Raw genomic sequence first — 143009 nt, 5'->3', positions numbered from 1 at the left:
TCCTACCCCTGAGGCCAGCAGAGCACCTCCAGTCCAGCTGCTCTTCCCATAGATGTCCAGGCCAAACTCTCGTAGTCTTCTTCCCCACGCTACTCTGATGGTCTTGCCATCAACCAGCCCTCAAGGGAGGCAACATTTCACCTACTCGAATAACTCAGGACGGAGGCTGACTGGTAATGGAAAAGCCTTTCCCAGAACAGTCTCCAGCTGATTTTACGAAGGGTCAGAGCAGCCAGCCTGGATCCCGCCACCTCCGTGCAGCCAGCATCATCCCTGGGACTATTTGCCTCCCTTTTCCTTGGGTAAACGACTCTGTTCTGTTTTCTGTACACTGCCCAGGGGCTCCGCAGATGCCTCTTTTTCCACCACCAGCTCAGACTGTTTTGAAACCCAGTTCAAAAAAAGGGGACTTTTCCATCAGTTCCTGAAGTAACAAGCGAGTCCAGCCAAGTGTGAAGCAGGTCACTCTCCTTCTTCGCAGCTTTCCGCGCCATGTGTTCTGTGTCAGGAGCGTGACAAGAGCTGGCCCCGGGGGACTTTCGGAGGAGCCAGCTGCCGCAGCCTTTGTTTGCCTGCGGCCTCACCGCGCACGCCTCCGCGCCGTCCCCAGGTCCCTTCCCTCGGTCTCGAGCCAGCGCACATCTGCCCCACAGCAGGCGCGCCAGTCCTTCCTCCCCGATCCACGAGGAGGGCGAGCCAGAGATTTATATACTCCGCAATTTTTATGTGCTCTCAAGAAGGCTGCGGAGGGAAAACTTCGCCACTCACAAAAGCCTCCATCTGTGAGTTTGTTTATCCATGCTGGGAAGGCTGTTTATTCTGTTTCTGGGTGGAAACTACACTGGGATCATGGCTTAATTGTATTGTTTGTTGAATTAATTGCTCTGTTTGATCAGCCGTTCTACTGTAATGCTTGGGAATGGGATGTTTTTGCTGCAATGTGGGAATGGAGAAGGTTGAAGCTGTTTCTCCCTGGCAGATGAATGCAGTCCAGCATGCAGTTAGCAAGAGGGGCTATTCTGGGGACAGCACTTGAGTTGTCTGATGAAAATATCGTTGCAGAAGAAGGTGGTTGGTGAGGTTAGGCATCCTGGGGAAAGGGCGCAGGCCAAAGGCAGAGAAGCATATGGATACATAGGATACTGGGTTGGTCTTTTATTTCTTTTTTCCAGCTGATACCTGCCCAGGCAGCCCTCTCGAGATCCGTGTGACCAAGAGGACCTGCTGCTGAGGCTCACACCCTCACCGACTGACGGCCTGGCATGGCCTGTAACCTCCTTTACAGCAACGAGAGCGAACGTAGTAGATTTTCCAGGCCACCTGGTGAATCATGGGACACAGAGCAGACAAGAGCTCAGCATTATTTTCATATCGGAACATTTTTCCACTCATAGTCCTTCCCATTTTTTTTTTTTTTCTTCTTTTCCTTTTTACATTCTGCCAGCAAACACCCAGCTCAAATGAACTCCTGCTCATTTCACACTCCTTTTTTCCACTTTCACAATCACAGCACTCATATTTTTAGGTTTCGTTCCTGCCTCTCCCACTTCCCGCACACGCTTCCCTCTGCCTGCTGGCCTTTGAATGAAACACAATAACCAGTGGCCATGTCTGACATGGAATTTCCCACACATACACTTTTTCATTTTCCCTCTTCCTCTCTGCAGAATGAAACCAGCATCAGGCCTCCTAACACCCTAGGGTCATCATTCTTCCACCGACCCTTACCCCAGGCAGGACATCTCTCCACAAGCAGTATCTGTCTGTAGAGCTTTCTCTACCCAACACAAGAACCAGGCACTAAAGGTGTTGATGCGGTCAACCAGATGACCACCCACCCACCGTCTCGGCAACATCCCAAGATAGACAGCAGCCTGATTTCTCCTGCCAACTAGACATCCCAGTAGAGTTCAAGGAGCATCTCAGGCCAGGAAGGCGAGATCTCTGGAGGACCAGCCCTCCAGACCTGATCCTTCCCCTTCCCCACCCATCTGCAGGATCTGGGAATCTCCCTTCCATGGCAGATAGTGAGCTGCTGGAGACAGCAAGATGTTTCAATCAGCAGATCTCTCATGTCTGAGTCAGACCCATTCCTTGCTGATAAGGAATGAATACTGTCTGTGTCTGTCCGGGTGCGTGTCTCTCTCTCTCTCTCGTTCTCTTTTCTCCTTCATAAAGCTGTCAGACCAAAAATAACATATTAATGGAAGAAAGGAATGTCAGGTGTAATATAATAACATGATCAGGAGGCTGGGGGAGTGTGCCTGCCTGTCTGTCTGCCATGCTAGAGTATCTCTGCAATGGTGATAAATGGCTATGGCTCAGGAACGCCTTTCACTCCTTCACACCCTTTTCTCCCACTGTCCCCCCCATCAGACATGGAAAACAGGATGATAGATAGGAGGGACTGCTTACTCAGCACCATTCTGCTCCCAAAAGCCACCTGTGTGTGACACGGCAGGCAGATCACATCCCCAGGCCAGAGGCTGAGGAACATGATGGGAATGGCCAAACCACACCAGGTTGCAAGCTAGGCTGCTGTATGCCCCATTCACCCCTCAGATGAACAAAGAAAAGAGACACCAAATTAGGCAAGCTCCTGCCATGGCCTCCACCAGGCTGTGTTTTAGGGATCTGCAAGGACAGAAAGAGCATTGTGCACCTTCTTGTATTTAACTGACCACCTTCCATGGGCTAGTCTAATCCCGCTCTGAACCCAAGTCCAAAGGCTGGCATTCAGCCCCGGTTCTGTTTCAGCAACAATGTGGGGCTGCAACGGGGAGTGAAGAACCCCAGGAGAGACAGTGTCCACCACAGCTAGCTCATGACTACATGGAAGGAAGAGGATTTTGGGGACCCTTGTTCCAGGAGCATGTCCTGCACTACTCGCTTCTAACACACACAACCAGCAGCAAGGATACCAGCTCATGCTGTCACAGGGTCTTTGGAGGCTCTCTGCAAACTCCCAGAGCAACAAAGCCCAATCCTAGTCTGCTGCAATATGGTGCATCCCACAGCTCTCTGCCCAGTACCCGGACCACATCCAGGAGAGTGGACCTGCTAGTTTTCCCCACTGGGAAGGCACAAAACAGCTTCATCCACAGCCACAACTCATCCCTGATGCTCATGTTTGGCCCCCTGTGCTGTACAACATAGGTCCTGCCAAACAGTGCCACTGTCTTTGTTCTGGCCTGTTTCAAAGTCTTTGCAGAGGTCCACAAAGTTGTGTCCTTCAAGCCAGGAAATGGCACAAGGCTGTACCATTCTGGTTCCCATACCCATCAGGCAAAGTACTCAGACAAGTTGTTTGGACATACATGGAAAAATGCGACGGGCAAGTTCTCTGCAAGCAAAACCTCCCTTCCTTCAACAGCTTTACAGAACATTTGCTTTCACCATTTTATTCCCCAGTCCAAATGAACATCTCCTATGTTGTAAACCTGTTGACTGAAAAGGTGGCTGGGACAAAGCACAACCAACCTTTTCAGGAGGACTTGGCAAAGCATGGCCACAAGACCCACCCACTGACACAGGGGCACATCTGTGCATAGGGGACTTGAAAATCCAGACACGAGTGTGACTGGAACATGATCTGGGACAAAATATGTGGTGGGGGTCACACTTCTGAAGACAGCTCTGAATTTTAAGGCCAGGAGGGCCTGATGTTGCTCTCTGGACTATTTAACCCGTATCTGGAAAAATACCCTCTGTGGAAGCCAGTGACTTCTGGTGGAGCATACCTTTTACATAGGTATCCAACAGTATCTGAATGACTTCTATCGAGGGAGTACTGATTGCATCTACTGATAATCTGTTCCAGCATCTAGACACTTTTTCTGCAAAGAAAAAGAAGAAATACATAAAGATGTGTCTTGCTCCCACATAGGTCTCTTATCTCCAACTTGAAAGGGTGGGTCCCATTCTGGCACCACCTAGTAAGGAGCCCTCAGGTATCAAGTTCTTCTCACACACCTTCTACACTTCAGGAAATGGCACTGCATATTTCAGCACTTTCCAAAGAACCACCCCAGGGCACAACGCTATCACATTTCACAGTAGTGCAGATTTTCCATCCCCAAGCTCTGCCTTGAATGATGACATTAATTGAAATGGCTGCAGAAGTGCCAGGGCTGAGATCCAGCTCTGTGACCTGCTCCGAGTACAGGCTCCTATGCGGCTGGTGCAGACCCGCTGGCTCTCAGCCTGCTGCAGAGATGTTCCTCTCTGCTATTAAATATTCTCCCTCCTGCCCATTCCTTTCCATTTCCTCCACCCCATCACCACAAATCCAAGACCAGGGGAACTGACAGGCAGGAGCAGGCCCACGGCCATCTTGTCCAGTGTCCAATTTGGGGACTTGCCAGGCTGAAGTATAAGATTCCTACTGACAGCACATATGCAAATCAGGTTTCCTTCTGCAGTCTTTAATAGCCCAAAACTGATTTAACTCTTCAAACACAAAGAACAAAATCCCTTTCAAAACGTGTGCTACTGTTCCAAAAATTCTGGCTACTTTTGATATGCAAATATCAACCCAGCCTCCTTATAAAACTTGCCAAGTTCTTGATTTCATTTTCTTAATTTCATCCAGGAGCACTGTGTTGTACAGAAAGATGCAAAGTGTTTCCTTTAGCAGTTGCTTATTAATTCAACAACTTGGTCCCTTCCATTCTTTGTCTTCTATCCTACTCCTTTTTCAACCTGGTCAGTTGTCAGAGGCATCTAAGATAGCCATGAAAAGTAACGAGGCAATAAAGTTATCATGATGATCCTTCAATTAGCTGTACAAGGATGTGCACCATCACGGAAAAATGTTTCTTCTGCTAATAAGAACTAACGTTCTTGTACCTGGGGGATTCTGCACTCTGATCAAGAGTCCAATCAAAACCTCTGCAAATTTCTGATTAAACCAGACAAAGGAAGGGAGAAAGACACCAAGTCAGATGCTGAACAGATAATAAAATTCACTTCCACTTTTCCTTCCCAGAAAATGGTAAATCTAATAGGCATGACTAAGCAGCTATGAGGGAAGACATGAACAAATCTGTAAAGCAAAGGGGAGTTTAAAGTTCATCTCATTTTCCCCTTCTGCAACATCATCTGCAATCATATTATGATTTAAAGGCCACCTTTCCCCCAGTGGGAAGCGAGTGAGAAGGGTGTGATTCAATTTTGCATACCAAATATGATGGGAGAAGGAGAAAGGCCAAGAGGCACAAGCTGAACAGCCGCATCCCTTTGGCACTGTTAAATGTGTGTTGCTTTTTCCAGTTCTTTGAGGTACAGGGAAGAAAAAATAATAATGGCACGGTGGCATTTTCTGTCTAAGTTCATACATGGAAAGACCACACCTTTCACTACTAGGAACAAAGCCAGAACAAATCCTGATTCAACCAACACCAACCTCGTGAGACCCTGGTCCACCTTGAGAAACCCCCTGGAAACCAAATTACAATCCTGCCCTTTTCCAGAAGCTGTCGCCATTCCCTGATGCGTTTCCAGCTCACCAGAAAACTGTCGTGTTGCTGTTGGCTTACACCTTTCTTGCTTGCTGGCAGGATTAACCTCATCTCCGTGTTACAGCATTCGGGGATGGCAGCTGGGCTGTTCCGTTTTGAGGGAATAGGAAAGGATTATCCCAGAGACTGTAGAGGAACAAAGCAAAGCAGCATGTACCACCACCTAGGCATGCTCTCCCTGCCCCTCCTGGCTGCCAGTTCCTTGGTAGATAACTTTTTTCCACATCATGTCCAAAGAAGGCTTCATGTCGATGAATGTTGATGGTGGGAGTGAACCACAAGAAGGGAAGCATAAATGGAGAAATGAAGTTGTTTGCAGCCCGGGGGAAGTCTTGGAGAACTGTCACCAGCCAGCCAGAGTAACGAAAGTGCCAGTGAAAGGGATCAAAGAACCAGTTGGCCCATTTAAGAACTGTGCAGATCTGGATGCCAGGAGATCTGGACACTGCTTCCTCTTCTGCCACTGACCTTCTGCAAGTCGACGAGCAGGTCCTTTTGCTTGGCTCCACTTCTCCCTCCTCTCCTGTGGTGGGTTTGTCTCATTAGCCGCGTGGCACAAGGCAGGGGATCCCTCCTTGTTCCCAAGCCCAGTCTGGGTTGCACAGATGCACAATGGTCAGAGTCCCCAGTGAGCACCATCCTGCCGGGCTTTCCTCCAAGGGATTCTCTGAGAAGTCACCACTGCCTCACCAAGAGGGCAATGCCAGCAGCCAAGCATGGGAGAGAGCAGCTCATTCTCCCTGGCTCCACACACCTATAGCCCCCCCAGTTCAAAAAAATATCATAAAAGCAGAGAAATTTCATGATAAACACAAATAGATCAATAGCATTAAAGCTACTCTTAATAGCTGCCTCAGGCTTTTCATACTACACCTTCGAAAATGTCCAGTAGTGAGTAATTAATGACCAAACCAAGTAATTACTTTCTTGATTTTTCTCAAAACTAGACTTCACCGAAAGAACTTTCAGTTTACTGGTGCTACATAGCAAATTAATTCAGTAAGTGCTGATATTACAAGTCTGAGCTGCCTGTTAAAAAACAGTAGTGCTCTAGAGTCTGTATTTTCTTGCTGCCTAATGTAACCCTTTACACGCTTCTCCAGCTGCCTGCGAGAAAGCAACTGAACCCTCTATCACTTTGCACATCAACCTTCACAGATTTTGCTACAGTGTTTTTGGGTCAGGTAGTAGGGAGGTAGCTTGTCTTAGAGGAGATGCCAGGACCTCAGTGTTCCTGTGCCAGCAGCTCACAAACAAGGACTAGACAAATACCTTACGCCTTTACCATCACCATGAACAAGTAGGAGTGGAAACAGAAGCATGGGGCCTTCTCTGAAGCCACACAAAATCTGGGAGTGGGATGACAAAGACTGCCAGACACCTTAGAACTGCTTCCAGCATGTCCATTTCCAGCAAGCAGGCCAGGACACTTCCCATACAATTGGCAACTACAGCCTCATCTGGAGATTTTTAACCCTTGAGGAGTGGTAAGAGAGAAAGAAAAGAGAATGACCATATAGCAGTGGATGAGAAGCACAAGGGAGGCAAAGAAAGAAAGGAAGAGCTCAGAGATCCTGTTTGTGAAGGCAAAGACCTCTGTCTCTTCAGCACACCGCTCTCCTGTATTAAGGGGATGGATGTACCTCCAGTTTCTCTCCTATTCCACATGCTTGATTTCTACTGAGTGACATCTCTGCAAGCAGCCCAAGGTGTCACCTCAAGGCTATCCATGGCTTGTCGTCTGTGCCTACTAACCCACTCAAGAAAATTAGGACTCAGACTTGTAGATGCCATGGCCCACCCTCTATACAGCCAAAAGAAACCTCCACAAGATAATTCTAATGAGTCCATTTTTAATTTCTCATGTATTTACATGGCTTCAGCCACCACAGTCACCAACTCACCCAACACCATGGGAGGAATCACACACAGAGCTCTTCCACAGGCAGTAAATGAAGGCACAGTAACTCAGCTGTATTCAGACTGCCTGCTTGGGATGCATACACAAGGTTAGATGCCCATTGCAGCATGTGAGAGGATGATGAGCAATTCAGGCCACCTGTTACCCATGACCGCCAGACACACCCCAGAGAGAGGCACAGACAAAACTATAGGACCTCAGGGGGGAGGAGGAATGTGAGACCTCTGGCCTTCCTCACTTGGCCTGTCCTTGTCACTGCAAAGCATCTCGGGCACCCTATCAGAAGGCAAACTATCTGAACGAGCCTAGATTTCAATCAGCAGCAGCATGAGATGCTAATAAAATGAGTGCAATTGCGTGTGCTTGTGCATGTACATGCCTGCATGAGAAAGAATACAAGTCAATAAGCAAATTACTGAAGTAATCCTTCCATCCCTACCAGTAATGAATTGTTGTTTCCCTGATACCAAGAGCATGGTTGTAGCTTGGGAGCTTAACACTCAATCTGACATGGACCTTCAGCATGCACTTTTAATCCCTCTAAGCACAGTGACAGCTAACAACAAACTCCTCAAGCAGAGGAAGCGCTGCATTTCTTTCCCATCTTTCTATTACCATATTTTTAATTGGCTGGGAATATCCTTTGCTTTTGTCAAAACAAATTCTGCTAAACCACCGGTTCAGATTTGAACGGAGGAGCCAGGCACCGTGAGAGAGAAGCCAAGAAAATCCCCCTGCAAATGAAGATTTCTGCCGGCGGAGGCACAGCAGGGAGGAGTGGGAGCAGTGCCTGCTCACCCCATTTTGCATCACCGGCCGTACAAGCAGTCCTCAACACTGCAACTGCTTCCAAGGCTTTAATGCAGGTCAGGTGATGAAGAAGTGCCAGTGCAGATGGATCTGCTGACTTGGTCAGAGGGAACTTGAGCGAGGAACAGAAATTACTATGTTAAGAAGGTTATTAAAAGAAAATATGGCAAGAGTCCATCTAGAAGTTCAGAGGCCAACAGCTGAGTGAGACAAAGCTTGGAGTATGACAAACAGATAGCCAGGGCTGTGGAGAAATCTGTTTTAAGGACATGAAAAGCAGAAGGCCGTGGAAAGATCCTGTCAGAGGGAGCGTGGCAAGAGAAAGAGGAGGAGGAAGCAAAGGGAAATAACATACAAATTATGCTCATGCACGCAAGTACCTGACATGGGTTGGATGCTTTTTGCTTGTTGCCTTGTGTCCTCTCTCCCCACTCGCTAAGGAAAATGAGGTTTTGACAAAGCCTAAACTTCACGACAATTCTTCCAATTCTCTGTTGCTTGCTTTTTGTTTTAAAGCAAATGCTTTCCATTTTGACCATGAGAAAAATGCTAACTTCTTTCTTCCTAAGTAAATCGCTTTTCAGAAGGATGTGATGGAAAACAAGCAAAACTGAAGCTGCTGGAGAAGGGTGGGAGGCAGCTTTTTATCCAGCACTGTCTTCCCCACACTCTGAATCTCTCAGGCTGACAGGTCAGCATGTCCAGCAGAAAGTGCAAATACAGCCCTGAGCAATCTCTTTTCGTCCACTTTCACAGCTGAGGTCAACAATGAAAAATTCTACTTGCTCTTGCAGGCAAGGAAGCTGGTGCAGGGGGGACGAGTTGTTTAAATTCTCCCCAAGCTGTAAGGACACAGCGAGTCCCGCTTCAGTCAATGAGACAAGTGACATGGAAACCTCGCCCATGCCCAAGCACACCGCTGAATGCTTATCCTTGGGATGGGGACAAAGAGGGAATGTACTTGGTCTAATCAGCCTCTTTGGACTTTGGGAAGAGCCAAGACAGGATGGTCAGAGCTCCCCATGTACACGCCAGGGCAGACAGCATTGGGTCACATCTTGGTTTGGTTTCCACCCTTCGTGCCTCAACCAAAAAAAAATATCATTTTCCTCCACACAAGGCTCAGCACAATCCCCAGGGACAAGGGGAAAGTTACAGCCCCTAATTGGTTGCCTGCTCTCTTAGAGACTCCTTGGTGCAGCAGAGGCTGCTAGATCAGGTCACAGCCACTGCTGCAAGGGGGCTAATCCAGAAAAGCCAATCCTGACTTCATTCACACAGTTAAAAGTGAGGGGGGAACACACATGGAAAGAACCTGAGAGCACAAGTGGAAGGTTTATCATCAAGCACAGGTTTCTAGAAGCTTCAGAGTATTAGCTTTAAGTCCAGAGAGGGTTAGATTTGGTGTGTTGGAGCGGCCTTTTTTTGTTCTTGCTTTGTTTAGTATAAAATGAGTTCTAAATAAATCAGCAATGTACAGGATGCGTACGAATCAAGCAACAGAGCCTGTTCCACAAAGGCGCTGAATGGCTCCATCTCCTCAGGGATGTGGCAAACAAGCTGCTTTGCCAGCCTGCTCGATCAAGTTAATTTCTCTGCCCTTTTATTACGACGGGCAGCCGCTACGCTCATTTGCGGTATCATACAACAAGGGCTATACACAGTAATCTGGGCTTGGAGAATACTCAATATCCCTACCTTGGAACTAGGCAGCCTTATGTGGCAATATGGGAAAGACCTCACAATACGACCCACAGTAAAGCAGAGTCCCCACTCCAAGTGTCATACCCAGTCTAGCATCTGCAGTGTACCAAAGTATTCACAAGAGAGCTGTAAAATATGGAGATAATTCTCCTAATGTCTCCAGCATTTAAAGACTGATTAGTGTTGCTTCTAATATAGCTGGGCCAGGGACTAAAGTGGCACGAGACATCTGGCCCACAATTTAAGTGCAGGTGTCAAAGGAGATGCTACTAGCACAGATGCAAGGATCCTTCCTCCTCTCTCAGCTTCAACCCCAAGCCATCAGTAGAGCCAGGAGCAGTATGTACACCAACAACATGAATCCTGCCCCTGAAGATCAGCTCCTGGCCTCCTCCCATGCTTGACAGAGTCCTGCTAAGACTATTTTGTATGAGGGCAAGTTGTATGGCCAGAAATCTGAGCAGCAACTATGAAGCTGTGCAGGTGAGACCCTCTGTCACCCTCGTAGGTGGAGGGCAGCCACACAACAGAAGGTGCAGCACTGCCAACCTGACTGTGCAACACGTGTTAGGGTAAGTCACACCTTACATGGGCCTTCTTGGGAACCAGAGAGCCTTTCCAGGCACCAGATCTATGCCTCTGGATACACAGAATGGCCATAGTTACAGGGGGGTTGGGTTTTTTTTCCTCTTCAGGTAAGCCTAGAAAACTAGGAAGGCAGCAAAACACACAGGGCAAGAAGCACAACCAAGTCTGTTCATGGAAACTGCTGCAGAGCCACAGAGCACACCTCCACCAACTACAACATAGAGAAATAACAAAACTTCCCAGCAGAGCACAGATGATCCTTGCCATCAACTGACATATCACCTAAACAAGTTTCTTATCCAGGTTGCAAACCCTGGAATGAGAACAGGTAAGCTAGTATGTTACTGAACAGACAGAGGCCAGATCTGCCTTTTTCCAGAGTTCCCTGGAGTAAGGATATGACTTCATCAGCAGCTGCATTACAAAATGGACAGCATTTGCCCTGCAGCAAAACACTTAATACCCCCTCATCGGAACTGCAGGCTTATCTTTGGAGGGTCTCTCCATCCTGGAAATGTGCGCAGTTGAGGCTGGCAGCCATCCCACACCACACCTGCCCAAACATACATCTGCTCTGCATCACAGCAGCACAGAGCTCAGACAGGTGGGTTTGGTTTGGATCTCGGTGGCTGCCTGCAGAGGGTTTCCCCTTAAGGAGCTCCTTCCTACCCCCCAGGAAAAGCCAAGCTGATGGAGGGGGCGTGGGTGCACCTCTTGGGCTACCATTCACGGAACAACAGAATGCAAGCCTGGAGGACAAGAAGCCCGTGCTCATGGTTTCTGGTCAAGATTTTTTGACTAAATCCAAGGCTCAGCTGCTAATGCTGAGTGCAAGTTCCTGGAAATTTAATCCCTCAGTTGAAGCTGAACACATAGGAAAAGCAGCCAAACCCACTAACCTGAACTTTCAGAGTAAGGAAAGCAAAATCTCCCCACATCCCTAATTGGGCCATATCCCTATCCCACAGAACTGGTGAGCACAGCCCACCCTGCTTTGGCCAGCAACAACAAGGAGCTGGTCTGCCTACCCACACAAGAGGAAAGTCACTCCCGACCATCCCATCCCCACCCTCTGCCACAGCCAAACCTCAAGCAACCAGGAGGCAGTCATGTAGACACACTGCTGCACTCAAGCACTTCCCACACCAATGGGATCCTTCTGTGCATCTCATCTCTAGCCGACAAAGCTAATGTAGGCCGCTCTCTAGCACAAATGCCCAGCCTGTGATTGCATAAAGCCATTATTTTTTTGGAGATGACAATGAAAGCTCTATTATCAGTACAGCCAAATTGCTCTGCCACTCAGGAAGGCAGGTCAGAAAGCTCAGGGAAGCAGAGGGGTTAAAACTAGAGTGCAGACATCACCACAATCAAAGAAGCTATCATTTCCTCAGGCTTTTCTCCCTGCTATCCAGTGATAGGGCACATGGGAATGGTTCAAAGCTACACCTGTGGAGGTTTAGACTGGATAATAGGAAGCATTTATTTATGAGGAGGGTGGTCAAACACTGGAACAGACTTCCTGGAGAGGCAGTCGATTCCCCCAAGCCTGTCGGAGTTTAAGAGGCCTTTGGACAATGCCCTCAATAACATGCTTTAACAGTTTGTCAGCCCCAAAGTGGTCAGGGAGTTGGACTAGATGACCATTGTAGGTCCCTTCCAACTGAAATATTCTATTCCATGCAGCCACCATCACTCCAGGGTAACAAACATTACCAGGGACTTTAGTAAAAACCCAGAAGCAGAATAGTCAGTGAACTTGACCAGGCAAAACCCAAGACATTCCAGGTCTGATTTAGTCTAAGTGCCCAAGGTCCTAGTACACACCTGGACCTTACAGGGGAGTGTTCAGACAGCAGATGGTCCTCAGCGCTCCACGTACACCAAGAGCTGATGGTTTTCAATGGAACCTGGGTTTAGCTTGGCAAAGTTGCAACAAGTCTGAAAGCTAAGCTAAGAGCATAGGCCCAGCAGGTTATTCATGGAGAGGAACACCTGGAGATGCCATCCCATGGACTCCCATGGGACCCCATCCTGTGGTGTTCACTATCATGTAAGGTGAACATACTCCAATTCATCAAGGTACAACTGGGTGCAAACCAGCTACCAAAAGACCCAAGGAACAAACACAGAAGAAAAACCTGCATTCTCCAACTCACAGTTTTTCACTTTGTATTTTATCTAACTGTATTAGATATTTCTATGCCTTTTTCATTTCTACTGTGAAAGGCTTCTACTGAGAGGCTTTAGGCATGAATTTTTCTTCCACTGGAAGACAGTAGGTTGACAGACCTAGAGAGAAGTTCTCTGTGCACAAGAAGAGCAAAGAAAGCCCACTGCCAGCCTAACACATATTATTTTAGCCCCACTGTAGAGATCCAGGTCTCAGAGGAAAAAAATCAGTACCCAGACAGGCCTTGGGATCTCAGCTGAGACCCCTACAGAGTAAACATGACAAACACTAGACAACAAATCTTACCATACCTGCTCAGCTGCACCCACTACTGCTAAACTCTCATTTCTTGCTGTCACGTGGTTTTCCATCACTTCTCCATCTTCTTTCTTCAAGCCTAAGTTACAGCTTCAGTTTTCTGCCTTCTGCAGCACAAAAATTTGGCTCCTGACCCTATATCTTGCATCTCCAAACTACAGTTACCTCCTGTCTTGATCTCAGCCTCCCAAGCCATTTGGGAACTAGTCTGTGCTCTGATGACAGCAATCTTGCATCATTTGCTTTCCAAAAATCTATCTTTGAGCCATTTCCCTGGAGTTGCTCTTCTGGGAATCAAATTCCTTCTTCCATTCCTTCTCTCAACAACTATTCCAGGCTGCTTTAGAAACTGCATCCACCCCTTCTGCTCTTCAGTCACAACATCCTCAAATACCATCAGTTAACCCCGAGGAGCCCCTTCCTGCTATCTGAGTCTAGCACCCAGTGAAGCCAGGGCAGCTATAAAATTGATTTCTGCACTCCCTGCCTGCAAAATGAAATGAGCCACATTTACCCATCTTGCTTTAAGCACTTAGCCAAAGGCTTCCTATATATAACTGATGGAGATGGGCAGTACCTGCCCACAACCTATTCCCATCAGACTTAAATCACCATGGCTGTGAGACCCTGGAGCAATTGCTTCCTCATTTCAAGTGCTGCAAGGAAGCCAGGAGACTGCGTTTGTATAAACCACCAGGAAGCAGTGCCCCACATCTCCCAATCTGTGCTCGTGTCCCAAAGGACCTGACCCACTGTTTCTGCATAAAGCAAACACTTCCTTCCTAACCATAGCAGTTTCTACTCTCAGCTCAAGGTTCAATCCACGCCATGATGACCAAGGTGGCAGCTGCCACCACCATGTTGCAGCCAGCTAAAACAAAATAAACCTAGCGAATCTCTAATATGGATGCAGTGCTAGAATTCATAGATCTGCAGACTGAGACAGGTTCTCCTCCTGCCCCAAACTGCTGAATGCTAAATCTTCTCCTATCTGCCACGTCCGTCATGCAGACTGTGGGCTTCAGCAGTTAGAGATCTGTTTCCTATAAATTTTCTGCACAGTGCCTACAACACTTGTAGTCTCTCTAAAATAATGATTGGAGGGTGGATAGAGGAGAACAAACAGTTCAGATGAACAGTTTATCTGATGAATTTAGCCTCTTCTCCTGTTCCTGCAATATCAGGTGGACAAATCCAATTTCCTCAAATGCATTTGTTGTTTGAGTTTATTTGACAAATACTTCCCCAAATAATTGCCTCTACATTCACTTAGCAAATATTTAAAATATGAACTGTACTCTTTAATGAATCCCCTGGCATTGCACTAGTCCCTAGTGGAGTGGAAAAGTCAGGTTTTCCCCCCAATATTAGTTATTTCTGCATTTCAAATTAAATTTTTGCCAGTTCTCATTCTTTTGCTGATAACACCAGATGATTTGGAGGTGCTTATTAGGGAAGGAGCTGGTCAGTTGTCTTCTGATGAAATCGAATTTTCCTGGAAAGCAATAACCCATTGAAGCAGACACATTTCATCAGAAACACCCCACAGTCAAATGACTTGCGGCAGCTGAAGCAAGGATGCCTGTGCAAATTCAGCTCTCAGAAGTCCCAGCTGGTTGTTTTCCCAGGCTATGGCAATGCATTTCTGTCACTCACCTGTCAGTTCCACATCTCCAGCCGAAAGCTGGGAAATTTTGGTGTGGTTGACCTTCTTTGAGCTAGGGAAGTTCTATACCAGGCACGAGCCAGGAGAACATAAGGGATCCAGAATAATGGTGTCCCAGGCATTTTTTGCCCCATAAGGAGGCCAAGGGAGCTGGGCTTAGGGGGGCCTAAGAGCAGCTTTCCAGTACCTGTGTGGGGGTTACCAAGAAGATGGAGCCAGGGGTTTAACAGGAAGATGGAGATGGAAGACAACAGGCGTGAACTGAAACAACCAGATATAAACATCAAGATATAACAACAGTCCCCATGAGGACAGACAAATGGTGGTACAGGTTGCCTGGAGAGGCTGTGCAGTCTACGTCATTGGAAGATTTCAAACACTGGTCTGTTCTCAAAACTAACCCTGCTTTGAGCAAGATGTTGGACCAAAGAGTTCCCAAGTCCCTTCCCACCTCAATTATTCCAGTCTATGACCCTCGGAAACCCTTTACCAGTACAGATGAAGCTAACAAAAATGATGGTTACATAGAGTAGCAGCAGAGTTTGAGGTGTATAATATCATACCTTGGCTAAACTTGGCTTCTAGACTTGCCTGTTCATAGAAAAATTGGGGGAAAAAAGAAAAATCAATATTTGGTCCAAACTGGACCAAAACCAACATTCAAAGAAATGCTGAAGGACCAACATCTGCATTTCAGCAAACTCAGCTACAGAGATGCATCATTTCAGGCCTAGGGAGAATCAATTTTTGGGCCTCATGATTACAAAGAAAAACTCAAGAGTCTTAAGAGTTCAACCAGAACCAGAAGGCAAATAAAAATAAATCACAATTCATTATTCATCAAAATCTTCTCCAATCTGTTTTAAGACCATGTCAGGATATTTTAGCGCTGCAGGTATCAATAGTGATAAAAAAAACCTGCAAATGTGACTTTGAAATTTGCTTTTCATGATCTTTTTTTTTTTTTTTTTTTCTGCCAGTAAAAATCTCATTGCTTGAACGTTCTTGGAAAGGTACCAAGGAAAGGTTGGGAATATCGCCCAAGCAAATTCACTTAAGAATTCAAACAAACACATCAGGACACAATTTTGCTTTTGTCACCCAGCTCTGGAGAAAAGCTGAGCAGTTAGGAAGAGGGCAGTAAAAGAACAAATGCTTCATTAAACCTGTTTTCAGGCAGAAGAACAACAGGCAACCTATTACTGGAAACAGCCTTGCCCGCTCTTTAGTCAACCAAGAGCCTTTGAACGCAATATCGAGTTGGACAGCAGCTCTTCATATCCCCATTATTTATTTTGCGACTCAGAGGGACACAGCCAGGACAACCCATCTTTCTAAGCTGCGTACCAACGCGGGAGAAATTTCACATTCTCACCCCACAAACTCCCACCCGCTGCCAAGATCAGCAAACAACACACAAGCACACCAGGCAGGCAGGCAGACAAAAAGAATAAAACAGGCTTTCTGAGACACAGTGAATTCCTTCCCTGATCACCAGAACACTTTTTTCATCCAAAATAAAGCACCAGGTGGTGGTTCTGGCAGGGGATGGGTTTGGTTTTGTGTTCTTTTTTTAACCTTCAGCCCAACTGTGTCAAATGTTCACAGGACTGGGTAAGGAGAGAGATGATGGTTGGGTTTTTAATTCATACCTCCACGGACAATGCTCACTTTTGGATGCGAGTCCAAATCCCTTCCTTGCCTTGAGGGGAGGTAAAACACCAGGAACCATGCTTCGAGAACTACAGAGTTTTTCTAGGCTGGGATGTCTGGAAGCTTTCCTACAGAAAGTTGGGCCGACAGCCAGGGATGGACCAACACCATGCCTCCAGCAGGCACCTAGATCTTCAGCTGAGGTCTCCTCACCTCCAGGGAAATGTTCACTTGAAAATACCTCCCACCCATCCCAGGGTCTCACTGAGTTAAAAGAAATGGAACCTACAGCTCTGGAAGAGGTTTTTCCAGCTCGCTGTCTCTGGGAAAGGTAGGGGGTTTTTAGGTGCATTGGAGAAGCCATGCTTTGTTCAAAGGGGCTGCAATTGCTCCTGGCTGTCCTCTAATCCCTGGCTCTATCTCCAGCTCAGCCTGCTCTACAGAATACTCCTTAATGGACTGGCTCACTCCAGCTACATGCTTTATATCTCTTTAGCTCCATGAGCAGATGGAGTCGAGGGACAGCAGGATTTATATTTCTTGCTTGAGTTGCAGCTTGGCTAGGTGGAAATAAAAAACGAGAAAGAATGAGGAAATGGCATTGTAACAGCATTTACCTCATGGGTTTTGGAGCCTCTGTATTCTACCTGGGTAGTGTTTGCAGTTGTCAGTATTAATCCCATGCCTTCCTCCCTAGCTGAAGAGGAGGTGGCCCAGAGGGATGGTTCTCCTCCCTAGACCATCTGATGGATGGAAGGGAGCTTCCAGAAGCGTGGTGAAATACTCAGCTGGTGAAGTCTGTACATCAGTGCCGATTTATACCGGCAGATAATCTGGCCCAGACCATTTCCTTCAGGGCATGCAAAGGAAAACCAGGAAATGCTTCTGACCTCTGAGGGCTTTGAAGGGAGAGAAAAGGAGGCAGAGGTATGAAAGCAAGCAGGGAGATTGACAAGGGCTCGGGAAGGAGCAGCACAAAAAGCTCCTAAACTCCCTAGCTTTCTCTGCATTTCATGCAATCAAAGGAGAAAAGGAAAAAGCAGGAGAGGGAAGGAGTTATAATGAACATGAAAGCTTCCCGATTAATTAATTACCCCTTTTTTTTTTTTTTTTTTTTTTTTTTGTGAAACGGAGGCGAGAAATATCCACGTCTGCTCTGCTTGGAAGGCAACCCTGGCGCTTGCTCCGAACTTCCCCCCCACCCCGCCTGCGCACGGGGATAATTAATCCATTACGGGATAGATCATGCCGCGCTGCCGTTAAAAAAAAAAAAAAAAAAAAAAGAGAGAGATCTATTCCTCCTTCACTTTTCCCCTCCTCCCTGAAGAGACATCTGAAACATATCATGTAATAAATGTTTCTTGGATGGAAGGAGAGGTATTGTTCTCTTGCTGTGGAAACAACCCCGCCGGTGGGGCCAGCCAGGAGGGAGCAGGTCCGGATACTTCACTCGGCAGCTCTTACGATATCCTGTATGGCAGGGCGGCCTCCAAAGGACACATTCCATGATATTCCCTCTGAAAAGCAGTGTTCAGAAAAGGGCAGGTTGAACTGGCTCTAACCGAAAGAGGCGAGCTCAGACTGCTCCTCAGGATGTCTTGAGGGTCAGAGGTGGGCTCCCGCCTGCCAAGGCACCCACGAAGCTACCCGGCACCCAGTGGGACACCTCTGGGACTGGGAAGGTGGCCCAGAGTCTATCCCAACACACCCAACCGAGCATCTCTGACTAAGCCTCTCCAACCCCACACCCAGGCCAGTGCAGACAGCACAGCCCTCTCTGTCACACCCCACCAGTGCGTGGCTGGGGCTGGGAGCTTTGCACAATTCCGGGAAAAGATCAGCCTTTCTACAGGCACCTCTCCTGTTCGACTCCTTGTTCCTGATCCAAAGGACCTAGAAATGAGCTGCATAGGACTCACGGTTTACAGCTATAATTACCCTCCAGCAATTATAATGATTTTTTTTTTTTTTTCTATTTCTGGCCAGCTACAATCACTATCTGGAGTGAGATTTCACCCTTATACACCTTTTTCACACACACCCCTGCCTACCTGCTACACTGCCACACACTCAGAATGGCAGGAGCTCTCTTTTGTTGCACTCAGATTGCACACAGCACAAAGCCTGCTTCATCAGGGTATGGATTTTCACATCCTCACTAATTAAAAAAACCCGCATGCCATGCTCTTCCTGACCCCGTGCTGGTATTTATGTGGAGCACAATAAGCTATTACCTTGAAGGTTTCTCGTGGAGGATGGAACAGGTTGTCCGTTACCTGCCCGAGACCCTCTGCTCTGCGGTGGTTTGGTACCCTCAAAGCATGGAAATTGGCTGAGATCAGAGCTACTCAGCGCTGATCTCACCCCTGATCCCAGCATCCCATTTGCATCAGTTTATCAGAAACATTTCTTCTTTCTGCTGACATCCAAATATTCTTGGCATGAAGGAGCTGCTGACATTTATTCCTGAATTGCCACAGTGCAGGAGTTTTGGCTAAGACTAGAATTACATAGGAAGAGTGAAGGGACCTTGTTACTTGGTGAAGATATGTCTTCTACAGTCTATCAGTCTAGATTAGATTTGGGTCACTTCCTCTATTCATTTCCCCAGATGATTTTTTTTTTTTAAGGCTCTTTCAAAGAAACACTTGAGCTCAGTACAATGTTCTTGATTGCAACCAGAACTGGCTGAAAAATGCTGAACTAATTGAGAGAAATTTTCTTTTTCATTCCTTCCTCAAAACATTTCCAGGGTTTTTGGTCAGTACTTGGAACTGTGAAAAAACCCCCTGGGCTCCACTGTACAACAGCATAAGCTTTTTCCACAGTGTCAGCAGCATTTTGAAAGCCTGTGAGCTGATCTTATGGCTGCAAAATGACTTCTCTGTCTATTGAAGACAGAGGGATGTCACAACGTCTCTTTATGTTTTCACCGAGACATTTCTCACACCAACATCCAGGTCGTGGAGAACAGTTCCCTCTACCTCTCCACCAGCACGTGTTCTGAGCAGATCCCAAAGTTCTCTAAGAGTGGCTAGCATCATTAATCCTATCTCCTGCGTGGGGAAACTGAGGCACGGGGCGGCAGTGGCTCCCACAGCAGCAGAGATCCACCGCCTCCCAAGTCCCCACGGGTTGCTCCACACACTAAACCACGACAGGGTGTCCTACTGCCTGCCACACACAAACCTCCACGGCCACCTTTAAGCATGTGCCACCCAGCCAGCCCCCACCCCAAAGCCACGATGCACTGCAGAGCCCAGCGAGACCGGCTGTTCCCCCACCCCATCGTCTCCTCTTGAGGCTCTCACTGGCCGATTCCTTCCTCACCAGCATCTTTCTCTGTGGCTCCCAGGAAGACAGCATATTTCATCTCAAACAAGAGGCAAAACAAACAGCCACCCACCCAAGATGCCCAAGATCTCTGGCAGAGGGGAGAGGTTTCCGCATTGCTCATTTTTTTCCCTGTCAAATTAACACAAGCTAAACAATCTTCTTTCTTCCCCGTGCTTTTCTCCTCCTGACAGCCCCCCCTCCCCTTTCTTTCTTTTCCATTTCAACTACCTCAAGCAGAAGGCCCTTCGAGGCACTAGCGACTTCAAAGACACTAGGTCCAATGTGCAGCAAGTGATAAAAACCTACACAGCATGTGTTGGGCAAATTAATATCCCCTCCAGAGCCACCGGTCCTCAGTCCCAGCAGCACTATAATGAGATGTTATACTGAAGGGGAGGGGAAACTCAATGCAGAAGGGGAGATGTATTTAATGTATGCAAATTGACTAGCATGCAAATTGCCACTAAGTTAAAAATAACATATTGCATGAGGAGTCCATCTTTTAAAACATTTGTTTATTCATTAGGGTAATATCTATTATCCATCTCCTCATTTCCTTCCACATCAAGTGCTCACTCTTAGGGAGGTTTGTGTTTTGCACATTTGGGGGGTGACTGTGATTTCCCTCTCATCTCGGCCACCGCATAACAACGCCAGTTCCTTCCCCTTCCCCTTTCCTTCCTTCCTGCTCGTAGGCTGCAGGGATTAAAGTCACCTATCCTGTGAGGGGAGATGCTAGAGAAAGTGAAGAACTTCAAGGACATAAGCCTTCACAGACACTCAGAGCAGCTCCTGCTAGCCAGAGCCTTCCCCAGGGCTGGACCAGAGCATCTGTCCAGGCTGGGCTCAGCTCGGGGTGGCCAAATTGGATCGAAGGCGCAATGCCAGCTTCGGCTTCTGAGAAATCACAGTGTAAACTCCTCCTCCCAGCCTGAGCTGTGCAAGGCAGCTTTTCCTCCTGAAGTCTCGGCACAATTAATTAATATTAGAGTCCTACTGACAATGTTAAGCACTGGGATAGTTACTGAGAGAGGCCAGTGCATCAGACTGCTCCTGGCTGACTGATCTCATGGCAAATCCACTGCTGATCACACCTGGCATTGCAAAGGAGCAATGAGGTCATCAAATGATAAGTGTAGTAAGGATGGTATCTTGCCGCTTCAAGACAATGGTCACATATTAAGCCCTACTGCCTGGAGAGGCATTCAGACACTAAAAGCACTTGCTGTGTCCAGGATTTTGGTACTGAGGCTTTGTGTCTGCAGCAGGTGTAGGACAGCTCCCAAGCGGGCAGTATGTGTCTCCTACACACATCTAGAGTAGATCTTTGTCCAACCTTGCTAGAGTATGTTAACACCTTGCAGCCTTCAGATATACGATGCCTTGGGAGGTAGAGGTGGGGGGTACATTCACTGGACTCAAGCACAGAGGCAGAGGGAGCCTTGGTGAGCTGCAGAGATCTTACATAGGGCTCACGGTGCAGAAGAGGACTGGCAACTAGACAGAAAGTCCAGCCAGTCCCAGGCAAGAGAACATTCCAGAAAAAACTCTGCTTTGGCTGTAACAAGTGGGCCAGGATCAGAGCTGCTGTGGCTGGACCATTTCCAGGTCCCAGAGGAGCATGTTCTGGGGTTCCTTTTTTGATCTTTTATTATTACTTAGCCAAAGACTGACAAAGTTACAGTGTTAGTACAACCCTCCAGCACCTTCCTTCCAGTAAGCAGGAGATTTATTACTTCACTAGTTAACTCTGTCCCTCTTCAGGACCTTGTTCTTCTGTCCTGTGCATGGTAAGAGTTGTAAAAATCATATAGAGACTAAAAGGAGTCTAACTACAGCAATTAGTATTACTCATTTTATTTCAGCTAGAACCATAAATCAGCACACAAATGGATATTCACACTCCTGAGAACCGGGTTTATCATTCCAAGGACAGGCAGGCAAAGAGGGAGCAGCAGGGCTGGGTTACCCTCTCCGAGCGATGCCCACTGGGAGCAGATTGATCCCCTTCTGCCCCTCCAAAGGACAGACCTGTGTAGGGACAGTGATGGAAATCCATCCTCTTAGCAGCGAGGGTAGATTTAAAGTGACTGGGTTAAACTGCATTAACCTCTGTGTGGACATGGCGACTCCAGATTCAAGTGGCCATTGCTCAGTTTAATGCGAGTCGCTTCAGTTTGACCTAATTCGCTACCTGAGTAAATAAGCCAAACCAAATAAAGGTTAATGATTGTGAACGAGTGCTTCCCCAGAGGTGAGTGATCCACTCGGAGCTTACCCATCAAGTCAACACAGATTAACAACAGCCCACTGGCAGACACCATCTCTCTCATCCCTCTGCCTGGAGCTTTGGCTCGGAAGAGCTACAGTATGAGAAGATCCCATCGAGTCCCGGCTGGGAGCAAGACACAGAGAGTCGGGTGACCCTTGATTTAGACAGGAGCAAAGATCATAAGCTGGGTCAGCAAGAGCACTTACCCCCACTACACAACGTCTTACTTTCAGGAGCTCTTGCCTAAGATGAGAAGTTTAAGCCTCCCAAGAGATGGGAATGGAGCAGGATAGAGAGGAGATGTTCCTATGGCCACTTCCCACACACAACGATGTGTCACAGCACCACACAGAGCAGCTCCCTCCAGCTGCCAGGCTATGGCAATACTAGCTTCAGCTGGAGGCAGTTGAAGTTCAAGACTTGTCATGAAGATGCAAGTAATGCTGAAATGATGGAGATCCCCCTGCAACACCCAGTTTCCTTCACCAGGGAAGGCTGGAAGAGACAGCGTCTTTAAACCTTGTACAGATGTGATGGCACAACAACAGACTCAGCTGGGATGTGGGCAATGGTAAATCGGCATCAAAACACAGGGCCACCAGGCTGCAAAACAGGATTAAACAGATTCATGAGTGGTAGATTAAAAAAAAAAAAAAAAAAAAAAACAACCCACAGACTACATGGACAAGGCAGAGCGATACCTTCTAATGCCCATCTTCCAACGACCACGGGTCTGGGCACGGGGGGAATGGATGGCAAGAAGAGACAGATCCATGTGCTGTCTCCACACAGCATCTGCTGATAAAGCACCTGTCCAGATGAGCCACTGGTTTGGTTCAGCAAGGCATTTCTTATGTCCCAAATGGTCCAGTTTGCAGGCTGCTCCTCCCCTTGCCACACCATCTCCAAACCTTCTGTCCCCTAGGCAGCACATCCCCACTGCTGTGGCAGGCAGGAGTGTCTCACCCACCCACTGAGAAGAGGATGGAGAACAGTACTTATGTCACAGCAGTTGCTCTTTCAACTTTCTGTGAGCTCATCCAAGTCAGATATTCCTTTCACTCACGCCCCAGCCAATCCCCCCCACCACCCAGTTTGTGATTTCCAGCGACATGCCCCCAATGGTGACGGAGAGCTGGTGGCTATCTCCTTCCATCGCTGAGGGTTGAGGTGAGTCATCCTGCCAGGTGGTGTATTCTTCAGAGGATGAATAGCGACTGAGTGCGGCGTGGCCCTGAATCTCAATGGGCTGTCACCCTACCACAAGGGTTCACTAATGTTTTCCCAGTGTCAATCACATGTAAATAGATTATCCTTCCCAGCCTGAAGCACACAGGCCACCTCCCTTTCCAACTCGTGAAGCCCCAGCAGCTGCCGGTGAGAAAATGCAGAATTAGGAGCACACATGGACATTGTGTGGTGCTACACCCACCCCACTTGCTGCACACTCAGGTGGAAGGTCCCTTCCCAAGTGTAGGAGCTTCTCCAGCTTAATCCCACCACAGAACTCATCTACTCCCACGGGCCATTTAATGCAGTTTACTGTCTGGTATAGCAAACTAGTTTGTTTAGCCTACAGCTACCAACAAGTGCTGATGTTGACCTGTTGTGTGAAGACCACTTGGAGTTGCTAAGCAATTTATTTCCCCACGAGCTCAGTGTCCTCTATCAGCTAAGTCCTGCTCCAACTCCTTGCCCTAACACACAGCCTGGCTATCGCCGGCCAAGAACAGACCAACCTCCCTGCTCTTAGATGAATATTCTTGTTTTTCCATTCACTAGTGCCAATGATTGCAGTAGGGGCTGCAATCTTGAGACTTAAAGGTTAGAGTATGTTGGCTGGTGAATTTGAGCTCATCCCAAATTAGGTAGCGATATCAGGAATTCCTCATTTCTCTGCAAGGTCTGTTCTCTGCTAGCATTGCTGAACAGCCTGGATATGTTCCCCACCAAACGGCACAAACTGGAATGCTTCCTAATTAACTGCACTGGAGAAGATTAAAATTCCCCGCTCTCCCCAATCCTGCAAAAGTGAGAGATGCAAAGAAAGATGCCGTGCAAGCTTGACACCGGGACAGGGGAGGTGGGGCAGCCGTGATGAAACACTGACTCACCAGTGCAACAATTTCAGCTTAATCATCTAGGGCACCTTAGGTGGCCATTTTCATAAGGTGGAGCATGCCCACAGGACCAGATAGCAGGGCCTGAAAATGAGAAGCTTCACAGCTCATAGCACAGGGATATGCTCTGCGAAACTCTTAATTGCAAGATGCTGGGCAGCAGGCAGGACGGGCAAACAGCTGGCAGAGCAAACCCGGTCACCTCCAGGCCTGCAGTTACCCGACCCAGGCGCTTCAGCCATGGCATCCTTTTCCAGATCCATTCACTCCTGCCAAACACAGCAACTCTGAAGAATGGCAGAGAAGAAACAACGCAGCTTGCTAATGCCCATCACTTACCGCAGCCCAAAGCCTGCGCCAAGCTCTCCACCATCCCCACACCTAATTCTGAGCTGCTAGATTCAGAGAGGATTTTATTTTTTAAAGGATCTGCTACGGCCTGTGACCTTTTGCTCGGGATCATGAAGGTCACAGCTAAAGGAGACGCCAGGCTCCTCACGGCTGTCATTTTTCCAGCTCCTTGCTGAAGCTGTTTCATCACGGCTGCTCTGGTTGCAGGAGTATTGCTTGGTTCAGCTCCCAGCTTTCCTTCCTGCTGCCCAAATGTGGCACACCCGCTATGATGGGGAAATCAAGGTACCGCAGCCGTAATGAATTATTGCTCACAAAAAGTGAATCACGCCCCAAAGATCCAGGGTGAAGTGACCTCCATGAATATCTTCACGCATGCTTCCTTTGAGGATTTGGTGTCTAAGCACCAAGGCTGCACAATAAACCAAAGATTAATGCAGAGCAGAACAGAGTATTCCTAGGCGAGAATACAAAGCAGAACAAAGGCTACCTTGTCATGTCTTCAATTCCTTTCCCATACTTCTATTTTATTTATTTAATTTATTTTGGGAAAAACTTCCTATGCCCAACTCCCATCTTTCAACCCTGACTTTGCAAGGCACAAGAATGCTATAGTACCCTCCCTCTTTTGCAGGAAAAGTAAACTCTTGGAGACCCAAGCCCCCAGCAGACTTTCCAAGCAGCCAACACAGCTTCCCTCATACCACTTCTAGAGGGTCTAGCCAGGCAGGGTAACTCAGGAAACCTACCCCTTAATGCCAGTCATCTGCACCCAGGGAGCCACACTGGGGTTTAGAGAGCCCAGGCACTGGTCATTCAATGAACCCCATTAATGACTTTGAACCTTAGCAGGAGCCAGGGAAGGTATTTCGGGATCGCTATTCCACCCAGCTTCAAAACGTGGCCTGAGAAGCAGAGCCAAGAGCAAGTGGGAAAACAGAGCCGTGTAGCAGCGTTCCACCCTGCGTCTTAGCAGAAGGTGATTTATGCAAGTCCTTCTTGGCACAACGTCTTCTGTGCCTTACTCGGCTTATAAAACACACCGGAGGCCAGTCAGAAGCAGTTGCCATAGAATATTGTTTTCCTTTCAGAAAAATATTTTCAAGGTCTTCCCCTTGTATCCACACAGCACAGAATGATCTCCCAGGAGCTGCTGGTAGATGTTCACACGCACTGCGGCGAGCCATAGCAGGGAGCTACCGCCACGCTTTGGGGGCCAAGCAAAGAACCCACGCTAATGAGGGTGGGTCGATCAGTTGGTAAAGACATGCTGCCCAGCAACTTTATTTTATCAAGCTTCTGTCATCCATGTTTCACAATCAAGCACACTGCAGAGTATCTATGGCAGAAGGTGTTTAATTGAGATAATGCAGTTTTTGAAGCTTTTTAAAAAATTATTTTTAATTTTAGATTAAATGAGGCACTATTTGCACTGGACGGGTTGTGGAAGGTGGAGCATCTCTGGTCCACGTGAGGAGGAGCCAGGGGAAAGCGCCTCAGACAGCAAGTGAGCACAGGAGGACCGGGAGCTGCAGGGCAGGCTTTGGGACAGCAGCTGTCTGCGGCACGGGTTAAACACTGGCGAGACGATACACCAAGAGGAACACAGAAACACAAATGCACTTGTGTCTACTTTTTAAACTACAGCAAAAGGTAGGAAGCTTTCACGAATTTCAGTGATGGAGGAGCTTGCATCCCAATACAACGGCTGGTTCTGACCTACTGACATTTCTGCAGGCCCGCGATTTGTACGTGGGGGCTGTCACTTTAAGTATGAATTGCCTGATTTTGCTATCAAAACAGTCTGATATTTTTGCTGGTGAAGAATAAATATTTACAAACCTTAACTCTCGCCAACAAAGGCATTCTGTTCCAGAATTTTCTTGTGTTTTTGTTCTGTTTTTAAATAGTTTTAGAAATCATCGCCCAACACTTTAATTTCTGTTATTAAAACAAGCGACACAATAAAAAGATACACAAACAAGGACCACAGAGACTCACTGTTAACGTTCAAGGGTTTTCAGCAGCACATTGGAAAACGGCTGAGAGCATTTGCAGGAAAAGGGATAATAGCACAGTAGCTCCAGACAAGGACAGGTCACCAATCTGTAGGAGATGTGTTTTCTTGGTAAACTAATGGGGGTTCAACAACTTCATGCAAGCAAATATGAGGTTGTAAGCAGATTTTTTTTTTTTTTTTTTTTTAACAGAAATGATTGAAGACAAACACCCACTCAATGCGGCAGCACCTCTCCTCCAGCCAGAGAAGCCGACTCTACGCTACTCCAACTTGTAGAGAGCTTCAAACAAAAACCGAGCCCAGGAAAGAAGCAACCGGCTCAGCACTTCACAAGCGTTTGTCATCCCTAAGTACTTGCCAACACACATGCACACAACATCATCTCCAAATGCAACTCACTTGTCTGGGATGTGGTGAAGGTTTTAGCGAGCCCCATTTGAGGCAGTGAGCAAAAGTCAGGGTAGACATCTGACTAAACACAAGCTTCCAGCACCAAGCTGAGGCTAACCGCACTTCCTCTGCCCGGTGGAGTATAAAGGGACTTGTATTTCATATTGCTACCTGGTGCTCGCAAGAACATTGTGTCCGGTTTTTGTATTCACACTTCCCAAAAAAAGAGTGTCAGAAATTGAGAGTTCATGTAATAGCTACAATAATAATTTAGGGTGTGAAAAACCAGCCTTAATGTGAGAACTTTCAGGTGTTCAGTCAATTTAGTTTCCTAAGAAGAAGATTAAAAAGCAACTTGACTCTGATCCATTCATTCCTACACAAAACAATCTCTGATATTAGTGGCTCTTTAATCTTGCTGACTGCAATCCAACAGCCAGAGGCTGGAGCTTGACATGTCCAGAAACAGACCTCGGGTGAAAATTATTGCCATATGGGTCCATGAGATTTAGATGTCTTTCCAGAATAGATGTTCCCACTCCATTACCAGTGGATGTCCACGCGACCAGAATTCAGGGGTCACATCCTTCTGCCTGAGTTATGCTGAAGCCAGAGCAGCTCTCCCTGATGTCCCCAATGCCCCATCCTGGCTCCAGAGGTGACAGCAGAGACCAGTTCAGATCCTCCGCAGGTTGCACAAAGCAGGGTGAGAAGGTCGCCCAGACCACACAGCTGCAGGACTCTCTGCTTTCCGGATGTTTGTTGCAGGCACACGGGCATGGTGGAGCTGCTGTGGGACACCGAAGGGAACCCCAGAAGGGGAGGAGATCTCCAGCACGTTTGCATTACAGCCACTGCCAGAAGGGAGCAGCCAGAATGGGCAACCCGGCAGCTGCTGTGGACAGGGAGATGAAGAGACCAGGCTGGGAGCGATGAGATAAATACTGGAGATAGATGATGCATTGCATACCCCACACACAATATATAGCTGCTTGACTCTATTAGGTAGATGGATGGCAGGGAATTTAAGAAGAGAAATAGATTTTTTACTAAGCTAATTAGCTAAAAAGGCTTGTCTGGAAACATGGGCCCCATTGTGTCTGAAGTCTGCTGACACACGGCTCAGAGCAACATTTTTCTTCCCTGTTATTGCTCTGCCTCCCAAAGCATCCCTCGCAGGCACATAGGGGGGGATGGCGATCCCTGCAGCAAATCGCTGGCACCCAAGCCACCCAACAAGATGCTTAAGTGACACCGTAAATACCCGTGTGTAGGTGTGTGTATACCTATAGAGATGCACATACTTGCATGTATATGCATGCACCTACATATATACACAAACATACATGACTTATAAATCCATTATATGCATGTATATATTAGTGTATTAAAAAAAAAAAAATAAAACCATGAAAGAGCAAAGTTTGCAATCAAAACCACTTTGCTGCTTCACATTAGCCTGCCCTTTAATTTAAAAGCAGAACAGGGGGTACTTGATGAAACAGAAAGGCGGTAGATTTGAGAGAAATAAAAGAAAAATACGACTTGACCCAGCACAGTCACTTCTGGAATCCACTACCCCAGGAAGTCATGGAGACGCACACCAGTAGAACAGACATTTTAAGGGACTGGATAATTTTATGAGCATTAATAACATTTGCAGCTATGCAAGCTAATAAAATGTTACAAGGGTAATCAAACTTCATGCTTCAATGTGTAAGTTGATCACCTGTGAGCACTGGGAAGGAATTTCCTCTCTGGTGCAGTTGCATCGAGCAAGTAGCCAGCAGCACTGCAGGGGTGCTTTTAAAAAAAAAAAAAAAAAAAAAAATTAAAAACCCACAATGTCACTGCTGCTATGTCTTCGATTTGGTTTTCTCCTTCTGCAGTAGCTGGCACCCACCAAAGGGACCAAGTTCACAATATCAGTGAGAAATTTGCTGTCAACTTCCTAAGGCTTCCTGGTGCAGTTTTGGGACAACATTTTCCACCACAATCCAAATAATAGCACTTTACTCTTGGAGGATTGTTCCTGTAGGCTGGAAGCAGTCTTGCACCAAGCTTAACCCATCATTCCAGGACCACAGATCCCGCATATACTCTCTACTGCTTCCATACTGCACAAGTTGCATTGGCCAACACAGCACTAGCTCTTCCATTAACATTGTTCTGAGTCCCATCATGGAAGAGGTCCAGGTCTTACCAGGTAAACTTGGCAGCTTTTGAGTTTTCTCTACTGATTCAGAACCACCCAGTATGTTATTTATAACATCTGAGAAGCAACCTTGGTATTTCCAGTGTTTGCTAGTCTCGGAAGTTAATGCCCTCATAATTAATGAGCTGACAGAAAACACTGCAATCTGCTGCCACAGGCTTTGCAAAAAAAATGACAGACTTTGCTCCTGTGCCTACCCTTCTGTTCAAGGGAATCCAGATACAGTTCAGCCAGCTGGGGAGGAGGCTGAAGGGAAGATGGGACATAGCAGAACTGTCAAAATAATCCTTCCACTTAAAAATAACCAGCACGGGAGCTTACAGATAGAAGTCCAAAGGGCTGAAGAGGACTACTGTGTGCTGTCAGGCACGTGGTGAGAAAACACAAAAGGCATGGTGATGCTAGCAATCAAGAAAGAGACCTGTTCCAGCAGCCTTCCCTCTCCAAAACAGAAAGAGCTGGAGTATATTGGCAAAACATCTGCTCTGGGCTCTCCACCAGCTTGCTGTGGTCAGACCACAGCAGGCTCTGGTGTGATCTCCTGTGAAGTACAGTCCTTGGGAATGAAGAAGGATTACAGCCCCCTGCTGTACCCACCTCCATCCATCCATCTGTCTGTCCGTCCATCCATCCATCCATCCATCCATCCATCCATCCATCCATCCATCCATCCATCCATCCATCCATCCATCACTGTTAAAAAAACACGCTTATTGCCATGGTAACCAAATACCAACATTAATTGTTCATTCAATCTGAGCAGCCTATGCCCAGGCCTGGCTTCATTGTTTGTGTTCCACCTGCCCGTGGGAGCACTTTTTCTTAGGTCCAAGAGCCAATGTTCTTCCCTTTCCTCATCTTTTGTTGGAAGAGGCAAGACACACTTTCCCGTGAAAAGAGCTAAAAACATCTTAAGGGGTACATTGCTTATCACCCGAGGTGTTTTTTATTCACTGATTCCTCACCTGAGCAGAAGGTATATTCCAATGAGAACCATGAAGATCCAACAGCCAACCTGGCCGTGCATGAGTCTTGGCCCGTATTTCCTCTCCTTATTATTTGTCCTTAGTGAACACCAGTTCAGTATTCCTTTGGGAGAGAGGAGGCAAAGGATGACAAGCGTCAGTCACCCTTTCACCCTCTAACAATCATTCTCACCCTGACGGTGACCTCCAGGCCACAAAACCCATATTTTTCTGAATACAGAGCATCTGAGAACTACATTCACTGCCCTCCAAAGACCCTTCCAAATTAAGCTCCCTCCTGAGCAGCAGCAGCAGTTGGCCCAGAGCACAATATGTCCCAAGAAAGCCGTAACTTCCCCCATCAGGACAGGAAAGCACTTTAAATCACATTTAGAAGAGCACTGTCATCAGAGACAGAGCTGACACCACATGTGATGTCACGCACATGAACCCCAGCACGGTGACAACAGCCATGGGCCCAGATGGATTTTAAAATTATAGGCAATAAAGTATGACATCATGATGACATCATGGAAGGAGAAATATAATTCCCAGCTTGGAGGCTATCAGTTACTATTTTATTCTAAAACCTGTCATTATCTGCATGAGCAATGAATGGAATCAATCATTTCCACAGGTCTTTATGGCCACCATAAATTCTGAACACTTATGTCTCAGCCACCTTCCCATATGCATACGAGCCCATCTGTTGGCTCCCGCGATGCTCCCTCGACATGCCAGCGCTACAAAACCCACAAGCACATTTCAGGCATAATCACGGCAAATAAAATAAATTCATGGCCGGTATGAGATCACACACATTTGGCTTTGGGGCGTTCAGATACCTGTCAGCTCTGCATGTGTATTTTTTTCCTTTGCCACTCTGCTGACACAGATGTGTGCACCATAGACCAACCCTCTGACACTTGCATGACCTTTATGTGTCATTCTAAAATCTGTTTTGACAAGCACTACAAGACAGATGCTTCGAGGAGATCACCCGTTGCACGCTGCCCATCTCACCCCCACTTCTGCCAAGGCGCATAACAATATATGTTAAGAAGGTATTATTTTCACATACATATAAAGCATGCGGCACAGCAACTTACATCAAAGGCAGAGGTGAATGTGCTCTGCCAGTGAAGTTGAAGCAGGTGGAATATTTTGGGATGTTTTTACGAGTAGATGATACTAATCGGGCTACTCCCACCAGTACAATCTGGCTCGCATGGTCTTACAAACACTTAACTCAGTCTTCATAAGACCTCCAGCAGTGATAAGGCGTGGATTTCTCATAAGATTCTTGATATAGAAGAGGTCCCCCTTGTCTCTGCCTCCTTTTTTTTTTAAATTTTATTTAATTCCTGTGAAAAACAAAGCAGTGACACAACCTGATAGATATCTCCTAGAGTATCAAGGTACATCAGAGGCCTCTTGACTGTGTTATTTCCTGTCATAAGCTAGGAAACTTCTCAATCGCAATGAACTGCCATTCCCAATTTCCTGACCTCCATAATACTAGATCAGGCCAAACAGTCTGATCTTTACCAGATACCTTGGAAATACAGAAATATCCTTCTGTTTGCTCCCACCCAGTTGCAAGATGCGATTCCCCATATGTATTAAAATTGCAGGACTGGCTCATTTTCATCAATCCCAACTGCACGTGTCCTGCTAACTGCTTACAGATCCCATGCAGAAAACTCATCATGTACAAAAGTGATTCCCCTGCATTATCAATGTGACAGGGAAATGATTGCCAGCCACTTGGGACCTTCTAGATATCCTTGACTCATTCACAAAATCCCTGGCCAGGATGCTTAATAGTGGTGCCTTTAAGGGAGTTCAGTTTATAGGCATCAAACGTGATATCAAGTTTTGACATATTTTTAACTGTTTGTTGATGTATAGAATAACCTTGTTGATGTGTAATCCCCTGGGGGAAAAAAAAAAATAATCACAGTGATAGTTGGGCACAAAATATTAAACTTCTTCTAAAGGAAACCACAGTAACAGTGTTGGCTGGATCACAGCTGAGTGCAGAGTTCACTTCATTTTCAAGATATTTCATAAGATAGTCTTTACACAATCTCAATTCATTACTTCTACAGAGAGATCAAGGATAACACTGGGTTTTGGAGATGAAAGAACTTTGCAAGACACCTTCTCTTTTCTCACAGGCAATGAATAACCCAAAGAACAAAGCAACCTCATTTAAGTAGGGTTGTTGGACAAGTCACTTTTGAGGGAGTTTGGGGGAGGCTGTTGGTATTCAGGGAGGGCAAAGAGCTGCTAAAATTCCTCACGTAACAGCCCACTTCAATTCTCAGGTCTTGCAGTCACAAAAATCACTGTATTATTTCAGATCTGCACCTCTGATTACTTTTAGGTTTTCTGGAAGTGTAACTTCACACTAATATTCAGCATTAAGAATGATTTTAAAAGCCAGTGAGTTTTTCTTAACCCAATTTCCACAGTCCTCATCAGTAACACGCGATTAACAGGTAATTTTAGGCAACTTCTGAGACAGCAGCCTGCGTGCAACACTCACTGTGCTCAACACGGCTAACATATTGTACAGCTACACATACACCAACCAGGAGGTATAAAAATGGGCAAAGGATTGACTGTACTACCTAAAAGTTGATGTATAAATGTATCTCAGAGTTAAACATTCAGAGCTTATGCGACCATAGGGCTAGCAATTACTGAATTTGTTACTGCTTCAACTATCATGACAGGCATTGAAATAAATCTCATTTATATGACATACAGTCATATAAAAATGCCGGGTTTTTTATATATATATATAAATTCTTGTAGGATGTCAATGTGCTACACATGACTCTGTTTTGAGACCTTTCCAGGCTGGAGATCAGGCAAGATATACAAGCCTTTCAGCCTGCCAAGTTTCATAGTTGTTAAGATAAAGCCTGGATTTTAAACATTTTCTATACAGTGCCTCCATGAATGAGATTAAGGAAGGCCTCTCACTGTTAAATGTTGGCTGAGCACCTGCAACTCACAACTCCTCGATCGCTGCTACAACCTTTTGAAGCAGGGTAAGCTGCTCCCGGGCCTGCTGCAGTAACCAAGGGATCAGAATACAGTGCAGGCAGTGGGTATGAGAAATTAAATTTCCTTCCCTGGCTGTAGGGATTCAAAACCACCTCTCACATCATCCTGCAGTCTTTCCTAAAGGCTGGGTTCATCACTGCTGTGCCCCAGGAGCTAATTTTGCATTTGTGTCTGTAGCTTAGGTTCAGGATCTTTATCAGGAGCCTGAACCAAAGCCTAGATGTTTCTCCTTCTCTCTTCGGGCATCCCCACCCTCTTAGCACACTGACACAGTCGCACCAGGCTAGAAGACAGGGTGGGATGAGGAGTCTCCCAGATGTTCTGGTTCAGGGATGCCGGCCCTCCCAGATGCAAGGTCTGAGCGATAGGTTACTGTGGTCAAAACCCACCAGCATCTCCCTCCAGAGGTCCTGCCTCCGAGTTCAGGGTGGCTGCATTCCGGAAAGATATGGTCCTAAGGCAACGGCGTCACCACATCACTTTTTCCTTAATTACTTACGAAGGGGACATTATGGCAGATACTGTAACTGGGACTCATCGCATCTGCCCACTGAGCAGCAGAGAAAACCACCTGTTAAGTTCCTCCATTTAAATATCGCACTACCACAAATTACAGATCAATTAGTCTCTCCTGGAATCCATCACACATCACCATAAGAATGTGGTCCCAACTACTGCACTATCCAGGCAAGTTGAGGCAGTAAATAGAAAAGTCTAATTGGGGAAGGGGGGAGATGCTATTTCCTGATGTTAAAAATAACTGACACTTCCAGGAAATAATGGTATAAATAGAAAATTAAACCATTCCTCCTCCAAAAATATTTCATAATTACATGTCATAAAAATAATTAGGTTATGGTGAATTAGTACAAATGTTTACAACAAAATTGCCATGCAAAACATTATGGGTAATAACATGCTAATTGCTGTAGAAGCAAAAGCTGATTATGTTTCAGCAATATTAAAAGTTGCCAACTCGGCGCTTCTATCCAAGCTTCAGTATCTCTCGGCGGTGTCTGGGGACGCGAGGAAAACTGGTGATGGGCAAAGGAGAGGGCAGGTAGGCAGGCCTGCGCCCTGCTCGGCCAAGCCTGTTCCTTGTCGAGTGGCGATTCCTAGAAAGCTCACGCCGGGTGACGCTCCCGGGTAGCACAGAGGATGCCTGCATCAGCCCACGCTCCCCCGGGTACGACCGAGGGGACGTGGAACAACGGGAGCAGCCGGCGTAGGGTGCAGCGGGGTCGCCTCTCCATCTGCTGTGAGGAGGTTACCCGGGCCGGGGGCTGCCCGAGCAGGCCAGAAGCAGCCAAGCTAGCTCCAGCAGCGCCGGCATTCCTGCGCTGGTTAGCTTTGCACCAGATCCACGCAGGCACCATCTGAGCCTCTGCTCTGCTCCAAGGCAGCAGCAGAACCAGCTCCTGAAAACCCCGTAAGCCTGGGAAACGCCACGCGGCAGGAACGTGGCGCACCGGTCCTGGGGTCCCTGCAGGGTGGATTGATCAGTCTCCATGCCGCTTTCTCCAGCACATCACACTCCCCTGAGTCCCAGCTCCCCCCGTTTCTTCAGGAGCAGGGCATGTTTCTCCTGCTCCAGCTGAGAGCTGCCACACCACCTGCCCAGGAGGGGCCCAATCCCTGCCCCCAAAGGATGGTCTTGGCCCCTGGTTGATCCCAGGGCCACACACCCTCCGCTCTCTCTGCTCCTGTTTCTGCTGCCTGGCTCTACGGGGCCTGGGAGGGGACCGTGTTCCTATTCTGAGGCAATCCTGCAGTCGAGTAAGGGCAGAAGCGTGTGCATGGCTCTGCAGCAGCAGCATTTTGCACAGAAGTGCCCTCTGCTCAGTGGAGCATGCTGGCTGTTCGCTCAGGTGCATGTCTGGAGCCTTTGGACACGACAACAAGCCCACAACACCCTGCCTACAACTTGAAGCGTTCTCCCTTCTGCTCTGGGGAAGAGCAGGGTGTCCTGGTTTTGGATGGAATAGAGTTAATTTTTCTTCTTGGTAGCTAGAATAGTGCCGTGCTTTGGATTCAGGATGGGGTTTGGTATGAGAAGAATGCTGATAACAGACTGAGGTTTTCAGCTGTTGATGAGAGATCCAGGACTCTCCAACTCCCCCTGTCCTGCCCGTGCGCAGCTGCACAAGAAGCTGGGAGGGAGCATGGCCCCAAACTGGCCAGTGGAATATTCCATATCATGTAACGTCATGCCCAGTATATAAAGGAGGGGTGGCCAGGAAGGAGGGGGTCCTTCCTCGCTTCTGGGGTTGCGACTGGGAGATCTTCTTGTTTCTGGACCACTGGCTGGGAAGGGGCTGAGTATCAGTCAGCGGTTGTTCATTACCCATTTGTACTTTCTATTGCTGTTATTGTTTTATTTCATTACAAGTATTAAACTGGTTTTGTCTCCACCTGCGAGTCTCCCATTACCCCTCCAATTCCCTCCCCCGGGTTGGGGTGAGCAAGCGGCTGCATGGGGTTTGGCTGCTGGCCGGGTTCAAACCATGACGCGGGGTTTGCCAGAGGCTTGCTCCCAACAACCACCACATGCCAAGGCTGAGAGGTCAACTGCTTCTTCCCTGGACTGGCCACACCAAAGCATCCCCCCCAGACACCATCAGGCACCCAGAGGATGGCCTCTGCCCGTCGAGGGGTCGGGAGCTGCTTTTTCAGCCCACCACACATCGCCTCCAAACGCCCGCTCCCCCCAGCTCCTGCCCTACGGGACCACAGGTCTCCCAAGGGGTGAGCTACACGTGCTGGCAGGCTGCGACGTGGTTTGCAGCAGCCACCGTTCCCTGGAGATATGTTTTTGCCCTGCATAGGCATCTTCATGGGAGCTGACCTGTCTGGAGCCCACATCTCCAACCTGCTGCTCAGCTAACTCCTCTACCCAATGATTTTTGGGGTGGATTCTCTTGATCAAGGATGCCTCCGAAGAATTGGGGTGTAAGTATTTCTAGAGTGTGGGCAGAGGTCTTTTGCACATCAAAATAAATCTATCGGATTCATTACGGGCACATTTGCTTATCACAGGATGTGACTAACCCCTATCTCACAAGAAGCCCTAAGTAAAATCTGGGCATATTGGTTGAAGGTGTGAATTTAAAGTAGATTACTTGAAAGTTAGCAAATCCCTACGAGGTGCCCTCATTCAGAATTGAAGTGACATTAATTGGGTTTACCAAACTCATTTCCAAAGCAAATTATGATAAACCGGATTACATTTGAATGGGGGTGTTCACATAGAAATTTAAGACAGTTTAACTAATTCTCTTTAAGAGAAAATTTGGTTTAAACCCCCTAAGTGCCCCATATTCCAGTTTCTCCTGCAGCAGAGGTGCTGAGTTTTACCTTTGAAAACTTTGTCATCTTTGTCCCTTTCTTTTTTTGAGAATGGAAATAAAGGGCTTTCTAAAAGGCAGAAATTCCTCATCACCCTTTTACCAGTACCCAGAGCATTCTTGGAACATTACAGAGGAGGGAGGACCCTAGTAAATGGTCCCAAAATCAGGCAAAGCCCCTCTCTTTCAAGGGGCCGTGGACACCTGCCCCAAACCCTGCACATCTCCACAGACTTCAGCAATGCCCCTTGTGTTGATGCTGCTAAAGCACTGCCTCATCCCAACCTCCCAAATTTGCAAATACTGAATGAAAGCAGCCATGGAATTTTTTTTTCTTTTTTTTTAAAAAAAAAAAAAAAAAAGAAAAAAGAAAAAAAGTGTCATTTCAGCTGTTAATTTTTATGCTGGCTAATGGGAGGCTTTGGTGTGAATAGACTCGGCGAGCGGCTCAAAGCCCGGCCTCTCCCTCTCGCTCAGCTTCGCGATGTTAAAAGTGGTGTTTCGCGGGGCTGGAGCACTACCATCTGCTGTGCCCTGTTCATTATGCACCGAGTCACACCGGGCAGCTCCCGGCAGAAAGCAAAGACGGAGGTAAACTCGTATGCGAAAACAAAGGAGGGCTCTCTCCATCCTAATTAGCGGCAGGTTGCAGAGTGCGGCGGCGGAAGGCGAAGGTCACTTCCCACAAGGCTCCGCTCAGGATGCCAAAACACCCACTTAATTCAAGCGGCTCAGCGGGCAGAGTCAGACCAGAGCAATTACGCTCCCTGGATTTCCCTAAGGAAGGTTTTAACAATACAACTCTTAGAAAAAAAGGTGACTGCAGGAGCTCTTTATTCTGCCACCTTGGAGCGGGAGGAAGCGCAGTCTACCCTGCTACTGACTCAGGGAACTGCGCGCTCTTTGTGCCTCTGCGCTGGGAGGCAAGCTTGGAGGGGTTGTCTTTTTTTTTTTTTTTTTTCCTTAAGGATTGAATAAGAGCAAATTTTAACATTTAAAAAACAAAGACAAAAAAATCCCACAAATATGAAGACCCTTTATAGTGGGTCAAATTCCCTCTGAGCACTCCAGGTTTCCTTCCAGATGCTGCCAATGAGAATTAACCTTTAAAGGAACCATCTAATCATGAACTCCGGGAGCCTTCTTGGGAGCAGAGCTCTGCTGGGATACCCTTTGCCTGGCTCAGCCCAAGAATTCAGCTGTTTTGTTAGATGATTCACTGCACCCCGGCCACCTCACACAGACAGCTCTTTCAAAAGGTGAAAGCACTGTTCTTAACCCCAGTGGATATTTCCTCCTTGCACACACTCTGAGTGATGGTCTTCCGCATCTGCCCTCCCACTCGCACCTCTCACAGCTCCGTGGTGCAGTCACTCTCCTTTCAAAGGGATCTGCACAATCGTTGACCTCCTCTGCTGAGGGCAGAAGCATTTTCCAGGGGTTCTGCATAAGAACCCAGCTTCCTTCATCCTTTCCAAAGGCTCCAGAAAGTGGAATTCATAGTAATTTTCAGTGGGACGAGAAGGATGAGATTTTTAAATTCTTTTTATTTATTTATTTTCACCCTGGTAAACAAGAGGTGCAGACACCATCTGGATCCCTCCCCAAAGGCCTCAGATATAAAACGTTGCCCAGACCCTTCTTCACTGGTCCAGCTAACAGCAAGTGGTCACCATCACATACCATACAGGGTCCAGCCCAACCTGTTCTTGGATGGGAAACGAGTTCAGACAGCATCTCTGCAGGCGGCAGAGTAGCATCAGTTTAGTGCGGTTTTCTTTAAATCGTTTGTAAAACACTTCTCAGAAGACAACCTGCAGCTCCTTCCCTCTGACACACGCTGCATGCTGTTCAGCAATCATCTCCCAGCACCAAGGAGTCTAACAGACCTAGAGCTTTCCAAGCCTGAGTCACTCGTGCTGCATAAAGCCACCCTCCGCCTTGTACCAGCAACCCCAGCAACCCAGGGGAAATTCTTTAGAGATGCAGTTCCCCCTTATTTCCTCTCCCAGCTACATCAACAGTAACTAATACTCAGCACGGGCATTACAGGGGTTTCCAACTGTTTATACGCAGCCCATAAAATAGCCAGCAGTGCTTGATAAGGCTCCAGTGTTCGTGCGTCATAGCTTTGCCCGCTGTTTCCAGCAAACAGAGCAGGTCGCATGTTTGCCCTGGCACAGAGCTAGGGACACCAGACCGATGGGCACGTAGCGTGGGTCTCAACTGTGTGCCACTCCTGTTTGGTCACAGGCTGTAAAACTTTCATCTATCCTGGCACAACTCTTGGCATCAGATTGACTTTGCAGATCTGAGCGGCTGGAGCTGAAAAGTGGGGGTTTTTTCTTGCTCAGGAGATGCTTGCCAGCTGCCTTTTGAGAGTGCTAAGGGACGGTTTTAAGTGCAGGTTCAGCCAGACCTGGCAGAAAATAAGAGTGATTTTCCAGGGTGTGTGGGCTCTGGGGTTTTTTGCCACCAGGGATGTATGGCTCTCTGCTAAGCTGGCAACACCATCGTGCCTCCATCGTTCATACCAAAACACTGAAGCATCCCGTTTGCTCTCTGGCTGCGCTCCCCATCAGCCCCGACCACAACGCTGGCCACTGCTCCGCTCATGGATCCATCCCATCGCAATGTCAGCTGCTGCCTTTGTTTCTGTCGCTCAGGTTTGCTCTTCAAACACTTACTAAGTGTTAAAACCTACAGTCACATGAAGGCAACACGGGGCGTCAGTACCAGCGCCGTGCCACCCCAGCACGCAGGGTAAACGTGCCTTTACCTCACGAGTCTCCATCAGTCCAGGCAGCAGTTAGCTATGGTCAAGCAATCGACACTCACAATGGCCAAAACTGCAGCAAGGGCATCCCACATGCTCGGCTGTTTGCCTCTTCTCTGCGTTAAATGCAAACTCATAAAAGCATAAGTACCTCACAACCAGCAATTCAACCAAGTTAGCTCTCTCCAGCCTTCTTTCTCCCGACACTCGTTGCCTGCAGAGCCAGAGCGAAGAGCTGTTTACCTCTCCCCTAATCCTCCTCCACATCTCCAGGGCCTCCGTTCCAATGAAGTTCTAGCTGCTCCCTTTTTCTGTGCAGGGTGGTTCTTCACCCATTTTGTTCCCGGTCCTACACGTTGTTGGGAAATCACTCAAGAGACAAGAAGCGGCTCTGCTCACCAAACCTCCTCTAAGCATTTGGCAGAGCATCAGCTGAGCACAACAGCCAGTCTCAACACAACTCATACTGGTGTTTTTAAGCAGTGCACCTCTTGCACCTACCAGGATTAAGGAGAGGGTGAAAACGGAGCAGTGCGGTCCAGCTCCCTCCCTTTGCACACTGCCAGAGCCAGGGAAGGTTCCTGGTGAACTTCTTCCAAGGACAGAGGGTGCTGGCAAGGCGTGAGCGCCAGCAAGGAGAAACGAGAGCCGGAGCATCCCCGCGCGGCATGGCCGCGGCACGGAGCCAGCTCTGCCACCCCCGGGGATGCCTCCTGCGCTCCCGCTCCTTGGGCACGGGGAACAACCCGGGGTGCAACCCATGCTCCTGATGGAAAACACTCTGCCCGCAATCTCCAAACCCTCGGGCGGGAGGAGATCCCCATCTTCAGCTTCTGCTGACTAACTCTTCGCTCCACCCTGATGGGCCCTCAGAAACACCCCGTCTCCCTCGCAGCAATTAAACCTTCTCTGCCTTGGCTGGGCAAGATAAATGGTGTTTATTGGGATCGCTTTCCTGCATGCCAAACATAAAGCAAAATGCCAATCGATACAGCTGCCTCACCTGATGCTTTTATTTGTCTTATCCCTCCGCCCTTGCTTTTAATTTTGCTGTGCACCGGAGCTCTCGGTGGGGCTTGCACCGTGGTGATAAACCAACAGATCCTCATTAACCCCCAGCCCATGGGCAAGAGCAAGAATTTGCCTTTTCTCTCTCTTTCCCTTTTTCTTTTTTTTTTAAACAAAAAACCACAAAAAAAAACCCTCTTCCTCTATCAATATTTGATGAGGGCAATTTCAAAGACTTGTTTAGTATGATCTCCGCATAAGGAGTCCTTCGGAGTGTTTATCACGTTCGAGGTATAATTACATTCAAATCCTGAGACACAGTTGCCAGGGTTACAGCTGCTGGTGGTTCCTCCAGCTTTTGTATATCTGGAGGTTCTCACCGCCCCCCACGCACACACACACACACACACGCACACCCCCCACGCTCTCTGCTCCTTTTGCTGCTGGGGTAGGAAAGGAGGAAGATGATGGGCAGGATACGGTCCAGGAGTGGCCGGGGCAGGTCACAGCAGACATCTCCCAGCCTGAAGGAAAAGTCAGAATCACCACGCAGGGCACATGGAACACAGGACTTGGACGCTGCCCTGGGTGGGTCAGGGGTGGGGTAGAGTTGAGCAGAGGGTGGAATGTTGCTGACAAAGATATTATAATAAAATCCTCAATGGCTGTAGAAGCTCCATGGAAGGAGAGACGACATCATCTTTCCTTCAACCCTTGAATCCCGAGTCAAAATGAAATCTAAAAAGCAAAGACATGAATTGCCAGGGAGTGAGGGCTGCATAATCCCAGGGGAGAGGTGCCATGCCAGCCTGGGACCTCCTTGCACTCCCAGCCTTCCCCACCACAAGGGATGGGACAACCACGCAGCCTTAGCACAAGCTCCTCTGCTCTGACCAGGCCAGGAGAAGCCTCCTGATGCCCAAGGACACCAGGTCTACATGCACCAACAGGAGGACAAAAACTCCATCTGACGTGTCCTTGTAAACATTCCTGACATTAGCCTGGCTTAAAGCATATATATATATATATATATACACACACCCCCACACACACCTCATGGGCTATCTGCTGGAGACCTGGGCTCGCATTACTGGCCATGCAGAAAGGGGAAGGGGCTATCAGCTCCAGCTCCCTGCCTTCCGCTTAGCAGAAGCCCAACTACAGCAGGGTCACGTGCGTGAAACCAGCTGCGACCATCGGACCGCTCTTAGCTGATGGTGTGGACCTACTGAAACGCCCCCAAGACCCTACCACACTGGAATTTTTTAGCAAGTCGGAAAGAGAAATTAAAACCTGAGTGTTTCCACTGCAGCACCATGTCCCCTTCCCGCTGCACCAGGTACTTGGAGAGCTATAGGTCAACAGCAGTGCTTAACGAGGCATTAATAACAACCATTACAGAAAGGGCAACCCAAAGAGAAGCCATTCTCCCCTCCTGCCCAAGCTCTGACTTGGAACAGAGACTGCCCAGACATATTTAGCTCCCTTCACTGGCCTCAAGACAGGCAGAAACTCAGCTCGTACCGTGCATTTCCTGGACAGTGTTGGTAAATGCTATTTTACCCATACAGCAAGGAACTGGAATTGAATTGCTTTTGTTCTAGTTCCAATTTTAAATAATATGAACCTTCATACAATAGGCAGTGTTATCACTAATCCCCACAGTTGAGTCTGAAATAAGCTTACAAACCATGCAGCAGTCACTGTGGGAAGAACAATTATTCTAACAAAGGATGGAGAGGGGGGGAAACAACCATGAACTCCTTGGGTTATATGGAGGGTGAACACAATTGTTGTCAATTCACAACAAATAAATAATAAAATTACAAAAAGAAAAAAAAAAAAAAAACACCCAAAGCAAAAAAACACAACTGCAGTGTAAAGGCCTGGTAAAATATTTACAAATATTCCAATAATAGAAAAAGCTACCTGCTACAGTCAATAGGTTGTAAAACAAATTCAGATGGAAGCTATTGTTTACCCCTAAATCAGCTCTAATGCACTAGCAAATGTGATTATCAGCATTCTGTGGGGAACGGCGGCATCAGCATTCATTACAGGTGTGCTCAGTAAAGGCTCTTTTGGCCACGGGTTCATTTGTAATTATTAAAATGCCTCTTGTTAGCCTGCACAGAGCATGCAGCAGGTTCCAAATTTCTGGGCACCAGCATGCAGTATTTGCTTTAATTTATCATGTGTATTTTATGTATTATTTTACTGTGTCAATGCCACAGTGCAAATGAGAAACCCCGTCTCAAAGGCACCAAATGGAATATAGTTTAGCATTTTATGTCACCCATACACTTGGAGCCAGCACGTTCTTTGTTCCTAAGGGAAAGCTTTTACAACAAGGACAAGCAACTAGAAAGCTGGCAGCCATGGTGGCTGTTCCCACTGCCAGGTGTGGGAAAGGGACTCGTACAGTTCCTGGGTGTGCACCAAGGGGAAAACAATAATATAGGAATGGGAAGCCTTGTTATCTCCCTAAGGGCATAAACCAGACCACTGCTGGCCATGTTGTTATCCAAAATAACAGCAAATACAGAGAACTGATAGAAAAACAAGGAAGGAGAGAAGCCACAAGATAGTTTGCATCATGAGACAGGTGCAGCACGCCTCATACTCGCCCCAGAGGAAAAGTAAGGGCCAAGCCACACAAGAAATCCTGGAGCAACTGTGCTTTGGCCGGAGGCTGGAGCTTTTGAGGAGAGGAGCTCTCACTTGGACACAGCTGCAGGAGAAGGCTTGGGGCTGATGGCTAAAGGGACCAGCACGGGAGAGATCAGAGCCCCCGGGATCTGAGCACCTCACCCAAAATGCACATTACCAGTCCTAAAGCAGAGGGCCGGGTGGAGAACTGATCCTCAGTACTTTCAAGTATTGGGGAGGGAGGATGAAGACATTGGGATGAAGGTCCAGAGCGTCGTAAAGAGCACTGCTTTGTGGTCTCATCACAAAAGGCAGAGGTACAAGGGACGCTGCTTATCAGAGGAAGGAAACGGGAATGAGATGACCACGGGGCATGTCTGAGCATTCAAATTACAAGCAGGGCTTGTAAGGGACAGGATCTGACATTTAATGCCTCTGTTTGTAGAGTGCTTGACATTCACGATAACAGGAGTGGCACAGACAGGCAGCAAGGCCTTCTGTCTTTCTGGGAAAGCATGTGCACTGCTAAAAACAGCCTGGCTTCCCCCGTTTGCTAGCTGGGTCCCTGGGCGATGCGAACGCGGGGAACAGCGTGTCTTACACGAGCACCTGTGGCATCCCGGGGATGGACTGTGTTCAGACTCCTGCAAAAGTCACCTTCTCCCCTTGTGGCTTAGCTTTTCTCCCCAAAAGATGGATCATCTATTCTGCTTGCAGGCTCTCCAGGACACGCGTCACATTTGTGGAGCATGCAGCCCAAAAGAGCCAGGTTTTGATCTTATCTGGGGCTCTGAGGAGCCATTATAAAAAAAAATAAAGTTCAGCGCTCATTTCTCTCTTGGAGAGCTGTGCATTACATCAGACTGGATGGAAATAACTTATTTTAAAAGGCGCCTCACCTGACAGCAGCTCAGAAATTGAAGTGGCAGAGGGGGAAGGAAACAATTAGCAGTTAGTGTCTCAGGTAAGCCTATGCCTGGCAGAAACGAGAGCCCTGGAACTAGATTTAATGCAGGACTCAGCTTGGAACAGCGTAGTTGCCACCACTGCTGTGGGCACCTTGGTCCCCAGCAAGGAGTCCAAAGTCCTGGGAGGTGCCCAGCCTGTCTGCTACCCAAGGGGATCGCATTTTTAAAGACAAGATGCAGCTGGTGAGCAAAATAAACACACGGTGGGAGGAACGAGGAGAGAGTCACAGAGACCATCTCTCAGGTAGGTTGAACATCACTAAGTGCTAACTCTCAGCGTCCCAACCCAACCGATCTCAAGTGTTCCTACATGATTCTCACCCCTGGCAGACACTGCCCTGTGAGCTGGCTCGTCCTTCTCCACCTCCTTTCCCCAGTACAACTCTTCATCCCACGTTGGCTCTGCTGGCAGGTGGCTGGAGAGTGGTCTACAAGAGCAAATAAATCTCGGGGGTGGTCGGCCAATGGTCCCAGCCTTCACAGGGATGGTCCTGGCAAGGCTGGGCTCGGGAAGGATGATGGCAAGACTAGTTAATATTGGCACATAATAATATCAGCATCTCATGTGAATAGAAACTTGTTATTAGCGTGGTGTCAACATACTGCTCAGAGAGGAGCAAGGACATGGGTGGTGATAGAGAATGGAGCAGAGCCCGAGGTCTCCAGAGCACAGCACACATCCTTCCTCTCTAGCCCATCCAGCAAGCCATATCTTCTCTTAATTACATTAAAATAACCCTCTCCCACCTCATTTTTTATTATTGGAAATGAACAGATTTAAAGCTTTTCCCCTCAAATTATGGTTCACCTGAGTAGATAATTAAAAGACTATAAAGGAGATACATTTTTATGTGTAATTACGCCTACTTCTGCTGCTGTATCGGGTCTTCAAAAATATTTGCAAAACAACTCAAAACTTTTATTTTGTCAGTGCAATAATTGCTGCTTGTCATGGCTATCCGTATGGGTGTCTGTGCTCTAATGAGAGCAGCGTCTCGCAGGCAGCTTCGCTGAGAGAGGGAGGGTGGCTGCTGGAGCTACAAAGCATCACAGGCATGCTGCTGGCACGTGTGACTGTGTGACACCGAGACAGCACGGCCACGGGCTGGCCCCGAGCTCGCCCAGAGCCCAGGCACCGGTGGGTACAGCTTCAGAAAGGAGAAGGATGCTTGTCTGCATTTTACCAGGGGATGAAGGGATGGAGGGGAGGATGCTCAGACTCTTTCCCTGAACAGTAGAAGGTTTGCTCCCCCTCCACCACATCAGTGGGCACGCACACGGCCAGATCTCCTCCACACACTGCTGGATGCATCTGCTTTTGTTTGCCACACTGACGACTCAGTATAGAATCACAGGGTGGTTTGGGTCAGAAGGGACCCTAAAGATCATCTAGTCCAATCCCCCCTGCCATGAGCAGGGGTGTCTTCAACTAGATCAGGTTGCTCAGAGCCCCATCTAGCCTGATCTTGAATGTTTCCAGGGATGGGGCATCTACCACCTCTCTGGGCAACCTGTGCCAGCATCTCACCACCCTCACTGTCAAAAATTTCTTCCTTGTATCTAGTTTGAATCTACCTTCTTTCAGTTCAAAACCACCAGCCCCTCTCCAATCACTACAGGCGCTACTAAAATGCTCAGTAATACCCGTGTGAGATCCAGCTGCCACCTCCCCGGGCGGGTTCATACCCCGGGCACATGGAGATGAGGGGTGAGGCACCCGCCGTGCGCAGGAGGTTCCTGCAGAGGAGCCAAATCCGTCCCTGCACGTAGTGGTAGCACCTACACCTACCCGTAGCAGCAGAGGTACGTTCGCATTTCAGATGAAACCGGGCTGGAAACGGGTGTTTGTTGCTCCTCAGGAGGCTTCCTCTGGTTCAGGGGATGCGGCGTCGGCCGCCTCTTCCAGCAGCGAAGGGTCTCAGCTGCTGACACCTCGGTCCAGCTCGGCCCCAGCTCCCTCCCGGCACCCCACAGGCTGACACCCCCGCAGCACAGCCCGGCAGCGTTAATTAGTTTAGGCTCAGAGACGACCTTGCCTGTCACTTAGGCTTATTAGCACAGCTCAGCGCCGCGTGAGCACAGTTCGGCGCTCCCAGCCCCGAGCTGGTTCCCGGCTATCGCACGCATCGCACCTCAGGGAACAAAGCCTCCTTGAGCTAAAAAAGGTGCCTCCTGCCCCGGTCACACACTGCTTCTCTCCACACCCCTGGTCAAAGTCAGTTGGGGCTTAAGAGGAGGGAAAAATCTCCAAAGAAGGAGGTCCAGCCGCCAGCCGAGCGGAGGGACATGCACAAGGAAGCAGATGAGACCTGAGCACGGCAAGAAGATGCTGACTCAGCACCGTGTGAGGCCACCTGAAGAGCGAGGGAACACAGTCAGCTGGGGACACCGAGGAGCCTGGGGACACCGGGAGCACTGGAGGGCACAGCGCCCAGGAAGGAGGTCCAACAGAATGGGAAATAATGCCTGTGGCCCCTGGTGCACTTCAGAAAGTAGAGAAGAGGGGAGGAAAATTTATCTAGGAATGCCTGGAAATGGAAGCGGTGCCCAGGCACAGGCGGGATGTTCCTGCACCCCGAGTGGCTCCCAGTGTGCCCACAGATGATCCAGGGGCTGTGGTTACAGCTAAGGACAGACCTGAGCTTCATGCCTGCGTTGGGGACAGCAGGTCCCAGACAAATAACCCGTTGGGTTTCTCCCTGACTTGTCTTCGGGGAAAAAAAAAAAAAAAATCCCATGGTGGTGGATGAAGCTGTTGAGGTGGTTTTATGCGTCATCTGGTTACGCTTGTTTTAAGAAGTTCCATGTGTGCTGCCTGGTGACCCTCACCGATCTAAGAACAGGCTCGGCTGCCTCCCAGCAGAAACTGGGAGTTAACACCCTGCAGCTGGATGTGCATTTGTGGAGCTATTACAGCCCTGGCTGGCCTGCAGAGATGCACGCTCTTCTGCAGCATTAAGGCAGACAGGCTTCCCCATGGTGGGGTCACCACGGGTGGTTATCGCACCCCGATGTTTGCAGAACCAAGCGTTCAAATAAGTGCTAATACAGGAGGGAAGGCAAGTCCCCCGGGGAGGAAGGTGCTGCTGGGGGTGAAAGATGAGGAGGGACCACCAGCATGGGGACCAGCACCAGGGTGGGCATCATCCACCCTCCTGCTGGGACACGCGGAGCCGGCTGAGTGCTCACAGCCACTGAACCCATTGGGTGCCAAGCACAACCGGTCCATTACGAACCAGTGCTCCCAGACTCCTGGAGTGCCTGCGTGGCTTTGAAGTCCCTGAATCCCTGCCTGAATTCGCTGCGTGTAAAGAAGATATAGTACCCCATCTCCCTCATAAGGGCACGGGGAAATAAATTCATTAGTGTTTATAAAGAACTAAGAAACTCTGATTAGAGACCCATGGAAAAAGCCCACGAGGGAAATGAATAATTCGGTGTGCAGTGCTGTGCTGGGAAGGCGCATGGTAAATAATGCATGGGCTGCACGTGGCGCTGGGAGATAAAAGGCTCGGGAGCAGCTCCAGCACCGCGTGCCGAGTGCGGCAGAGGTCCAGGGAAGGCAGAACATCCTCTTGGCTGGGGTCAGGAATGACCACCTCGCAGCGCTGGGATGGCCAGCGGTCTTGAGCCGGGCAGCACAGATATTTCAGGGTTTTGGTGAGCCCAGCTTTGCACTTTCTGTGGTTCTTCGGTGCCGGCTGGCTGGGGAGAGGGCGTTTCTGTGCCAGGCAGGGTGCAGCAGCACAACCCCTTGCTGAGCTCCCGTGGCCCTGATTTTAGCCCTCCTGCTTCTGCATAACCAGAAAAAAAGGGCTTGTCCGTGCTGCCCCTGCGTGAGCTGGGCTGAAGCTAGTCCCCTCCCCAAGCCCGCGAGCAGCAGGGACAGTCCTCAAGGCTGGGGTGACAGCAGAGACAATTTCCCACCCAGGTTAACACCAGCACCGTGGGGCATCTCACAGCAGAAAGCGTTGCTCACTCTTCCAGGGCCAGACGGGTGCAAGAGGTGCTGCCAAAGGGCTGAGCCTGCAGGGAAGCTCGCCTCTCTTCTCCCTCTCCTTCTCCCTCTCCCTCCACTGTCTATTTCCTTCTCCCTCTCCCTCTCCCTCTCCCTCTCCCTCTCCCTCTTCCTCTCCCTCTCCCTCTCCCTCTCCCTCTTCCTCTTCCTCTCCCTCTTATTCTCCGTCTCCCTCCACTCTCTCCTCTCCCTCTCCATCACCTTCTCCCTTTTCCTCTTTTTCTCCCTCTTCCTCTCCCTCTCCCTCTCTCTCTCTCTCTCTCTCTCCCTCTTGTTCTCCCTCTCCCTCCACTGTCTCTCTCCCTCTCCCTCTCCATCTCCTTCTCCCTTTTCCTCTTTTTCTCCCTCTCCCTCTCCCTCTCCCTCTCCCTCTCTCTCTCCCTCTCCTTCTCCCTCTCTCTCTCCCTCTCTCTCTCCCTCTCTCTCTCCCTCTCTCTCCATCTCCCACTCCCTTTCCTTCTCCCTCTGCCCGTCCCTGTACCTCTCCCTCTCCCCATCCCTGTCCCTCTCCCTCTCCCCTTCCTTCTCCCTCTTCTTCTACCCTCTCCCTTTCCTTCTCCCTCTCCCTGTCCCTCTCCCTTCCCTGTCCCTCTCTCTCCCCTCCCATCTCCTCTCCAGCACTGATGATGAGGCAGAGGAGCCCAGCTCACGGTGGAGGAGCAGCTCCAAGGTGTCTCCCCTCAAGCCCAAATCACAGAGGGGTTGCACCCTTGGCCCAGTTACCTCGCTGAGAGCACGTCACCAAGAGCTTCACGCAAACTGCCTGGAGACACCCTCTGCAGAGGAGAGGTGTTGCAAGGCGAAGCTGTTGCTATCGATTTGCTCATTCCCTCGTTCATCAGGCCCAGGGGCGCCGGCACAGACGATGCCATGGGCAAGCCGGTCGCGGAGACCCACGGATTTCCTCACGCCAGAGCATGAGGCCAAGCAGTCACGCCGAGGGGTCGCCCAACCGGCTCTGAAACTGGGCTGGGGGTTTCGATTCCCAGCGCTGGCGGCGGCTCTGGGGGCAGCGCGGGGGTGGCCACGCAGGTTTCATCAAGGCGGCAACTGGAAACCAGCTAAAAGCAATTGCGAGGATGGAAATCCCACCCCATCCCCAGCACCTTGGGGTGCAGGGAGGATGCAAGCTGCGCACGTTGGTGCGTGCCTGCTGCTGAGGAGGTGTATGCGGTGCGACCTGATAAGTAGAAACAAGCAATCTGGCTGGGGACAAGGAGGTGGCTTTCTTGAGAGCATCCCACCAAAAACCTCTCCCACAGGGCCCGGAGGAGATTTCACCACAGCAGCAGCTTCAGCCTCGCTCCATCCGAGCCCTCCTGGCTCCAGCACAGGCTCCCCGGCACCGCTGCAGCCTGCCTGGCTTGTCCTCCAGGAAAAACCCAGCACTTTTAATAGGCGATGAGGCATCTCCAATAATTCCAACAGATGCTGCCATTTAATGCGGGTTGGCACATAACTTTATAATCGGACCATATTGCTCCAATTACAATTTAGCCTATAGTCCTCTTGGGCTTGTCTTTTATTTGTCTTTCATTGCCAAGCGCAGGAGGGAGGGGAGGTGGGAGAAGACCGGGGACGTGTGTGTCTCCAACCTCCCCTTCCCTCACTGCCACGTCTCGTTGTGCAGCCGGTACCACCCTGATTCCTCCGTTCCCCTGGGTTGGGGCTGTCCTCTGGCCAGCGCTGTGCCCTCCGCCTTGCTTGCAGGGACCACCTTGCCCCTCAGCAACAGAGTAAGAGCAAGTATCTCTCACCAGACCCCACGGGTGAACCCCCCCCATTGCACCCCACGGAGCATCACGCCTCCCAGGGAGCTGGCCTGGCAGCGCTCCTCCTCCCCACCCCGTGTTGAGAGCAGTCCTGGCTCAATTTTCTGCTTGCGGTGGGGTAAATCAGGAGTTACTCTACTTGATGATAGCGATTGAGTTAGGCTGGCACCAAACTGGTGTGCCGGAGTATGGGGTATATTGAAATTTCTGGGAGCTGCTGCAGAGTAATTGGAGCCAACACGCTGCTTCCATTTTTCAAGCCTGAGAGCCATGAAGGAAAGATTTTTCATTTTGAGAGTTAGTCTCTGTTCTGGCTGTGACAGCTGCCTGTATCTATATTCAAAGCTCAGGAAAAGTTTTTTTGGACTCTGTGTGGCCTTGGTAAATGACATCTCGCTCAAGCCGGGATGCAGGCGAAGCCGGTGACTGGTTACCCTCTGGGGGGAAAAAGAAAAATAAAAATGCAGGGGCCAGAGCCTGCAGCCACATAGAGCCGTGTCAGTGAGGCTCAGCTCAGTCGGGGACTGCTCCGGGACAGGCAGGGCTCTGCGCAGCAGCTCGGGCTCTGCTAGTGACCCCCCGCAGCTCCCCGGCCGCCCTTCAGAGCCCCCTTCGGCCACCAAACTGTCAGACCCCACTACAAGGCAATTCCCAGACAAGCTACTCTGGGAACATTAAGCACTGGCTGTAAATGTCTTTGTGTCACTTAATGGGAACACCTCGGGGCGACCTGTGTAAGGGATATACCCTCCCTGCACCCCAAATCCCAGAGGATTCAAGAAACGTGAATATTCTTTCAAACCACACTGGTAGCCCATTAAATCAAGTATCTACTCAATTAAGGGTGCACAAACAACTCCAGCTCTGCCCTCTGTCAGCCACTGCCTGTTTGCTTCTTGTGTGTCCGAGACCTGCCAGGAGGCTGGGTTTTATGGCAGAGGTGCTCTGGTTTCATTTGTCAGGATGAGCTTGGCAAAAAAAAAAACTCGAAAACACCCAAAAAAACAGTGATTCCGGGCTTGTCATTCTTCCCCTGTGTACAAAGTGTGGGGCAAACCTTGCCAGGGTGTATGTGGGCCCAGGGCAGCAGAGTCCAGCCTGCAGGGACCTGGAGCCATCACTGTGAGCGCCTTGAACTTACTTGCTCAAAGAACCTTACAGCAAAAAAAAACCCAAGAAAACCCAACCCTTAATGACGCCGGAGACGTAGCAAGAACTCGGGAAGATCTCTTGATTGCAGCCGTGAGAAAGCCCCACATCAGCACTATCACTGATCTGAGAATTACAGGGCAGCGGAGACCTCAGGGACGTGCCAGCCCCACCTACAGCTGAAACAGCAGGTGCCTCCTTCCCTGTAAGGTCACCCCAATACCACGAGGCATGGGAAGCCCACACCCCCCACCTCGAGAGCTCCCCCAGCACCAGCTCTCCTTTCTGAACCCCCAAATACCTGGGTGGAGGGTGCTGATGTTTAAATCCATTCACAAAACTTCCCCGTTTTAGCCCTCATCGCCCCGTGCCAGCAGGATCAGCCACCCGCAGGTGGCATCACCTGGATGGGGTGTGTGGTCCCAGCTGGATAAAATGCCCGAGCGTAGCTGATGCAAAAAGAAGAATCCTTTTTCCTGCAATCCTTTACAGTAATCCTTAAGGCAAGCAGGGACACAGTGAGCATCAGCCTTTCGATCAGCAGGCTCCAGCAAGACTGGGGAAGCGAGGAGCCGCCGTGCTCCCCCAGCGTGGACGGCGCTTTCACCCCAGTCCGCATTTCCAGCCTGGCTTCCCTCAGCGACTGCACATGAGGGCTTCGAAACGGACTCTGCAGAAAAACCCGTGCCAAGAAAATTCCTTCTCCCGGCTTTTTGCAGCAAGCAACCTCCGATAGGGATCGCCGAGAATAAAGTCACCTCATTTACAAGCCGGGGAGCCAAATCTGATAGACATCAAAATTTGAGGTAAGTCAAGGAGCGATGGAGCGCTGCCAGTTCCCCAAATGAATATTCATGGTGAATATCCACCCAGCCCCAAGCTGAAGAGAAACGGGCAGCAGAAAGGCTGCCCCTGGGAAGGGGAAGGAGAGGGATCAGGCTTATTTCATCATTTTTATTGAGTGCAATTTTCTCTTTAGTACAATATTCTCTGAAAGTTACTGTTACAAACTCCGACAATTTCAACACAATCAACAAATTGGGGAAGGAGGGGGCGGGGAAGGGGGGGGTGGGGTGGGAGAGGGCAAAAAAAATTACAAGGGGTGAAATCTTTTACAGACATCTCACTGGTTATGTACAGGACAGGGTACGGCCGGCTGGCACAGGGCATGCCGCGGCTCAGGGGGGGGACGGGGTCCCGGGGCGCTGCGGAGACCTCCCGGATCATCATCTCGTGGGTGGCGGGGGGGGAGCGGTCCCTGGGGACCGGTGGCAATCCCCCTCTCTGGCGCTGCTGCCCGGCTGCAACGCTGGACTCAACACCTCTGCAAGGCAAGAGGGAGGGAAATGAGAAGAGGGTGAGAATCAGTAGGTCTCCCCTCCCCAAAACCACCGGCTGCTCCTTCGCAGCCGAAACCCACCGCGGCGTGAAACCCACCCGCAAGACAGCGGGGAATGCACCCAGCAAAACCCAAAGACATCTTACAGCAGATACAGCCTCTCAGCAGAAAAGAAAAAAGAAAAAAGAAAAAAAAAAAAAAAAAAAAAAGAAGGAAATAAAAAAACAGCGATTAATTAATATGCTGTCAGAAAAACGACAATTTCACTGAAAGCTCTCAATTTTTCCTCAGGGGAAAAAATGGAATGGAAGAGACGTGTTTCTTTGTGAAGCCAAGATGCTTTGGAGAGCGGAGGCTGAGACTCGATTTTGGGGGCGGGAGAGTTACTGTGTCCCCCAGCAGTGAAGACGCTTTTTTTCCCCCCTCCCACCGCAATATGAGGACCCCCAGGTCTAAAGCAGGAGCAAACCACCGGGCGCCATGAAATCGCTTTTTCCAATGTAACAAAAAATACCCATTTTTCTCCACTGCTGGGGGGAGCCAGAAGGTCTCTGAACCAGCAGAGCAGCCCCAGGAGCACCTCCCTCTCACCCCGCAACCAAGAAGCGCCACGCAACAGCAAATTCCCATTATTTAGCCGCTTCGGAGAGGCAAAGATGCTTTTAATATACAATTGCACCTTGGAAACATAAAGGCGCCACATTAAATAACAAAGCAATTGACCGCTGCGTCCCTTTGCTGGGCCACCGAGAACCGGGGCTCGCTGGCGTAATTATTGCCGGGCGTCTCTGTGCCTCTCCGAACATACCGATGCTTTCAAAAAACAACTCCAGCTGTGTCTGACATTTCACTCCTATTAAAATCTGTTATTATCCTGAATGAAAATCATTTTTTTAGCCAACCCAGGTAGTACTGAAACTTTTATTTAGTAATTTAGTGTTTGGCAGAAAAAGGGGCATGGGAGAAAGGGTAGGAGAAATTTGAGATGATCTTTAATGAAAGAGCTTCGCCTGGGGGAAAAGATATCGCTGTGTATTTCTCATGCACCAGGGTCCATTTTTGGTGCCGGCCTTGGAGATTTGGTCTCACGGCTCCCATTAGCATTAACGGGAGCAGACCAGCTAAACAGCTGGGAAAAAAAGCGGCAACAGAAATACAAATAATGTCTTCCAAGAGGCAGCAGACGCGGGGCACAGCAGACGGTGCTGAGCCAGGCGGGTCCCCCGGGACGGGGGTAAATCGGGGTGGTTGTACCCAAGCCAGTGGGGCGACGGCGATTTCTATCGGCTGCGGATTCGGCCCCATTAAAGCTGAAGCCGGGCGATGGTTCCAGCCCCGGGGCACCACTCCCAGCTCTGCCACCGCCTTCCCCCCCCCCCACAGCCTTCCCCACCTCATTTAGCTGCAGCCACCCAACCCGCCCGGCAGCAGCGGGGAAGGGTTTGGGGGTTTATATTTTCTTGGGGAGCCTTCCCCGGGGTGGTGGCTGCCGGCTCGGCTCTCCCACGGCAGCTGCAGCCGTCCCCTTTGCCTTGGCAAAACCGATCTGGGGGGGGGCTGGGGGGGGCAGCTACGGGTGATTTGGGCTGATCCCAAAGGGTCGATCCCCAAAGGACCCGAGGGGCAGGTCACGAGTAGCCAGGGGAGGACGGGGAGGGGGCAACGCGGTGGAGCATCCCCCAGGTACGCAGCCCCCGAATCACTCCCCCCTCCCCGTGCTCCGGCGTGGGAGCCCCCTGCAAAGCCGCGGGGTGCCGGGGGCTTCGATCTCAGCCTCTCAAGTGTTGGTGCGACACAAACAGCGATAAAAGGGCCACCACGCGTGCGAGACGAGGGGGCATCCCGTAAAGGGAGAGGTGCTGTCGGCGGCAGCGTGGCCACAGGGGAGCGAACGGCGTGGTCGGGGCGCGGGCAGCACGCCAGCCCCAGGGCGCTCTCCTTTTTGGGGCTTGTGAGAATGGGGCAGCCCGGGCAGAATTGCCAACACCCCGAAACCATCCAAGGATGGACAGCACTGCGCACCCAGCTGCTACCCCCCGAGCGCTGCCGCGGAAATGGGGAGCAGCAAGGGGGAGCGGGGAAGGGATGGAGCTGCCCCTAGCTCTGCGAGCACCCCAAAGCCACGGCCCCACTCCTGCGAGCCCTCCCCGGGCGCCGGCCCGGCTACGGCCCCCACCCAACCCTTTTGCAAAGGGCAGCGGCACCTCAGCGCCGTCCCCCGGGGGCATCGGGGCAGGAGCCCCCCCCAGAGCCCCGTCCCCAGCCGGGCACCACCGGGATCGGGACACGGCGCTGCCGCCCGGGCACTAACCCCAGCCAAAAGACCGGAGCCTCAGTCCCCAACCACCAGCTGCCTCTGGCCGTGGACTGCCCCCCCAGATATTGAAGGTTGGGGGGAATCTGAGACGAGCTCACGCAGAGCGTGGTGGGGAAAAATCAACAAAGTGATGCGCACACGTTCCGCGGGCACCCTGCCCCTGGAAGCCCCGCCAGGCCCCAGCCCACGTCTCCAATCCAAGGTTCACCTTGCTCCTGAGACAACGCTTGGCATGGTCTGCACCTCCCGCCGTCAGTCCCGCCTGGCGCTAATTAGCATTGATAATTGCACTGATGGTGATCATAATTTTCCTGCCCTCTCCCCCCTACCTTCGCGCAAGGGTTCAATTGCCTAATGAGACCCCTGAGGATAATCATGGAGAGAGGAGCTGGTTCACCCCCGGCGCGATGTCAGAGCAGAGAAGGGAAAGCCACAGCCCGGGCCGGTGGACAGGGAAAGCTGCCGAGCCTTGTTTACTCGGGGACACAGAGAAAAGTTCACTCCAATTAATTTTTTTAAGTGGATAGGCATTAATTCCCCTACACTTATCTAGAATTAACATAGCCTTAAGTAGATTTTTGCCTAATCCACTTCCACGTCCACCCCGAAAGGGCGCCTCTGTTTTGGGAGCGAGAGGAATTCAGCTAATCCACTTAAAATGCACGCAGCTGGCTTGTTCAGATTAACCTCCTCCAGCACTTCCCTCCAGAGACGGGCCAGGAGACCTCCACGCCATCCCCGCCTCTGCCACTCACCCCGTCCACGGTCACCTCACCCAGCAATGCAGCTGGTTTCTTCTCCACTTGCTGCTTTCTGTTGGGGTCTGCTGGGACCCAGTGATACCCCTAAAACAGCCCCTACAGCAGAGCCACGCAGGAGGGGATGGACACCCAGGGGCTTCGCAGTGTTTTCAACACCGACGGCCAGAGGAAGGAGAGCAGAAAGAGCGGAGATGCTCAGACACAGACTGGGAGGGAGCGGGCAGCTATGCAAAGGCTGGAGGGATGCTCGTGATGCTGTTCTGTGGAGGACAGCCAACCAAAGCAGATGGCCCTGGGACACTGTCCCCAGAGTGCCAGCAGCTCTGACAACCCGGAACGGGCCGGGCGAAGGTCACCACGGTCACCGCAGGCACACGCGTTCCCCTCCCCAGCACCGATCTGCTTCTCTGACGTGAACCAAGGGACCAGATTTAATGCCGTGGATGCTTAGAGTCCCCAAAGGCATGTGCCTGGTTCCCATCTCACATCTCCTCCCACCACGCAAAGCGGAGGAGGCCCTCTCCTGACCGGAGCAAGAGTGTCTGCTCCTTTTTCCACGCCAAACCCCGGGATGGCAACACAGCCCATCAGGGCCCAATGACAGATGGACGCGAGGCAGCAGACCTTCCCCGAGACACGGATGCAGAACCAAAGCCTGAGGGCATCAAAAATGGGAGAGCGCAACAAGACAGCGGCTCTCGCACCTCCCAGAGTTAGGTTTTGGAGGAGGTTGAGCTCAGCTGGGACAGGCAGAGCCATTCCCCCGCGGCAGGAGGGTTGGACCAGATGATCTTTAAAGGCCCCTTCCAACCCAACCCAATTTTATGAAAAACATAAGACGGAATGGGAGCAACAGAGAAACCAGTGACGGGGTGAAACACCTCGCCACAGGAGTCCCGTCAGTGTGAACTTTGCCTCTCCTCCATCATCGCTCGAGAAGTTTCTGGCTCTTCTGAAATTGAGAGGAGACCCAGTGGGAACTGCCGGAGAAGGTCTCCTTCAGGCTCTTCGAAAATAATCTGGAAGGCAACCCAAGCCGTAATTCGATCAGCATCCATCCTGGCAGGACCTCTCCGAGAAGAGGCACCAAAGCAGGTGACGACACGGGCGTTAAACGACCCGCGGTGGCTCCTCGCGCAGCGGGGAGGTGACGGGAGCAGGAGACACGCAGCACCTGGGCGAGTGCACGAGCGGGATGCGAAGCCCTGGCACCAACCGCCCACCTTTCCACCTCCGGCTTAACAAGGACGGGTGGCCTTGGAGCTATGGTACATTTCCCAGAGCTTGAAAACCCACCACAGGGCCTGTAAATCCATTCTTCATCTTAGAAACCCATTGATCCTTTTTTTTTTTTTTTCCGAGTCAAATTCAATGTTTAAGAGTAACGATTTCCAAGTGAACACAGAGCGGCTCAAATGTATCGGCAGCTTTTATGGATCAGAGGCAAAAGCCTTAATTCAGACCCTAACAAACGCAAACGCATCTGTCCCCATCGCAAAACAACGGCATTGGCGGCGGTGGAAAAAAAAAAACACACCTTCATAAGTGATGCCCAATGATTTATGCCAGGCCGTGGGCCGTCCGTGCTGCTCCCCTGGCTCCCACGGGGATGTCCTCAGCGGGTGGGCAGGGACGTGGCCGGCTTTATTGCCAAGACCTCTGCAAACCAACCTCAAAACAACCCTTCCCTCCTTCCGAATCAAACACCCCGGCACAGCACCGGCTCGTTGGGAAGATGCCATCGCCCTGCAGAGGAGCGGAACGCAGAAGAGGGGATGCGGCCGGGCTCGGGCTGGAGCACGGGGAGCTCCTGGAGCAGGGATGGAGGAGAAGGGAAGGGGGGACAGGGCAACGACAGCCCTGTTTTCTCCTAGGGAAAGGAGCATTGCAAGAACCAGAGGCTGACAGGCTCAGAAATAATGGTCTGAGCTCGCTCTTATTTAAAAACCGGCTGCCTGCTGTTTTCATCGCGAGCCCCGCTCTGACTCGCAGCAACATTTAAAATTAAATATACATAAGTACTTTCAAAGAACTGTTAATTTGAAGGTCATTAAATGGCATAAAATACAATCTTTTTTTTTTTTTTTTTTCTAGAAAGAGGCGCACAATAATGCTATTAATACATGCTCCTCTTCCACGTTCAAAAGCTCACTCTCGCCTCGGATGTGCGAGTGGCTGAGCCCACCTTTGCTTGCAGCGGCACGACATCTCATTTTAATTACTGCTATTGAGAAAGCCGCTGCCTCCTCCATCGCACGCCGCTCAGCCCGGCAGATATGATGGGGGTTCTATAAAAGACACGGCAAAGCCCAGGGGGAAATGATGAAGCTGAATTGCCAACGGGGATTTTTTTGGGGGTGGGGTGGGGCGGGATATGAGGGGAGCAACACCGCGGGGCTGGCACCGGAGGACGCGGAAGGGCGGGGGGCAACGTGAAGCCAGTTGGTAACACCCGGTGTAGACGTGACCATCGTGCCAACCGACTCTCACACCGAGACCTTGGGCCGAGCTCAGAGCATGGTTTTGGTAGCAAAAAGTCCCTTTTTTGATGGAATGCTACATGGAAAAAAGACAAAGCCAACACAGAGGAAAAAAAAAAAAAAAAAAAACAAAAAAACCCCAAAACTGAAAAAGACACAAAAGGGCTGAGTTTTTTGCGGTTGCCATAGAAATGTAGAGAAGGTGACAACTGCAAAGCGTTACCGTGAACGGACGGGACGGGGGGCAAGTGGGGGGTGGGCTCACTCGAAGGCGGCCCAGGCAAGCGGCCACCTCCGTGCACCGGCGCTCAGCGCAGAGGTGCTCAGCGCCGCCGCGGCCGAGCTGCCGCTACGAGCGGTGGCCGGGGGCCAGGATCTGCCCCAGCACTGGCACGTGGCAGCTGAACCCCCCCCCCCCGCCCCGGGACCCTGTGTGATGGATGAATCCCAGCCTGGAGGAAAGGTCTGTGGAGTTGCTTCACTTCAAGCAGAAAGACCTTTTTTTTTTTTTTTTTTTTTTTCCTGTATAAACCAAAACTCTGTGGAGGAAAAAGTGATTTTGGAGCCAGCCCTTCCCCTTTGGGATCAAAGACAGGAACTCCAACGCCAACCACTGCATGGATCAGAAGAAGATGTGAAACGGGAGCTTTCATTTTTACACCACACTCAGTGGTTTCATTCTTCTTCTGTTTTTTGTTTTTTTTTTTTTTTTTTTTGTTGTTTTTTCCCACTGATTCTTTCCCCACATTTGGCAGAGCCCCTCCACACTGGCAAAGCATCCAACAGACCCAAATCTGCACCGCTCCCCGCGGCCCACCAAAGCACAGCAGTGGCTGTAAGGCAGAGCCTCCTGCCCCAGGTCCCTCCCCGCCTGTGGCTCCTGCTCCACCTCCGCACGAGCCGGAGCATCTTGACCGCTCCTCCATGACGTCGCCAGCGGAGGAGACTTCTTAAATGACCTGCACAGCTACGGCCAAGCGCCCTGGAATCTCCTGCTGATGCAGAAAAGTGAATGTTGGCAGCAAGCCCGGACTCAGGAGGCACCTCTTTGATGGTGCCCTGTGCTTCCTACCCTGGCATCTGATGAAAGACAAGAAGGGCCAGGCCAAAGACATGCAACCCTGCTGTCACGGCCAGGCAGGGATAACGCTGTCGCTCCTGGACGGAAAGGCTTTGTGGTTTGGAAAACTTATTTTCCTTGAAAGGAAGAGCTCTAAAGAAACAAAATGGTCCAGCAGAAGTCTTCTGAATTTTTTACGTTATTGTTTTCAACAAAAAGCAAAAATCAAACATGGCTATTTTGCACTTTCCCCCTTGTTTTCCATTATCAGGTCAGCTTTAGGTGAAATCTTCTGGTTTGTATGAAAAGCCTTTTATCGAAAGGCAGGAGAGCACGTGGCCCACAGTGGCTCCCCTTCAGGTATCCCCTTGACTGCAACCCCCCTCGGCCAACCATGCCTCATCACTGAAGGGATTTGTTTGCACCAACTTCTTCTTCAGTCTCCCCGCTCAGCCCTGAGCACCGTCAATCTGCTGCGGGGCTCTCCCGTGACCCTGGAGGGGACATCTCCAGGCCCGGAGCCACCCAGCCCGCGGAGCACCGGGGCAGCCCGCGACTCGCAGCACGGCTGCCCTTTTCCTCGCTTTCCAGCCAAAAAGAAGAGCGAGCAGGCGAGCGCTGGGCTGAGTTACCCATCGCCAGGGTCTAACAAAGGTTTGCAAGGCATCCCGCAGATTTTAAGAGGGCAGGATGGACCCCCCCCCCCCAAGCCAAAAGCCTCTCCCCCCCCTCCATCAGCAGCAGTCCCGGGGGCCCAGATGTGTTTCCTTCCCACGCTGGTGACCACAGCACAAGTTCCTCCCCGGCCAGAAACTGGCCCGCAGCCACCCTCCCGCGCAAGGGGAGAGCGGCTGCACTTCGTCCCCGGGTGTTTGGCCAAACGGGCGAGCCGAGGGCTGGGGAAGGCGACGAGCACCGTCTGCCCAGGGAAACCAGAACCAAAATGTGATCTCCGAAAGCATCCGAGCACCTGGACAGCCAGCTTATCCACTCGCGAGTACTCGATCTGCTGGGTTGGATAGGCAGGACCGGATGCTTTATGTTAAAGGTTTTATCTTAAAAAAGGGCTGCGGTGCTGTCGCATCGTCCCTCCAGCCCCAGGTGCAGGGCTGCAGGACCAGCTGCCTCGCAGGTGCTTGTGTGGCTGGGCGACAAGCAGCAGGGGACTCATAAAGGTGGACTTTTGATATTTAGCCTGTGTTGCTGTCATTTGTTCCTTTAAATGCCTTTAGCTTCCTTCTAATAAAAGAGAAATCATAAAAAAAACAACAAAAAAAAAAAACACAAAGGATCCATCTCCGCCAGCGAATATCAATGTGGAGAGGCAGCATATTAGTATGCACGGTGCCCGCTCCATCTGCATGTTGTATTCGGTGTGACAACATCCTGGAATACAGATTTGGGCCACGAATATCCCGAGAGGTATTAGTGATCGTCTATCAGACAGGACGAGGAGCAGTCCCTGCTGTTGTAAACAAGGGGTGTTTTTTCTCTGCCTCTTTCTCTGGGGGGAGTTCAGCGATTTTGAAACGAGCTCATTCCTGCATCTTGTTAGTTCCTGTTCTCCAGCAGAGCGGTGGGGCACCTTTCTCGGATGATTAAAGAAATAAAATTGGAGGTGGGAAGAGCACCCCGTCACCGGGGTCCTTCATCTGGTGGTGGTGCCAGCCGCTATCCTCCCGAACCATGCCTGTGCTCCCCACGGGACGCGTGGGGGTCCATTCCCCCCCAAGGCAGAGAGCACCCCGACAGCCCCAGCACCGGGGACAACGCTCACACCCAGAGGAAAGGTTCGTCCGCTCGTGTTCGGTGGCAGCAAGCAAATCTGGCGAGGCCTCTCCGTGTGGACATTGGGCAATCCGATGGTGCAGATGGACGCGGAGTGCGGAGGGACACGGGGAGCCCCCCCGGCACAGCTGGATGTGGGGCATCCCCCCCGGCACATCTGGATGTGGGGCATCCCCCGTGGCACAAGCTGGATGTGGGGCATCCCCCCCGGCACAGCTGGATGTGGGGCATCCCCCGTGGCACAGCTGGATGTGGGGCATCCCCCCCGGCACATCTGGATGTGGGGCATCCCCCGTGGCACAAGCTGGATGTGGGGCATCCCCCGTGGCACAGCTGGATGTGAGGCATCCCCCTCGGCACAGCTGGATGTGGGGCATCCCCCCGGCACAAGGAGATGCCCCACGGTGGCGATGGCTGCGTGAGGGTTTCTCGCACGCGTAGGAGCCACCGCACCACCAAATCACAGCAGGGACCGGCAGCCCCCTCACGCCGCCGCTCCCCCTGCCAGCACGGTGCCTGCAAGGAGCGCGGGGATGGATCGTTACGGCTCGCACACAACTGTCTAAGTAAAAGCCTTATTAAGAGTTCATTCATTTTATAAACTCTCGGCGCGATCCACAGAGGGAAGTTAGATTGCCCAGTCTTACAATATTCTGTGTAAACACTGACATGCGTCTAGTAATTTTAACTAGATCGATTTGCAAAGGAGGCCAACGTTGGAACAAAAAAAAAAAAAAAAAAAAAATCACATTAAACATGGGGAAGCATTCACTGCAAGAGGCTTTAAGGAAGTGAGTGGAAAAATACAGAGATGGACGGACAGATGGGCAGAGAGGTACGCGAGACAAATGGACCTACCTCTGAAGCCATGAAACCTAAGTCTGTAAATCAACATCAAAATCCTTAGGTCCGCAAGACGGGGAAAAAAAGTCCTCCGTAGCCATCTCCCGCGCCTCGCCGAGGCTCTGGAGGCCTTAGCAGTCCGCTTCCCAGAGCATCTCTCCTCCTTCTCCAGCAGCCACCAACCCAGTGCCAACCACGCGGCAGCTCCTCCGGTCCCGTCCCTGCCCTCGGCGTCCTCCTCCTCGCTTGCGGGATGCTGAGCGCTTGCTTCGCCCTTGGGTGCTCCCCTGCTGCCTCCCCCCCCCGCTCCCCGGGGCCAACCCCCGGCCCGCGAACCGGCCGGCCGCAGGCTCGGCGGTGATCTTCGGATACGGACAAGCAGTGAGTCCACGGTAGGTTGACAACGTACACACGCGCACGAGCGCACACACACACGGGAACACCTCTTTCCGTTTTCCAGGATGGATTTCTGTTTTGTTTTTAAATCCGTTTTTTTTTTTTTTTTTTTTTCCTTTTTGCAAAAAAAAATGCAAGCAAAAGAGAAAAAAAAAAAAAAAAAACAACAACAAAAAAAAAACAACAAGGTTTTCTATTGAAGGTACATCTCTTCTTCAATATGAAGACATTAACTGGATTGAGTCGGATCCCCCATGCAGTGGTCAGCGAAGTCCTTTGGTAGTTGCCGGAGCGGCACCCGGGTAGGATGGCAGGGAGCTGTGGAGACGTCTGAGCACACTTCCACCCGGTCCATGAGCAGAGAGGGGAGCGGGGTGAGCAGGGAGGGCCGGGGCAGGGAGGGAGGATGAAAGAAGAAAAGAAAAGGAAGGTGGTTTCTCCGGCCAGGACGCTCCATCTCATGCCTCTCCCTTCCCCAACAGCCCCTTCCTCCTTCTCAGTTTCGACCACTGCTCACTGGTGGTGGGACTGGAGTCTGGTCTCTAGGGTTTGGGTTTGCTTCCCCAATGCACATTGGTTTGTCTTCATTGTTTTTTGTCTTTGCTTTTTTTTGTTTGTTTGTTTGTTTTCTTTTTTAAATATATGATCTGTACATATTTATATGTATTTATACGCTGTTCCCCATGACATTGGTAAGTGTGCTTCTGTTGGTGAGGAACGGAAGTCACCAGTTAAGAGATGAGTCCCAGGAACATCCGTCATCTGCGGTCACAGTCCTCAGGCAGCGGGGGCACCTCTCCAAACGCTGCCCCGCGGCGCCCGTCAGTTCCTCCCCTCCCACCTCTGCCCCTCCGCTGCGTGCCCTCCCCGTCCCCTCCCCGTTGAACAAGGGACGTCATGCCATCGAGGTTGGAGACTGGCTCATCTGTACTCGCATGGACTGGACGCTGTTCAGGATCTTCTTCTGGTGCCCAGCCAAAGTCACCCCTATTCTCAGGAGGTCTCTGGAAGACAGACAGACAGAGGGATATCAATGGGCAGCCGAGGGTTGGCGCATCTGTTTTGCTGCCTCTAAGTGAGATGAAGATGCAAGCTCAGCTCGTCCATGCCTTTCAGCAGAAGAACAGCCACAGAGCCCCAGCGCAGCCCCGTGAGCATCACCGGGGGCGAGGTGGGACCGAGAGCAGGGAGGCACCTGCACACGGATCCCCAGATGCCGACCGGGGCCACCTCCAGAACTCAGCGTGCTCCTGCTGACCAGTGTGATGGATGCTCGCACCCTTCCTCCGCAGGTGCCCTTGAGCTGACCTTCCCACCTCCCCGCAGCCCCAACCCGTCCCAGGCAGCACCCAACTCACTCGGATGTCATCTGGGCAACAAGCTGCAGGGAGGTGAAGCCAGCGGTCAGGAAGCTGTCCCGGTACTGGCTCATCTTCACGGCGCTCAGCCAGTCGTCTACTGAGGTAAAGGCAGTGAAGTCGGGGATGGAGCGGTCGAGGAGGGGCTGAGAAGGCCTGCAAAGGGACACACCGCTGGGGACAAGCCCGGCCGGTGCCGGGGGGCTGCCACGCAGGAGCCCAGCCGAGGCAGAGACACGTTCCCCAATCCAACCCCAGCCCCCCTGCACCCTTGTGCTCCCCCCCCGGCGCTGCTTTGCTTCCAGCACATGCCTGAGACGAGGAAGGCCACGAGGAAGGCCAGTCCCACGGGAACATCAGCTCTGCCAAGCAGCGCTTTGCAACCCCACGCGCTGTAATCCGGCTGCGGGAGCCGCGGGGACGGAGGCGCTGACAAAGCAGACGCTACGCCCGGACGGTCACACACCGTAAGGAATCAATAGCAAAGAGTTATTGCTGTTGCTCGACTGAAAACTACATGTTCTTTGTCTGACTGTCAGGCAGAGCAAAGACGGAGACCCCCTTGCGCCTGGCAAGCGATTTATGAATTCCTGTCCTTCCCGCCGGCGGCACGAGGCGCTCGGGGAGCCTTTTGCCGCAGCTTGGGATGCCGACCTGGAGAGCATCCCCTGCGCGCCGGGAGACTCACACAGCGGTGATGGTAGCCACAGTTTTGAGGCTTGCCGGGTTGCGGATCATTTTATCGAGGGTGTTGACTATCTCGGTGAAGCGCGGGCGGGTGTTGCGGTCCTTCTGCCAGCAGTCCAGCATCAGCTGGTGCAGGGCGGCAGGACAATCCATGGGCGGTGGGAGCCGGTAATCCTGCTCGATGGCGTTGATGACCTGCAGGGCAGCGGGGGGAGGAAACAGCAGGTGAGGACGAAGGACTCGGAGGTGGCGCGGAGGGAAAAACCAGAAGGCAGCTGCCAGCCCGTTTGATCAGCAGCAAAGGGAGCAGGAGGAGACGCTCCCAGGCTCCGAGGGAGCCGGGGCTCTCGGAGGTTAATCTCCACTCTGATGCTCCACGCGCTGCAGTTCCTCCCGGCAGAGAGTTGCCACTCATTATCTCGGCGGATCGCATCGGAGTACAGCAGTCCGACTACCAAAGCTCTTTCCCCGCTCGTAAACCCTCTGAACATTTTCAAAGGCCCTGCAGCTTCCTGAAGTCCAATTACCAGCCCACTGGCTTTTCTTCCCAATCTCCCTCCTTGCATCCTCTCGCTCGCCGGTCTGTTTCATCTCCAAAACCAAGCGCTGCCAAGGCTCCGGGAAGGAGCGGATAGCCGTTCAGGTAGGGTTTTCTTTTGGGAACAATACCCCCCGCCCCTTGCCCCCCCGAGCTGTGTGGATGACCCCCAGTGCTTACATCTTGGTTGGACATGTCCCAGTAGGGCCTCTCCCCGAACGACATCACCTCCCACATGACGATGCCGTAGCTCCAGACGTCGCTGGCCGAGGTGAACTTGCGGTAGGCGATGGCCTCCGGCGCTGTCCACCTGACGGGGATCTTCCCCCCCTACGGGAAAAGGGAGAGCGGGTGGTACCCCAAGAGACGAGGAGGCCGGAGCCAAAAACACCTCCAGGAACGTATCTTGTGCCTGCACAAAAGGGCTTAGCTAAACAAAACCAAAGGGTTTTATCCGAGGGTTTATCCCACCCCAGCTGCCCTGCAGGACCCGGTACATCGGTGGCCTGTCCCCAGGTCCCTTCCCAGGGAGACATCGGGTGACAAGGGCTCTGCAGGACTGCGCTAGTGCTCATCTCAGGGAAGGAGCCACAGGTATCCCCATCCCTTGCCCTTCAATGGAAGCAAGGTCTAACCTAAGAGCATCTTCTGCAGCATCACCTGTGCTCCCACAGCTGCCGGAAGGTCCTTCCAGCCCCACTTCTGGAGGGGAAGGCAAAAAGCAAAACACCTTTAAGCCCAGAAGGAGACTTGGAAAGCACTGGAATAGGAAAGTGCCTTTGGCCGAGGGCCCCTCATTTCTCCTAAAAGCTCAAAATCAGGCTTGGCTTCTCCAGCCACCCCATCAAGCTGGGGAGGGTCCCAGCTCCCGGCCAGACAGGAAGGGCTGGAGGCCATGCCAAGGGGGCAGGGATGCTGCAGAGGGGCAGCACGTACAGACGATTGCTCTCCGGGCAAGCACTGCTGAAATAACAGCAAGAAAAAGCCAAGGGATGAAAGAAAACCGCAGACACGCATGGTATTTACTCCGGGCAGAATTGCATTGTAAATCGTTTAGCGCAATTGTTTTCCATAGCCTTCCCAATGACGTGTCAGCTGCTCTTGAAGGATGAATGGCAAAAAATTTGATTTGAATAACTACAAATGGAAAAATTAACTGCTAGGTTGTTTTTTCTGCCTCTTCCCCAGAGCTAAAAACCTGCTGTGGGAGGCAGAGTGATGTAATAGCAGTCACAGCATCACTTCACAGCTGCCGGGGAGATCTATTATGGCCTAAATTAAATAAAAACACAGATGAGATAATCTCTTTTATCTCTAAAGGTGAGGAAAGGGTACTTCATGCCTCATCCCAGCGGCTACTGCTGGGGTCTTTGAACAAAAAATAAATTGTGGGTGTCTGCTCCAGGGCCACTGCCTGCAGGACGGGTGTGGGCAAGGAGTGGGGCAGGTCAGGGGTGGGGGAAAATGTCCCATGAGCAGGGGAGGAAGAGCGAGGGGCTGCAGCTGGGCCAAAACACAAAGTCAGCCTTAAAGGCACGTCCATGGATTTCCCATTTTGGAGGCTGGAGCCAGCCCCAGCGCCTGGGCGCAGCCTGGCAGCCCAAGAAACTGCTTCTGCAGGAGTCGGCGCAGCCTTGGGCTTGCACCCAGTGCACACTCTTTAAATTAATCGACTAGGTGAGGCCAACAGGTTGCTCATCCCCCTCTGCTTTCATCATCCTTAACACCACTAAGGGTCTTGCAAGCTCACTGGCAGGAGGAAGGCTGTGGTGGGGAGCTGGGGGTTCCCCAGAGGGGTGGACAGGTGGAGAGAGGGGCTGTCATCGCCTATGAAGGCGTTAATTAAGGATGAGAAGGGTGGCTGGGGAACGGCCAAGCTCCCGATAGGCTTGCCTCCTTAACTAATGCCTGGAACAAGTTTCCAACAGAAAACGGCAGACCAGACCCGGAGCACCGGGGGAAGGGGGAGTTAAAACACCACCGCTGTGCCATCGGGAGATGCTGTGACCTCCCTGCCTCCCCTTCCCACCTCTCCAGGGAGTCCTCTGTGCACCTTCCCTCCGCGGAGGAGAGGGAAGAGGCTTATCTGGAAACTGCTGAGGGCAGAAAGGTGCTTGGGGGAAGAGGGAAGCAGAAAACTCATAAAAGGGCGGAAAAGAAGGGAAAGAGGATGATGGGTGGGAACCACAGCCGTGAGTGTATGTGGCGGGAATCCTCCCCGAGATGCTCACGCCCATGGTAGGAGCTCCGAGCCGCTACACCCAGCACCCTTCTCCCAGGTTGAGCTGGCAGCGGGTGCAGGGCAGGCCCGGGGGATGCCGAGCAAAACAAAACCTTGCGAGAGGCACGTACCAAGGAGCTGGTGTAGGTGGGGTCGGAGGTGTCGTCCTGCAGGTAGCGCGAGAGGCCGAAGTCCGACACTTTGCACACCAGGTTGCTGTTGACCAGGATGTTCCTGGCAGCCAGATCTCGGTGCACGTAATTCATCTCCGCGAGGTACTTCATCCCGGCCGCAATTCCTCTGAGCATCCCCACCAGCTGGATCACTGTGAACTGCCCATCGTTTTGCTGCGGAAAGGAAAGAGCAGGCACTGGGGTGAGCGTGCAGACCCCACTGCGGGCCCAGAGCCGCTCACCCCCACCACCTTGGAGGATGCTGCACTTCCCCAGAGGACTAGCCAGCTGCCCTGCCCTGCCTGATTAAAGGAGAGGTATGCCAGCACCAAAACACACAGGTTCTGAGGGTGTACAGCACACTGCAACCAGCTCCCGAGCTAAGGAAAGAAGCTGGGATTTACAGGACGGGATGCCAACATCTCATTCCCAAATCCTACAGCTGAAACAACAGCCCGCACAGCCCCCCACCTTGTCTTACCCGCAGGAACGAGTCCAGGGCCCCGTTCTCCATGAACTCTGTGATGATCATGACTGGTCGGCTTTTGGTCACCACCCCTTCCAGCCGAATGATGTTGGGGTGGTCAAACTGCCCCATGATGCTGGCCTCGCTCAGGAAATCCCGGCGCTGCTTCTCCGAGTAGCCGGCTTTGAGCGTTTTGATGGCTACGTAGATCTCCCGCTTGCTGGGCAACTTCAGACGTCCTTTGTACACTTCTCCAAACTCCCCTGCAAGGGCAAGACCATCCGCTACCACCTTCTCCTCTACATAAAACATTGCAAAGAGTAATGGTATCTTGAGCTGCTTGGTCTGCAGACCTGGCTGAGAAATGTCAGCCAGTTAACACTTCAACAATGCTCTCGTCTGTGAATCTACTCTCCTGCCCTCTTTAAAAGGGGCAACGTCTGCTGCTGAGGGTGTGTTTGGGCCTGCAGCCTTCTCCAAGGTGACAGAGCCCGACGCCAGCGGAAGCAGAGGCTGGAGCCGCTCTTACAAACCCCCACAAGAAGGATTTGCAGAGCAAGAGCGCCAACATTTACAGACCACCTCAAATACAAGGTGTCGGCGTCGATAATCCCCACTGCCTTTTTGCACATCCGTTCTCTTGGAATGGAAAATAATTGGGCTGTTTTCATCGCAGCCCTCTGGTTTAAAATACAGAGAAAGTGTCCTCTCATTTTGAGCAGGAGAGCTTTTCCTCCGCTGAGTCAAAATTTGCCTGTGGCGGGATTAAATTTAAGCCATGTTTGCAGTCACTTTGCCTTGATGAGCAGCAAAGGGCGGCTGATACATCGCTGAACTTGATCCCAACCAAACTAGCTCATTGCTTCTTTGCAGCTTCCCCCCTGGCTTCTCACTTTGTCTTCTATGACACAGTTATTTAAAAATGGCAATAAAAACAGCACAGATGACATAGAGATACGTGCACGTGTGTGTATATATACATATGTACGGGAATATGGCACAGACTGGAGCAAGATCTGGCTTGCTATCTCATGGAAAAGCCAAGTAGGAAATCCCAAGCGGCCCCACGGACACCCAGCGAATACATTCACGGAGCCTTCCCCACTTCAGAGGAACTCTGAGAGCGGAAACCAACCTTGTATCTGCCCTAACCCATCGCAAACCCAGGAAAGCCTGAAGTGTCGAGGCTTCCTTGAGGGTTCCCCAGTGGAAGACCACGTGTGCACCCCCAGAAAATTGCTCCAGGTGGGTGTCTGGCCACACAGGAGCAGCGGAGAGGGTGAGGAGGGATGGGCAGCAGGGGACAGCAATTCCCACCTGCTCCGATGACTTCTTCAATCTTCACAAAGGATACATCGATCTCCTTGGCAAACTCTCGGACTGCCTCATTGGGGTCCTCGTAAGTGAAGGGGTCGATGTAGATCTTCATCCCTGGAGACCCTTGTTGCAGAAAATATGGGAGCAACGGCGAAAGGGAGAGAAACCAAGAGCAGTTGTGCCATGGCCAAGAACCGGAGACCCTCCTGTGTCCTCACGCCCTCCGTATGCCCACTAAGATCGCTGCTATCGCTGTGCTCACCTGTGCCATCTCCATAGACCCTTATCGTCCTCTTCGGTTCCCCCACTCCACCCAACCCTCCCTTGCATCCCCTCCTCTCCCTCTCTGCCCCCCATTCCTCTGCCATTATCCTTCCTCTTCCTCCTCCCCGGTGATGGGGAGCAGTTACAGACCTGAACTACAATTATCTGGCTTTATGGTGAGGGCTTTACGAGGCTCCGTGTGTTAGTGAAGAAATATTTATTTATCCAAAAAGGCTTCTGATAGCTTTGTGGCGCCTACTAAATTGACAGAGTGCAGCAATTATAATCAACAACCTGTATGGAGCCATAAAATATGGCTTGGCCGGCCTCTGGGACAAGTGTGCGGACCCTTGGACGGCGGCAATGAGCAGCAGCAGGATCCGGCCACGGTGCAGGGAGATGCAGCAAGCGGGCTCTTATCCTTTTCAAACGGGGTGGGGGGGGGGGAAAAACCCCAAAACAGGCCCTCAAATGGGGTTTTCAGACATTGAGTTCGGATGCACCTGGGGCATGCAGAGCTGCCAGGGAGAACAGCCCCGGGGCAGAGCGCGGCCACTGCTGTTCCCAGGGTTCAGCAGGGCACCGGCGCTGTACCCCAGTCCCCCAAAGGGGACCCAGAATGGGCTGGGGTCCCCCTGTGGGGGTTCAGCCTCCTGTGCCATTTTTCACCCAAAAAGGGGACCGGGGATGGCATAGCAGCCCCTCAAGGTCACCGCTGGAGGAAACCAGGAAGGAAATCGCTGCCTGGCCCTCCGGTGCCAGAGGCACCTTGCCCTTACGGTGATTAACAGCATTTGATTACGCCGTTAAGGACCTCACCAAGGGCCACGATCCCATCACACTGTCCCTTCCCAGAGCCCTTCTCGAGCAGCCGCGTGCCCGGGGCCGCAGCATCGCCTCTGTGCGGCTCCGCACCGGGAATTTTAAACCCGCTCCCGGATGCTTTGCAAGTTTGCCGGCAAGTAATTGGGGGGGAGGCATGAAAGCCTCGCAGCGGGGCACTGCTGGTGCAAAACAGCCACTGAGGGAGAACTGCTTGCGGGGCGCCCAGGACTCAGGAGGGACCAGGCAGGAGCATCCTCATCCCCCAAAAGGGGCGTTTGGGGCAAAAGCTCTGCGCGTCGGAGGCGGGCGGGGAAGGCTGCAATGAAGCCATCTGTGCATCTCCCAGTTCATAAATCCCTTTACGGCTCTGTCTCATACACTTTAACTGCCCCATAAATTTTTTTACAAGAGCAGCTGATGCTCCAGCCAGGATTACAAAGGGATTTACAGGATCGTAACCGAGACTGACTCAGTGATCAAAATATTGAAGAAATAAAGGAGACAATAATGCCAAAGTTTCCTGCCCACTGTCAATACAGGTGAGTTTTCAAACACCCTCTCACGCGTCCCGGGGTCTGCCCACAGGCTCAGCAAGCACCAGGCTCAGCTCCCTGCTGATCTCCTGTGCTTCCCATCCCATCTGAATGAGTAGGATTAGGGCACCAAAACCCATTATTACTCATCTCTGAAAACCTCAGCCACCAGCTCGTCCTCGCCACGCTGGCAAAAGCTGGTCAAAAAGCTGGGTACCAGGGCGCAGCAACAAAGGCAACCCGTGCTAAGCCCGCCTGTAAAGAGAGCTTTGCGCTCCTAAAATCGCCTCAATACTCCTAGGAGCTGGATTGGGCCATGTATCACTGCTGCAGATGACAGCAAAATATTTATCACTCCTCGAAATTGAAGCGCTCTGAGCTGCGACCCTGACTTCAGCGTCAAGTCCCTCCCAACATCATTTTTCCTTGGGAATAAATATTGTCGGGACAGAGAAAAACCCTTGCCTGCTGAATCACCACCGCTTCAACAGGGCTCTCCCTATTTCCCCTATCTCAAAGCTCCCGGCAAAGCAGTGGCAGAGATAAAAGCATGAAAAATTAGAACTTGATAGACCCCATCTCACTCCAAAACCCACCCGGGGAAGTCCTTGCCAGCAGCAGGCAGCCGGCGATCCCGGGGAGCTCTTCCCCGGGACGGTGGAGCTGCGCCGGGGAGGCTGTAATTGCCGTGCCACTAAACACGTGGGTGATTTGTTCCAGAGGATGCACTCGTTACTCCATTAGTCGCTCACCACAAATTTCCCACCTGTTTTGCTCCAGCATCTGCAATAACCAGGAGCCTGGAGGCTTGCTAACCTTGAAAGGGTTTTGCTGCGTGTCCGGGAGCCCCTGCACCCCCAGCTTTTGGCCACTGATCCTTATGTTGCCCAGTTTTAAAAACTAAACACAGACAACCACTTCATTGCTCTCCTACCTGGTTTGAGCACCCTGGGGTTTGGGGTGCTTGGGGTGAGCTAGGGATGCACACAGGGTGGGGAATGTTTCAAAACGGGGGAAAAAATGAAAAAAAAAAAAAAAAAAAAAAAAGGTCTATCTGGAGCCCAGCATGGGCTTAGCCATCAGGCATCAAATAAATCTTCCCCCGTCACCCACAGTGCAGACATGCAAAGAAAAGAGGGAGGAAAAGCACAGGTCCATCATATTTAAGTATCACCTGGTGATGTTTGGAAAACAGTTTATTGTTTGCTCGGAGGTTTATGGCCCCCCCACAGCCCCGCTATCACACTGGGAGGCTTCGGTATGAAGCTGAGAAGGTCAAAAGAGATCAAGCATGCTCTTGCTGGCTTGGCTGGGCTCTCCTGGCTGCCTCCAAACCCTCTCCACCCCTGTCAGCCCTCCTGGTTTCCTTTGCCAAGCTGATCGCTCCATCTCCACCCCTCCCCTCTGCTCACCCATCCTACTCCCCGCCTTCCCCAGCCATCCTTCACCCATCCCTGCGAGCCGCCACTATCCTTCTTCCCCAAGCAGGCACACAGGATCCAGGGATGGTTTCTTCCTGCAAGGCAGCAAAGTGCACCTGGGAGGCATCTCTAGGAGAGCATAAATGGGATTTACATCCCACGGGGACAGGGCACAGAGCCTGCGGGCAACGGGTAGCAGCTCCTCACCCCTTGAAGCTGCTGCTTTGCTGCATTATTGTCATTTCCAGCGATCCATTTGCTGCTGGAGGGGCACCTGAGCAGACATTATACACAACAGACACCTCGAATTCATTCCGGTGCATAGCACCAACCACAAAGGTGTCTTAGGACACTTGTCAAGCTCAGGCTCTCCTAGTTGTTTCCCAAGGGGATCAGCAGCCCAAAGCCAGTTGACCCTTCCCAGTCTCTGGCACCCCACCATTCACATACGAAGGTGGAAGAGTGAGGCCCACACCGGGTGCAGGTTTAGAAGTGTTACCCCCACCCATTTCTTTCCTCTCACCTCGCCCGGTGCTGTAGTGCTGTAATTTATCGCTGTACACCGCCTCCTTGCTGTAGGCTCGCTTCCTGGGAGAAGAGGGGAGAAAACAGCCAGGCTTGAGGGGCCAGCGGCTGGTGATGGCCACAAACAGCTCCCCTGCCAGCAACACTGGGCGAGCGGTGGCAGCTCGGCACTCTCTCCAGCTGTGGGGGTCCCCCATCCCTCCCTCGGGATCCCTACGGGGTCCCCAATTTTCTCCCAGCTACATCTTACCACCTCCACCTTCCAGGGACACAACATCCCACGGGGACCCACCTGCTGCAGACGATGGAAATGGCCACCAGCGAAACGATGAAGACCACGCCGGCCGCTGCAGACCCCGCAATCAGAGGCAGCTGCTCTCTCAGCTCCGACTTGTAGTCATCTGCAAGAGAAGAGGGACAGGGTGAATCCTCCCTTGCACGCTCACGCAGTAAGGGCAGCTTCCTGCGAAGGGGTCCCGTGACACCCTCTCTGACTCTGTGGGTGCTGCTCCCATGTGAAGGTGGTGGGACAAGGGGGATCCAGGCAGGAGCGTCGGTTGAGGCAGGCGATGAGCTGCTGCTGCATTGCACAGGGAAGGACTGTCACGCTCAGCTCACATGCGTTTTGGGTTAAAAATACGGAAGAGATAATCCTGGGAATTAAATCAAACCAACAGTGTGTGGGCCCAGTTTCCCAAAGAGGTGGCTTTGTCCATGTCTCTGGGGTTTCTCTTCCCTCAATAAATATAAACGTGTTGGTCGTTTCGACCAAATTTAACAGGGGGTCTCACAGACAGAAAGTTCCTACACATTCCAGGAAAAGAGGGAGAGAACTCCAGAGACTCCACCACACAACACTTGACCTTGAGAGAGAGGCCCTGGAGAACCCGCCACTGCTGCAGGTTTGCTTGCAGACTGGTCAGTAAGTCTCACAAAACGGCACAAGCCAAACTCCTTTTGCAGAGCCCCAGCACCCCTTGCAGACTGAGCATCCCCCGAGCCCCCGCTGCGTCCCCCGGCAGCAGGCTGGAGTGACAGCCGAGGCGGCACAGGGAGGCATGGGCATGCCCAGAGCAACTCTGAGAAAAGCTGCTTGCCACCTCCACGTGTGTGTCCCTTGTTTTCCCCTTCTCCTGCCCTGCCCCGATAGCAGCGTGGGTACCCACAGCCGTGCAGGCGGATGGCCCCCCGACAGACTCCTGGGGGCATCTGCAGCCCTCCAGAAACACCCCCCTCTCCAACCGTCCCCAGCAAGGTCTGCCAGGCTGTGCCAGCAGCCACAAGCAAGGGTTAAATAAAATTCACTCCAGAAAAAAGCATTTAGCGCCTTTTTATCTGTATTTTTCTACTCTGAGGTTAATTACTAGCAACCAGATTTATCTCTTGCACGCCGCTTAAATCCTGAGAAATTCTCATCTAACAATCAATTATTATTTAATAATCTACACTATCCATTCTTATTAAATTTCAATTAATTGCTTATTTGAGGCAGGATTTTTCTTCTTGCTTCTCTAATCTTGAATATTCGAGGCACTGGGGGGGGCGGGGGGGGAGCGGTTTATTACCACTTCCTTCCCTTCGGTCACCCCACATGGTTTTCCTCTTCTTGCCCTGGCTGGCCCTCAACACAAGCGCAAGCACAGCGTGACCCAGTTGACCCGGTTTTAGGAAAGAAGGAAAATTTTAGGAAAGACAGCCAGAGGGGCTGGGACCCATGGGTGTCACCTAAGCAGAGCAGGATCCACACCGGCAGCAGCAGGGACGGGGCTCTCTGCAGGGACTTCAGCTGCCTCAGGGGTAGGAGGACCAGGAAAGGAGCTTTGCCTCACTCACTGACTTCTGGATTGGTCCTGAAGCTGGGATTAATAAAAAACCTCCCATGAGTTATCAGTCTCTAAAGGGATCCAGGGCTTGTGGGTGCTGGGAAGGGCTGGGGCCAAAAGAACAGCACTACCCTAGGAAGGAGGCCAGAAGAAGCCACGCAGGTCGTGAGCTGGTGCTTTCCCTTCGACACACCACCTTGGGGTAGGAAATCAGCTTTCAGTGACGGGTCTGACCCTTCCATCTTTGCCCAGGTGGCTCTGAGCACCCCAGGAGAGCATCCCAGAGTCCTTCTTCCAGGGGTGTACAACCCTCCTCTCCTCCTCACCCCACTGGGACAGACTCACAGCCGGTGGCAGGGGACCACTGCCACCACAGTCGGAGACAGGAAAGACAAAATCACAGCGAAATAGCAGGGGAGAAAACAAGAGCTAAGAGATTTAAAGCAGATTACTCCTCCAGCTGGTGATTAATAAGACACTGCTGTAAATCACCTGGCTTTTGCCACGCTGCCCGCTGGGACAGAGGTTTGCAGAGACAAGTTCGTTTAATCCAATTAGAGCCCGAAGCTGTCACTGGAAAAAACAACCACCCCCCTTCACCTCCCTGTCCCCCCACCCCGGACTCACCGTCCGTCAGGGTCTGGAAGCACATCTTCCCGCTGTACTTGCCGTAGCCGGCCACGGTGCGGGCTCGCACCTGCACCACATACACCATGCCGGGTCGCAGCCCCTCGATCCTGGCCGTGTTGGTCTGGCTGCGGGCCATGGAGGAGTTGTACTCGTTGTGGTCCTGCAGGCACAGGCGAGAGAGGTGTCAGCGGGGACGGGCACGGCGGGGACGGTGAGGGGGATGACCGGCCCTGCAGCCCACCCGTCCCCGTCGGTGGCACGGAGGAGGTTTATCTGCAGGGTGATAAAGCGGTGGCCCTGGTTCTGCTCCAGGAGGACGAGCGCTGGAGCCTGGGCAAGGTGGCTCAGGCCTTCCTGCGTGCCCTTGCTCCCTGACAGGGAGGATCCCACAGACACAGGGCCCACAAACTCGGCCTGGCCGCCGGGGAACTGGGGCGGGGGGGGGCCCGCAGCACGGGCCTCCCAGGCAGCCCCCTCCGTAGCGAAGAGCACGGAGCGGCAGGGGGAAACAGTAAGAGCATCCAGAGCAAAAACACTCCTGAGCAGCACACTCCTCCTCTTCAAACTACCGGTGTCCCTGCACATCTCAGAAACGTCGTTCAGTTATGGAAACAGCATAAGGCGCCCTGTGAGACTCCACTCACGCAGGTTTAAGGACAAGTTGCCTCTGAGGAGAACCCCAGCCCCGACGGTCCCTGCTTTGCTGGCAGGAGCCTTGGTGCCAAACCCTGGTGGAAACCTCATGCATCTCGAATCTCATTTTTTGCAACGTTCCCCAGTGATTTTCTGAAAAGGGGCCACTGGTGAGATCATCTAATTATTCACATTTAGAGGAATTCATTAAAGCTGGCAAGATGCAGGAGGGATGGAACAGCTTGGGCTCAGCACGGTTCACTGCAAGGGTCAAGAGTGTGTCCCCTGCGGGGAAGGACGGCTGCCGGCGAAAAGACCGGTGGGAGGCAGTGACCCGAGACAGAGACAACTCTGATAACCTTCGCCAGCCCACACCGTCCCCCTCCTTTCCTCCTGACGCTGTCCCCACGCCCAGGGCCCTGCTCACTCTAGCAGATAACCAGAGCCAAGGCAGCAGCGAGCACTGACGTGCTGGAGGAAATGCTGCCACGGGAGAGGAATTAGCGTTTCCAGGCACAACACTGCTCCCTTTCCTTCCAGCTGCACATCGCTCCCACTCTCCAGAACCAGCGTGGGTGACCTGGTGTCTGTCCCACCACCCATCCCACCGCCCGGACCCTTTCCCAGCCTGACTCAAAGCTCGTTGATGTTCCCCCTCTCCCAGCAAGCTCAGGATCCGAGCAGCCTCCCAGCAGTGCCGTACAAAGCTCTACGTGCCCCCATCCCACCCTTCGCTGTGAGGTTTCCACCCGAGCTTACTGCTGCTGGCCTGGACCCCACGGTGCTGCTCGTGTCAGGCGTGCAGATGCGGCTCAGCTTCTCGTAGTAGCGGATCTCGTAGTCCAGGATGATGCCGTTGGGCTGCTCGGGCTGAGGCCAGGACAGAGTGATGCTCCTCATTGTGGCGCTCACCTGGTGCATGATGGGGACAGTGGAGGGTGCTGCCAAGGAAGCGGGGAGGGAGGGAAAATTAACAGATAGCAGGAGGACTGATGGCCCTGGGGAGGAGGAAAATCTCCCGGGCATGCGGAACATCCCAAATCTCCCGTGTCTGCAGTTGTTTGCCCCGTGGGACAAGCTCACACGTTAGCAGTGGGAAAAGCGGCATCTTAGCAGCTTACGTGGAGCCAGAGCAGCAAGCCAGCAAGGGAATTCTGGTATTTAAACCAATTACTCTTTTTAATTAGGGCCTTAGAAATCCTCGGTGCTCCTTCTCCCTGGGATTGCTTGCTATAAGGATGGCTCCCACAGCGGGACAAAGACAGCAAAGCCCTTCCCAGCAGGGACAAACCAAGGCTCCGTGATGGTCTCCAGCTCTGCTTGCCATCTTTTGTCGTAACCGCCTCTCTGGGGGAGCCAGTACCCAGCACCTCAGGAGCCTGTGCCACGGCTGCGACCCCACATGCTGTCAGGAATAAGAAGTAGGAGCAAATATCTGCCTACCCTGAGGATGATGATGGGAAACCATGGCAGAGACACCCCGGCCCAGTAAGGGGACCCCAGGTGCTGGGGCCTGCAGCACGGCTTTGGCTCAGCCCTGGCCTGAAGGAGCTGCTGGGTCCGCTGTTAGGGGCTCTCTGGGGATGCTCATCCTCAGCACCCAAACACGTTTCTCCCAGGAGTTTTATTTCCAAAGCCCAAACACTTGCAGAACGGTCTCAAACCATCCTTCAGCTCCTCACCCGTGCCAGAGCCATGGTGCAAGGGTGCTCAAAAGGCAGCACCTCCCCCCTCACAGCCCCCAAAACCTCCCAGGCAGCAAACCACAGGGGTCCTGGGCATCTTGTTGCAGCATCCCCGGAGAAAGCAAAGATGCTCGGCACTGGCGGAACACGCAGTCGGCACTGGGTGCGAGCCCGGCACAGTTGCTGCCCATAATATTTCAGTTCACACACCAGACCGGAGCTAAGCAAGCAGGTTTCCTAGAAGAGCTGCCAGGCACATCGTCCCCACTGCCGCTGCTCCCTGCCCCTCTCTCTGCATGCACTGGAGCAATCCCCAGGCTGCCCTGTACCTGCTGGGGAGCCCAGCACCCCCAGAGCCAAGTATCCCCAGATCACAGCACCCCTGGAGCCGAGCTCCCCCGGAGCCAAGTATCCCCAGATCACAGCACCCCTGGAGCCGAGCTCCCCCGGAGCCAAGTATCCCTGGAGCCCAGCATCCCAAAGCCGAGCATCACTGGAACCAAGCACCCCCCCAGCAGCAACACCACTGTCCTTCCACCATTGAGGACACCGAGCCACTAAATTAGCCAGGAGCCACTTTTCCAAAGGCTTTTTGCCCACCAAGTTACACTTGAAAGGGTCAGAGCCAGCCAATATGGCCCTGATCCTTCACTTAATCCCACTAAAAGCCTCCAAGAAAGGCACTCAAGTCTCTCTGCACCCCAAGTGGCACTGGCATGACCTGCTTGCAAGGTCAGCTCCCTGTCCAGCCCCCTCTGCCCTCTTCCTCCTCACCGTGCCTAGGGTGCAGGCAGCGCTGGGCAGGGAAAATGCCTCCTGGGTGTGAGCCTGGGGCAGAGCTGAGCTTGGCACAACCAGCTTGGGGCACAGGATCACGCCATGGAGGGAATCTGGGGGCGGCGGGAGCCCCACTCCACGTGGCCGCACTGGGAGATGTCGATAGTTTGGTACCACCTTTGTTTACCCAGCGTATTTAATCCTGTATTTATTTTTTTAATCTCTCCACATCCACTCCAAGAAGATGCTCGTGGGCTGAAATTAAACACTTAGCTTGATTGCTGTTTTGTTAATTGCTGCGTTCCCCGCCCCGTCAGCGTGGATAGCGGCATGCAGGCAGATGGGGCGGGGAGAAGCCCTGCGGGTGAGATGCACCAACCAGCCTGGATCCGGCCCTGCGCGGGGAAAGCTGCTGGAAAAACCTGCTGCAAAGCCAAAGGGATTTTACGAGGCAAAAAAAGGGACAGCACCAATCCTCCCCTTAACACGCCTGATGCGTTTCCATCAGGTTATACCCTGCAGCCCATCCCGCAGCACTGGGAGCATTTCCACGCTGATATTCAGCCTTTGCAAAACAAAGAGGGAGCGCTGAGGTACGGACAGACAAATCCAGGAGTGCTGGATGTTCCCAGCTCCCGGGCAGCCCGAGAGTGAGAGACGAGCAAAGAAACACCCCAAAAATCCCACCCCAGGAGAAAAGGCTTGGAGACCAGAGGCAGGTTTGATCGCACACGGTTCAGGAGACAGCAGTGCCAGCCAGGCACAAGCGTAGATTTGTATTCCCCAGAGCCGGGAGACTAAAATATTTACACCAGGTTTCTGTCTCCTGCTCTCCCGAGGGAGCAGGTTGGCAAAGGCTGCCTGCGTTACATGCTCGGCACAAAGCAGAAATTACCATTCCCTTTCTCTGCCCAAAACAGACAGGTTTCCATCCCCTCTGCTTCTTGTTCTCCTTATTGCAGCCCCAGATTGGGTCCACCCAACCCCACCAGCATCCCAGCTTGGTCCAGAGCTGCTTGTTCAGCTCCCGATGACTGATTGGGAAGAGGGAGGGAAAGGGGCAGGGAAGCCTGGAAAAGGGGAGAAGGGGAAAACAACGAGAGGGGGATGTGCCAGAGGAGATGGAGCCTGAACTCAGCCCTGGGATGCTGCTCCCCCCGTGCTGTGATGCAGCCAGGCTGCATTTCGAGGCTGGATTCACCCCATCTCCCTGCTCCCACTTGGGAAAGGGGAGGCAATGGTGATGCTTTTTCATTCCCAAGCAATCTAGAGGGGGATACAAAGCCGTTACCAGTCCTCATCCACTTCTCTCCCACAACCCAGCTCTAGCTTTGCCCAGGGTGCAGGCACCCCCTCCACGTCCCCCACCCCCTCTCTCTCTCTCTCTCTCTCTCTCTTTTCTTGGCCTTTCTCCCCACCTTCTGCCTTTCCCCCAGCCCACCCAGGGCTGGGTGCAAGTTTACCCCAGCCATCACACACCACTCACACTGCAGGAGCTTCTTCCTTCAGCCTCAAGAGCTTCCTCCCATGCAGAGACTGCAACAGGTAGCGTACAGCTTAAAACCCCCGCTACCACACCGTCCCAGGACTCACCAGCTTGGTTGGTGGTGATGTTGACCGAGACGTGCTGCGGAGGGAAGGGGCTCTTGTTGGAAACCCCGTTGACAGCTTGGATCTCAAAGGTGTAGGGCGTGTGTGCCCACAGGTTGCTGATGAAGACCCGGGTCTCCGTCAGCCCCAGCTGCCTGGGCACAAAGTCCACGTTGTCATCGCAGCGCGAGCAGGCGCGCCGGTCCGACCGACACTTCTTGCAGACGATGTTGTAGGTGACGTCGTCCCGACCCCCCGTCTCGCGCGGCGGGTGCCACTCCAGGATGATGGATGTCTCGTTGACAATGGAGATGACGTTGCGGGGGCCGGACGGGACGCCTGCAGGAAAGGAGAGCAGTTGAGTTGGGTCCTTGCCCAAAACGTCGCACACAGCTCTACGGGTGGCTCCAGCATGGAAGGAGGACAGCCCACAACTCCGTCTGTCGATCTACCCATCACCTCCTGCTTCAGGAGGGATTTGCTCTCCATGGCTTTGCCCAGTTCGGGGTCAGGCTCTCCCTACCAGAAATGCTGGCCCCCCCCTCTCTGACCACCTGCACAGAGGGGTTTCACACTTGGGGATGGGGACACCCATGCCACAAACCCACTTACTCTCAAAAAAAAACCCCCATGCATAGTGCACACAGATCCATCTGCCAAGATGGATCCATTTTAATGACTGGGGGACACCAAGATAGCTCCAGCATTCATATGGAGAAGCACCTCAAACAGATTATCACAGTGAGAGAAACAGCAGTTAGTCAGCACCGCGGAGAAACAGGGAAGCGGTGGGCAAAAGAGAATCAAAAATGGGAAGTGGTTATTAACAGTTCAATATCTCAAGTTGGGAGCCCGGGTATTTAACAGCACTGAGGATGGCTCTCCTCCGTGCCCAGCACTGCGCGCTGGTTTGCGAGCAGCTCAGATGTTGGACAAGAGATCAAGATCACGTTGATCAGATCTGCTGGGAGTCATTGCAAATGATTCAGAGGACGGGAATTGAACATAGCTCCGACTGCACGTGCTGGCGGAACGGGGCCAGACTCCATAGAGAGCAATGCAGGAGGAATCCAGGTGGGAGAGAATCATCGAGGCATCTGTCCAGGTCTGGGGAAGGATTTGGGGTTAGCCGGGATGGCTCCGCAGCCAAGACCACAAAATCTGGCTGCTGGGTTATATTAAATAAGGAGAGTGATTAACTACTCGTGTCGGCGGGGCTCGGCGCTGCGCTTCCGAGAAGAAAAAGGACTTTGCCACAATGTGGGGAGTAATAAAAATGATGGAGGACTTGACCTGCGAGGAAAGGTTAAGAGAGTGAAGCACACTCTGTCTTGGGGAAAAACATCCCAGGGGAGCCCTCTACGTGTGTGTGCTGGGGAAACATCATTACTGGCTGCAGATAAATTCGCCCCTTTAGTGGTTGGGGATGGGATGGGGTGGACAGAGGCGGCTTCGTCTGCACAGGGGTGGCGTGGCTGGTGGGACGGAGAGGTCATCCTGCATGGAGGACCTTCAGCTGACACCCTGCTCTGGCCACCGCTGCCAGCTAGCCCAGGGGGGGCTGTGGGTGGCCACCCCTGGCCAGCTCCCTGCCTGCGCTGCCCTCTCCCCTGGCTCCCTAGTCGCACCCAGCCAGGCACTGTGGGAGCCTCTCTGAGCCGTTGCCGCGGATACTGCGGATGAAAGCGTAGTGTTAAAATGCCTAGAAAGATTACAGCCTTAAAAAAAAATATATATATAAAAAATTAAAATTAAAAAATTCCCTTCAATTCTTATCCCCTTTAGTGGAGTAAACCTGCGTGTCGGGGAGCAGTCGCCAGTGCAGCATCCTTGCTGGAAAGGCCTTTCATGGCCTCGAGGCACCACAGACATCCCGCTGTGAGGCTCCCCCAAAATCCCAGCAGCACATAGTGGAGATGTCAAAGGGGGTTTACGGGAGATGGGGGATAAGGGACACGTTGAGAGAAGGAGCAGGGGAAAGGACCCCAATTCCCTGGGGGGGGGTCAGACTGGAAGACTCACAAAGGCCAAGGACAAGGATCAACAAACAGCGAATTACCCCAAAAAGCTGCAGCCTATCTCAGGAACCTTAATCCAATCCCTCTCTTTGTAACTGAAGCAGACAATATCTTTTCAAGCTGGTTTTTTTTTTTTAAAGCAAAAAGTAGAAAACCATCTTTCTTCCCTGGCTCAGCAGCAAACCACTGTCTCCCCACGTTCCTCCCCCTTTAATTGCAGCCCCTTCCCTCCTCCGCCAGGGGCACAGGGCAGGACCCACACACACAGGCATCGCCCTCAGGAAGGGCTCTGGTTCAGGGCAGCTCCTGCAGCTCCACGCTCTTATTTATTCCTCTAACATGGAGAAACTTTGTTGGTGAACAGCTGGCACCTCAAATTAGAGCGTTGTAAAATTAAGCGTCGACAAGAAGAAATAAAAATCAGGAAATAGACTTTTTTATACTGTATTCCTATAGCGCAGCAATACTGTAAATCAGCTATGTAACGAGACATAATAAAGATATATAGATTATCTGCAGTTCTGCTACCTGCTGACTACCTCCAGTCTTGACAGCTCAATTGATCCAGCAAAACACGCAAATCCTTTCCTCGTTTCCAACATGCATTTCGGGCGCTGCCCAGTACCAAGGGTGTGGAGCATCCTTGTGCTAAAGCTCCCTGACGGGCTGATTCAAGGGTCTGGAGCATATTTTGAGGGGGGAGTTGAGGCTGAGACTCATGTTCCCAGGGGGCTGAAGAGCACAGCAGATCTTTCTTTAATCCTGGGCTCTTTTTTCACCAAAAGACAGGCTTGAGGCCGCTGCTGCCATCCCAGGCAGACAGCTGAGCAGCGATGCATTGCACGCAATGCCACGCTGAATACCAATGCCTAATCCACTCTTTCCCCCTATAAAAAAATATTCCATCTGCAAGACTATGAACAAGACAGCAACAGCAGATAACTTTAAATTCTAATGTATCCTCGGGACTATCTCCCTGCCATCACCGCCACCGCCCAGGTGAAGCATAAATTCAAACGGCTGCCAGAGAGGCGGGTTGTGGGGCCGTCCCATCGCTCATTGTTCGGTGCGTGCCACGCCAGCGTCCCCGGAAAGCAAAGCAAAGGGAGACGCGACATCATGAGCGTGGCACAGCGAAGGGATTCGTGTCGGCGCGAGGAGCGTTTTTATCGCCCGTGGAGGCAGCTGCGGAGAGGGATGGGTACCCGCCACGGGCACCCCAGCCCTTTGCAAAGCTAAACCCTTGCGGTGGGTTGACCTCGGCTGGCTGCCAGCAGGACAAGTAAGGCAAAAAAAGCTCGTGGGTTGAGACTTTACCCCTGCCGCTTCCCCGGCAGCAGAGGGGAGTGAGACCCTGCAGCTCCCCCCCCCCCCCAGCTGCCAACCCTGATCTGCTACTCACTGGTGCAGGCAGCTGCTGGCGGGTCGAAATCCGCCCGGTAGTACCCGTTGCGGCACGTGCAGACTGGCGAGGCCTCGGCGGTGGAGCGGCTGTTGGAGGGGCACGGCGTGCAGACCCCCGCGCCCTGGCTGGCCTTGAACGTCCCCGCTGGGCAGGCTGCAAGGGAAAGGAGAGGAAAGCGGTTGGGTGCCGAACCGTCCCGGGGTATTGGCGAAAGCAGGTCCTGTCCTTGAAACGGGGCAGAGAGAAAAAAGAAAAAAAAAAGACACACGAGAAAGAAGACACGGAAAAGCTTCACACCTAAACGGGGTAAGGCCTTCCTACAAAGCTAGGATGGCCATAACTTTCTACGCTGGCCATATTTCTGGAGCCACCAGGAAAACACTGTAATCACACAGCAACGATAAGAGTAATTAACCAGGCAGAGCAAGGGGGCTGCAGCAGCTGCTTCACTCCCCACCGCTCGTACCCAGGCAGGGGGATGGCGGGGGCTGCGGGCCCCCCTTCCCCAGCAGCACCCACGGGGACACGGACACGCAGGGCAGGACAGAGCTCCCCTTCTGTGGATCCGAAACGTGCCCTTCCGCCACCCCAACAGCACGGCTCAGGTCTCACATTTTTTTTTTTTTTCCATGCAAAATTTGAATATTTAATTAAAAAGTTGATGTGATGCTCATGACAGTGTCTTACGGGTCCGTCCCATTAATCCCCTGCAACCCAGGGCTGGGGCTAATGATCTGCCTGGCCTTTGGCTTCTGAGTTCATTCAAGCAGGAAATAGAAACTAATTCACAAACGAGAAGACGCTCCAGTTACAGTTACAGCGAGACTTTAATCAGTGATGGGGGGGGAGGTTTCATTAATCAAGGGTGAAAATGGAGTGACCAAGATGGGGTCCCTCATCCCTGCCCCACCCCACCAGTCCTCACCAATTAAGCGCTGATGAATGGATGCTCATCCATCCTTGGCGCCTAACAAAACCCTCAGGTGACCCCTACAAAACCACAGGCTGCAGAAGGGAACATCTGTATTTTAGCACATGTACCCAAGGGACCAGACTTCCATCCATGTCCTCCACCTGGCTGCGGGGAGACTGTTCCTGGCCTCACATATAGGATGGTCCCACCTCCATCTGGCTCCCGGCTCTGCCCCCGTGATGCTGTCACCTCCAAGGCATGGCTCTGCAGAGAAACACCCTAAGTGTCTCATAAACACGGCGATGATTGAGATAATGGAAAGTGCCTCTTAGCCCCTGTCTGCTGCATCAGGATATGAGGCAGCTCCTAGCAGCCACGAAGAGGAAATTAATAGGAGCAAGCAGGAGTAACCACTTTGATGCAATTTCCTTGGGAGATAGTGGACCATCTAATCTTTATTGGAGCCCTTTAACCTGTCATTCAAAACTCATGAAGGCCTCTTGCTCACACAGTCTTTCCAGATATTAAAAGATGATAAAAAAGGATAAATCAAAACAATATTTTACAATTTTATTATTCAGGGGAATTTTTTTTTTTTCCCCTGCCTGAGGCACACAGCTGGCTGCGATGAACTGTCTCTTTCCAAAAGCACTAACAGCCGAGTGGGAACGTGTCATCCCTGAGGGACCAGACACCATCTCACGTTGCCCTTCCTCCTCCTCACCACGAGGGATACTGCTGAGTCCTCCTCACCCTGCCGCAGCCACCCCAGACGTGCAGCCTCTTACGGAAGCACTTAGGGCCATAACCCACCACCTCATGCAGACAGGCAGCCAGACACGCGGGGTGGGCGCATGAGGGCTTCAGGGGGGATGCCAGGGCAGAAGGCAGCTGGATGCAGACCTTTCCCGGAGCCACGCACGCAGCCCCATGCCCCGTAACAGCACGGGGAAGCACAGAGTTACACCAGCAGGAGACACAACCACCTGTGGACACCAAGACTTCGAGGGGGACCTCCGCTTCTTCACCTCTCCCTTCCCACCAGCACCTCCCGGCGATGTCCCAGCGGCACTGAGCTCCTGCCAGCAAGCGTTAGCATCCGTGAGACGTGCAGTGGATGACTTGTGGGCTCCAGAGCTGGAGGACACGTTCAGAAACGTGCCGGGCTTGTTGGAGGAGCAGGAAGGAGAAGGCAGGGGTACCAGGGAACGGCCGCCTGTATTTTGATGGAAGGGGACGGCAAAGGGAGGGAGGAAGACAGAGGAGTTGCAGTGCTATGAACACACCTCGGTTTTAAGCACAGGGGTACGTTCGTTGGTCAGTTGAAGTTGTCTGTTAGTTTTTAATTACGATTAATCCAAGCGATGCTTTGTCAAAATATCTGAACAGAGTACACCCTGCAACCCAGTGTCCTCAGGTTTCTTTTATCACTTCACTTATCCATACATTCCTGTAATCTGCAGGCACGTGGCTCTTAATTATTACCAATTAGCTTTTCTCTCCTGTAATTACACTGTGCTTGCCTAAAGTCTCCCACAGTTTCAGGGGAGGCTGATGCCTTCTCCTTCCTCCCAAAGCTGCCACGAGCTGCAGCCCTCCTCTCTTGCTGCTGCCCATGTTTCCCCTCCTTCTGGGGGAGCTGAACCATGAATCTCACACCGAAGATGAAGCCAAAACCATTTATAGAGACCCGTGCAGCGTGGGATCCATAATCCTTGAGATGGTAAACGTGCAGTCCGAGCGTAAGGCTCGGACAGAGGGCTCGAGCCCAGGAGGGAGCAGTACATCACCCCGCTAATGGCAAGCTCAATGTTTGCCTTGATTTAAGGGCTGCTGCTGTTTCCCAGAACTGGCAAGATCTGGATCTGCAATAGCACCTCGGACAAGCGCGGGACGAGGCTCTGCCTCAGCTTTCCCTGCGGAAACGGGCTCCTTCTGCCAGTGCCCAGGCTGCGGCGCAATCTGCATCTCTTCTGCCCGGAGAAGAATTAATTGATTGTTGATTATGTGGGCTGGATAAGATTAATGATGTGCTTAACTATCCATTTCCTCGCTTTTAAGCACGAGGGGTGTGTTTGTAAACGATGAGGCACAAAACCCAGCCATGCCGCTCAGCGGCTTCAGCGCTCACCGGGGCTGCCTGCTGAGCATTTAACCCTCCCCCATAACCCAAAGTTGCCTGTGGATCAGTCACCCTGCCTGCACGTCACGCATCCCGGGCGGCGAGGGCCAGGGGTTTGCCAGCGGGACCCCTTTCCCGGGGCTGACACAGGTGGTCGGGGGTGGGAGGGAGCATCATTGCAGGGCTGCTTAAACCCAGGCTTCTTGTAGTGAGATGTCATCGCTGGAGACTTGGGAGGGAGGGAAATAAAATAAAAAAAAGAGGTGCAAGTCACTCTCATGCCCAAAGGGTGATGATGGTAGGGGTGGCAGAGGATTTGCAGCACCCCAAGGGGCTGGAGGCAGCTGGGGACTCCTGGCCAGAGCTGCCCCTTTTACCTGCTCCCCAAAGGTTTGGGGTGGGGGTGCGGCCCCGTCCCACACGGGGCAAAACACCCAGCGAAGGCACAACAGATGTGCATCCCTATCGCTGCCTCCCTCCTCACCCAGCAGCTTGCACAGGGCAGGATGAATTACTGAAGCAGTAGTGGCACGCAGCAGCATCGTGAGGCTTTTTGCTGCTGAAAACTCTCCTGTCTTAACAGCGGGTATCCCGCACCCCTGTATTTCGGCTGCCAGGGGTCCTAGAAAGAGACGGAGGTAAGAGGGATCTCTCTGCTCATCCACCCCTGCTCCTGCCCAGAGCAAGCCATTGTCAAAATACCAGACGCTCTGAGGAAAAGGTAGAAGCGTGGGGGTATCCAAGCGTTTCATTCTTCAGACTAAATCCTCTCAGTTAGCACCTGGAACTTGCACTTTTTAATTACTCTCTCAGGGAAGCTTGAGTCAAAAAAAAAAAAAAAAAAAAGAAAGAAAGAAAGAAAGGAGACATCTCCTCTATATTACCTTGCTCTAATGCTCCCTGGGGATGTGGAGTGGCATCTTTCCTGATCAGGTTTTAAAATAGGAGCTTCTGCAAAGAATTACAGACTTCAGCTCGCGATTCAGCGAGCCCACCACCTCCCCCAACCCACCCTCGCTGGCACCCCTTCCCTCACAGCAAACCAAGTCTGCGCCGCCCCTAACGTCCCCATGGGGGGCAGAGCTAACCACATTTACCAGGTATTCCCAAATTCATGCTTGTTTTGGGTTCCCTTTCAGGTCCAGTGCCTTTTCAGGGCAAAGCCGGTGTCTTTAAGCACACCCGTGGGCATGCTGGCACAGCAGGTGATGAAAAGATGGGTTAGAAGTAGCAGTGCTGCACAAGGTGATGCCCTCAAGCAAGCTGGAGGTGCGGAGAGGACTGCCATGTGCAAAGGCACTAAAGAGCCTGGAAGTTCCAGCCTTGCTCCAAAAAGCCACGTGGCTGGCACCTGCCAGCACCCCTGGGAGATGGGCAGCAGGGAAGGTGCCCTGCCAGGTTTGAAGACACCACGGGCCATGAACAGAGGAGGAACTGTGGCTCAGCCCACTGCAAAAGGATTCAAAGCCATTTCCCCCCCTTCTGCAAAGGACAATTTTTCATTAAGGAAAAAAACTGGCTCCTAAAACTGACACTCTCTGCATGAGGCTCACAATTTTGGATGAAACCTAAAAAAGGAGATGTTTGCTAGAAGCCCCTTGTACATTTTGCAGACAGCTTCAACACAAGATGTATTTATCCTTAAGCGCACCAAAAAAAGAAGAATTAAAAAAAAAAAAAAAGAAATCCCATCAATTTGTCAACATTCCAATGGAGATTTTCTGATTAGCCCCAACTACAGGTATTTTAGCAGCGAGGCAGCTCTCCTCCCCGTCCCACTGCCCCCTCCTGCAGCCTGAGCACAGGCTAGGAAGCTCTCCTAGATGCTTTCAGCTGAAAGACACCATCCAGGCAAATAAACACCCACACAAAATTGCGTGCTGTAGAAAAATGACATCTAGAGGATGTTGTGATTACAGGGGCAGGCACTCTGGCAGCTGGCGTGGCTTCCCAGGGCAGCTGCTGGCTCGGCTCCCGCCCGCCCCCCCGGGCGGGCACCCCATCCCCTGGGGACACACACTCTGGGGAGTGCTGCCACGGGCTGTAACACAAGCAGCGGCCTGGGGTTTCGATCCCTCTGATGTGATGATGACACCAGGGACGCTGGCTTGCTGTTTTAGGGGAAAGAACAGCAGAATCAGGCCAACTGTCACCCACACGCTGCCGATCCCTGGCGGCGTTTGCCATCTCCCCATCTTCAAAGGACTGCCTTCCCACCCTGCTTTCATCTCCCTTGTTATCCTCCCCACAAACACCCAAGCAGGGAGCAGGCACCCACTGACAGAGGTTTAATTGCATCTCTACTTGACACTCTCCCGTCATCCCTTCTGCAACTCTGTTGAGGAGGGGGTTAGGGGGCTTGTTTGGGTTTTTTTTCACCCCCCTTTTTACTTTTTAATGATCCAATTCCCTTTTATATCAAGCCAAGCGCTTCTGCTGAGCACCTCAGCCCCAGCACAGCCGCAGCAAGCTCAGCAGGCTGCTGGCAATACCAGTGGGTGTCCTGCCGTGCCGCCCTCCACGATGCATCCACAAATCAATCCGCAGAGGTTTCTGTATTCGGAGCAATGCCGTGCTCTGGCGAGGGGTGGGGGGTACCCATCACGCACACCCTGCCCTCCTGACCGTGCCGAGAAGGGAGATGGGGATCAGACCCGGCCCTGAAACACCCCATCAGACACTAAATCCCCTTTCCTACACCCAGTCCTTGAGGCAGGGCGAGAAGCGTGACCCAGATGGAGAAACAGGGAAGTCCAAGCATTCCTGGCCCTGAAGCACCCTCAGACAGACAGACAGACAGACGCTTGTTGCTCCATGGAGGTAGCTCAGCACAAGCCCCTGAGCAATGACAGAAACCGCAGCACCTTGGGGACGGGAGACCCCAGCAGAGCCTTCTCCCAGGGAGGGATAAAACCTCCTTTTGGTGGAAAATTCACCATTTTTGCAGCGAAACGCACAAACTCTCACCATTTCAGATCACCCAGAGCCGCTCCCACCTCGGGGCCGGGCACTGGCCCAACCTAAGCACAAACAGCACCCGCCTCATTGTGTTGCGTTTCCATATTTCAGCATTGATAGGCAGCAACTCATGAGATAAACATGAGCTTCCCAGCACCTGGGTTCGCATCCTGCGGGCGACAGGCTGCATCTCTCCCCGACACACGGAGGAAAGAGGCCCCGACTCCTCATGAGTCTGCAAGTTAATTAAACCAGCCCTTCACCTCTGGAGGAATGGGTTTAGATCTGCCTTGGGACACATGTAAATTAAAGCCAGTGGCTTCCGAGCCCAGCCCACCATGTTTTATTCGTGGAGGAAAAGTAAAATTCAGTGTGTTTTTTCCCTTCTTGGGTTTTCTTTTTTTTTTTTTTTTTTTTTCCTGCTCGCAGATGAGAAGTGAATCGAAGCGGGTCAGGATTTCAAAGGCTCTTTGAGGGACAAGTAGCTGTGCAAAGCCAGTTAGATGCAGCAGGGTGTGAGCGCATCCGCATTCACCTCTCCTGAAAATCCCACCTTTCACCAACCAAGGATTTGCTCCCCTGGGACAGACCGAGGTGCTCGCAGACCAACACCAACTTGCGTCAACACCAACTGTTTAGCTAGTATCACAACCCTAAACAATGAGTTTAAGCCTAGAGCAGGGCATGGAAGCAGCTGGTTTTGGCTCCCACATGCCCTGCAGCACCCATCTTTCCAAGAGGTCCACACTTGCCCATTTAATCACCACTCTGGGCTTGACTTTCTCTGGTTTTCATGGTTGGGGAGTTTCTGAAGGTCTAAAGATAAAATCTGTCCCAGATCCATTTGTTGGATGAGAAAGGGAAGAGCACGCACGCCCTGGGCAGACGGTGCCGCGGGGCTGCCAGCTTGCCGCAGAGCAGGGAAACTTGCTTTGCTCTCCAAAACAGTCAGCAGAGGGAAAAAAAAACACCACTTCTCAAAGTCACTTTTGCAAATCACTTTTTCTCCCACTTGGGTTTTGCTCTGCTTTAGTTTCCACTTTGCACCAGGCTGAGGCTGCCCAGTCTCAAGCCACAACTCCCCCACCACTGTCAGCTTCCCTTCCTTTCCATAAACCAGCCACCAAAATAATGATGCCTGACCTTCTGCTCCAGAACTTTTGCACAAGAAATCAGGGGTGAAATGTTGCTGGTGGGCACATGGTGCAGCTCATAGAGACCCCTCAGCCCATTTCCATTTCTCCCCGGTGTTTCAGCTCTTACCCCTTGTGAATTAAAGCACCGCTCTGGAGAAGAGGAGGAAGGCATTGCAGGGAAGGATGGGGCTGGCACTGCCTCCCTGAGCACCTACTTTCAGAGATCAAACGCTAAATAATTTGATCAAACTCTAGACAATTCATCTGTGTACACAGGGAGGTTTAGGGTGGAGTGACCAGCAGTCGCATGGCCACGGTGGTGACTCGCACAAGATGCTCCTCACCATCCTAATACTTGCCCGAGCTTATTATTCCGAGTAAACAAATGAAGTGGGGGTGAAGTTCTCAGCAGTGATTTGAGGCTATTTAATCTCCTTATACTCTTCTTTAAAAACATATTTAGCAGCTGCAGCCTGCTGAGGTCTCTTCCCTCTGCCAGGGCTGTCAGCCCTGCAAGAAAGACAGAGCTGGGTTTGTCATCACTGCCCCAAACCCTCACAGGCAGCTGGGTCCACAGTTATCTGAATAGTAGCTGCAAATTAAACGCCACGATGCAGCTCTCCCTAGGGATGGGATATATGGAAAAGGGAGATTGATTTAACAGTAAATAGACAGCGGTGTCCAACCTCCTACTCCTGGGCTTCCCCACCCTGACCAGCACTAGATGAACATTTACATCTCCGCTGTATGTTAAAACCAGAGGTGGGAAGGAAGCCAAGAAATTCATCCTACGTCAGCGATGAAAAAACAATTTAAGGAAAGAAAGGGTGAGGGGAACGGGCACACTGCCAGGGAGTGGACAGCACTGGAAGCAGAGCGGCCGGGGGAAGCAGCGGGGCAGGAAAGCTGAGGTCTGTCCAGGCAGAGACTGCTCCCACCCAACCTCCAGCACCCCCCCACCCTGCTGCTTTGCCCATTTTTAACAAACAGGGTGGTTTATTACAGCTGGGTGCCCTGTCTTAACCCCAGGCACAGCCATAATCTGGATTTCAGGAAACCCTTGCAACCCGGGACAGGCCTGGCTTTAATGAGGGCAATATAACTAAGGCTGAGTTTAAGGCGGCTGGTGCTACGGAGACAAGCGATGCTCACGTGCCACCTTGGTGATGCTGCTGTGAAGCAGATTGTATTAGTTCTGGTTGATCAGGCCAAGAACAAGCTGGAGAGGGGACCACCAGGACTGGTCCCAGTGAGCAGATGCATCCCTAGCACTGCAGTGAACCTCCTGACGAGTTTGGAGCAAACGACTGGGGGAATCAAGATTCAGATCAGGACTCATGTCCCAGAAACATAAGCCCCAGAAGATGCTCTACTCCCACCCCAGGAATTGGGCTCAACACAGGAGTCACGGACTGAGATTATTTCCCCTCAGGAGCTGCAGCAACGTGAGTCTCTCAGGAGTCAATGGACAGGGACTGGAAGGCGTACGGAAAAGCCGATACTTTCATGTACCACTTAACCCAGCGCATCGCATTCACCCCTCAACGCCTACGTGAGCTATCGAGCCACCTAATGAGCAGGGAAGTGAGCAGCCACGAAAATCCATGGTGAATCTCCGAGAACAGCTCTTCCCCCAGGTGCAGAGGTGCTGCCGGGGGCTGTAGTTGGAAGCCCCCCTGAAAACAATGCATCTTTGCTTTACAACCAGCAGACCTGCCCCGGGGACTTCGGCAACCACCGATGTCACTCCAGAATTCCATCCCCTCTTCCAACTGGGAAACTGGGGTGGCACCACCCCTTGGCTCTCTGAAGCACATACCCCTCCTGGCTGGGAAGCAAACATCTCCTGTTCCTAATAGGAGCTAATTAAGCACCTTTTCCTCCTTTGCCACCTCACACCACACAGTATCCCCTCAATCTAGAGAGCATCAAGTGCTTATTAATTACATCTGAAGTGGTTCCTCGTTAGTGCTGACGCCATGAAGGATGAGTCACCGCGGGATGGGGTTGGGGGAAAGTTTCAGCCACAGGGCCAGGCTCACGCTGCCAGCGCAGGGACACACGGCTTTCCTTGTGTCCGTGCCATGGCACTGGAGAACACTGTGCCTTGGGTTGCATTGGGATGCCCCAGCATCAAGTAGGAGCCCCCCATCCCAGTGGAGATGGGCCTCAGGGGCTGCAGTTTGGCTGACTGCTTAAGGGCCATGCCCAGGGATGGATTCAGCAAGGGACAACATCCCGACCAAGGCACAATTGGTCTCCCACATCTTCCCTCCACCCCAAGAGCCCAATGCAGGGAATTAATTAGAAAAGTAATTAAGAGAGCTCCCCTATGAATATTTACAACAGAATGAGCCATAATTACTATTCCATGGAGGAAAGGCCTCCTCTTACCCAGGCACGGAGAGGAGAGGGGAAACGCGGCACCGACCAGGGGACCAGAAGCACCATCTTCTTCTGCCTTCACATCTACTCGCCCACACATGGCCCTGGCCCTTGGGAAACTGCCTCCATCATCCCACACAGGCATGAGCAAAGTGCTCCCTTTTCACCCCTGGGGGTGGCGTTTCTGGCAGCAAGTCGTATTTCCCGCAGTCGGGTGCAATTTACTATTATTTCTATACATGAGCATCACTTATGTATACTTTGGACAATTTCTCTCTCTTTTAATAACATCTCCTTTCCTAACCCTAAGCAGTTAAATGGTGGCTGCTGCCATTGACTTGCCTGAGAAGCTCTTAGCCCTAATCTCCTTGAGCCAGAAAACACCTAAAAAGCAATTTCTGAAAGTTTTACCTGTCTCTCTTCCACTTACTTATTCTTCTCTGTCCACGCTCTTCCTCTCCACTCTATTCTTAAAACCTTCCCTGTCCAGACTGCTTACTTCCAAGCACCTTTTCCCAGTAAGCTGCCGGCCGAGTCCCCACCTCAACACCTTCATCCCAAATTTCCAACACCCCCAATGCAACAGCATGGGAAAGCACAGGGGACCACAGAAATTTTGACTTTCCTTCCCAATTCGCCTCTCTGCACATGGTTGAGCTTAAAAACTCTTCCCGATCCTGCTTCCACTGTCAGGAAAGCCGGTCCCAGGAGCAAACCAACCCTTCAGCAGCTGAACCCAGCTGTCACTGGTTGCCACGATAGCTGATAACATTCGCTACAAAAGAAATATCTTGGAAAAAAAAATGTTTTCTTGTGTGTGCTGGGTTTGTGTATGTGGCAGGGTTTTGGTAGCAGGGGAGGGGGCTACAGCGGTGGCCCCTGTGAGAAGCTTCTCGAAGGTCCCCCGGCTCCAAGGCTGACCCATCTCTGCACCAAGGCCGAGCCAATCAGTGACGGTGGCTGCACCTCTGCAAGAACCTATTTAAGAAGGGGAACCTGGGAGGAGGAGTTGTGAGGGAAGTATCTCTGCAAACACCGAGGTCAGTGGAAGAAAGGAGGAGGAAGGAGTCCCCTGCAGCCCGTGGTGAGAGGGCAGGCCGTGCCCTGCACCCACGGAGGTCACCAGTGGAGCAGATGCCGACCTGCAGCCCGTGGAGGAGCCCACGCCGGAGCAGGCGGCAGCACCTGAAGAGGGCCGGGACTCTGAGGGCAGCCCACGCCAGAGCGGTCTGTTGTTGGGAGGGACCCACGCCGGAGCAGCTTGTGGAGAGCTGCAGCCCGTGGGAAGGATTCACGTCGGAGAAAGTTCATGTAGGACCGTCTCCTGTGAGAGGGACCCCACGCTGGAGCAGGGGAAGAGTGTGAGGAGTCCTCCCCCTGAGGAGGAAGGAGCGGCAGGAGCAATGGGTGACGGACTGTCCACAACCCCCATCCACTGCCCACCTGCGCTGCTGGTGGGGAGGAGGGAGAGAAATCGGGAGCAAAGCTGAGCCCGGGAAGAAGGGAGGGGTGAAGAGAAAATATTTTTGAGATGGGGTTGTATTTCTCACTGTTCTACTCTGACTGGTAAATTAAGTGGTGGTGGTATTCGAAGTAAATTGATGGGTTTTTTCCTTCCCCGATCAAGTCTGTCTTTTGCCCGTGACCATAATGGGTGAGTCATCCCTCCCTGTCCTTGTCTCCGTCCCAGAGCCTTTTGGTTTATTTTCTCCTCCCCATCCCTAAGGGGGAAGGGATGAGCAAGCAGCTGCTGGTGCTTAGTTGCCCTCTGAGATCAAACCAAGGCATCACGGCACTTGGGCTCCACTATCAGAAAAAATTGGAAGCCAGGAAAGATGAAAAAGCAAAAACAACAGATGGGCTCCTCAGGCAGTGCATTGTTGTGGTGCCAGCGGCAGAGGAGAGGGGACTGGGAGAAAGACGAAACAGATACCTTCCCATGTCCCTCACCTTTTGAGGTTCTCCTGCAGCATCGTCTCCAGCAATGGAAAATTTGGGCAGGGCCAAATTTCCACTCTCTTCTTCCTGCATGAGGCTGGCTTGCAAAAGGTGCTTGGTCCCAAGGGCAGAGCCCAGCTTGCAGACCAAGAGCAAAGGGAGGAGGTGGAGATGATGTTCATCCCACAGTGAAAGTGCTGGTGTTTTGGAAACCCCACTGTGTCAGAGCCACTTCAGCAGCCACTGGAGTTGAGCAGCACAAACCAACTGAGAACCTGGCCTGCAAGGAGTTTAAAGCAGAATTCAAAGCAGACAAAAGGTTATGGTAACTCAACGTGACTCAGTGCCAATACCATCAGGTGATTGTTGGTTGTGAGTGTTGCTGGATGGTGCAAGGAGCAGCTCAAAGTGGTTTCCAGGCTGAAGCACAAGGATGGAAAGCTATGGTAGCTCATCCTCCGCAGCTCACTGACAAGCAAGATGGAGCTGGAGCAGGTGGAATTCCAATGACTCGATGTTCAAGTAGAAACCAGTAGTGAGTGGTGACCCCCAAGGGTCCATACTGGAAACAGCATCACTCGATATCTTCATCAACAACGTAACAGGACTGAGTGCTCCCTTGACAAGTTTGCAGATGAGACCAAGCTTTGTGGTGCAGTTGATTCACTAGAGGTGATGCCATCCAGAGGGACCTTGACAGGCTTGAATAGTGGGTCAGTGGGAACCTCAAAGTTCAGCAAGGCCAAGTGCAAGGTTGGGACGACTGTCAGTATCAGTACAGACTGATGGATTGAGAGCAGCCCTGTGGAGAAGGACTTGGTGGACAAATTGGACATGAGCTAGCAATGTGCGCTTGCAGCCCAGAAAGCCAACCATAACCCTGGGCTTCACCCCAAGAAATGCAGCCAGCAGGTTGAGGCAGAGGATTCTATCCCTCTACTCTGCTCTCATGAGACCCCACCTGGAGCACTGCCTGCAGCTCCGGGGTCCTCAATACAAGACAGACATGGACCTGTTGAGCAGGTCCAGAGAAGGGCCATAAAAATGGCCAAAGGGCTGGTACCTCTGATATGAAGAAAGGCTGAGAGAGTTGGGGTTGTTCAGCCTGAAGAAGAGAAGGCTACAGGGAGACCTTATTGTGGCCTTTCAATATAAAAAGGGGGCTTGTAAGAAAGATGGAGGGATACTTTTTACCACGGCCTGTAGTGACAGGACAAGGGGAATGGTTTTAAACTGAAAGAGGGTAGGTTTAAGTTGGACATAAGGAAGATCTTTGTTTATGATGAGGGTGGTGAGACACTGGAACAGGCTGCCCAGCATCACTGGAAGTGATCGAGGGCAAGTTGTCTGGGGCTTTGAGCAACGTCCCCGCCCACAGCAGTGGGGTTGGACAGGATGATCTTTGAAGGTCCCTTCCAGCCAAACCATTCCATGATTCTATGATTCCTGCATTGTCCTATGCCCGTACTACAGCGAGGAGGCAGGCAAAAATTCCCAGCCAGGGAAAGGACCTTCTGCAAACAGCATGAACACACTGGCACTTTGCCACCACAGGAGAGATGCCCAAAGCTGCAGGGTGAGACAACACCCACTAACCCCACCTCTGAGCACAGCCAGCTTCTCCCTGCCAAAATCCCCACCCGTGTCCCACATTGGTGGTAGCAACAAGCGGGTAAAAAAAAAAAACAAAACAGTCTCCTCCGTCCTCAACATCTGTTACACATAAGTCAAAGCTACCCGAAATTGCAGGGATTTACTGTACGTAGGCAGCTCTGGAAGCTTTTCTTAGCTGTGAAACATAATTTGCACCTTGGGCTCTCTAAGAATAAGTTGTCTTAAATAATAATAATACGTGATTAAGAGCTCACGAGCAGATTGGCTGTGGAGGCAGGAGGTCTGTGATAGCTCCAGGTCTCACTCTGTCACCCTCATCCCAGCAGCACTGTCCCCCTGCGAGCACTGATCCCGCTCACCCGGCACGTTGAAACAGATGCCCGTGGCAGAACCAGGAGATTTGGATTTAGCCAGATGATGACAGATCCCAGCAGCACCCAGAAAACCTTTCTGCCGTGCCCAGAACCATTTCAAGCTTTCACATTCTGCATTTTGCAACAGAGCAAAACGCACAAGCATCAAAGTAATCCCTGATCCCAAGGAGGGCAACCGGCTCCCTGTGTGCCCCCAAGGGGACACGCATGCTGGCGTACATGAACCCATCCCAAAACTATATCCAGGGCAAGTTTACCAAGTGATTGGTTTTAAGCGTCTCAGTGACATCACGTCTGGATGCAGATAGGTACTATAATATAGTAAAAAATTTAAAAGTCAGATCAAAATAAGTCAGTATCAAGTCTCACCTCACAGGCAAAACTACTCTCCTGGCTGCAGACCCAGCACAGGAAAGCCAGTTGAGCTAGGGCAAAAATTCAGTTCCGAATTCCCCTTGTATATTGGTTCCCCAGCACGCCTCTGCTTTCACGGATGAGTTTTAGACAGCAAAGCTCAGAAACCAGACCTGAGGTCGGAGCCCTCTGGCATGGCACACAGCCCCATGCCCTGGGCTTTACAACTCTCACCCCAAAAAGCAAGCAGATGGCAAAGCTCTGCCCACACCAGCCAGAGGATAGTCCCAGAGAAGCCCCGGGGAAGGAAAAGATGAGAGGAGATGAGGATGGTGTTAGTCCAGGCATCCCTTCTTGTTCACAGGGATGCTGCTGCCCAGAGGCCAGTGATGACCGTGCAGGATGCAGCCACACCAAGAGCACTGAGGTGACCAGCTCCTAACCCCAGCCCACAGCTCTCTCCTTCCTAAAAGTAATTTTCGTACAATAAATACCATACAAGCAGGTGACTCCTGGGCTTAACATGAAAACGAAGCGATGCGGTTCCACCCCATGCTATTAATTACATTTTCTCGGTGGCTGCTTGCTGGGTGAGGCTCCCTTGGGAGCCCAGGGTGGGGGAACATCAATTCCCTCCTCGTGTGGGTTTGCACATCTTAATCTGAGGCACCCACAACTGAATATTTAGTCTGGTCCGATGCTCCGATAGACAAGGCGTGGATCATTTCTTGGCCGTGAGACTGCTGCACTGGCTGAAGACGGATGGATTTTCCCATGGCTCCTCAGCCCTCCTCCAAAGCCTTGCTTAAGTGCGCAAGCCATGCTTTGATTTAATCACCGTGCTCCTGCTCTCAACGCATCCTCTGAGATACAAGACACCGGCCGTGACGAATGGCCACTTTTAACACACTCGGAGCTAACACCCACGGCACTGCTTCATTTGTCACCATCCGGGTGCGGAACGACCCGGGTAGCAGACGCAGCCATTTGGAGAGGGTAGAAAATTAAAACCTCAGTAACCTGCGCTGATTAGTTTTCTTTTTCACTCACCCTGGCGGGCTCCATCCTTCCTCTGCACACACCCGCAGCGCCCCAGGCCCCGGCTGGCAAGTCCAACCCATGCAAAACTCCTGATGGACAGGGGGAAGCACGGCGAGGTGATTCACTCCACCCAGTCCACGGCTTTTTCACGGCTTGCGTTTATGCGATGGGTCTTTTACTTATTAAAAAATAAAATATAATCATTGCCAAAGGCTTCTTTCCAAAAGCAGAGGCTGCAAGAGTCTTTGCAAAGCCTGACTGCAGCCCCAGGGCACAGCTCCCACATGATGCCCTGCACAGGGGAGTGCCAGTAAGTTATCTCATGACTTGGGGGGAAAAATAGTCTGTTTTAGTATTATTACTACTAGTCATCCGTGGTAAAAAAAATCCTTTTCAAAAAATTATTATTATGACTAGCCAGCTGCAGCAAAAAACCTCTTTTTTTTTAATTTTAACTATTATTACTAGCTAGCTGGGAGAGATGCTGGCTCTCGAAGAGTTTGCCGTGGGCTGTCCAGTGCAGCCCTGAAAATGGCCAAGATCCCCATCCCTTGCAAGCAGCAAAACGGCGCCAACTGAAGCCATTCTCAAAAGAGCTCTCGTGACTCTAACAGGAAAAAAAAAAAAAAAAAAAAGGGGGAAAAGTTATAGAAAAGCTTTAAAACTCTCGGGGCTGAGTCACTGGATTTGCCAGGTGCCGGCCGTTTGCAAACAAGGGTGGGAACAATGCCGGTGCCGGACGCGGGCCGGATCCTGTGCTTCCTCGTGGCTCTCCCATTGTTCAGGAGAACAATCCTCGGTCTGGCTGGAGAGCAAAGGGCCTTCGATGTGATGGGGTGAGAGCCGGGCCTCTCGGGCTGTTGTGAGCGGGTGAGGTTAGGAAAGCCAGGTGGGTTTTGCAGCCCTGTCACCACAGGGATGCTCACGGATCCGTGCCCACAACAGCACCTGCAAACGGACATGGAGCTTTGCACCCTGATATCCCCCAAAAAGATGAGTTTCCCCAAGCATTTCAGCTACCGCAGGAAGTTTCCTAGATGGACCATTAACAAGCCAAGGGTTTGGAAGCAGATTTACGTAAACAGTCTCATGAAAAGACCCTGGGGGCAAAGGGGGTGGGGAAATCAAGGGGGGATTTTTCTTCCTCTTTTACAACTGGAATCAACATAGCACTCAAAAATTCTCATTATGGGGAGGGGAAATACATAAATGGCCCATGGTATAGAATCTGAGGAGGAAAAAAAACTATGTGCAAAAAAAATAAAGCCATACATCATAGCTCAGGGCCCGTTCCCTAATCCCTCCAAGGCCACGTGCAGTGACGGCCTGGCTAGGGCAGCCCAGCCCCGAGATGCTTGCCTGGCTTCCACTCACACCTTCCCCGGGATATTTTCCAAGTTTCTCCTTCATTTCTCCTCTGGAAGAGTCTGGAGCGCAGGGATGACCCAGACCTCGCTCAGGATTTGGGGGCAGAGCCAGAGAGCGGTGGCTGAGGCGCTCAAGTCTCCCCCCGCCAGCAGCAGCTGGGACACAGGATCCTTCCCCATCCCCACACCAGGGGAAAGAAAAGGGCCCAAATCCACCGGAGGAACATTGTGGTTAATAATGTCTAATTAAGATTTTCATTAAAACCCATCACGCTCATTAGAAAAAAAATTTAACAAGGTTTTCCTGGACGTTTTCCTTGCGAAATTATTACAGAGGTTAATGGATGCCTTCATTAAGGCATAATTTAAGGAAAAAAAAAAAATAAATCACACTTTTTTCTTTTTCTTTTTTTTTTTTTTCTTGGAGGCCTGATGATTCAAAATGCTTCCACAGCGTGGCCGTGGTAAAACTGGGCTGCCTGTTCCACCCAGCGGTGGAAGCAGGGAGATCTCTGCCAGGCAAAGGCAAAGCCCCTGCAACAAAGGGGAGCATCCCTCCATCCCTCCGGCAGCAACGCCCGCATTCGGGAAGAGCTGGGAAAGCTCCCGCTTCCCAGCGCAGCGCAGCCGGGGAGAGCAGCTTGGGCTGACGCAGGACAGGAGGGCGGGCAGGAAACTTGTGATTGTGAAAAAACAAAACAAAACGAAACAACAAAAAAAAAAATACACGAGGAAAAGGCCAATTTTGAATGGTCAGAGGTTTGTGGCTGGGCTAAACCTGGAACAAAACACCCCCCCCCCCGGATGGCTCTGCTCCTGTTAGGGGTGGACGGTGCCCTGGCTGTGCAGATGCTCTCACTTTGGTCTAAAAGCAGCTTTTTTTGAGGGTTAGTGTCTGCCAGGCGCCCCAGCCCCGCGGGAGCAGAGGCGCAGCAATGCACGGGGAGGAGGAGACCCGCCGCAGCCCCGGCGTGCGGGCACGCTGCCCAGCCACCCCCCCTTGGGATGCCAACCAGGAGAAAAGCTTCCAGTCACAGCTCTGCTAAACCAAATCCAAAGGCAGGCAGGAGAGACGAGCCGGGAAAGCACTTTCTTTTTACTTCTTTGGTTTCCCCCTTTTGGTTTAGAGGGGGAAAGAGTTCAAAAAGGGATCACTCGTGGGTCGGGCAATCTGGAATGAGGTGCCAGAGAAGAAGTGGCAGGGAGGAGAGAGGCAGCAGGGTTGGCACAGAGGCTGGAGAAGAGATGCTTCCATGCCATGGGGAAGGATGCGGGCCAGCAGCAGCATGGGGGAAAAAAAAAGAAAAATATAACCACCCTAAAAAGCAAAAAAGGGCCTTCCTGCAGGCCCTGAGATGCTTGGCATGCTTACCCTGAGCCAGGCACAGAGCTGCAGCTCCCTGGGATGGGTACACCCGAAGGCATGGGGGAGCAGGGCTCCGTGTGCCCACAACACGGCGAGGCAACCCGCGGCCTCCCTTGCTGCCATTTGCCCCTGGGACAAAACCAACCTAATTTTCCTCACCTGAGAAAACCTCTCCTGGGTGCCCCAACGCAGTACATGGGGAAAAGGCAGGCAAAGGCACAGCCAGGGAGACCAAAAATATCCACAGCACAAGCAACAATCTGACTGGGAAAACTTGACATTTCCCTTGTTTTAAGTGTTAGCAAATTATTCTACTACTAATTAAAAAATAATCATAATTATTATTTTAAAAAAAAAATCACTTTATAAATCTGCTCTGCTATTGTTTCCAGTCTTCTGTGATGGATAAATAAAGGAAATCAATAATTATTACCAGGGCTGCTCAGCAGGAGGGGAGGCTAATGGGGGGACCAGCACAGGGTCACTCGCTCCTTGACATTCAACCGGTGGGATGTGTCCCCCACCGCTACCCCTTTCCCAAATCCAGCCCTCCACAAACAAGGCAGGAGGGAAGAACAAACGGAGAAAGGAGACAAAGAAACCCAAGGGATGAAGACGACCAAAAGAAACCCACACACAGCTTTGGCAAAGGCTCGGCCCAGCCTGGCGCATCAGTCAGCCTCTGAAGAAGGGCTGGGGGACCCAGACGCGGAGGGGGCAGGGGCCTGGCAGCCTTGTGGAAAGCTGGGAATGCCTGGGAGCAAGGGTGCTCGAGGAACAGCCTCTGCATCATGGGCATCGCAGCCCAGCTTTGTTCTTATTTTGTGGGTGTTTTGTTTTTTTTTTGGTTGGGTTTTTTTTTTTGTTTTTTTGTTTGTTTGTTTGTTTGTTTTTTTGTTGTTGTTTTTTGTTTTCGTTTTTTTGTGTGTGTGTGTGTGTGTTTTGGTTTTTTTTTGTTTGTTTTTTTTTGTTTGTTTGTTTTTTTTTTAATTTTGCCACCCCTGCTAGCTCAGATTTCCAGCTGTTGCGAGGAAGCGGTTTGGTTCGTTATCCTGAGCCACGGGAGCTTGGAGGATCCCAGCCACGTAATGACAGGAATTTGCCAGGAGGGCAAAATCGAAAGCAATACAAGCCTAGGAAGCAGCAGGACCGCTCTCTCACCCCTTCTCCCTGGCTTTATAACTACAAAGTAAAAATTAAGCTCAAAGCTGATTTAGATCCAGACTTTTTCCTTCGGCAGCTTCTCCATGCAACTAAACTATCACCGGGTACTGGGAAGGTCAGAGGGAAAGTCAGCATGATTCCAGCAGACTGGAATAATAATACAAATACAAAAATACAGTGCCCCATCCTCAACGTCAAAAGGGATAAAAGCTGAGACCCACGACTGACATCATTCTAGTGAGGGGTTACCTTGCCATCATTAGGCTTCAGAGTCAAACACCAGCAGAGAAAGCGTTTAATAATCTTCCTTGAGAACAAGCAAAATCCACCCAGCATACTCATCCAAGGTCTCGAACAATTTCCCCAGCCTCCCAGCGATCCCCGCTCCCGCTTTTCCTCCCACCTCCTCCCCAGCACGATGATGCATTGCACCTTGACCACGCAAGGAAGCCATAAAGCAAGGCTGAGGGACAGGGCAGAGCAAGACGAATGGATTTAATATCAACCCGAACGGAGCATGGGCTACCGCACCAAATGAATTATTCATTTTGGATTCAATAACAGCCTCCATTTCGCATTGACCCACAGCTCTCACGGGCACGAGGTGTCGAGGAGGATGGGGTTGGCAGTCCCACTGGGTTTTCAGGTACGGCGTGCCGTCACCCAGCTGAGAGCGACGCGGCTTCGCACCAGCCAGGAGGCCTGTGCTGAACCCAAACCAGACCGGGACGGAAACAAATAACAGGGCAGATCAATAAAGAAAATCTGCCTCCCTCCCACCCCCATCTTAGCATTGTGGTGGTAATGATCCCCCATCACTCTGACCCTAAAACACAATGATAATTTCTTCGGGACTCAAAATACCCCCGCTGAAGACTGAGCTCTGCCTGTGCCTTTCGCGAGTGGCTAAGTGCTGATAAAAGCTGGTATTAATGAATCCCTCAGCGGCCCCGAGCTCTGCTGTCAGCACGAAACTGCTCCGGTCTAATAGCCCCATGATAGGCACAGCCTCTGTCCCAGGGGGTGGGGGGGATGAGAGAGGGCTGGGGGAGCTAAACAATTCATCCCTATTTTTGTCCCACCACTGAAGAATTAAGCCCATTTTCTCAGCCTTAAAATACTGGTTTTGTTATTTGTTATAAAATTATGGTTTTGTTTTTTTTTTTTTTTTTTTCCTTGGTAGACAATTCCCCCAGGCTTGTTAAGTGGCTCATCTCAGGTTGATGAAGGCTTTGAGCAGATGTCAGGAGCACATGCCTCCCAGGAGCCGGGGTGTGATCCTGTCAGCATCCCTGCAAGGCAAACCCAACGGACGAACGAGGTGGGGGAATATGACCCCTTCAAGAGCACGAAGCCAAATGGAAAACTGATAAATTATTATTTCTAAACCTTGCAATGTGCTGTCTCCTGCCCACCGACCTTTGGAAAGGGCAGCAGTGGGCTCAGGTCTTCCCCTGTGGTCTACAAAGTCCGTGGGGAGACAAGGAGGAGCTTCAGGGCCAAAAGGTACATGCCAGCTACCAAGAAGCCAGTCCAACCCAAGGTCAGATTTTTACTCAAATGCAGTTAATTTTCCAACAGTCCCAATGTAAGCCCCAGCTCAGGCTTTTAGGGCTGATTTTAGTGAAATTCCAGGAGAGCCCAGCAGGCTTATGGGTTTTGTGTTCCTCACCAGCACTGAGCAGGACCTTCAAACGTGCAGGTCCTACTCGCCATCCATCCCCCTGGCACAGGAACTGGAAAATACTCTTAAGGGATTGGGAGAGGGGAGTTATCGGAGCTCTGTTCTGGAGACAGCATCATACCAGCACCTGACAACACTCACAGGATCATCAAAAAAACACAGCCCTGTCATCACGCACATGCTTGGTGCCGTTTAACCACCTGCTTGGTCTGCACCCACAGCGTACTTCGGTGCTCTTCAGGATCCCAAACGTCACTGGCTGACCCATAAGGACATTTCTACCCCCCTCAAACCTGCCAGGATCCTGATTTTTCCCCCTCAAGGAGCCCGAATGCAAAGCGTGCTCCTCACACAAAGGCAGAGAGCTCGGCAGAGCCCACACTCGGGCAGCACGAGGGGTTTCTCCTTTGGCATCGGCACTGCCACCGGGAGTGGGAGCACAGCCAGAGCCAGATGCTGCCGCACAGAAAACTCAGCAAATTCCCAGTTCACAGGGGTCTGCTTGGTGCAGCTTCCACGGCATGAAAGCATCATGACCATTCTGGGGTTTGCATGAAAAAAGGAAACAAAAAATGCCATGGAGATGGGTCTAATGCTCACCCTGCGCAGGTTTGTTCCCGTGCCACTCATGCCTTGCTGTCCTCCATCCTCTGCCCTGTTCCAAACTATGAGCATTAGGTGGGCACAGCACGCTCCTCTCGGGGGTTTAGAGGCACTCAAGACCTCAACCTCCTCCACAACCCCAGCTGGCAGCAGATAGAAAGGTCAACACCACCAAAATCCGCGGCAGTTTTACATTATCATTGTTTTCCTACATTTCTGGCAAAATGACATTATTTCCCAATTCCAGCCTTTCGCTAAAATTAGTATTTATTTTTGCATGATGAGAAAATGTCATTTTGCCATAAAACCATGTGCGCTCTCTGTTTGTTTATTCAATAGCAGAGGAACATCTCGCCAGAAACGCTCCGGTTTGCGAAGAGCCCTCCTTCCGACGGAGCGCTTCAGCTCCTCAAAGGAACAGACCACCTCCTGGTGGGAACAAAACCACGCTCACTGTCAACCGTGAAACTCAAAGGAATCCACCAGCGACGCTGCTCAGTGTGAAAGCAAGGCATGAGCACACAGAATCTGGAGGGTTCCCAGTTTTGGGAGCCCTGGCGCGGGAAGGCATCGCTGTCTCCACCTTGGCCGGGCAGGAAGGTGGTTTTTTCACAGTGAAAAACTACGCAAGCTCCCAGGTTTAAAGCAAGCGAACAAACAGGTTTCTCCATAGCCTGAATCCCAGCTTTGACATTTTCATATACCTGGAGTTCCAAGTGGAGAAGAAATACCGTGGTGGCCAACCCAAGGAGCATCACAGACAAGCCTGATGCTACACGTGCTGCCACCTGCACCAGAAGAGGTCCACATCAGACCTCCTCCCGTCACCCCCTTCTTCAAAACCAGCCCTAAAGCACTTGGACATCTGCCTTTGACCTTCTCCTCCTTCCCAACCCTTCCCTGACCTGGCGGTGCCCGCCTTCTAGAAGCTATTTGGAAAGCGCTGATAAAACAGGGCTAGCTTCTCATGCAAAAAGCCCTCTCCCTCTTCCCTCCTTCCAAGCAGCGTACCAAAACAATACCTTAATTTGAGAGAGAAGAAAAGGGCAGCAAGTAAAGCTAATAGAAAAAAAATACCCTCCGTTATTTGGGAAACAGTCACCAGAATGGCAAACGGAGATGAAAAGCGGCGAGCGCTACTTCCATATTTATAACCCTGTGCTGCGGAGGCCTCCAGCAGGCAGCAGCATGCTGGCGGCGTGGCTGGGGGAACCCAAAAAAAACAGCGAATAATTCCAATTAACGCCAAGAATCAGAGCAGTTTCACCGCAGTCGAGCCCGATGGCGGCTGCTCGGCTCCCACAGCTTTGCTGGGGAAATAACGAGGCAGATGAAAGGGGCGAGCGCCGGCCCGCACAGCGCTTTGAAGGCGGCAGCTCACAGAGGCGGCTTCCAGCGGGCACCCGCGCGCTCGCCACGCCGCTCGCCGAGTTTGGCTGCTGACCCGACCGCGCTGACAAGCCGCAGGTCGCCCACTGCTCCCAAATCCCCGGAGGAGAACCGCTTCAGGGTGGGTAAAGGGCCGATTTCACAACAGCCGTTGCCCGAAACGGCTTGTCTGGGGGCAAACGTTTTCTTAAGCAAAGCTTAAAAATAATCAAAGCACCTCGTTACCCAAGGCCAACCTTACCTTTGCAAGCCACGTTGTTCTCCGGCTCGTAGCCAGCCTTGCACGTACAGCGGCCGATGGGGACCATCCACTCCCCGTCCCCGTTGCAGTACAGTTTGATGGGCACGTCCACCTCCTCGGCGTTGGGGATGCAGGTGCCGCGGGCAGTCACTAGAGAGGTGCTCTCCGCGCCCGTCATCGTCTCCGGGAAGATGGCGAAGTTCTGCACCACGCTGGGGCACTTCTTGAAGAAGACCCTGACAGACAGCAGAGACATGCAAGCCCCGTAGTCCTGGAAAGCCAGGTAAAAGCCATTGCGGGTCAGGGGCCCGAAACTTCTCACTTCTGTGTTCACCTTCATCAACCTGCCACCAAAGTCCACCTGGGAGAAGCTCTCGTCAGCAGCAATGGTGTCCACTTTGAGGTAGGGTGCCTCTGTCCAGAAGGCGGACTTCTTGGTGGCAATGACAGAGTCTGTCTCGTAGTAGTAGAGGTTGAAGGTCTCCTTGCAGGAGCCGGGGACGTTGGGGAGGCTGCTGCAGTCCCGCACAGTGAAGCGCATCTCGGTGTAGATGCGGTGAGCTCCGCGCCGGTTGATGAATGTGGTGAGGAGCCAGTTGTTCTGGTTGGGCTCGAAGACGTTGCACACCTGGTACGTACGGATGGTGTTGAGGTTTTCGTCGTAGCCACTGACTTCTTCCCACTGCAGAAAGGAGAAGGGAGAAGCGATGAGAGGGAGGCAGAGGGCCCAGTGGTGGCCCATGAGCCACGGAGGTGCTGCTCACCCTGCGCAGGGCAGGGCAGGGCTGGAAGGAGAATCCCAAAGCCCCAGAGGGGATGAGGAACATGATATGATGCACGTGCAGAAACACCACCCAGGCCAGCACCACCGAAAAAATCCTCACCCTCTTACCCCTGCACGCTTCTCCCCATTGCTCCCCGCTGATGCTAAAACATCTTTTTCCACATGGGCAACTGTCTTAGCTGCCCTGAGAAGACGTGAAAATGGGAAGAAAGATGGTCCAGGAGGCAGGAGGTAAAGCAGCACATGAGGCTACGGCTTCATTAAAGCCTGAGCCAGCACGTGGGCTGGAGAGTGAGCCTGACCCCAGGCTCTCGGCATGATGGGATCATTTCCCCCGGCAAAGAAAACTAACTAAATAAAACATTACCACCGCAGAGAGAGAATATAGATTTGCAATTCGATTTATAGAAGGGCATTAATATAATCCAGGCTACAATTTCAATTAAGGGACAGCGGCAAACTGTGAATAGTCTATGATGGCATTAGAGTCCTACAGACAGATTTACAACCTCATAATCCATTCATTTTAACTAATCCATGTTTACAGTCTCCTCATAACAGCATTATTCATATGGCAATCTTTAAGCAGCACTCTGAATATCATGCGTAATTTCCAGGAGTAACGCTACAGCAGCGCTTGCTCACGTTTGTGCTTACGTGGGGGCACAACGGCAGACGGTTTTTGCCAACCTGCCCCATTACGTTGAGCCTTCCCAAAGAGCTGTTGCACCACAACCACCCCTGCAACCTCACAGGTTTTGCCCTCTTCCATTAAATAACCACGCTCCTCAACTGCTCCCCAAGCTTCCCCCTTGCAAACCACAGCCCTGATGTAAAAAAACACAGGTTTTTATTCTGTTTTCACTGCCAACAAGCACAGCTGAACGTTTGCTCCCGGGTCCACCTACTCAGCTCCGCTAAGTTTAAGCGAGGATCGCAGCTCAAGGTTGCACACTGTTGTTAAGCAATGTTTACCAAACCAGCAATAAAACCTCACGCATCCAGCTGAGAGCTCTCCCTTCTCATTCCACACCATGAAAGCACTACAAAAAAAACCCTCTCCACCCTGCACAAGACGTGGAGATTCAATGCCCTTTCATTACCAGACACCTTTTTCACATGAGAAAGCTGCAAGGTCCTCGCTGACCAAGGGGGTTGGCCTTGTTTTCCGTTCCCACTTGGGCTTTGCATTACAGCCCTGTCATCCAATTAACACCAGACAATGAGCTCTTCCAGCGCTCGCCCGCCTGCGTAACACCAGCTCCACTGCTCTGCTGTCTTTGCTGCAGGAACCCTCCTCTTCATCCCACCCGCCAGCTCCTGCACCCCGGCCGGGTGCATGGAAGGGGACCTCACCTGCTATCCTTTTATTCACTGTGCCCATCAGGGAGCCAGCCCCCTCCACCAAGTATCTCCTGTGCTTCGCTGTTGTGTTGGATTTTTTTTTTTTTTTTTTTTCCTGGGGTGGGTTCTATAAACAAAGCCTCAAAACCCAGAGCCAAAACCTGCCGGCAGACCCTGCTGCACTTCAGACACCCAGCACAGAGGGCTGCCCGCAGCTGGGAACGACGTGAAATGCCACTTGGAAAACCCTCATGAGGGTTTGGGGCCGGATCCTGATGCTCCCTTGGGTTGAGTGCTCCTGCAACCGGGCACTGAAGAGCAGCAGGTCCCCGTGGTTGGAAAGACCCACGGTGCCAGCAGCTGGCTGCTGCCATTGATGCTCTAATAGCAACAAACGCGTCGTTTTGATGCGATCCCACTAAATAATTCATAGGGAGCTGGGGATTAAAACAATGTTCTTCGTCTCTGCTGAGATGTAAAGCATGTCCAGCGGGGAGAGCAGGAGGAGAGCCCACGTCCCACCGCAGCCAGTCCCCAGGGACCACAGCCCCCGCTGCCCGGCTGGCATCCATGCCCCAGCATTAATATGAACAGCCCCCGGGCACATCTGTGAGCTCAGCATGCCGCCGGGAAATGCCACCACCTAAAGGGACCCAAACCCTGCACAGGTCAGGAGAGGTGGCTCATCAAATCCCTGTGCCTCCAGCCCCAAGAGATGAGAGGAGCCTGGGAGAAGAAGCTGATACCCCAGCAGCAGCCAGGAGCCCCTCTCCCATTCTCCCATCTCCTCCCCCCCGCGCCAAGGAGCAGGAAAGTCCCATTTATAAATGGCTGCTGCTCTGGATTCTTTGCTTCCCTCTCTGGTTCCTCTCTTCTTTGCTTGTTCCTGCCATGCTATGGCTTGTCGCTAAGCCCCAAACCAAGGCTGCCAGTGCACAGTCATTTTTGGGGTTGAGGAAGGCAGGGCAGAGGCAAAGTTTTTGGTTTATTACCCTGGCTTTCAGCAGTCTGTGCTGAAGAAGAAATAGCACAGCCCTAGGGTGGCTGCTTTTGGGAATTGAAGACTAAAACAAAGAGAAGACCAACTAAATTTGGGGTCTGGTCTCCAACGCAAGCAGAAATCCCCACGTGTATCTTAGCATCTCTACACCAGGATGCTTGGCTGGGTCACGGTCTGCAAACCCTTCCTGGTACCCACACTCTGGTCAAGCCTCACCCAAATACTGGCCACTGCCACTGGACAAGCCAAGATGCAGCACAAATCTGCCCTCAAATATTTGTTGTGAACTATTAAACAGGACAAACCCTAAAACTCAATGCTGTAACCAGGCAGCTTGTACAGTCCACTGCACGCCTGGAGCGAGAGGAAGACATTGCTTATTTGCAACTGGCATCCAACCCACTCCAAAACCTGCCTCAGATGGGACATGATACCTACAGGGAGGTTCACTCCAGGAGTCCAAAATACACCTTAAGATGCTCTGTATCCACCCAGCAAAGCACCTGATGCTACAAAGAAAAGCCCAGTTGTCAAGCAAGAGGACTTCACATGGGCACGTCACACTCTCCAACACACAGACTGACTCCGTGTCTTTTAAATAAAGGGCTTGGTATTTTAAAATACTTTGTGGAATATCTAATATACACTCCTGCAAAGGTATCTTAAAACACTTTGTGGAATATCTAATATATGCTCCTGTAAAGGAGAAGACTCACCAGTAACTCTCGGAGGAGCAAGAGCTGGATGGATGCAGGGGTGCAGGGATGGGGGCTGGGGAGAAGCTTCACTCTGCTGCTCCGCAGAGGGTGAGACCACCGTGCCTTACAACACAAGCTCCCCGCCTGCTTTGCGCGGGCTTTCAGCAATAGCAGCTGCAGGCAGCTATTTATATCCCATCTCCATCACCTGCGTGCAGCCCCCCCCCCCCCACCCCCTGCATTTTGTCAGCAATTTATCTGGGCCCAGATTTTTTCCAAAAGGATTCAGTGGCAAAGCCCCACATTTCAAGGGCCTCTGGCATGCCTGGAGAGGATTTTGTGCCCGCTGCACGTGTGGTTCAGCTTTGTCAATGGTGCGCAACCTCATTTCTTTTGGGCACCTGGCCAAGCCAGTCACACCCTAACCAAGACACAGGCTGGCATCCTTTCTCCTTTGGTCCCACGTCCTGGAGGCCCCGGGGACAGACCCTGCTGCTGTACCCATCCCTGTACCCAGCCCGAACGGCTGCCTCTCCCACCCTGATGCCCATCCATCAACTCTCACATCCCCTCCCCACCACCGCTCCTCTCCTCCCCCTGCTCCATCTCTCACTTTCTCTGCCAGGGGAATGTGAGTCAGGTTATTTTATGCTTCCATTCCTCAAAGGCTCGTATTATATAAAAAAGATGTTTTAAGTGCCTCAGGGCGTTTTGTTCCTCATTACTTCATAAAAGTGACATTAATAGCCAGGGAAGAGCACTGCCGAGTGCAATTACGGATGATGTTCCAGGTATGAAAGCTGTTTTGAGCCTGCTAATGTTTCCTAATTACAAGCCTTTTGGCACAGGGAGAGGGAAGGCACGAGCAGGGGGATGGAGAGCAGTGTGGGGCCGGACGCTTCACCTGGGAGAAGGCAGGGAAGGAGAGAACGTGGGGATGGAGAAAAGCTCCATCTTCACCGAGACCGCAGGACCGGTTCAGGGAAGGGATGCTCAGCCCCGGACCAGCCGTGGAGGTTGGCACAGCAGTGCCCTGGCTGTCCCACACCAGCCCAACGGGGTACCACTGCTCCCACTGTGGCTTCCCCAGCTCCCCACCAGTGTTTTAAGATACAGAGTGTGAACCCTGTGAGATCACATAAGGGTCAGCTGGGCAAGGGGCACTTACCCCCGAAGGAGGGTTGGCGGTCCAGCCCAGCTCCGCCGTCGCCGTCCGCGTATCCATCAAAGTTTCTGAAGAAACACAAGAGGAGGAAAGCAAACTAGTTACTCCCCAGGTTTTTGATGACATTATGAGCACAGAGACACAGAAAAAATGTTCAGCTTCTTTCACAGAGCGCACATCTGACCCTTGGAGCTGCTCATAAATAAAGCAGCAGGTGCCCTAATACATCTAATGAACTAAAGGCGGCTTCACTCCGGAGCAAACAGTGCAGGACAAGACTCTGCAAAGAGTCACAGCCTGAACCCAGCCCACACTGCCATCTCTGTCCCTCCCAAGCCTAGAAAAGGAAAACAGCCTTACCAACTAAACCATAACATAAAAATTAAGAAGGATGCTGCATTGCACGGAGTCATTACATGCACATACAAAACCCTGCCTAAACCCCAGCAGGAAGTTTGCATTAGCTCCGTGGAAGCAGCGAGAGGTTGCAGGAAAGTCCCCCACTGTGAGCAGAGCCCAGTGTCTCTCCCAGCACCCCCCTTCTGGCTTTTCAGAGGGTCCCATCCGCCTCGCTCGCAGCTACTTGCTTCACTCGGCAATGCCAGGCGTCCCCTTTTACCCACTACATCTGCCCAGTGCCCTGTATTGTCGTTGCACACAGTTATTGTTTGTCAGAGTGATTTCAAACACACAAATAAAAATCACATTGTTGGAGCGGTGTTCCTCTGCTGGGGGTCTTTTGATGGAGGATTTGATGGGAAATATTTAAAAGCTGTAATACAGCTGACATTTCCCTATTTTTATTATTTTTTTTTTTTTTTTAAATAAAAACACAAGAATAATAGTGAGAGCAACAACACATAGAAACAGATGGGAAAAATCTTCCAGGTTTTATTTATTTTTTTGCAGCAAGCAGACATGCAGATTAATTTCCTTGATTCCTGTGTCTCAACCAAATGGGAGAAGGAGATGCACCGCTGGCGGCTGGCATAGCCGAACATTCCCCGACCCTTCCCTTTCCTCCATGGTCCCAGGTACTCACAGCAGCTTCACAGAGCCAGGAAGAGGGGAACAACCAGAGAAATAAAGGTCAGGAAATAAAAATCAGCCCAGGAATATGAACTGCTGCCGGCCTGCTGCTTTTAATCTCTCCACGCCTGCTCCAGCAATCGCAAGAGGGAAATGAGACTCCTATTAATCTTCTCACCCCTCCCTTTGCTGGCTGCCCCGGGATGGGAAGCTGGAGAAGCGTGACCAGGAACTCCCCACCCTGCCACGGGTGATAAACGTTCCCCGCTCCCGAAATCCCTGTCGGAGCTGCTGACCCAGCCTGGCTCCCAGAAGCGAGCGGGGCCACGGAGGCAGGAGGAGCAAGGCAACCCTCCCCAAAGGTGGAGTGAAAAAAGGGGGTTTGGGGAGCTTACAAAGCTTCTGCCCCTCTAGCCCCTTCTGGGATGCTGCTGTGGCACTGCTGGGGGGTGGCTTTCAAAGCCCTCTGCCCTCCTTCCCTTGCAAACAGCCCCACGCCTCATTAAGCAGTCATTAATCCCGACTATGGCCCTTCAAATAAGCAGGCAGACATGCCCATGCATAAACGGATGCAAACAGCCATGCAAACATCCCCCAGTCCGCCCTCCCAGCAGGAGGGATGCTCTGAGGGCCCCTAAAATCCTCGGAGGTTTTCCCCACGGTAAAAGGGGGATCCTTGTGCCACGCAGGGGAAACTGAGGCAGCAGAGCCCAAGGTGACGCAGGGAACGCGGCAGGGCTGGGACCCATCCCCGGCCCACCCACTCTCTGTGGTAAATAAAGACACGCTCACTTACGGGAAAGGCACTTCTTGCAAGGGTCTAATTCAGAGAGGATTTTCTCTCCATCGTCTCCCTTCCTGTTCCATGCACTTACAGCTTCCTTCCCCGGGTGTTTTTAGGTTTGGGGTTTTGTTTCTTTGTTTGTTTTTCTTCCAGTGGGGCGATGACAGAGGAATGTACTTTTGATAAAGTACAGCCCCAGTGCGGGACAGCAGCATGCATGCAAGGAGCAGCTCTGCTCCAAGGTGACATCCACCAGGATCCCTCCCAAGCAGCTCCCTCCCAAAATCTCCCCCCTTCCCTCCTCTTCTGCTCCCCCCCTAAAGATTCCACATTTTGAAAAGAAAGCAGGAATGCACAGCAGCAATGCCGGCGCAGCACATAGCAGCTCCCAAAGCAGGAGACTTCAAAATAACTAAATAAATAGACAAATAAATGAAGAAATTGAAAAGAACCACAGAGCAGCTTTCACTTTGGAGGGTTCCGGAGTCCCAAGGGGACTGCGTGGCCTGTGGCCAGGGAGGTCACGCTCGCAAAGTTTCCATCGCGGATGTATGATTTGCACTTCAACAACTCTGTCTCCAAAGCTATTTGCAAACTAAAGGAAAAGGAGGGCTGATAGCCACCGCTAAAAGCCTGACCCTCTACAGACCATCTCCTGCTCAGATCCTGCCCTGACTCCCAAGGACACTGCCATATACTAGAAGATCCGTAATCAGGCAAAATAGTTTGGCTGGTTTGTGGGTTGCTTTTTATAAATAAAATAAAATGGTTAAATCCTCCCTTTCAGCCCAAATTCCTGCTGAGCTCACCCAAACCCCGTGACTGCAGAGGTACCGGCACCAGAAGAATTCGGCTGAGCAACTTCCCACTGACCTCTGCTATTTCCTCTTGCAGGATATCTTGGATTTTACTTCATTTTCTGGGACGTACGAGTGGCACTGTGACCCCGGTGGAAACCCCACAGGCACATTTATGGCCAGGCCACTCGGGGCTAAGGCTGCTGAGCACCCTCCTTCACCGGGGCAGGTTTTGCAGACACTGCTGGCTCTTTCTTGCCCCAAGTCCTCGCAGAGAAAGGGGGGACAAGATGGGGCTCCCAGCCCTCACACCTCCATCTCTGGGCTGCAAAATATCACTACGGGTTGCGGGGGACACAGGGATCATCCCCCCGGCCATCCATCACTTGGGAGTGGGTAAAGGAGGGACGGGAAGTAAAATCCCTCTGCTCTGCCTGCTAACGAGGGGATTACTGCAGAGCAGTGCCTCAGCATCATTAATCAGCGGAAAAGCCACACAGACACCTTGCACCTCTCCTCCCGTGAGGACCGCTCCTCCTTATTTGGCACTGGGTATTAATTAATCCCCCCCCGGGGTGTCAGCGCAGGGGTACATCATCTCCCCGTGCCTCCTGAATCTACCACGGTATCGCTGGCCACGTCGGGTGAGCCACGAGCTGCCTGCCCACCTGCACCAGCCAGGCTCCGTACCTCCAGCGTGCCGGCGGACAGGCCCGGTGCCCAAGAGGGCACCTTCCACACCTGACCACCTGCGTGCGGGCACGGAGGATGCCCAGGGGATGCTCTGCTCGGGAGGGAGCTCAACACACTCGCCTGGAGAAGTCTTCAGGACCTGAGCCTCCACCAAAGGCAGCTGACCAGGCTGCAATGGCTGAAGCCCTCGTTAAGGAGAAGACGAGCTCTGCTATGAAGAGCTGAGCTCTCTTAGAGTGAAGAATCTTCAGCTGTATACAGTAGATTTTCTTTAATGGACACATTACTTTAAACTAAGCCTTCGCCATCTGTTCCAGTCCCTAATTATCAATACAAAAACAAACGTCTACTCACAATTACACTCGTAACGAGTAAAGATGCCAGCAATTAGAATGCACCAGCATCCTCGCCGCTGAGCAGTGCATCCATCTGTGATGGCACTTGCACTATCCAGGCAGGGAAGACTCGCTGCCGTCCTGGGCTCCCCACACCCTCCCGGGCAAACCAGTGAGAGATGTGGCCAGAGCCGATACCTGCAGTGGGATAAGCTGCATCTCAGAGGAGCGAAGGGTGGGCTGGCATCACATCACGCAAGCGGTGGGGGGAAAATAATAAAATGTTGGGTGAGAGCAGCCAGGCGCGGAGCACAGCAGCGCGGGAGCCTTCATTTCACACCAGCTGATACTGTCATGCCAACAACCCTTCCCTATAGGATTTAAGCCTCTTCCAGGAAAACCCTACTGCACCAGCCCAAAACGAAGCTGAGCTTATTTCCACACTTCAGACCTCCCCAGCGTGGAGGGCTCCTGCTGAGGCCCACCATGAGAAGGTGTGACTTCTTCCTGGCAGCGAGCGGGGTCTGGCCACAGGCAGAGAGAGATGGAGGCAAGGAGGCCAACGTAACTTGATGGCGTTTTGACACTGCCATCTGGAAAGGAGGAGATACGACGATAAATTTCCTCCTCAGGGAGGCCACAAAGAAACTTATGTGACTGCTGCACTCCTCAATAGATGCCTCGGGGACACAGTCCTTTTCCCGAAGCAAGAAGCAGCAGCTCTCGCTCCTGCAAGGAGATAACGGCAGGAACCAGCCTAAGGCACTCGAAAGCAAATGCTTGGGCATATGCAAAGAGACGCAGGCATGTCTAAGACAACCAAGAGGAAAAAGATAGAAATTAAGCAAAATAAGGAGAGAGGAGGCTTGATAACAACAGATGGTAGAGGGAGATTTGGAAAGGCTGCCAGCTGCTGGAAATAAGCCCCCCGAGATGCGTGGGGAGCAGAGAGGTGCGTGTCGATAGCTGAACCTTCGGAGAGGGGAGACGGGAGGGCAGCCATCGAGCGAGGGGCAGGGCCGTGGGGGCTCGGGCCTGGGGCCCGGAGGGGCAGGGGATGCTCCGCAGGTGGGATCTTCAGAGACTCATCCTGATGTGCCCTCTCAGAGGACAAAGCAAGCGCCGATGAGGTCAGTACATGGCCCAGCACCAGGGTGCATCCCCTGGGCAGTGCCAGCCCCATGGTGTGACTGCCTGAAGGAGAACAACAGCAAGACTTTTTTTTTTTCCCATAAGCAAAACACCGTATTTTCCCCTCTATTTCATTCTCATAAATGCCAAGCTTTCTTTCTACTCCCTCTTTCTCTCCCAAGAGCTTCAGCAAAATCAGCCCAAGGCAAATGCACAGCTTGGGAAGCTTCTGTCCAAGTTTGGTGACATTACCAGAGAAAGGGAACAATAGAGAAAGAGAGCCAAGATGCTTTATTACAAAGACCAGTGCTAAATAACATTAACTGCTATGATGCCGCGAGCTCTGCCTTCCCGCAGCTGTCGTGACTTCAAGCCGAGCCCGGATCGCATTAAGGCTTCCATCACCGCTACCTGCACGCTCGTGGTTTGCATCCCACCTCCCGATGTCAACGGAAAGAAAGTCCCACAGGTGCCGGGGGAATAATCTGAATTTAATTCTCACTACTCCCCACAGATGAAGGGGTTGAAACACACACCAGGAGGCTGCCTGAGTAACTCCAGGTTGCTCTCCATGACCATGCTTCTGACCGCAACATCCAGGTTTGCCCCTGCAAGGTTTCAGGATGTCCTGAACTTCAGGCTAAGCTGGGAAAAAGCAGGAACGCCAGATCCGTGCGGCTCTGCTGCAGGAATCAAGGGGGGCAAGCTGCTGGGTGCACATCCCACCCGAAAAGTCTCTTCTGCGGGAGAAGTCCTCCTGTGGTTCCTGATCCTAACTGGGAGGGAGCGCCGCTGCTCGCCCCTCGTGCCGCGAGGGAGCCGGCGGCTGCGCAGCGTGAACACCCTGACATCTCCCAGGCAGTTTAATTACAGCACTGGAGAGGCGGGCTGGGTAAGAGCAGGATCGGCCTCTCCCCTTTGATAAGCGCTTCTCTTCTAACAGTTTGCTGAGAGCACTGGCTTCCGAAAGAGCCGCTTACAGTATCTATACACTTTCAATCAAAAATATTACAGCAACAACTAATTACGTCCCATCATTCCCGTGGCTCTCTGCCTTTAATGGTACATTTTGCTGCTACAGAACGACGGCGAAACTGCTCTGGAAGTGTATAACGAGCTCTCCCCATCAATCTCCCGCGGGTTCGTTATGAAGGATTACCTGCCGAATAACAGACCCAGTTGAGAAGGGAAAGGATGCGCTAAACAACAACAAAACAAGTCAACACAGAACACTTTCTTCCTCTGTTTTAAAAGAAACCACTGATGCTTTGGGGTCTCTCTGAACCTTTTGGGAGAGGTGACCTGCTGTGCCTGTTTTGCGGAGACATCTCAGCCGTGACACCCCCATCCACGGCCACCAGCCGGCGGGAGAGGATCCCTGGTGACCAAACAAAAATAAAAACCAAGCCTGCTTCCAGTTGGAAAGGAAAAGAATTTATATATATCAGCCAAGGACGAGCGTGCTGTGTCAATTTGTGATGGGATGCATTAAGCTGCGGCCGCACAGCACAGCCCCGGACCTCCTCCGGGATCTCCCGTCAATGGCATGGATTTCAGCGCGCAATGAAGATGCATCACAGCAGGGCAGGCGATAACTTAATGAAGCTCAGATTTGGGGGTGTTTGCTCAGCAACTATATAACAACTTTATCAATAAACTGCTGCCTGCTGCGACTGCAGGATGAAACGCTCTAATTACAAGCCGCAAACACTACCCGTATCAGGATACAGTAAATTGAAATATGCTGGTTGATGTGCCTGAAAGCGCCCAACAAAATACCTGCTCAAATTTTTGCAAGCGTACGTGCGTACACACACGCGTGACAAACCCAGAATATCAGGCAAGATTAAAACACAGACAAAAAACCCTTCGCCGAGCCCCCTGCCTAACGATAAAAATGTTCAGGAGGTGATGTAAAGTTTGGACCATGAGGTCCAAGTCCCATTTACCAACACTCACTCCTCCCTGCAGACCATGCAGAGTAGACCCAGACCCAGCATCCCCCCTTGGTTTTTATGCTTCGAAGGGGCTTGACCCAGCGTGGGTATGCGGTGTTAGACGAGCTCAGTCGGAGCCATACAATCCATTTATCATAATCCTACTGAGGAGAGATACAGTAAATCAAAGAGACAACCTGCCTGCAAATAAATTACAGGGGGGAGGGAAGGGGGGAAAGGAATAGAGAGAAAAAGTAGAGAGAACTGCAGAGGGAGAGATAAGAGAGAGGGAAGGAAACGACAGAGAATTACCAAAAAAGAGCATGCATCACAGGGAAAAAAAGACAAAGGGAACCAAATCAAATATAAAGATAAGAGAGAGAAGACAGGGCTTTCAATACCTTTTGTTTTCCAAATCGCAATTTTAGAAAATTTGGGAACAAGTTTTAGTCCACCGAGCTCAAACCAGACATCGGAGGCAAGCAGGAAATCTCAGAATGGCATTTCACAGGTAACCCAGTATTTTCCAACCATAAGGAGCTCATCTGCTCCCGCAGTGACAAAGTCCATTGCCGATATCATTCTTTTTATAATTACACACAGGCCACAGATAGACAAAATCTACACGTGCTACATGCACAGACCACAGTCCATATGTAAGCATTTACAGACGGGCGCAGATGCGTTTGGCAACTCGAAGTCAAGCAGCACTGAGGGCTGAGCGAGCACTTTAACGAATGCTCTGGCCCACCAAGACAGACCCAGCCATCCCGAGGGCCCAGGTCCTCCAGGGCTGCAAGATGACAAGGCTACCTTTTAGGAGAAGGTTTTCCAGAACAATGCCACTATGTATTTAAATCCTCATCTTTGCCTTCTCGAGGCTGGGCCGCCAGCAAACGTCGCTGAATGCCACAGCCTGCCTCAGAAATCACCCTGTTGTCAAGCTTGGCAGTTACTCCAGAAGATGTGGAACTCAGCCACCCAGGAACGGGCAGAGGCTTTCCCAGAAACCCTGCCCTTCAAAAAGCTCGTGAGGCTGCCCAGGAGAAGCAGCACCCTCCAACTCGAGGTCCGGCTAAGTGACGTGAGAAGGTCTGGCTTGAACAAGAGATCGCTTCAGTTGGGGAAGGGCAATCACCCACTCTTCATCATCCAATGCCATCGCCACCCAGGAGCATGCACCGAAGCAGATGAAGGTTGGGAGCCTGAGGACACTACCTCTTCTCATGCAGTTGGGTGGCTTCGGCACAAGCTGGGCACAGCAGCCTCACACCACTGGACTTCTTGGGTGGAGACCAGCTGGCTTGGATAGACATCTCACCAGACAAGTGAGCCAGAAGGATCCAGTACCCCAAACACATCGTACAGCCCAGCAGGAACACGGTGTCTTAAGGGTAAACCAAACATTGGGGAGCGATGTCAACAACTTTATATTTTCTGCTACTTCTCTGTAGCTCACTTCTTGGTCAACAGCCCCGTACCAGCATTGGCTGCACCGCGTGCTCCAGCCAGGTTGAATGGAAGCTAGTGAGCTCACCCAAGAGAAGGGAATTCTGCCAGGAGCTCTTCTCTTGGGGAGAGGGGGCTTGATCTTCACCATGCTATGAGAAAGCAAGGAACCCCAAAAAGAGGAGGGAGGGAAGGAAAAAAAAAAAGAAGAAAGAAAGAAAAAAAAAAAAAAAGACAAAAGAGCAGTGTTTTAGATTTCACCAACAATGGCCATGGAAGCCTAACGAGTTCAGTGGAACCAGGCTCCTAATCAACCAGGATTCCCTTGGAAATTATAGCCTCTAAACACAGGATTAGTCAACTGAGAAGGCAGAGCAGCCGTAAGCCTCAATAGCATCCACAACCACGCACACTAGGATAAATGAAAAGGATGAGCAGTCTTCACACCTGGATCTGCACAGGACGTCCACCCGTGGGATTGCAGGGGGGTCTCCCCAGCAGCGTGCTCACACGTGTCTGATGGCTGCACTGCACTCGGCTACAAAGCCAACCTTCAAGGCCACCAGTGCAGAGGCAACGCTGCCATAAGGTTTTCTGAACTAATGCACCAGACCTGTCCCCCCTTTCCCTGCGGCTCTCCTTCCCCGATGGATTTATTTTGCCTTACTCCCGCATAGCACTGCCTATGAGGAAAGCTCTAAAAATCAAAACATTTATCCTGCATTTCCCTACACGCCATCACTTCTTTAGAGATTCAAGATGAGTCATTGTCTTGGACCACGTTCTCCAGAAAAGCTTCGCGCTCGCTACAAAAACATGCATCTCAGAGAGCCCTAAATCTAAAATGCCAGCCGTGCTGTCAAAGAGCCCTCATGACGAGAGATGTACCTGGCATCGTCCAGCTCCTATTTACTAGATCTTATTTTAAAATGTCAAAGGGATTCTGCATGAGCTACGAACATGACAGACTGCTCAGATGGCGAGCAAGCACTGTCGGGGGACTCCAGCTTAGCAAACGGCATCCCTTCACCCATGCGCACCTCCTCCCAGCACTGCCAAGTGCTTGGCGTTTCCCCCAGACACCCAAATTCAGGAGAAAAGCCTCCCTTTTCACCCTGACAAATCCTCTGGCTGCCAACAGCTAAAGCCACACCGCTCAGTCGAGCCAGAAACCAAATCCCCCCACCAAGTTAGAGGTCTGCAAAGAAAAATCCTGCTCTGGACAAGCAAACGTGGAGGAAGTGTGGGGCAAGTTTGCCAGCACAGAGCAACCACAGCCGGATTTTTTTAATGCAGCATCCGACACCTACTAAAGCCTTCAGGGAGGCCAGCCAGTTATTTTCAGGTGTAAATAGGGACCAAACAACAGCAACAGCATCCTGAAGATCACTGGAAGTCTGTGGGGGGAGAGGAGGAAAGGCAGGGGAGCGAGAGTGGAAAGGCACCGGGGTGCTCTGGCTTCAATGAGCTCAGCCCCAGCCGCCGGAGACTCAGCTGTCGAGGGGAGGGGGTGGAAATATTGAACCTCAAACGGAAGAAGCTGCAAAAGCTTGTCGGCAAGCGGCTCCCCGTGCCGCCTCCCCTCCCAGCGCCGGCCGCCGTGCCGAGCATCGTCTCTCCGGTTTTTGCACCATATGGAGTCAGCTCGCAAGTGCAAACGAGGCAAAGAGCATGAGAGGCAAAGGGAAATAAATCTGTGCCGCTGCAGCAGCACACGGGGCTGTCGGCAGCACGGGGAAGCCTCCGTCGGGACGCGGACGGGATGGGGGAAGGCTCTGCCTGCATCCCTTGGGGATGCCTGGGCGGAGAGCCCCACCGCCTGCCCAGCCCTCCCTGACATAAGGCTGCGCGCGTGGGAAAGGGGATGTGGCAAAGCCAACAGATCCCTCGCAAAGGGCAGAGCACCCCGCGAGCAGACCCTGCTGGGTTTTTTTTTTGCTCTGGCCACACGTCCAAATGTCACTTCTCAAAACCCCCTGCAAACCCATCCCTTGGCTCTCCCAGTTTTGCCCAAAACTTATCTGTATCTTCTTTTCTTTTTAATTTTTTTTTTTTTTTCCCCCCCACATTCAGATTTGGTTAAAACAGCCAATGACCAGGATATGTAACTACCCCACATCCTCTCCCGAAAATTTTACTATCAATCTCAGCCATCTTTAGGTACGTATGCAGATGACAGCTGGTCCGTTGTGTAAATAACAAAACGTGTTTTCCAAGATTTCTAAACACCCATTCACGCAAGGTGCCATCCCAGCTCTGACGGGCCAGCGGGGCTGTGTGAAACGCTTGCATGAATACGCCGGTGGCTACCAGCAGCTGCTCCTCCCTGCCTCGTAGGGCTGGCAATCGCCCCTTTGGACGATTTGCTTTTCAAGGGCGGGAACAGCAGGGGCTTCAGGACCCCTCTCTGCAAGCTTTTGGCAAACTGCTTCCCCAGCTCCTGCCAGCCCCAGGTCCTCCCCATCCCGCCACATCCCCTTGTGCCAGGAGCCCTGGGATCCATATTCTGGGAGAAGAGACGAAAAATAAGAGCGGCTCTAAGTCGACCTTAAACTGCAAGGTTTTGCTCAGGACTGTGCTTACACCTAGCTTTTCTTGCAAGCTGCAGCGGCCGGCTGAGCGGCCGCAGCTCCCACCGGCCCTGGGAGGCGAGGAAGAGGAGGATGCTGGCAGGAGGCACCGCTTGGCAGCCAGCCTGCCCAGCACACCCCTGCCTCCAGCCCCGGCGCCTGCGCGGGTGCAAGCTGGGAAAAGGCTCTAGCACGAGGACAGCCATCTGCGTGCCGGGAGCCATGCCAAGGCAGGTTTGGGGGATTATTTCCATCCCCCCCCCCCACCACCAGGACGGTCTCCTTCCCGAGCGCAGGGGTAGAGCTGACTTAAGACATGGGCAACACCTCACCAAAACAAACTTGGGCATGGGGTTGCAAGAAGTAGTCCACCAGAACCACCTCCTGCCAGCCCGGCCACCAGCCGAACCCCGGGAAGTGCCTGTGACCCACCACGGGCAAGGGGTGGTCCCGGCGTGACCGGCACAGCTCCATTTCACGCAACGCCAGCTCTGCTCATTTTTTAAGCGGTGCTCGTTGATGATAAACTTCCCCCTGAGCTCATCTCCATACCCACCTCTTCTCCTGACGACGCTGACCCATCCTCCCTGATTGTGGTTTCCTTACTGAAATAAATCACTTTAAGTGCACATTGTGCTCTGGGTCTCATTACTGTTCATCATCATCTGTGCAACAGAGCTGTCACATCCACACAAACTCTTGTCACCTGGGCGACACGGGAGCCATTTGGGAGGGCAGGCAGGTGGGGAGAAAGCGCCCGCAGCTTGACGAGGTACCAGGAGCTCCCCCATCCCTCTCCTCCACAGCTCTCGGATGGTGGGCTCGCACCTTCAGCCCCACGCACCCCTCATGGCACAAAAGCTCAGGAGAATAAAATCAGGAATGTGCAACACCTGTGGAAGACAGGATCATTGCACGCAGAAGTACCCAGAAGATGGCAGGAGCGATGGCAGATGTGCCTTGATGGCCAAGAGGGTCTTCCTTCAGCAAGGCATGTTCCTGCAGGGAAACCTCCTCCAGAAGAGGTGGCAGAAACTCTCTCCCTCCTCCCCAAATTTAATGTAGAAACACCTAGACGAGGGACGAAGGAAGAGCTGGGCACAGGGGCAGCAAGGTGGTCACCAAACCTTCTCCAGCATGGATCCTAAGCAGTGCCACGTTCAACAATTCATCACAGACGGGTGCTTCCAACTCCACGAGGTTACTCCAGATTAATCCAGAACAGAAGATCGCAGTCACGCTGCACACAGTAAATTAAAAGCTCTGTGCCAAAACCCTGCGAGGACCGTTCAGGCGATAGCAACACAAAGGCATCGTTTGCCTGTCACATCACTTTCGAAAGCCAAACACTCAGAAAGTGAGAGAGGGAGCAATTAAAGCTGCTACTAATCTTGCAGTGTCCACAAAGACGGGTCTGTTTTTGTCTCTCTCTTTTTTTTTTTTTTTTTTTTTTTTTTTTATTGCGGAGGCAGTGTAAGTGCCTCCAGCTTCCAGATGGCCAGCGGCCCTGCGAGGGGCTGCGGCCTGCCTGGCATGAACGGCCAACCCAGCTGGCAAGAAGGAAGAAGCGGCTCACCCGTCGCCACAGGGCTGACACCTGCACCCCTGCACATCAGCACGGCTCCCTAGCAAAAGGAGCTGTTTCCCGACGCAGCCTTTGGGAGGGTGCAAAGGTTTGGGTTTCCCAACAAGTACACGACGCCTACGTAGACCCTTGAGTGTGGCCATGGAGAAGACGTGCTGCTCTCACGCCTTCCATGAGGTCCACGCACGCACTTGTCTCAATCTCTCCATCACCCCCATCACAACTTCATAGGAAAACACCCCTCCACTGCCCCGGTGACCACGGCACGAGGAGAAGAACCCCCAGAGATGCATGTGTACCAGGACATCCGTCACTGCCCGACAGGACACCCCAGGTGGTCCCACGGGCTTTGCTCGGCTCTCCCAGGACCCCAGCCCACCCCCCAAAATCCAACCAGCCAGCTGCAGCCCAGCCTGGAGACCCCACGTTCTCCCCCCACTGCCCAGGGCGCTTGTACACGTGTTCGCACACGCCGGCACAGAGCAGGGGGGGAAGCCGCGTTGCAGAAATAACACAGGCACACAAACAAAAGAGAACAAGCCATTAATCTGGGTGAACCGGAGGAAATGAAATCATTATGTCTGCAGCTACAACATCCCGAAGAACAAATTTCCTGCCTGGATAATAAATGGATTCTTTTGTTTCACATTGGCCCCAACCACGTGACTATCTTGGCCTATTCCTCATCCAAAACATCTTGCTGTATAAATACCCAGACGGATTCGAATTTCAGCTGCTAAAAATATGTTTTAATTATAATAATATATAATAATAATAACAACAGAAAAAAAAAAAAAACTTCTACAGGCTCCCCTTGCCTCCTAAACAACCTCTGATGGCTTTTCAGCACACAGGCAAGCAAACAAAAAGTCCAAAAGGTGACAATTACAGCTGAACAGCACAAATGCAATCTTTGGAAGAAAGACCAAGGCGTCCAAAAGGCAGCCCTGGGTTAATGCCCGCAATAAATAGCCCCTGCCAGAAAGAGGAACAGTAGGTACACGAGCATTTTAAGCACCAACGGCCCAAAAGTACCTCCTAAGTACCTCCCAGCAGCAGGACGGGGACCGAAGCCGTATGCAGCACACCGATGACGGCTCCTGACCTCCAAACCTTGGGGCTGTGTAGGTTTTCTTCTGGTGGCTTTCTGATGCCTCACCAGGGCTTGCTTAGACAGATGGGGAATGTGAGTTCTGGCCTCCCCTGGCTTGGTGAGGGTGTTTGTCAGCTGTAGGAACGGCTCTGGAGATCTCGAGGGATGCAGACCTCTAGGAGAGTTGCGTGGATTATTAGTTTCAACCATTCCTTTAATTTGCAACTCCACCAGATCACTCAGTTAAAACCATTTTTGCATCTAAGTACGTATTTTGCTTCTGATCTCGGCTTCTTTTCGCTCGCCTTCCCAGCTTTGCAAACACATAGCAAACACTGCAACAAGTTTCAAAACAAGACAGGGTTTTGAATCCAAACATCAAAGCGCCTTGGTGCAAAAATTCTAAATTGTTTGAATGTTAAAGAAAGTGTCCTGTGAATGGAAAGGAGACCAAAAATCCTCCCCCCAAGCTAGCAGGCAGCAAGAGGCAGAAGTTTCAACCAAGCCCACCGTGCCTTACCCCAACTGAAAGGTCTCCTTGATGCAGCCCAGGAGAAGAGCAGCCCATTTCTGCCTCAGAAGTGGTCCCCCAGCTTCTTCCCCCTTTTATTTGGTTTTGGGGAAAGCGTCCTGGGCGCAAACCCACCGTCAGCTCCCCCTCCTCAGGGCAGCAAACCCTGGGGGGGGGGGGGGGGGGGGGTGTCCTTCCTCCCATGCACAAGCATTGCCCCAGCTGAGCAGGGCACAGCAAGGAGGCTTCTTCCAGAAGTTTCCTCAGAAAGGTGCCTTTTTCACCCCAAGACTGAATGAAGGTGTGTTGGAAAGGCCAAGGTTTTTCACAGAATGGGAATTTTGTTTCTCTCCAAATTAGTTCAACAGAAAATATTAAAGGGGATTAACAAAAGCAACCCCCACATGAGCTGTTCAAAGGCCTGCTCTCAGCCCACCACCCCATGTTCAACCATAGTCAGGGTTGTACTGGTTCTCCATCACCCAGAGCATCTCAGAGCCAAAATCTCTTCAACTTCAAACATAAGCAGAGAAAACCCTCGTTTTGAAAGCCAGACTGAGGCATTGAGTGAGGAGAAATTCAATTTCATTTTCTTTTGTGGGTCATCTTTAATTTCAGTTATATTTTGGATGCTGTAGAAAGTGTCCAAGCATAGCTGCTGCCTCATTTCAATCACTTAACATTGCTGTTTCTTCAAGGAAGGGGAGGGGGGGGGGGAGGGAAGATAAAAAAGTCCTTGGAAACTAAATATTTACACACTGACATACACTAATCCCAGCAGATCCAAGGGTGGGAAGCCTATTTAAAAAAAAAAGCATCCCTACATTACTTTCCCATTTTAAAGGGAATAATCTGGCGATTAGCTAGAACGCTTTACTTAATCACATATTTTTTGAAGAAGAATAATCTGCCAGCGCATGCACAGACAGGACAGGAGTTTGACAAACCATTTTCCTATGCTTCCCACACATCCAGCTGCCGACAGCCGAGCAGCACAGAGGAGCCAGAGGCACGGCGGGCGCTCGGGGGGGGGTCATTAAATGCCACCCGTGGGAGGTCACTCCCGGGACAGGGACAAAGCCAGCTCAGGCAGCGATATCTCACCAGTCCCTGGACTGCACCAGAAGGAAACTTCCTTGCTGGGAAAACAGCAACAGAGCCCCAGACGCTTCGAAAGGCCATCAGTCACCTCTCAACAATGTCCCAGCAAGCGCCCACGAACCTCCCAGCAGTGCCACGAGCGGGGAAGCGCAGCGGGGTATTAGTGCAATACACTGATTTATCAGTCCCTTTTTGCTGAGGTCTTAACAAAACTTACTCTCTTACCAGACAGGGAGGTGGTTTCTACTGGAAAAAAAAAAAAAAAAAAAAAACCAAAAAACCTAAATAATCCAGACCAGGGGGTGTATGTAAGGATTTCCAAGGTCCCCCCTGCCACAGCAAAGCAAATAGCAGTAGTTTGCTAATTAGCAACAGTCACTGCACTACTCAAGGAAAGGGATAAAGTCTTCAGGATAGGTGAAACTTGGATCATAAGACACGCACGGCAGATCATTTAGAAAGATAAAACCGCGTTCGCTCTGCCGCAGCCAGCTATTAAAAGTGGAGAATGTTATTTCAGGTAATAAAGAGCAAGACCCGAGGACCAGCCTGGGAATTCAAATTTACAACTTGTATCAAATTCATATGCTGTAAAACTTCACCTAGTTTATAAGTTTCTTGCCAACTTCATAAAACATGTTTTATTATTATTGTTTTCTGACTCTTCTGCCTTAATAAAATTCCTCTCCCAGCCTGTGTGGGTGTTGCATTATAAACATTTGCACTTTGATTCATTCACGACTGAAGAAAGCTTTCAAGGTAACCTATTAGGAATACTTTAAATGTTTCAAAGAAATCCCCAGTTTCCCCTGAACGTCGCCAAGCTTTAAAGAAATAAATAAAAGTGGGCCTTGCCACAAACCACTGCCAAAAATCTACTGGGCTGCTGACTCAAGAGATTGCATTTGGGAGCGACTGAGTCACACACCAGCCTGGTGGGGTCCATGCCTGCCACGGGGTGAGAAAACACGGGGGTTATTGGGGCACGGGGTAAGGCAGGCACCCACCCATCGCCCCCCCGTGTCAGGGAGCCCCAGGGATGCTGCCGAGCGGGTCGCGCTGGTCAGAGGCAGCCGGACCATTTTCTCACAACTTAAGGACCGGACCGTGCAAAAGTCAGGGTTTCCCCGTCCCCACTCAGCCCCCGCACACAAAGGCAGAGCCAGAGGGTGCTCTGAGCAGCATCCTTCTCAAAGCAGCCCGTTTTCTCCGGCCTCAGCCAAAGCCCATTGAAGTTAATGAGTGTCTTTTTTATAGCTTTCGGCAGGCTTTCGGGAAAGTCTTTCAGCGCAGCAGACTCCTGCGTGTGCACGGTGGTGCCAGCCATTTCAGTAATAACCCACGCATGGCACGAGAAGGGATAATAAAAGCCAACTTTTCGAAAGATCCCGAACACAATTAGCTCACGACCTTACAGCTCCCACCAGCCTGCCTCCAACCTCCTTTCCTCCGCAAGGTCGGCGTCCGGGCGGGGAAGGGCATCACCAGCCGACAGCCAGAGCTCGGGAGGGCACTACCCAAGATGGGGCCAAAGAACAAGGAAGGCATCGGTGCCTTGAATTCCTGCACAGCTGATGCTTTTCTCCATTTCACTGAGCGAGAGTAAGGTCACCTGGTGTGATGCACTGAGCCGCATGTCCCTCCCCAGGAAACGCAGCAGACAGCTGATCCTCCTATATTTTATTAAACCAGAAATTAAAGCTTTACAGCTTCATACCTGGTCCCAATAACATCATTATATGTGACCTCACGGTGCCTCTGTTGAGAGCCTGACAAACTCAAATGGCTTAGACCCCCCCCACCAGCAATTTCATCTCAAGGTGCAAAGCACAGACAGCAAAGGCCACGCATCTCCAGGAGGTTCACCCACTCACCTCAAGCTTCTGGACAGCTTCAGCTAAACCCCACGGGCTGAGGAGCAGCTCTGTGCACCTCAGGCTTGCCCGCAGCCAGGTCATACCCATCGTTTCCAGCACTCCATAAAGGATGCAGACACCCAGCATTGCTGCTTTAGAAACAACTACAGCAGGAGCGCCGGGATGGAGCAGCCCCGTGGTGAGGGCATCCCCGTGCTGCCACGCACCACGGGCAAACACCACCCACGGAGCAGCCTCGCAGGCACCACAGGTATGCTAAGCAAGGCAAAGGTCCTGAACTAGTCAAAAACTTCACAAGGGGGACTTCTGATAATACACCGGTGATTTTGAAAAGCTGAATTTTGTTCTTTTCAAACACGTTTCTTTCAAATGAAAAGCAGAGCTGGTGCCACACGGAGCACTCAGAGAGCATCCTGCTCCTGCTCTGTCCCTACACGTTCACCTCGTTCCTTGGCCATCTGGAAATATGAAGCTACAGGTGTTGGGTGGAAAAAAAAAAAAAACAAACACGCCAAATTAAAGTGCCCAGCCACCACCCAAGGGCAGCCCCCAGGTATCTCTTTGGGCTGCCCCAGCCTGTCCCCAGTAGATCAGGCTGTCCCCCTCGCCGGAGCCCAGCGGGACCGGAGCAGACCCCCACAGCCAGCCCCGTTCTGCTCCTGCCTCTCGAGGACAGCAGTTCCTTTTCAAACTCTTCTGCTGGGTTCCTGGTTTTCCCAGGGAAGATTTAATTCACACCCCTTTGCCTCTTCCACGGTGATTTAATGTCTTTTGAGCAAAAAAGCAATTATCCTCATATCAACAGGACCCAAGCGAGGATGATAATGAGTCGGCTCCGACCCCGCGGCTAAGGAAGCAGCTGAAACAAGTGGAGGTCTCTAGTAATCAAAGGCCCATCCCCAGCCTCTGATTGAAACAAAAAAAAAAAAGTATTTTAAAAACTTCATAAAACCTCAGTTACTGCCTTTTCCTGCTCCATCCCTCCACCCACAGTGCCTTAAAGAAAAGGGACCAACATTGGCCCCGGGTCCCTCCCACTTTGTCAACCCGGGGTACATTTTGGGTGTTGCTCACCCACAGCACCCCATGGCAGGGAGCAGGGGGATGGATCTTGTGCTCAAAATCAGACATTGCCTCCCTGTTTTCCCAGGTTTGGGGGCTCAAAGAGAAGCACCCTCCCATCTGGAGTCGAGCCCGGAAGGCGACAGGAAGGTGACTTGCCCTGAACCAGGACTGGCATGCAGGGCCGGGCAAAAAAAGGTGTCCCCAAGCTCTGCCCTGCAAATGGAAAGAAAATAGGAAAAGGGAGGCAAAGGAACAGACGTGCAACGGTTCTTGGGCTTTGTAGAACTGGAGAGGCTCCCCAGGAGACAGCAGAGCCGCAAGCAGAGAGCATCCAGTGCTGCCAAATACGAGGGCGGTGGGCTGAGCTGTCCTCCCTCTCAAAAAAATACATATATAGCCAGGCAAAGAAACCAAAACCCAGCCTTGTTCAAAGAGATTCAACAAAGATGCTGGTTGCATTTTAATAATACAAAACTTGATGCCTGGTTGCTGCTGGGATGTGGCACACGGTACCAACACATCGGAGAGGCAGGCGGGATGAGAGAAGGACTTTTCAGGAGAACATACTTTAAAATCGTGGCAAAGCCCCTAACTGGGATGGGAGGAAACAGCCTAAAAGTGAGGATTTCCATAGCTTCTTACCTAATCCACCACTTTTACTCGCTGCATAACTAGTTAAAGCTTAAGCAGCTTCCAACACCAGTAACAGTGACTGGATGCCTCCCCAGATATCAAATATTTTTCTCACTACACTAATAAGCACATACCTGAGGCTTTACTAATCCCTAATTTCTTGGCATGGCTATTCCCAAATTAAAATAAAATAAATAAACTTAATACTGTAAAAAAAAAAAACAAAACAAAACAAAACAAAAAAAAAAAAAAAAAAAAAAAAAAAAAAAAAACAAGATAAACTTAATACTGTATTTTTCTTCCTCTCAGCCTCCCATCTGCAAAGACCATGAAAGGACACCAGCTGCCTATTAAGTGGAACAACTGAGAAGAGAAAACAAGCAAATTAACACTCATTAACTAAAACCACTCCTGACCCTCTCCCTCTTTCAGGTTACTGCTTGAATCACTTTCCACCTTCCCCAGAAGTGGACAGCACAGAGATGCCGGCCCCAAGGACGCAGGGGGGCTGCAGAGACCGGCTGCTCTGGGGCTCCCCCCGGGAGCATCTCCCCAAAACTGGGAGCATCCCACCTGCCAGGTTTAGGTTGGAAGCAACAAGGCGGAAGGAAAGTCGTCTTCCTCAGCCAGGGCTCGATGCAGAGCCCCTTCCCCTTTGAACTGTTGCCTCTGTGATTTTTCACCGCAGGGCTCCCAGCAGGAACTTATTAAAGCCAGACCAAAGCACGTATGCTTTAATAGTAATTAGGTCACCCTGGGTTGTGGGTTTAGCAGGCAAAACTATAATTATTTAGAAACATCAAGTTTAAATGCCAAAGAGTCTTAATGGAGCTGAGCTAATTAACCAATTTCTACTGAGTAACTGATTAGCTTAAAAAAAAAAAAAAAAAAAAAAAAAAAAAAAAATCAATGATCATAGACAACAACATTTTCTTTTAACAGGTTGTTTTCTTGCAGCAATTCTCAATTGCACAAAAGGAGACCAACAACCCCCGCTAACCAAATATTATTGTAATTAAATATTCAACAGAAAGCCTCTTCAATTATTCAAAAGACTGATAACACTTGTTTATAATTGGGGTGGTGGGAGAGGTTTCCAGAAGCAGGGATTTTGCACATCATCGGGCTCAGGTCGCAGATGCAAACCCACGTGGGCGGGCGGATTGCGGCATCGGCCCATGGTGCCGGCTCCGGCACGCCTCCGGCCAGCGCTCCCGTCCCCCCTTGCAGAAACCAAACTCGGGGGAGACGGATGCTTTCCAGCCCAGACGTGAGAAAACGGACCATATGGTCCACATACTTCCTGATTTTTGTTATTAGACCAAAAATTTAGGGGACTAATGGCCAGTTTCCAGGTTTCACACCATTTGCCGATGGTAGCGTTATTCCCCCAACAGAGAACTGGGAGGAAAAGCAGACCCCAGTGTATCATTATAATTCACTAAGCGGCATTACCATAGGAAATTACAAATTAGCTTTCCAGCAAAGGATACGGGGATATTTGGATTAGTTATAGAGAAACTACAGAACCTTTCAGTCCATTTATCAAAGCTCTCATAGCTCCAACTTCCAGGGAAATGAAACAATAATAAATATTGAGCAGGGAAAGTTAATCTCCGCTGAACACGCTTTAATAATTCAAAAGTTCTGAGAAATAAATAAATAACGCACAGACCCTTTAGCTCCTACAAACACACGTTCCATTTTTCTCACCATTTCTCATGGTGGGACTTTGTGGAAAATGGATGGTGCCCACCCCACCCTATTCCACCCACCCCCCCCCCCAAAAAAAAAAAAAAAAGTCACCTGTGGTTGGGAGTGACCACATTTGCAGTGTAAGAGGGAGCCCATCCACATCTGCCACTTACCTGGAGAGCTGATTTGGGCAAGAGTTTGCTCTCGTCGTCCCCAAGGAAAGGGCTGCATTGCTTCTACCTGCTAGCGGGTAGTGTCTGCATCAGCCCCGTGCCCACTCCCTCCCCTGCACACTCCCAAGCAACCTCTCAAGCCGCTCACTTTTGGAAAGACTGTGTTTTTAGCCCCTAAAAGCTCGTCTGTGCAATAGCCAGCTCAGTGTCCCGGGGCCACCCAAGGTCCCAGGTTTCTCCTGATGCTGCTCTGACATCGCTCTGTCCCTTTCAGTGCATTTGCTCCTGCACTAACCTCCGCCAAGAGGGGAAGCGGGGAGGGACGCCAGGGGCTCAGCCAGCAGAAATGCCCTGCGTTCACACGTGGCCCACAACGCATCCGAGTGTCTTCTGGATTCAGGTCCATTTGCCAGTCCCACCACCCAGCGCCGCTTCGCAAGGTGCTCTCAGTCACCAGCGGCCCCGAATCCACAGATAAGGTGGGTGATCTGGCCCACTCCCACCACACTGGCTCCCGCCACCTCCCTAAGCAACGCGTGCTCCAGCTTCTTAACACTTCAACCCAGCCTATGCCTTTCCAAACTGCTACCCAGCAAACACCCCAGCTTAACATTTGCCTTGTGCAAGTATTCATGCGCGCTGCGCTTGATAGCTCGAATGTTTGCAGAAAGAGAACAAGGTCAAATTGAAATGCGCTTTCAACTTCTAATGAATATTTGGGGAAAACATTCCCTCCCCCCAACCCCAACTATTTACTCAGCCTCTCTGTGCTGTTAAATGACTGCTTATACTGACTGTGTCTGTTTAGAGGGAACAGAGCTCTGCAGCACACTTCAGGCAATATCGTACAAGTTTGGGGCTCCTGCAGGAAGCCATTTCCATGCCAGGGTACGATGAGCTCGTACCTGCAGCTCGGAGAGTTAAAAAAAAAAGCCTCCTCAGGCTGGCTGGCTCTCAGGCGGAGCGGTACAGCACACACCACAGGCATTACAAGAGCAGCACCCCACGAGCCTCAGCCTTGCTCCGAGCATCTCTTCCATCAGCCTCATCACACTCCTGCTGCATCAGGGACCAGCGTCCCCAAGAATTTGCTGACCTGATTAGCATCGAGTTATCCACTGCCCAAGGTACTGTTTTCCCTTTTTCACCAAATCTGAAGTATTTCTTTAGCTTGCAGAACCCATCTCTGCTAGAAACTATCTATTATTCAGCACCATGGCCTGGATCCAGAACCAGACGAACACATTCGGGCTACTCCATCATCAAACATTAGTATTTTATTCTGATTTTTAAGGCCAGTGTAAGGTTTTTGCTCTGTCCCGTTCTGTCAGGAGCTGCAGCATGGATGGGTGAGAGGCGACCTTGCAACCCCCCCCCACCAGCAGCTCACGCCACAGCAGAAAGGGCCACTAAACACATGGGAGCACTGAACAACAACCCAATTTCCATACAGAGATGGCGAACAGAAAGAGCAGAAAAATAGATGTATTTATCACAGACCCCACCTTCTCCACACCTGCCTTCCAGAGAGCTCTTTCAGGGCCCTTATTTGCATTAACTGCTCCAAGACCATCTTCAGCATCAAATAAATACTAATAACAACAACCCAACCGGCAGGCTTTCCATTTTCAGCGCTGCTTTTCTGATCTCTCCATCATCGCCTGCGCTCGTTTTCATCTCTAATAGGCTTCCTGAGCCGAGCCACCAGAGCGCTGTAAGTTATTCAACTTTCGGCCGCGCTACGTTTGGGGAAAGTGAAATTCAAAGCTTTAATTAGAGCGAAAAATAAATCAAGCATTTCACCTTAAGGAAGGAGACCAACATGAAATTAAGATGCAGTTGAAGTCGCCTACGAGATGGGTTTGAGCAGGACCGACGCCGATTCAGGGACAGCCGTACCACAGCTATCTCTGCACAAGTTGAGCCGCATTGAAGCATCCCAGGGACAAAAATCCCCCTTTCCCAGGTTTTCCAGCACTTTGTCATATTGCGTGGCGTGAGCCACCAAGGTCACCTGCAGCTTTGGGCCAGCAGGACCTCCAGAGACACCGGGACATTGCCTTTCCTTCACTCCCATCTCCAAGCCCAAATCATGAGGGAAACTGGAAGGGAGGAGGAAGACTGAGACAAGGCATAATGAGTCAGTGATACCAGCAATTAGTCAAAAGAAAGCAACACAGGCATCTGCAGACTCAGGTCCCTTTTCCATGACTTGACAAAATGCTTTCCCTTCAGGCTGACAAGATCTGGGCTCACTCATCGTGCCAAGAATAAGGTTTTTCCCCTAAGATTTTTTTTTTTTTTTTTTTCCTTCCCCAGATAGTTTGTTCAGAAAAAGTAAAGCGATGGCTGGATACTGGCACTTGCAAATTCCCGTGCAGGGTACTAGCACTTGAAAATTCTCTCTTGAAAGACTTCTCCTTGAAAACCGCTCTGCTCTGGGTGAAGCAGCCGGGCCAGAGGTGGAAGCCGAGGCGGTGACGGGAAGGGCAGCGCGGCGGCCGCCAGCTCTCAGCCTGCTCGGCACCAGCACCGCTCCGGAGCCTGGCGGAAGCAGAGGAAGCCCGAAGGATGCCTGCAACAGATGTGTGCATCCCGAGCCAAAACGGGAGGAGAGATGGTGCCCGGGGCAGGCGGCACACAAGGAGCAGCAGCCAGGGATGTCGCTCTCAAACCAAATGCCCCGTCCTCTCCCGGGCTGCGGTTCCGAAGGCCAGGCAGGCAAGAGAGAGGATAAGCACAGGAAGCAAAACCGAGCTGGATCCTCCAGCCCAGAACAGGGCTATCCACCTCCCCTCCCGTGCTTTGCTTATTGTGATGCTGCAAGCACCCATACAGGAAACTGAGAGAAAAAACTGTTTTTTAAAAAGAGCAGGCGCGAGGCAGGGAGATGATGGATAGGTAAGCAGGTAGGTAGATTAAATAGCGTATGTGGAAGAGCTGCACCAAAATGGACATTAGCCCCATCTGACCTACCGACACCTCAAACTCCAACAGCTCCCGTGGTAAAACGCATAACATCGGCCCATTACCACCCTCTCTATATGCTAAATGTGATTATATTTGGTTCAGCTAACACGAGAGAGAGCACACGCAAGCGGCTCCTGAGTGATTGCAGGGTGTGGGAGAGATGGAGTATTTGTTCCTGTCATCTTCTCACGTCTCTCTTCCTCTTCACAAGCCACCAAAAAAAATGAAAAATTACTATAAACATCCAGGTGTCCAGCAGAAAACGGTCAGCTAAGCCACAGGGTTTGGTAAAAATCAAGTAACCATAAGAAAACTCAGATAAGCGACCCTACTATCCCCAGGTTTGCGTGCCGCAGGCAATGAGTTAGCAAGGTTTTATGGAGGATAAAGAGAGATGTTTGCAGGCAGCCCCAGCCCTGACCCCGGCTGCATCCTCCTCCCCCTCCAACTGGGTCCAGACCCCCAAACGTCTCCCCCCTACCATGCCGGAAAAAAAGACTTTTTGTCTCGGTGGCTGATTTGGGATGCAGGGAGCCATCCCTCTCTCAGCTGTTTCTGCAGCCCGTGGCAGAGCCGGGCTTCAGCCGTGGCTTTGCCTTGCTGCCAGAGAGGGCTGCCAGCAAAATCAGTCTCGTGGCCACTCCAGGGAGAAAGCCAGACCCCAGGGTGGGTCAGGCTCTAGGAGATGCTTCAGCTCAGTTAAAGAAATCCACGTTGCAATCTAGCAAATTCAACCTCTGCACCAGGAGGATCCATAAGATTTAAGCAAGCTCCATAAAAAGGTGTTTTCTTTATACGACCATGCCAGGAGACTGTCACCTTAACTCCACATCAGATTCAATTGCTCTCTGCCTCAGAAATTCCCCATCCAAAATTTTCCCTTAAATCTCAGATCTCTCCCAGGATACTACTTTACTATCCAAGTAATTTCTTCAGCAGAGTAGAAATAACACCTCTCTTCAACAGGTTCGGTCCCGGGCAGGGATGCTGGCTCTGCCAGCCCAGCACGTGCTCCCACGGGTGGCTTGGGGCAAGCCAGGGGAGACCCTGCGTGACACACGGACACGCCGCCCAGGAGCGCTCTCAGACAGGGACCGAGCCAAGGACTCCCCGCCAGCCACAATTTCGGCACTGCCTCAAGCAGCTGACGCTGCAAGCGCCGGCGAGCGAAGTGCCGCTAACAAGTCTTGCGTTTTCACGTGCGGCTCCCGCAACCGAGCAAACGCGCGCCTGTTTGCATCACGATTAGGCAAGGCATCAGCATTTCCACCTCAAGTTATTTCTGCCGAGACGCAAAGAGGGAGGAAAGCTCGAGGAAGAAGAAAAGCAAACGCCTGGATCAGCCGAAAGCTGGTGGGGAGCAGGCGCCGCAGCAAGCGGGCCTGCCCGCCAGGCGTGCTTGCGAGCGGAGGGCAACTGCGGCCAACCCCGCTCCCACCCCACTGGAGACCATCACAGCAGCCTTCCACCTCCTGAACCAGCTCCGCGCTGCCCAGAGCTGAGCCACCGGTCCCCAGGCAGCTCCAACCATGCTCACATCAGCTACATCCCCGCCGAGGAGCGGCCAAGCCCCACGCCAGCCAGCAGCCCCGTTCGCCCACCAGACCCCCCGCAACCACGCGTTTCTCGCTGCCGACGGGCGAGGGGCCGCACCGTGTCCCCCGCTCACAGCCACCGTTCAAGCGCTGGGGAACCCCTGCCACAAGCCCTTTTGCGTACCGGGGAAAAAAAAGAAGGCAGTGGTAAAATAAAAGGAAGAAAAAAAAAAATGTGTGTATATATATATATAAGCAATATAAAAGGCATGCCAGCCAGAGAGAAGGGATGCAGCACCAGTATGAGCCTGGGGGGAGCTGGTGGTGCTGCCAGGCCCACCGCCCTGAGGCCGGGTCTCGGCTGTGGGCACCGTCCCGCTGCTCGGCGAGTCCCACGACCCGGTGGGTGACAGGGAAGAGACTTCGGCCCGACGGCACGGAGCTTGGTGAAGGGATGGGCACACATCTGCCCCGACGGGCCAAGCCGCCTCCCGGCCCCCCCCCCCCCCCCCCCCCGTGAGACCCAAGGGAAGGAGACCCCCTGCCCACAGCTCCTGGGGCATCCGTCCTCATCTTCCACAAAGCTGTCCTGAGCTCCCACGGGTGTTGAGAGGCATGGGAGGAAGAGGATGGCCAGAGGCAGTCCTACGGCCCCTGGAGATGGCCCCCACTGCGGCCCTGGGCTGAGCCCCGCCGGGGAGGGGATCCGGAGGGGACCCTGGAGGTGTCCCCCACCGCCACCCCGGCCAGGGCTCCGCCGGGGAGGGGACCCAGGGCAGCCCGCCCGCCCCACGCGGATCCGGACGGGTTTCCCGGAGCCGTCCCCGAGAGCTGGAAATACAACCCCTGCCCTTTCCCGAGGCCACCCACGGGCCCGTGGGCGAGCCCCGGGCTGCCAGCACCGCCCGCGGGCCAGTTCCCCCGGGCTGCGGGCACAACCGGGCAGTGCCAAGGGGATCTCGGCGGCCCCGGGCCGTGCCGACAGCGAGCCCCCGGGGTCTGCGGCCCCCCGGTACGCCGCACGGCAGGAGGGAAGCCGGTTTCCCCGGCTGCAGACGCCGCGGGAGGCGCTCCCAGCCCACGCACGCCGGCGATGGGCGCAGAGGACCCGCAGTTCAGCACCCACACCCACACCCCCCGCCCCGTTCCCGGTCCACGCCTCACCTTCCACGGCGGCCGCGGCGGCGGCCAGGCAGAGCAGCACCACCAGATCCGCAGCCATCGCCTCCCCGCGCCCCGCGCGTCGCTGCTCCGCAGGCGTCAGCCGCTACGGGCGGGCGGCCGTGAGCGGGCATGGGGGTGCGTCCGCGGGGCAGGGCAGGGCCAGGGCCGGGGGACGGGACCGCGCCGCCTCCCCACGCCGCCCGGGTCACATCGCCGCCGCGAGTGGGGCGCCCGGCCACGCCGCCGCCGGCCCCCGCCGCCGCCCGACCACGCCCCCCACCGCCGCCCCGCCAATCCCCGCCGCCCGCCCCGCCGCCCCGCCCCACCCCCGCCCGCCGCGCGCTGCCGTCCGAAGGGGGACGGCGCCCCCTGGCGGCCCGCCGCCGCCACCCACCCCTACCCCCCCACACACATTCCTCGTCCTCCCCCCCCGCTCCGGTCCTTTCCCCTCAGCGGGACCCGCGACGGGGCGGACCCCGAGCCCGCCCCGCAGGGCCCCAGAGCGGGGGACGGGGAGAGCCGGGAGCGGGGCGGCTGGCTCCGGCCGCCGCAAGTCCAGCTCCCTTCTGGTGCCCGCAGAAGGAAGCGGGAGCAAACAGGCAGCCCCGCGCCGAGGCGGGTGCACTGGCCCCTCCAAAACATGGCTGCTCCCACCTCAGGCTCAGATCAATGGCGGGGGCGGGAGGGGAAATCTCCTCAGCTTCTTGCCTCCTCCTCAGCTTCTTGCCTTCTCCTGGCACCCTTACCGTTTGCAGGGCATCACTCTGGGGCCCGAGGCGAGACAGGCACCCGGCAGCAGGGGAGCAGCCCTCCTTTGCTGTGGAGACAGCAGTCCCCCTGTCACCGCCAGCCCCCAGTGCCACATCCTCATGCCCACCAGCCTTTGGCAGCATGGGGTGTCACCCCCCCCCACGCAGCCGGGAGCCATTTACACCCGTGGGCACTGAAAGGAGCCCACCAGAACCAGGCTCGCCCCGTCCCCCCCCTCACGCCACGCACCGCACCAAGCCAGCTCCCGTTGCCCTTCCCAGGCCTCAGCGTCCCTCTTGGCTGCTCTCCCCAACCAGGCGACCCCTTCGCCTGCCGCAAAGCTGACCCCATCCCTCCCTCCCACTGGGTTCCTGCATTCCGGCACACGCGGGAGAGGGAAAAAGAAAAAAAATAACGAGGGCAGGGAAGGCAGCAAAGGGCTCATTCGGGTGACAGTCACCTGCCTGCAGCCAGGGCGCACGTCCACTACCGCAGTGGCACCAGCAACCCCGCGGAGGTACCGAGCACTGGAAAACCATCAGCTTTTTCCATGAAAGAGCACGCAAAAAATATTCAGCGGTGCCACGGGAACGAGAGTTTTCTTTTGCAGTTGTGCAAAATATATTTCAAGCAGCTCCTATTCAGCTGAGCAAATAACAGAAAAAATTGCCAAGAACCTTCTGGCTAAGTTTTAAGGAAATTTGCTTTCATCTTGACAACCCTTCTTCATTTCCTTCCCATGAATATCTCAGCAATCCAGTTTACTCACTCAGAGGATCACAGAAAGAAAACTGTGAAGTAAATGTCAGTATTATTTGCATCTTTATCCAGTCTGCCACAAAAGCAACACCATGTTATTTATCTGATCTAGCACAACTCAGTAACAGCTCAAGTATAGAATATTCATGATGTGCAAAGCAAAAAAAATGTTAATCGTTTGAAAATACAAGAGGCAAAGAGCTGAGCCTGTGAGTTATCCAGACAACTGCCTCAGTTGTCTGGTTTGTTGTTGTTTTTTTCCCTAAATAATTGTTATCAACTGAAAAACTTGCATTCAGAAACTAACATTTGACCAAAAAAAGCCTGACAATTTCTGTATGGGGGGAAAAAAAAAAAAAAAAATTAAAAATACTACATCAATATTCTTCTGATTTCTTTTCAGCTGGCCAAAGAGTTGGCTGCGCTGGGGAAAAGCCAGCTGTGTTTGTTCAAAAAGATTTCTATTCTGTCAGCCTTGCTCCGAGCCTCTGAACAGCCACACTTTGCTTCTCCTGGAGCAAGAGGCTCAGAAAAAGCCTCTTTGCCGTGTTGCCGTCCAGAGGGCGGGCGCAGGAAGGCAGCAGCACAGGGCCACCTCTTCTTGCTCACCTGATGGGATTATGGTCACCGGCTGCCCCAAAGCGGTCACAAAGACCATGTCCACCACCGTCCTCTCCGAGGATGCACCAAGGACATTAAAGCCGGCTGCTTTTGGGGGCAAATTTTGCTCCGCTTCCCCCGCTGAGCCAGCCATGCGTGGAAGGCGTCTCCTACAGTGCCCCATCCATTACCTGGTCCCCACCCCAGGACCAGAAGGCCACCAACAAGGTCCCCTCTCGCTTGCTTCTCCCCAGGACCCCATGTCCCAGAGCTGCCATCAGCCCCCGGCGTAGCAAAAGGCCCCCAAACCCCAGGCAAAAAGAGCAGCACGCTGTGGCTCTCGGCAAGCACCCTGCAGAAGGCAAAGCCACCCCTCCAGGCCACGAGTACCCTCCAGCCCTGCCCACCGGGCACCCGTGCAGGACGGGCACAGGGCAAAGCCCCGTGAGGAGCACTGACAGCCCCCGAGAAGGCTTTTGGCAGCCCTGTGCCCGGTGAGCACGGCCGGTGCCTCTGTTCCCGCGGCGTGCAGCCGGCAGCACATCGAGATGGCGGCAGTCGGCTGCCAGAATTAGCTCTGTCTTAATTAACAGCTTTGCCTTTGTTCTCTGATGATGCTTCAGGCAATGCCAAACCCCTTCTGGAAGATGAAGATCTGGGATCCCAGCAAAAGGAAACATCAATAGATATCATACGCTGCAGCACAGATCTCCTCCTCAAAAATCCCTTGAAACCGCTTTCAGGACCAAAGGTGTCACCACCTGCGACCGTCCCCCTCCTCCCCCACCACGCTGCACCGGCTGCGAAGGGCCCAGATGAACCACAAAGATGAATCCCACCCTGCCCGGCCCTCTGCACGTGATGGCGGCAACCACGCTGCAAGGGGGGCTCTGGAGGGGTCACCCCAAATCCTTCTGAGCTGCGGAGCACCGAGCCCAAGCCCTGGGAGGCCGACACCTCCTGCGACATTAGGTGCGTCACGCAGAGGGTGACCAAGGCTCCTGTCCTGCACCAGAGCTACCGCCCTGCTCAGACCCGGGGCCTCGCTGGGAAGGTGCCCTTGGTGGCAGGAGGTCCCCGACAAGCTGCTCGCTAACGTAGGAGCAGCTCGGAGCAGGCATAAAGGTCAAACCAGCCTTCCTCTGCATCCATCCGCCCCGCAGAGCGGAGGAGCTGGCAGAGGACACGGGAGCCTCCCCTAGCCAGCATAAGCACAGGTGCTAAAGCAGCCGTGATGCTCCCGGTTTATTTTCTAAGCCGAGGCCAGGCAGATTTCTGCACAGCGCGGGAGCCGTCCTCAGCAGTGCTCTCGCATCCCTAATCCTGCCGAGGCAGCGCAGGCTGCTCCCCGCAGCTTGCCTGTGCATTAATTGCAGAGAAAAAACATGCACCTACAGCATCCTCCCAGAAGCCAAAGCCTGAGGAGCTGATAAATCCTCTCCCTGATAAGAAAAGCAGATTCCTTCAGTTTTCCAGCATTTCTGACTTGTCTGGTGTGCCACAAGATGCGAGCTGGGTGAGGCAGGTAAGCACGGGTGATGCTGGTGAGCGGCATCCAGCCCCTGCTGCACCGCCCGTGCAGTCAACCCTCCTCCTGCAAGTCTAAATAAATGTAATATGATGTAATAACATTAATTAGCACCAGTAAACGCTCGGTGTATTCAGGGCACAACTCAGTCACTTGGCACAGTGCAGTCCAAACTGCTCACTGCAATCCCAGGAGAAATAACCTCAGGGAGACTTTTGGACTTAAAATACCACAGAGAAACTAAAGGGAGGGAGAGAAGTGATTCTCCTCTCCAGGCGTTCACAGAAGATTCAGGTATCTTATCTGAGCAGAAGTAGAAGCTGTAGGAAGGACGACTCCTTTGTCATGTGAACAATTTGAGGACTAAATTGAAGCAAGACGTGAAGAAAAAGTAGGTGAGATGAAGGTTAATTTGGCAACCGGAGTGAGAACAGAGGGAGCTAGGGTATGGAAGAGTCTATTAATTCCCTGGGCAAAAGAGAGATGCAGTCAGAGCCAGGACTCGGAGTAACTCCCCGCACAGTAGCGAAAGATAAATTGCAAGTTCTTCTTGTGGAATATTCTGTTTATTAAGTACAGAAATAGGAGACAGTCAAGTGCCAAGTGCCTGGAGCCTCTCAGTGCCTGAGAACATATTAATCACTACACATGATTGAACAAAAGATGAGAGCAATATTAAGACAGGCTCTGGTGTGACATCAGACACCCTATAGCGCAATGGATCCGCAGCTTGCTCCGCTCCGCACCGCCACCAGCTACAGAAGCGGGGAAGGCGCCTGCTGCTCTACCGATGGCTGGCAGGACCACCTCTCTCGGCAGGACAAGGTAAAGATCAGTGACTTCTCCTCTTAGGAGCCAAAAAAAAAAAAAAAAATCACTTTGATTTCACAGGTGCCACAATTTCTGCTTCCTGGGTTTTCCTTTTAATTGGGATTTTCAGGGTGGTTGCAAGTCCCAGTAGACACGTTGGTCACAGGACAACACAAGCACGGATCAGGCATGCTGCTTGCTCCGCGTTTCTCTTTTTTTCCAGTCTTTCCAGGTGGAAGGATCTCTTTGTTCCCTTTGAAGGCAGAGGATTAAAAAAGGCAAATGTAAAAGAAAAAAAAAAAAAAAAAAACAAAAATTCCTTTGTCTGAAGATGGATGACTTCTTTTTATCTGTTTCTAATCTGGCTTCAACTTTCATTTCTTCAGGACAAAAAAAAAAATTTGAAGATTAAATTTTATGCCAAGGCAAGCTATAATAAGTGACAGAAACATTCCGTCTCAGGGTCTCCGCTGGCTCTGTGAAGTCAGAGCATTCATGGTGAAGAAAGCAAAATATAGACAGACAAACACTTTCAATGGAGATTTAAAATAAAAACTCTTCTCATGTTCCGAACGCAAAAGCTACAGAAAAACATGTCTCTCCTCCAAGGAAATTTCATTATCTGGAAGCAAAATGCAATTTATCTTTGGAAGCTTTAAAAAAAGCGAGGAGGGGAACCTGGCACGAGAGTTTCACTTTATCACAGCATTTGGCTTCTTGCAGTCCAAGCTGTGTTCCTACTTCTGTAAGCAAACAAGAGATGAGAAGTTTTTTAAGGTGCAAGCCTATCCAAACAAGCAGGAAGGAGGGAGAATGGTCCAGCCCACCCCACATCTGCTGCTTCAGGGTCCCATTCAGATATTTTTCTACTCAAATCACCCATGAGAGTGCAAAAAGCTGGCTGCAGTAGCTGGTTTGGATCGGGTTCCTGTCTCAATACACAGGAAATTTCCCATTTTTTCCTACTGCACCATGATGAATTTCCAGTTGTCACCTTGATCAATGGTCCCATGAACACTATCATAAGGGTAATATGAATTTTTTTTCCCTTTCCTATCACTTACAGGGTAATTACACGGATGATTGCACTCAAGGGCAAAAGCACGTGCCCTGCACCCTTGCACAGAGCACAACACGCAGGCACACACAGAGCACCTGGTACTGCTGGCTTCACCAGGGCAAAATAACATGAGTTTTCCCCAGGTAAAGGGAACAAGACCAGGAATATTCAAACCTGCAAACCCACGTGCTAGACACATACACAAACAAGTGAATGTCACTGCAGGCACTGTAGCCTGCCTGCTGCATTTATCGCCGATCTCAGAGACGGACGGGTGCGAAGGCCAGAAGGACCTGCTGCACCCCCCGTGTCCTGACTGCACAGACACTAAACCTCGCCCAGCCAGTTTTGCCTTCATCATTTGACCATTTGCAAGAGAGGCCTGCGCCTCGACAAAGCCATGACAAACCTACCCCTCCGTACATCCCAGCTACGCCTTTGAACTGCCCCAGCAGCACCCATGGGCTCCTCCAAACAGGGAGGACGGGCTCCCACAGGGTCTGTTGACAACCTTCAGGCTGCCCCTCCTGAGGGACCAGCTGCTGAGGCTGCTGTATGCCACGTCCTGGCTCCTAGTTGTGCACGACCTCCTGCTCGGGCAGCCAGGGTCTACATTCTCATAAACCCGCTAGTGACCTGCACATCCCTAGCTCTGCTTCAGGCCAGCAACAAGGAGGGGAGGAAAACCTTGTCTCGTTACTCTGAGAGGCAAGAGAGGACACTTATCTTCAAGGGATGCGATAACTGCACAGTTTGCAGCTCCCATCCCTCCACACCACAGCTCACCGTGCCCAGGCGCTCGCTATACACAGCCACATTCGAGTGCAATTCTCAAGGCAAGTAGCTGGAAGAGGAATGAAGTGAGTCTTTGTCAGGCTTGATTGGCAAGAGACATCAAGAACCCTGCAAGAGGAGATTTGAGGAAGTTTTGCATTTCAAACAGGGCAGGCAGGCAGAGGTTTACCCAGAGTAAAGAGGGAAGCAGCAAGGCTGCCGTTTCATCAGTTAACATCTGGCAGCTGCAAAGCTCAGAGATAATTCTGCCTCCGTCCTCCAGAGAGTTTGGATCTGGGAGGGAT

General features: G+C 51.8%; 1 protein-coding gene across 2 annotated transcripts; it reads right to left on the bottom strand.

Annotated features, from left to right (window-relative positions):
- Positions 1-51723: 51723 nt before the first annotated feature.
- On the bottom strand, positions 51724-136652 carry EPHB1 (EPH receptor B1). Of its 2 annotated transcripts, XR_006165633.1 has the most exons (17): positions 136424-136652; positions 110300-110364; positions 105306-105987; positions 82654-82809; positions 79237-79572; positions 75941-76122; positions 74546-74708; positions 72388-72496; positions 72094-72158; positions 68528-68650; positions 67226-67473; positions 66703-66918; positions 64531-64680; positions 63814-64007; positions 63126-63281; positions 61387-62771; positions 51724-52107 (listed from the first exon to the last, which is right to left on the bottom strand). XR_006165633.1 is itself a non-coding variant. In XM_032992567.2 (16 exons), exons 1-16 carry the CDS (start codon positions 136479-136481, stop codon positions 62663-62665), a joined length of 3012 nt encoding a protein of 1003 aa, XP_032848458.2. In that variant the 5' UTR covers positions 136482-136652; the 3' UTR covers positions 61104-62662. The 2 variants fall into 2 exon arrangements, 1 of the variants encoding a protein (XP_032848458.2); XM_032992567.2 differs by lacking the exon at positions 51724-52107 and having other exon boundaries at positions 61104-62771.
- Positions 136653-143009: the final 6357 nt, after the last annotated feature.

This window comes from Tyto alba, unplaced genomic scaffold (assembly GCF_018691265.1).
Source record: "Tyto alba isolate M040663 unplaced genomic scaffold, T.alba_DEE_v4.0 Super-Scaffold_10, whole genome shotgun sequence".
Taxonomy (NCBI): Eukaryota; Metazoa; Chordata; class Aves; order Strigiformes; family Tytonidae; genus Tyto; species Tyto alba.
This window is presented reverse-complemented; position numbering and strand designations above follow the sequence as displayed.

Excerpts from the sequence above, each read along its gene's own strand:
- EPHB1 (XM_032992567.2), bottom strand. The coding sequence starts at position 136,481 with ATGGCTGCGGATCTGGTGGTGCTGCTCTGCCTGGCCGCCGCCGCGGCC. Across the intron at positions 72,159-72,387 it reads ATTTCCATCGTCTGCAGCAG|GAAGCGAGCCTACAGCAAGG; the intron begins GTGGGTCCCCGT and ends CTCTTCTCCCAG. Across the intron at positions 64,681-66,702 it reads CCACCTACACCAGCTCCTTG|GGGGGGAAGATCCCCGTCAG; the intron begins GTACGTGCCTCT and ends CTTTTCCCGTAG.